This window comes from Dama dama, chromosome 21, assembly GCF_033118175.1.
Source record: "Dama dama isolate Ldn47 chromosome 21, ASM3311817v1, whole genome shotgun sequence".
Taxonomy (NCBI): domain Eukaryota; kingdom Metazoa; phylum Chordata; class Mammalia; order Artiodactyla; family Cervidae; genus Dama; species Dama dama.
In genome coordinates this window covers 2,984,965-3,127,200 of record NC_083701.1, presented here as the reverse complement: position 1 = coordinate 3,127,200, position 142,236 = coordinate 2,984,965, and the positions used below count along the sequence as shown (strand labels likewise).

Genomic DNA, 142,236 nt, shown 5'->3' with positions numbered 1-142,236 from the left:
CTTAGGACAGCGGGGGAGCCATGCTTTTGTGTTTTTAATGCTGAGCTGTTTCTAGTCTGATTTAATTCTCACAGGGAGAGCCTTATACCATGAGCCTGACTTAGCAATGGGGTCCAGTTCGCCCCTCTCTGAACCTCCTTTTCCTCCTTCGAAGGTGGGGCTGCTGGCCCCAGGAACGTTGGGATCAGACTGTCCGGGTTCAAATCCCAGCTCCCTGTCATCGCTATGGTGGAGTTTGGCCCAGTGCTGTCATCCTCCTGGCCCCTTTCCTCCCTCCAATACACTCACATTCCCCATATCTACCCACTGTCCACTTCCCAGGAGTCTGCTCAGAGGTCACTTCCTCCAGGCAGCCTGCCAGAAGCCCTCCTCTCTGCTCCAGTACCACCTGGGCATCTCCCCACAATAAGCTGTTGTGGCTGCTGGTCACCCCCTGGGGAACAGGGCCAGTGTCTGGCTACTCCCACCCCCACAAAACTCACACCTGGAGACACCCAAGCAAGTGCATCACCCACCATATCTGAGCCCCCAGGATGGAACCCAGATTGAACGAGGCATCGGGACATAAGAACCTCACACACAGCAGGTGCTCAGCCACTGACCATCCAGTCCAACCTCTCCCAAGGCCTAGGGTGGTCCCTCATGCCTCTCTGGGCCTCCATTTTCTCAACTGTGAGATAGGGCCGCCCTGCAGGACTGAGAGGGTTAATGAGGCCACAGGTGCCAAGCACAAGGCGGGCTGGTTTAGATGCTAAGTGAGTGTCTGCACCCCGTTTCCAGCCTCCAACCTCCAGGACCCAGGACCAAGGGTTTCCTCAAGCTGGTCTCAGCACAGGTGACAGGCTGAGCCCAGGGGACCTGGGGGAGGACCAGGGCACTGCTGTGAAAGGACTTGACCCCTCTGACCCCAGACAAGTGGGGTCTTCAGTGGAGATTGGGTGCTTATGATAAAGTGCGTTTTCCTGGATCCAGGTGGGAGGACAGGGCCAGGACAGCTCCGTGGGGAAGCACAGACAGCCCCTCCCATGTGGGCGTCAGATCCACCTGGAGAGACTCCACAGGTCTGGGAGGGGGTGGGAACCCCTAAGGGGTGGGCGGGGCCAGCAACCGGCTCAGCCCTCCTTCCCCGGCAGGAGCTCAGGGTGGTGGTTGATACCTCCCAGCATGGGCAGCGCAGGGACACCCTTCACTCAGTCTGAGCCTCGGGTCCAGCCCACACTTGCGCCGCCTTGAGCAGTAGCAGAGGCTCTGGTCCTGGCTGGAGCTGGCGGCCCCGCAGGCACATCCTTGGGCTCGGCTGTGAAAGGATGAAGTTTCGGGGAGAGTGACCCTCCGGTGAGGACTGGGCAAAGGGGGCTTCAGTGCCGTGTGGGAGAGCTGGTGGGATTTCCACGGGCGGTGCCTCTTGTCCTGGGCACCGGGCTGTCCCCACCTGGGGCCACGAGTGTAAAAGTGGGAGGGGGATGGCAGTGGGGGAGGGGGAAGGAGGTGCTGCCAGGACTTTTGGGGCCACTGGGTTCTGCACACAGGGACCTGATCTGACCCAGATGCTGGCAGGACCCTGGCGTCGCTGAGAACCCACAGTGACGGGAGACCAGAGGGGCCACATGGACACCTGGTAGGGCCGGACTCCACTGGAGACAGGATGGGCAGCATCTGCCAACAGACAGAGAGGTGAGGGGCCAGTCGGCGCAGCCCGGAGCCCCTGGGGGTGGAGCGGCAAGCAGCCGATACAGAGTCCACGGGAGGAGCTCCGGAGCTCAGGGCTTCCCATGCTGAGCTCGGGTGACTGTGACCCCGGGGCAGAGGGCGGCGGCTGGAGGTGGGGGTTCTGGAGAGGCCTGGCTGGACACGGGCTCCGGGGAGCCTCCAAAGGCCGAGCACAGGGCGGCAGGAACAGGGACCCGGGGCTGAGGCAGGGGCCCAGGCCTCTGGTCTCCGCTGACGCGGAGCCGGTCTGGAGGTGACCATCCTGCCGGCCTGGGGCAGGCTGCCAGGCCTGATGCCCCAGCTGAGTCTGAAGCTGCCCAGGGGTGAGAACGGAGCTCGGACGGGTCCCCAGATCTGGTGTTCCCATAGAGGCCCCTGCAGGCAGGGCCGGGCCGGTCTTAGGAAGAGCGGCCCTATGCTGGTGGCTCCTTCCCAGAGCTTCATTCTGGAACGCTGGTTCCCAGGCTGTGCCGAGCACATTGAGAGCTTACTCACTTGTTACTCAAGAGCTTACTTACTTGTTTTTCCCCCCTTCTTTGATAAAATTATAGATTAATTAATTCTCACCAAGCAATATCTGACCTACATCAGCGCCTCTGTAAGATGGCAGAGCCAGAAGCAAGAAGCATTCAGCTATATAAAGACAAGAATCTATTTTAAAAGAGGCCCGTGTATGGAGAGTCAGCTGCTCCAACGACGCCTCGTTACATAAGGCTTATTTAAAGGCGCCACACACCCGCTCGCCCGCGCTCGATTCACGGCCGGGAGCTCCGAGCACAGTTAATTGCCTGATTCAGTCTGGATGCAGCGGAGGGGCTCTGAGAGGAGAACAGTCCCCCGCGGGTAGACGGTTTTGGGGGCACGGGCCCCAAAGCCAGAGTGCCTCCCCCTGCCTCCTGCCTGGCAAACACTGGTCTCCTCATATTTTGGCTGTGGGATCCTCATCTCATTCATCTCGGTCTCCCACAGTACCAGCGCGATCTTGGGAAGTCGCCGGAGGCATCACTGCTGAAGAATTAGGCCGTGATGTGGCAAGATGGACCAGGCTCCGGAAGTGGCCGCCTCGCTCTGGTGTGCGCCTGGCACGACCAGCTCGTAGGTGCGCAGTCCTGAATCCCCGAGGCTGCCCGGGGCGGCCGGACCCCCTGCAGTGGGGGCCGCCCCTGGTTCCACGCCCCAAGCCGCCCCTCCCTCTGTGTGGCAGGACTCCCCACAGCTGTAAGGAGCAGAACGGGCAGAGGAGATGGGGCATCCCTTCTGAGGTTGCTTTCTCTGGCTCTTTGTGAGAAGCCCCTGTCCTGCTGGGAGGCAGCGCTGGGCAGAGGCTTCCATGACAAGGGACTGAGCCCTCCAACATGACTCGAGAGAGCTTGGAGGCCCCCCACGGTCCAGCCCCCAACCCCCTCTTCCCTGCCCACTATCCAGCCCTCAGAGGAGACCACAGCCCCGGCCCCCAGCTCGACAGCCACCTCGTGACGGGCCCCGGCACCTGGGCTCCTGACCTGCCGACACCGTGAGGGGATAACTGCTGGCCATCTGACTCACGTGCACCCGGGAACTTGTCACACATCAGACAGCCAACACACCACTCGCTGTAGGATGGGAAGCTGATGCTCCGAGCCACGGACGTGGCTCAAGCCACACTCACGCAGCCAAACCCGGGGTCATCCCCAGGTCCACCAGGCCCTGCACAGCACACAGGTCTGACCTCCCATTCCCGCTGGCTCCGTGTCCTGTCTGTCAGGAGCACTGGGCCACTGGCCAGGGGGTCGGGGCGGGCACGGGGCCGGGGGGAGGCAGCTCTGCAGGTTCAGGGAGACAGGGGTCAGTCAACTCAGAAACAGCCACCCAGGACCCTCCTCACTCCCACACCCAGAATCCTGGGTCCCAGGGGTCTGTGCCACCCCTCCACCACCAAGCACAGGCTGGCAGAAATCTCCCCGCCCAGGGGGTCCTGTCCACTGACCCCTTCACTCACTTCATCATGCGATCGTCTTGTGGGCAAGCCCCCTGCAGCCAGCAGCACAGAGACCTGCTCCTTGAAGCTCACAGTCTGGCCTCGGGGGGGCGGGGAACAGACCATGGAAAGGAGACCGGCAAATGAACACCGGCCAGGGGAGGGCAGCCTCTCGGGCCAGGGGCCTGCGGACGCCAGAACTTCGGGGCTGAATATGGAGTCTCTGTGACAAGGGGGAGACAGAGGATGAGATGGTTGGATGGACCTGAGTTTGAGCAAACTCGGGGAGACAGTGAAGGACAGGGAAGCTTGCGTGCTGCAGTCCATGGGGTAGCAAAGAGTCAGACACGACTGAGCGACTGAACAACTAGTAGCCCTTTGGGTCCTTCAGTCCCTGGGGGAAGTGACTTCTGGGCTGTTGTCAAGACAATCCAGCCACTCAGGAGAAACAGCAGCTCAGACAGAGGAGGGGGGCTGCTGGACGGGGCCAGGCCTTCTCGGGCTGTGGGGCAGGGAACTTCCCTGAAACCACCAGTGTGGATGAGAGGGGTCTCCCCAGGGAGAGCATGGCCACCAGGTGACCCTAAACATCACTGAGTCCCGTCCTCAGGAGGTTCCCTTTTCTCCACCCCCCATCTTCTGGATGTTCCCAGCAGCCCTCCAGCTGGGACGCCCCAGGGTTCAGCCAAAGAAAATACCCCCGCTCTTCTCACTGCGTTAAGCTTCACAGCTTCCATTTATTTATGGAGAAGAAAAAAAAAATCTTCCCCTGTAGCCAGAACACAAGCATTCCAGGTAAAAGAAAAGCATTTTGGTTATTTGCATATCTGTGGGGACTCCGGGGCAGGTGTGCCCTCCACCCACCCACCGTAGGGCTTCCCCATGAGCAGCGGGGAGACCAGATGTGAGCCTGAAACGGTGGGCCCTGAGCTGTTCGCTTCCCAAGCCCAGCCCAGGGGCCCAGCACCCAGGAGGCAGCCCCTCCTGTGCAGGGAACCTGCGGGGTGTGGGGTTCACGTGGGGGCTCCCCCAGCTCCAGAGCAGCCTTCCCGCCGCGCCCAGATGCCACCTGGACACCCGGCCCAGTGCCAGGCTCTGCACCCGTTTCCTGCCAGGCCCTCCCTCGAGCACTCCTAACGCAGCCTCAGGAAGGTTTCTCATCCCCGCCTCACCATTAGGTTCCCAGGAACTTTCTCTCAGTCGTTTACTTCTCTGCACGTTGACTGGGCCCAGGTATTACTACACTATAGTATCAGGTGATACTGCAGTTGGGTATTACACGCACTGCGCAAATGAGACAGGGGTGGTGCAGGGAGGTTAATTCACTTGCCCCAAGACACCCAGTAACAGAGGCTGGGCTGCTACCTACAGCTCCAGCCCATGGCTCTCTGCAAGCATCCCCAAGCAAAAGCCAGTCTCAGACTCCACATTGCAAATCCCAGACACCTAAAACCCGAGCCTGCTCTTCCCAGCTTTAGAAACTGCCCACGCTCTGCAGTCTAACATGGCAGAGAGTCAGGAAAAACCGTACCACCTGCTGGGCCCCTCATCAGCTCGCTAGGCAGCAGGCAGTCTGAGGACCAGACAACCAGCGTCGCCTGGGGGCCTTGGGCTCACCCAGGCTCGCCTGGTGAAAACTGCCTGTTAACCAGATCCTTGGGCAACACTGAGCCCCAGATTGGAAGAGCTCCCAGCCAGGGCTGTGGAGGGGAGCACTTACCCCATGGCCCCCCCACAAAGCCCCACCAATGTTGTACTCTCTGGCAATGGGGATTCGGTAGGGGCCCCAGAATCAGCTAATATGACACCTGGCGGCAGCCTCCTCCACCGACCTGGAGTGCCGGCTCGGAGGGCGAGCCTCAGGTTAGGGTGTTCTGCCCAGGCCTGGACACTCCCTCAGGCCACCGAGACCGCAGGCTAAGCCCGGCTGTTGATAGAGTCTGGGCTTCTGGCCAGAGATCATCTCTGGCTTTGATGCCACTTAATGTTCCTTCGACGTATTATTCATCCCCGTGAATTGCAGAGCTCACTCTTCAAAGCTTAGACACACACAACACAGCCTGACTGAGCACTCAACATTTGTCCCCACTCTCTCTCCATCCACATCTGACCCCCACCCACATCATCACCCTGACCACCACAACCCTTCCCCGCTTCTCTCCCTGGACTCTGTCCACAAAGACCTAGGACTGACTTTCTGGTGTCCGGACTCCAGTTTGGAATTTGCTGTGTGGCCATGGGGAAGTGACTTTGCTTCTCTGGACTGGACCTAAGTTCTGAGCATCCCAGAAACTCAGGGTTGGGAAGAACCTTGGGGCCCTCCAGGGGGAATTGGAGTGTCTCCTACCATATCAGTAAACAAAGATGTCAGAGTCATCAGGGGCTGCAGTCCTCCAAATGTGAATTCCTCCAGAAGGGAAAGAATATTTTTATGATCCAGCAGCCGCCAGGCTGCAGCCACTCCTACTGTGAGTCCTGGGGAACTCAGGATGTGAAAACACACAGGATGCTGGTCCCAGGTAGCTGAGATGTGTATGAGTGGACCGATTTCAGTGAGCCCAGACTCTTGCACCTTCCCAGACACAGAAAAGCGCTAAACTCCTTAACTTGAGGTATCTGGTTTCTTTAATTCACAAAATACTTTTGATGTTCACTACCTGCCCTTTGTTGCAAACTGCTGTATAGGCTGACTCCTCCCCCATCCCTCCTCACAGCGATTCTCTCAGGGTCATTTGAGGTGCTGTCTCCCGGGCTTAAAGTCCTAAAAATTCTCACCGAATAAAACATAACCCTCAACTTTTAGGTTGTGACTATTTTTTAAGTCAACACCTGCGTCAACAACCATACAAGACATGGATCTTGCAACAGCATCTAATCCAGGAGAACATGCATGGGGTGCTTGCACACCTCTGGGGATGGGGAACCCACTATCTGAATAAAGCCAGAGGCTCAACCCAGGTAACTGAGCCCCTAACTGTGTCACTTGTGATCCTGAAATCCCTCCCTCTTCCCCTCTTCCTCTGTCCAGAGCAATATTCAAAGATGGGTGAGTTGCCAAAATACCACATAAAATCAGGATGATGGGTAAGTGATAACAGAATTGTTGATTGGCTCTTATCCTTTTTTTCCTTTCTGACACTTCAATTATTTCAGTTATGACTTTTTCATAAAACAGTTCATAGATTGCAGGGGAACAAGTAACCTTTAAATCTCCCATTTAGCGTATTACAATAATTTCCTTGGAAATGTATTAGAATATCACAGGTGCTCATGCTATATGACCTTCTGCAGGCACTCCATCAGCAAATTAACATCGAGGTTAATTCAAACTTTGGGAGAAAGTGCAAGCTTGACAAAGATGAATCTAGCCATTCCCAGTAATGACAAGGATGGCACAGATAGGTGGCTGATGGTGGCGTTTCTGGAGAACAAGCTCAGGAGGCAAGTGAGCAACTGTGGCTTATCAGAAGTTTGGGTTAAAAGCAGGTGTTCTGAGGTCAGTCTCCTGAGTTCAAACTCTGACTCCAACCCTACTAGAAGTCATGGAACCATGCATGAGCAAGTGACTGCCCATTTCTGGATCCCAGTCTCTTCATCTGTAAAATGGATAGATACTAGCATCTGTCTCATTGTGTGGGTTACATGAGTTAATAACGCATGGCAGTGTTGGAGCCACCGTTTACTTAAGGTCAATGAATGTTAACTTTCACCGTTCTCTTCCTCATCACCACGATCATCACCATGATATTCATCACCATACTCATCACCATTAACACTATCATCATCACCATCATCACCACAGTTCCATTCATCAGCATCATCAGTATCATCACCATCAGCATCACCTCCATCATCACCATCATCCACACATCACCCTCATCACCACCATCGTCATCACCATCATCACCACCATGACGTTCATCACCATACCCATCATCATTAACACTATCATCACCACCATCGTCATCACCATCATCACCACCATGATGTTCATCACCATACCCATCACCATTAACACTATCATCACCACCATCATCACCACTATGATGTTCATCACCATACCCATTACCATTAACACTATCACCACCACCATCATCACCACTGTTACATTTATTAGCATCATCAGTATCATCACCATCATCACCACAGTTCCATTTATCAGCATCATCAGTATCATCACCATCAGCATCACCTCCATCATCACCATCATCCACACATCACCCTCATCACCACCATTGTCATCACCATACCCATCACCGTTAACACTATCACCACCACCATCATCACCACTGTTACATTCATTAGCATCATCAGTATCATCACCATCATCACCACAGTTCCATTCATCAGCATCATCAGTATCATCACCATCAGCATCACCTCCATCATCACCATCACCCACACATCACCCTCATCACCACCATCGTCATCACCATCATCACCACCATGATGTTCATCACCATACCCATCACCATTAACACTATCATCATCACCATCATCACCACCATGATGTTCATCACCATACCCATTACCATTAACACTATCACCACCACCATCATCACCACTGTTACATTCATTAGCATCATCAGTATCATCACCGTCATCACCATCACCATCATCACCACCATCATAAACACATCACCCTCATCACCACCATCATCATCCCAGTGAGTCCTGCAGCTGCCTGGCCCAGCAGAACCTCACAGGCCTGGATTCAGGACCCAGCTCCAGGATTCCCTCCTCAGAGAAGCCTCCTGAGACCTTTGGTAGCATGGTCCTCCCACCAAGTGTCTCTAACCCACTCCAGTGTATTCACAGCACCTCTTGGATGGCTTGTTTTTTGTCTACCTTCTTGCCTCTTTCTCCCAGTAGAGGGAGAAAACCCAGGACCTAGAACACCATACCACAGATGAAAGATGTTCAATCGAGACTTTTAAATGAATGAATTAATAAAAGAAAGAACGGATGATTGAACAAATAAGAAATCCCATTTCCAATCTGGGCTGAAGGCCTGCCTTGCCTCCCTGCCCCCACCCTACCTGGAGGAGAAGGAGCAGGGAACCCCAGGTCAGCAGAGCCCCCAGCTCCCCCATGCCAGCACCTCCCCAACTCCCAGGCAAGCAACAGCCCAAGGAGCCCACTTCACAGGAGAGGAAAGTGAGGAGGTGGTCGGGGAGACCAGGGCTCAAGCTCATCACTGAGAGCTGCAGAGCCAGGATGTGAGCAAGGTTCTCCTGACCCCATGCCTGCCCTTTCTCCACCTAAGGGCCCCTCCCCACTTCCCTAAATCCCAGAACCAGAGTCACTGTCAGGCTACCCGCCCCCATGCTCTGCCGCCCACCCACGAGCCTGGGCTCTGAAAGCCTCCCCAGACCTTCAAGAGCCCACCTCTTCCCCTCAGGGCCTTCCTCTGTGACCGCCCCACCCTGGGGAGCCCCCAGGAGCGGGGACAGGATCCTCCCCAGTTAGGGCAGCATTAGCCAGCCTCCTCCCTGCCGAGCCCCCTTTCTGTGCCCAGCCCAGCCCCCTGTCTCCTTGTCTGCTGCCATCCAGATGGGCCCTGCTGACGGGGCTGGTTGTCACCCAGCGTGGAGGCTGCACACAGCAGGTGAAAACGGCCTCAGAGGGAGGCTCTTGAAGCGTCCCGGACCCAGGGTGGACGTGGAGAGGGGTGCTCGGACCCAGCACAGCAGGGACGGGTCACCCTGTGTGGGTGTTTCTGGCTGTGGGGGTGGACGAGGGTGCCGGTACCGCGATTATGGCTAAAGGAAGGTAGCCCCCTCCAGGGAGAAGTATCAGAAGGACTGGTGGGCCAGGCAGGGAAACCCAACCCAGCCTGGGCTCCCCAGTACCCATCGGCCCAGCCCAAAAGGTTCAGCAGGCCCTCCTCAGGCCACTGCCAGCGCACTCCGCAGAGACTGGGGTGCCCTCTTTCTGGTTCTGGGGTGCAGGACAACGGGCTCCTGGGGATCTCTGAGCCCTGAGGTCGTGGCTGCCTGCTCACTGACAGTTGCCCGAATGGGCTCACAGCTCTATGCTAGAGATGGAGCTGGGCTCCCTGAGTCCGGCACAGGAAAGGCAGATGGCCGGGCCCCTCACGTGCTCACCCTCTGGGGCACAGGCCCTCTGGGGACTGCTGGCCAGGCCAGGGAGCTCCTGCTGCTTGCGGTCCCAGGAGGGCAGAGTCCACACATGGGCAGGGACCCTGGGGGGAACCACAGGGTTAACACAAGCGGCTGCAGGGGGTGGGGGCAGGAAGCCAGGAGGCCCCCATCCTTGGGAGGGTTTAACTTGGAGACGTGGGAGAGGGCCTGGACTGGCTGCTGGGCTTGGGCTGGGCACTTTCACAGTCCCTCCCACTCTGGGTCTGGCTCCCAGGGGCGGCCCAGGTCCTACCGTGTGGGGGCTGGGTGGGCCCATCCACAGTCCCTGCCTGGCCCTGGCCTCCATCTGTTCCTTTCCTATGCCAGCTGCTGGGCTCCCCCAGGGCTGGCTAGGGTCCACTGTGTCTCCCCAGGGTGGCTGGGGGTCAGCTCTCTGTTGGGAGGTAGGAGTGATTATTTACTAAAGCTTCCTTGGGGGCATAAGGGAAGAGAGTATTTTTAGCAAGTAAATAAAATCCTTTATGGAGAAAAAAAACTACTAATGTTGGGATGCAGACCCAGGAACCAGAGACAGCCAGGCTGGGTGCCCAGAAAGACAGTCAGACATAGCGGGGCTTCATCAAGCTCATCCCAGGGGGCATCTCCAGAAAGGGGCTGAACCTGGAGCTTAGCAAGAGGCTGGGGCAGAGGCCGCCTGAGCTGGACTGTGGGGGCCCAGGACCAACCCCTGTGCAGGGAGCAGCCTGGAGGAGCCCCCACCTTCACCCCGTGTCCACCCTGTGGCTCATTTGTGGTCAGCGAGAGTGTGGACTCAGCAAAACGCTCACCACTCAGCAACTCCCCACACAGGTGCAGGGCAAGGACCCAGGAGATGGCGCCCAGGCCCTCCCACCACGAGGGCTTCCTGACGGGCTGGGATGGGGGCACCCAGAGCCAGGACAGCAAAGGGCCCACAGGGCTTGGTCGGGTTTGCGCCAGGACCCCCACCCGGCTCAGGACTTGCGGCTGACGGCCAGCTGAAAGTCAAAGGCCCTCCCCACACCCTGGAGGCCTGATCAGGGCAGGGGGTCTCCCCTCGCAGACCCCGCCCTGTGGAAGACCAGGCTCCTCCTTGTCTCCTCTGGGTGGGGGGCTGGGGGTGAGATGGGAGGGGAACGGGCTCCCACAGGCCTTCAGTGTCCCTGTTCTAACCTCTCTCTTGTCCTGACCTTGCTCCAGGAGAGGCGACGAGGCCAACCCCCCCGGGAAGATCAACTTGCAGGTTCATGTCACAGCCCTGCCTCCCACTGAAGCAATCGCTGAAGATTAGATGAAGCTGGACAAAGGCTGCGGTCAGGGCGGAGTGGGTGCTGTGCTGCTCCAGGCAGGGGGCACACTGGGCACAGAGAACCACACATCTGCACCAGGCAGGTTAACTGAATTTACACTCATGGGCACACACACCCACACTCATGTGCAGACTCACATGTGCACATGCACGCAGACCCACACATATGTGCACACATGCTCGCTCACACACATGTGCAAGCATGTTCGCTCACACACGCGCCAGGGCAGGCCCCCAGGCACCGAGCTCGGGTCCTGGTTCTGGCGAGAGGGCTGGCCCCGGCCGCCTGGCATGCCCTGAACTGCCCTCCGGCTGGGCCGCGCCGGCCTGGGCTGGGAGAGCGCGGCCGCCCATGTGCTGTCAGCTGGCGCCTGGCTTGCAGGGCAGCAGATGGCGGCAGCCTGGTGACCCGCCGTTCACCCCTCTCGTGCACCGGCCCCATCCCAGATGGGCTGGAGACCTGGCCTCCTCTCCAGACACCACCTGCCATCAGCGCCCCCATTAGCAAAAATGCTTCCACGTGGAGGTCAAAGGGGTGACGTTTGCCCCAGACTCCTGGACGCGGGGTGAGCGCACTGTGCCGCCGGGCTCATGACTTCACTTTCCGGCAGGAGTCAGAGCAAACCAAGAGTGAGTGTCCAGTGGCCCGGCTGGCGCCAGCCCCGAACAGGACCTTGGCCCACGGGACAAACCCCCTCGCTTTCCCCCAAGGCAGCATCACCCCCGGCACTCACAGCCTCGGGTCTGAGAGCCTGTCCTGCCCAGGGCCACACGCTCAACAGGGTACAGCTGGTCTGTGAACTCTGAGCCACACACTGTCCCACCGGGGCAGCCCAAAGAAGGACAGCATTGGCCACGGTCACCCAGCCAGGCCTCTGACATCATGCACTCCCATGGAGGGCCACAGGGCAGGGCTCGGGGCAGAGTCGGGTCTGCGTGGACTGGCACTCAGGCCAAAGACGGGGCCTGCCCCGTGGTGACAGGGTGCTGTCATGACAGCACAGGGCGTCCATGACCTCTTCTCAGCTGAGCACGCCAGGCCCGGCCCTCCCTGGACACTCCAGCCACCGCCCACCCCGGGGTGGCCCCTCACCCCCAGGCTACGGTCTGTCCCTCCAGCTCCGCTCACGATGCGTCTCTGCAGACAGCCCCGACTCCTCACCCCCGGCCCCCGACTCCTCCCTTCCCAGTCTGCACGTCTGCAGGTCCAGCAGTCTTAGCTGTCCTTTTGGCTTCAAGAAGGGTTGGTGGGCACTTGTCAGTGTCCTAACAGGAGATCTCACAGAGGAAGGGTCATTTGACCGGGCTTTGAAGGATGGGGAGGAGTTCACCAGCTGACCGAAGGGCAGGTGCGGTACACTTTGAGAGGCCACAGAGGTGTCAGATATCTGCAGAGGAGAGGGATTGGCGAGACTCATGTGAGGCTTGGGGACGACAGAGGTGACTGAACCTTGTGGGCCTTGAATGCTTGAGTCCCAGGGCCTAGAGTGCCAGCCAGGGCCACCGAGGGTAGGGGGAAGGCAAGGGATGAGAGGGCCATTCAGGAGGCAAAAATAAATGGAATACTTACTTTGGTGCCTTTTATAGATTCAAAGTCACTTTGTTAACTTAAGAACATAAAAATGTATAATGCATGGCTTGATTTGTTCATAAAATTACCATGTTTTGGTCTATTTAGAGAAGACAGCCTGAGGGAGGGAGCCAGTATGGGGGTGGGGGAGAGGATTTCTTCAAGGATTTGTTCAACTTACTTTTCTCGGATCTTTGACACACGGGTAACTTGTCCACCTGGCATTGGTCCAGCACGTCAGGGGTCAGAGACGGGAGGTCAGCCTAGCAGGAGGCAGAGCCCCTGGTCCCCGCAGCAGCACAGAGCACCCCTCCCTGGAGGCCCGGGGCCGGGGAGCAGGTCTCAGAAGACAGACGCAAAGTTATCCCGGGAGGGGGGCCGTCTCCCTTCCACAAGCGCCAATGCACGAGGAGAGGGCGACCCTGCCCACCCGCACACCCAGGTCCTGGTGGCCTTGCAGTCTGACGGCGGGCTGGGGAAGCCGGGCTCTAAAGAAGCAGAAGGGAGCCCACCCCGGACCTCTGCTTGGCTTCTCCACCTGGAAACCCCTGCCCTGGGGCTCCTTCCCTGCCCTCCCTGTCTCTGCCCCTTGGGGCTTTTCCTGGGGGCTGTGTCTGATTTCCCCAGGGAGCCTCCGCCTCCCACACAGGGCCCACCTCAGAAAGCGGCAAGTGCATGTTTGCTGAGTGACTTAACGAGGGACCCAGGGAGCGGGTCCCAAAGCCCCAGGCAGGACAGCAGGTCCTGGGTGGGGGTGGGGACGTCAGGCTCCTCAACACACCCTGGGCTCTGGAGCAGAGAAGTGAGGATGGGGACTCACAAGGGAGCGAGTGAGTGGGAGGAGAAGAAACCCGAGTCCAGAGGCAGGCCCAGGAGGAGGAAGCAGGAACCGAGGCAGATGCCTGGGGGGCCGCCTTCCTGGGGCCCCTCCCGCAGGGCCCCAGTTCCCCATCGGGAGCACCCCAGATGCTCTGCTCCCTCTCCACAGAGCCACAGCCCAGACCTGTCCCCACAATGAGGAGCTGCCTGCGTGTCAGGGGAATGAGGAAATCACTTCCTACTGACCATTATTTTGTTCCAATTTGCTTTTTTTTTTTTTTGGCTGTGACTCAGTGGAAACTTGCCTACACGGCCCATGGACGGGGTAAGCTGACCTCCATGATCCCAGTCCCCAATGTACGTACAATGCAGCTCCTGCCTTGGCCTCTCAGGGACCTGGGGGTTCCCGAGGAGGGGCTACCCTCCCCCTCCCCCTCTCCCTCCCCTTCCTGGACCCCTGGGACTCTGCCATCTGCAAAGACCAAGTCAGAGGCCAGGTCCCTTCAGCTGCCCAGAAGAGTTGAGGGTTATTAAGCAGAGAAGCCATAATGCCTTTGTATTCTGCTGGCTGTCTTGCCAGCCTGTAGATCAATTATTTCCGGTTTATGGACAACATACCCAGGATGCTGCTAGAGCCTGCAATGCCCCATTGGTTTGTCTCTGCCTCCCCCACCCGGGGACCAGCGTCAGAAGCCTGAGGTGCTGTGATGGATGGTTCTGGCCAAGGCAGGAAGCAAATGATGCTCTTGCCAGCCAAGGGCTCATGGCACCGGGGCGGTGGGGGGGCCCTGGGAGGTGTGGACGGTGCTGCAGGCACCAGAGGGGCACTGCTGGCTGAGAGGCCGTGGGCTCTGCCTCTGCCCAGGCTATGACTCTCCCAAGCTGTGTGTTCCCAGGAACGTGTCCTAACCTCTCTGGGCCACTAACTGACTACTCCACTGCTTCACGGGCTTGGGGTAAGGATCAGTGCAAAAACTGGGCATCCTGTGTACACATTACCATGGCACAGGCTCCCCAAGGGCCGGGCTGTTTGATCCAGAACCTTCTATGCTTGTGCTCATCTATCTCAGCCTCAGGCAGCCCTCAATGGGAGCTTGGCTCTGCTTTACCTGGGTTCCTGGGTACAAGCAGCCGGTGTCCTGGACTCAGGCCCGGACCCAGCATGTCTGAGCCTTGCCTTCCCCAGGCAGGGCCGCCGAAGCCGAGCCGCAGACACACCAGAAGCCACCCCGCCTGGACGCTGCCTGTTCTCCCAGGAGCTGGGGTGGGGCGGGGCCCTGCCTCCTGGGGCTCCTGGTCACAAGCGCCTAGCGGCTGGCTCCGGACACAGGGCAGAGCCCCCAGAAATGCGGGCTCCTCCTCCTTCTCCCCTCGGCCTCTGCCCTGCGCTCCTTCCCGTGAAAGGCTGCAAGTCACACACCTTCCCGGCACTTCTCAGGGACTCTGGGCAGCAGGCCAGGAACACGGCGGCCGCCCATCCTGGGAAGAGAGGAGGGACGCTCCAGGCCTTGGGGGACTGGGTGCTGCTTGCGGTCACCCAGCTGCCAAGTGGGAGACCTGAGTTGAATCCACACCTCCCACCGATGAAGGAGCCCCAGGAGCGACTCTGGAAGCGACCAGACTCCTCCTTCCATGTCTCCAGCCTGGCCCCTGCCTTCTTCCCTGGAGCCTGATTTTACAGCATGAGCAGACCGCCCCCTTATTTAATAAAACTGTCAGAACCACTGATTTGTGCAAGGCACATGGCTGTCTCCTTCTCTCACTCTTTTCTTTCCAGATTCAATAAACCCTGAAGTTGTTCCAAGAAGACAGGAGAGTGATGGGAAGTATCAATGACACGTGAGAAAATGGGGCCATGCAAGCAGGATGCCCTTTGCCTGCAACAGCCCACCGGGACCAGGTAAAGCACCCCCACCCCAGGAAAGGTCAGGCAGCTGCTCAGGGCAGGGAAAGTGGGCTTGGGCAAGGGCTGACGCTCACAGGAAGCCCCATCCCACCCCCCGCAAGGGGTGGGAGGAGCTGCGGAGGGTGGGCACAATCAGGGGAGACCTTCTGGAAGAGGAGACTCTGAGACCACATCTTGAAGCATGAGCAGGAGTTCCGCCTTGGAAAAGGGCACAGGGATTGCACCCCAGGGGAACACTGAGAGGGCGGGGCTGCGTGCAGCAGAGCGGACACTGGGGTGACAGCGTGCGGCGTCTGGGCCAGAGCCTGTCCCGGGCCTGCTGCCGAGATGACGTCCTCGATGTCCGTCTTGGGGCCTCACGGGCCACAGGAATCTCAGGAGGGAAGCCGCCCTTAGCCACAGGCGCTGAGCCCGGGGAAGGGGCAGTGCCCCAGCCCACCATGAGGAGCCCTGGTGCCTCCTCACCCAGAGGGCAGAACCCCCACCCGCAGGCTGTCCTGGCTGCCGTGCACCCAGGCCCAGCGGGCGCCTCGTGGGTCCTGCCCTATAGCAGCTCCCGGCTCATGTGGTGAGGGCTCAAAAGGGTGATTGCCCGGCTACCTGGCGCCCCAACCTGTAATCACAAGGGCCTGCGAGGGGGAGGCAGGAGCCAGGGTGATGGTAAAGCAGAGACGGACTGATGCTCAGGGGTGCAGGGCCCCCAGGAGCTGGAACATGCGAGGAAACGTCCCAGAGCCTCTGAGGACCCAGCCCTGCCAGTGCCCAGACGTCAGACCCTAACACCCACTCACTCTGGGATTCCTGACCTCCGGAGCCGTAACAAGTGAACAGACATTGGCTCTTGTCACCAAGCTAGGGGTGATTTGTGACAGCAGAAACAAGGAAACCAGCACCATGGCTTTGCTCCTAACTTCACACCTCGACTCTGTTCTTCCTGAAGGTCTCATCACAGACTCCTCCAGCTGTGGGGCTGGGGAGGGACCCCTGCCCTGACATGGCGGCCCAGGGCCGAGGACACCAAGCTGCCACCCCGAGGGCCCGCGGCCCCGCCAAGGCCTCCACCGCCTCAGCATTGCTGGCAATGACTTGGGGCTTCCTGTTGAACGTTAAAGATATTTTACACGGGAGATTTAATATGGAGCATTAAGAACCATTGAGATCACTCATATCAATTGAAGATATAATAATTGAACCCCATAAAGATTGCTGAGAAGCTGGTGGAGCTGTAAGGAGAGACATGAAGAGAGATGTATGGGCCCCCGTTCCTCTGCCCGCGCCCCCCACCCTGCCAGAAGTGCTCATTAGAGATGCTGGTGGGGCCTCCATCAGCGACACAGGCCTCAGCCAGGAGAGGTGCCCAGGGCTCTAATCTCAGAGGAGCCTGGGCCGATCCAGAAAGTCCTGTGCATCTCACGGTATTCTCGGTTAAATATTCGGCTAAGAGGTGGAGCAAAGGCGCCGAGGAGATTGGAAATCCAATCTCGTGTGGCCTGCATTCCATCTCAGTGCTGTGCTCAGGGCCGCAGTCACGGATGCAGAGTGAGCCCTGACCCTGGTCCCACTCCAACCGTGACCCTGGTCACGCTGACCCCTTGTTTCTCTCCCAGGCGGGTCTCGATCCCAGAGACGGAGACCATCCCTGACCCCCGCCCCATTCATACATTCAGCCCCTCCCTGCATGCAGCCTGGCTGGCTCTGCTTGTCTCTAGAAGGTTCCATGCCCTCGGGGAGATTGGTCAGGGGGAGACAGCTGGGGCCACGGTCAGCCAAGTGACCCGAGACATCTCAGCAGGTGGCCTCACCCCCCCACTTCCTGTCCCCAGCTCCGACCCCGGGAGCCTCAAGTCTTTGCGTCTCTGGGAGTGAGGCCCTCAGGCAAGCCAAGCCCTGCTCCTGGGTTTCTCCTCACTGACCCTCTGTGTGGGTGCCTGTCCTGATCTGAAATATGCCAAGGCCAAGGTCACAGAGACCAAGCACTGGGGCTGAGCTGGGACCACCGCCCCCACCAACCGTGTGTCGCCCTCACCGGCTCAGGGAGGAGGGGGCACAAGTCAGCGGCTCTGAAGTCCTTGTCTGCGTCTTCGCTGTGCGGCACAGGGGAGGCCGCATGACCTCTCTGATCCTGGCCTGCCCGGCAGCAGGGGGATCATGGTGCCGCCAGACTGCTGGGTGTGAGGGTCATCAGAGGGGACCCAGCTGACCCCCAGCAAGTACCTGGAACATGCAGCCCTCTGACGTGGAATCTTGCAGGTCCCTGGGGCCCAGGTGTGAATCCAGGAGTGGAAATGGTGCTGGGTGAACAGCCGGTGCCCCAGCCACCCAGCCTGAAAGTCCTTCCAGGCTCATAAATCTGCCCCATTCCCCTCAAGCTGACACCCAGCCCAGCTGCCTGCATGATCCAATATATTTCATTTACAAGCTGGTCTATTACCCAATTCATAAGCGATCTGTCACCCTGAGGGATCAATGCGCTCACGGGGCGCCACATACATAACACCTGCAGTGTAATTGGGTCCAGGCTCCCTGGCATCTCTCTGCACTGTGCACTCCCCTCAGGAGACGTCGCCACCCTCACCCCCAGCCTGGGGTGGAAGCACAGAGAAGGGGCTTCCTGGCTCCAGCTCATGGGAATCAAGTGTGATCTTAGGAGGACTTCCATGGTCCTGAGCGAGCTGGGTCACTCCCATCCCTGGGGGGGGCCTTCCTTGCATTTTCTTTTGATCCCCACTGATCAGGCCTCTGGGCCCCCTTTGCCAGTCTCCAAGGCCTGGGGTCTCATACCTACCCCTGTGACGGGCACTTACTCTCTGGCCCAGGGCCACAATCATCAAGTACATTCCTCAATGCTCTAACGTCAGCTGCTCAACACTTTTAGAGAAAGGAATTCTCTTCCCATTTTACAGAGAAGGATGCTAAGGTTGAGAGGGTTTCCCAGGGTGGCTTGTGAGAGCTGGATCTGAGTCCATGCCAGGACGCCCAGCCGGGCCCTGACCGCCTGCACTGAGATGACTCGGACCCTCCTCCCCATGGGGTCAGCAGGCCGATGGCCGAGTAAACGTGGGCCCCCAGCGAAGTGAGACTGAGCTTTTCACAGGGGTTTGTGTGCAATGGGGGCGCCGTCTCCTGCAGGGCAGCCTATCTAGGGAGAGAGACCCGGGTGACTGGGCGCGAGCCTGCCGCACGCCCAGCTGTGGCCCTGCCGCTCTGGCCCACACGTCCAGCTGATTGCCCAGCCCACAGGCTCCGCCGCCCCGCTGGTGGCAGCTCCAGCGAGCTCCGCGGCAGCAGGCTGCGCACCCTCCCCACCCGACCTTCCTGGAAGCCTGTGCGGCTGACCTCCGGGGGCCGAGCTCAGCGTGGCTCATGCCTTGCTTCTCTGTTACTGATTCTCCTTTTCACAGGCGTGGCTCCCTGATGGAAACGGCGTCCCGCCTTCTGCAAGGATTCACATATCCCTCAAAGAGCAGGAAGTCCCTATCGTGTGAGAACTTCTTTGCAGAGGCAGGGCAGAATGGGGCTGTCGGACTGGGTTTCCCCAGGGACCTGATCTACAGGCACCTCCATTCCCAGAGCGCCAAACAAACCGGCTCGAGGCCCGGGGAGCCGTCCATCTGCCCAGCGCCAGGACGGCAGGGGTGGAGGGCGCGCTGGGGCCGGAGGCCAGGTCTGGGCCCCCAGCCTCACCTCCATGTCTGTCACAGGCAGGGGGCTAGGCCCCGCTGCACGCACAGGTGAGGGTCACCTGTCACCCATGAAAGGCCACACGGACGTCCCTCATCACAGCTAAGAGACAGACCTGGACTGGGGGAGCTAAGTGCTCCGGGCTCCAGTCGGGCGGGCTGGGCCTGAGCGAGGACGCCCCCACGTCAGGCTCTGAGGAGGGACACACACATGCACATACACAGGCACACACAGCCACGTACACACAGAGACACACCCAGAGGGTGTTGGCATGTTCAAGGGGGTGGCCATGGGGTCACGGAGCTTCCCAGGTGGCTCAGTGGTGAAGACCCCCCACCAATGCAGGAGACCTGGGTTCGATCCCTGGGTCAGGAAGAGCCCCTGGAGAAGGAAATGGCAATCCCCTCCAGTATTCTTGCCTGGAGAATCCCATGGACAGAGGGGCCTGGCGGGCTACAGTCCATGGGGTCACAAGAGTCGGACAGGGCTGAGTCACTAAGCAAGGGGTGACGGCCTCTCAGGCCCTGCCGGCCTCAGCAGCAGGTCACCACCTGGCTGCCTGGGCACCTGGGGACACTCCCTCCAGCGAGGGCAGGCTTAAGGTGTTCAGGCCCAGTCAGCCAGCACAGTGTGCATGAGGGGCTCTGGGAAGGCTCCCCCTGCCCCAGCAGCCCGCCTGGCAGGCCCCGGGGGAAGCAGAGGCAGGCGTCCCCAGGCGGGGGGCAGCCCAGAGGGAGAAGATCCAACCCCTGTTCCAGCGCTGCCTGGGGGCCGGCACTAGGCAAGTTCACAGCCCACGTGGTCCCTCTGAGCTTCGATGTCCCTCCTGGCAAGCGGGGCGGAGTGCCCACCTGCACCCCAAGTTGGCCCCAGGACAGACCCCAGAGTGGATGGTCCCCCTGGAGCCTGTCGTGTGTCAGGACTAGAAAGGAGGAGGCCAGGGACAGTAGGGTGGAGAGGCGGGGAGAGAGGGCGCCTCTCACAGGTGGGGAAACCAAGGCCCAGAGGGGAACAGAGATTTGTTCAGGAGCACCCAGCAGGAGCGAGGCGCTGGGAGAGAGAGGGAGGGGGTGGGAGCGCCTTCCCGCTCCCAGGCGCCCCATCCTGAGCTCCCATCCTGGTGATGATGGGAGACGCCTTTTGTGGGACGTTCAGGGCCTGGCCTGGGCGGTCTGAAAGGGACATGGGGCCACGGGGCCAGAGCCCTAGGGGCCGGCAGAACCCAGCACGGCCTCTGCCCAGAGCCATCCATTATCCTTCCGCAGCTGAGGAGGAGGATCGCGAGGACAATTAGTCTCAGAATTACTGGCGGAGGAGAACGTTAAGAGGAAAATAAATTAAAAAGAAATCCATTCGAGCTGTAATTGTAATACAGTGTATCATAGTCAATTGAATCACAAATACAAGCTGGTCCCTTGTCAATTGATTTCAGCAAGTAAACAATTTGGGTATTTAAATTGGAAATTCACCGCGAAGGGAGTGGGATTTGGTTCAAGGAGAACTAAAACTTCAGGTCGAAGTTGGCTCTGGGTCTCCAGTGCTGGTTGACCTGGCGACTCTGCACTGGAGGGAGGGGACACATTCCTGCCCTGCCTGCCACTTGGGGGTCACCTCCTCGGGACGCCATCCTAGCCCCCAGCCAGAGCACATGGCCACCTGCTCTGGGCCACCTTTGTTCCTAGGTACTTCCGCCTCTGCCCATGCTTCCCGCAGCAAGCTGGGGCTTCTCTGTCACATGGATGAATCCTCCTCCACACTAGGGGCTTCTGGTGGGCAGGGGTCCTGGTTTACTTCCTGAGCTAAGCCCAGGTGAGAGGGCAGTACTTGGACCAGGCAGTTATCGAGAGAATAATTGGGTGAGTAATGGCTGAGGGGATGGACGGGTGGAAGAATGGACAGACAGGTAGATGGGTGGGTGGATGGATAGGTGGATGGGTGGGTGGATAGATGGATGGATGGATAGGTGGATGGGTGGGTAGATGGATGGATGGATGGATAGGTAGGTGGATGGATGGGTAGGTAAGTGGATGGATGGATGGATAGATGGATAGGTAGGTGGATGGGTGAGTGGATGGATAGGTGGATGGGTGGGTGGATAGATGGGTAGGTGGATGGATGGATGGATGGATGGATGGATGGATGGATGGATAGGTAGGTGGATGGGTGAGTGGATGGATGGATGGATGGATGGATAGGTGGATGGGTGGGTGGATAGATGGATGGATGGATAGGTGGATGGGTGGGTAGATGGATGGATGGATGGATAGGTAGGTGGATGGATGGGTAGGTAAGTGGATGGATGGATGGATAGATGGATAGGTAGGTGGATGGGTGAGTGGATGGATAGGTGGATGGGTGGGTGGATAGATGGGTAGGTGGATGGATGGATGGATGGATGGATGGATGGATGGATGGATGGATAGGTAGGTGGATGGGTGAGTGGATGGATGGATGGATGGATGGATAGGTGGATGGGTGGGTAGATAGATGGATGGATTGATGGATGGATGGATGGATGGGTGGATGGATAGGTAGGTGGATGGGTGAGTGGATGGATGGATAGATAGGTAGATAGGTGGATGGATGGGTAGGTAGATGGCTGGGTGGGTGGATAGATGGATAGGTACATGGATAGATAGGGTGGGTGGATAGATAGGTAGGTGGATGGATGGGTAGGTAAGTGGGTGGATGGATGGATGGATAGATGGATAGGTAGGTGGATGGGTGAGTGGATGGATAGGTGGATGGGTGGGTGGATAGATGGGTAGGTGGATGGATGGATGGATGGATGGACAGATGGATAGGTAGGTGCATAGGTGAGTGGATGGATGGATGGATAGATGGGTAGGTAGATGGATAGATAGGGTGGGTGGATAGATAGGTAGGTGGATGGATGGGTAGGTAGGTGGATGGATGGATGGATGGATGGATAGATAGATGGATAGGTAGGTGGATGGGTGAGTGGATGGATGGATGGGTGGGTGCAGAGCGGCTGGAGAGATGTGTGAACAGCTTAGCAAGACTGCTGGATGTTTCTGAGCTAATCAAGACAAGTGGCCACTTCGTTGAGAAGCGCCTTTCTTACTCCAGAGCCTCTTACTTCCAAGCAAGAAACTGTTTTCAGAGCAAAGCAATGCCTGTTGCCTAGAGGATTTACTGGTCTCCCCATCTCCCTGAAGCAGCTGGCCTTGAGCACAATGAACAACCCCTGGACGACTCCTCCAGGAGCAGCGCCCACGAGGAAGGGTGTGGTCCTGCAGGGTGGGGCATCTGCAGGAGCCTGTGGAGGTCATGCCTCTCCAAGTTACTGCCCCCACGGGGTCACACCATGTCCACCCCAGGGTCTGCCTGAGCTGGCACCAAGGAGGACTGTTCCCCTGGTGGTCACAGCACTGGCTCTGCTGCAGTGAGGCTGACCAGCCACATGTCCAGGGCTACTGAATTAACAGGCGGAGAGGACAGGGGAGCCGTGCCCAAGGGCGAGAGATCTGAGGGTGGGGGTAGGGCAGAGAGGACAGAGCCCAGAGGGGGTCCCGGAGCAGCGTGTGTTCCCATGGTGCCCACGGCAGGCAGGCCTTCCCCGCTCTGATGAAGAGTGAAGTCACGGCACAGCGAGTGAAGATGGAAGTGAAGGGGACGGGGGCAGGGTGTGCTTTCCAGAGATGGCCATGTTGCCCCTCTTCCCAAGAGGTGACGTCTCCCTCCCTCCCCATGAACCTGGGTGGGCTCAGCTTTGCTCACTGCAGTCCCAGTGATGCTGTGTGACTTCGGAGACAAGGTCTCAGACTAGGATGCTGTTTCTGCCGGGCTCTCCCTCTGGGGATGCTCCCTGGGACCAGCGGCCAGCCGTGCAGAAGCCCGGGCCACAGGGAGGGGCCACATGCTGGCGTCAGGCGGGCAACCCCAGCTCGGATCCCAGTCGATGGCCGGCATTGACCGGCAGGCCTGCAGCTGAGCAAACCTGCGGGTGATTCCAAACCAGGACCAGAGACGAGCTGTCCTTGCAGGGCCCCGGCCTAACGGAGGGTCAGGGGCATTGTCGGGGGCTGTTTTGTTCCACGGTCATGACAACTGCTACAGACACTAGCTGAGCCTCCCGGCTCTACTGTCTGTTTAACGAGTTCCCTCCATGTTTTCTACTCCCCCTGCCCCAACACCGCATCACTCGGCTGCCTTAGAGGAGGCTGTGCTGCTTACAGAGTCCGTAAGCCGCATGGCGATGGCCTCACAGCAGCGCTAGAAAACATCTGAGAGCAACGGTGCCTGGTGGGCAGCCCCTCAGGGAGAGGAAGGCACTCTGTCTTTAATTTTGTCTTCTGCTTGCTTTGGTTGTGTTTGGTTGTCTGCCTGCGTTGTGTCCTGGGAAGTGGAGAAGTTGCTGAGATTGTGTGTGGTTGACAGTGTACATGCGGAGTGTAAGGGCTCCTTGGACGCGGCCCCCCACAAGCCTGGCTCAGCGGGGGGCCTCGCGGGTTTGTGGCTCAGGGTCCGAGGGGCCTGAAGTGCCGGGTCTGGATCCTGGGCAGGGGGTCCCCACAGCAGGGTCCTCTCGGGCTTCTGCGGCAAGCTGGGAGCAGGCACGGCATGGCCAGCGCAGGTGGAGCCTGAGCCCCAGCCTTGTGCAGGCCTGGCTCCCATCACCCTCCCACTGGAGGCTCTAACAGTCCCATTCTACAGACGGGAAACTGAGGCTCGGGGGAGGGAGCCGTGAGTGCCCCTGGCTGGGCTGTGACCGATGTTGAACAAACACCTCTCTTCCACCAACTCGGTGCTGAAGCCAGGTTCTTCCCAGCACCCACATGCTCCCCAAGAGGAAAGTTCAATGCAGCCAGCCTCTGGCTTCCCATGACTCGCGTCTGGCCTGGAGACATGGAGACTGGTTCCAAGTCTGGCTCTGCTGCCACGTGCTGTGGAACTTCAGGGAGACTGGTCTCTCTCTGGGCCTTCCCAGGAGAGGAAGGGACAGGGCGGGGGTGCCCCCCCATCCTGCCGGCTCCGGGAGGGCACAGTGGGTACCGCCAGTCATCGCGGCCCCGGCCCATTCTGTGCGGGCACCAGATGGGCACCTGCTGGCTGGCCGCTCGCTGCCTGCACCCAGATGGCTGGCCCGGCTCTCGACCTCCCTGCCACTCCGGACAGCAGGAGCCCAAGGTCACCCTGACGCGTCCCTCTCCAGCAGGGAGGCTCAGAGCCCAGCCAGGTGGTGGCCACTGCTGCCGTCAGCCCTGCCCCGGGCGCCCTCCTCCTGGCCCCGTGCTGCCCTCAGCCCATCCACGCCAATGCCTTGCCCTGGAACACCTGCTTCCCCCAGGGTCAGCAAGCGGTGCCGGCGGGGCAGCAGGGGGTGCTGGAGTCCCGGCAGCCTGCACCCCCCCACCCCCCAGACGCTCCAAGGTCGGGCGGCCGAGAGTGAGCAGAGGCAGTGCCTGTGCAGACAAGCCAGGGCCCCCGGGCTCAGGCGGCCAGGCGGGGCGCGGGGGGCCGGCCAGCCGTCTCCTGCTTCTCCATCCCCATGCCCAGCCTTGCCCCGCCCCGGGCTGCCCTGCCCCGAGCGCCTCCCCTCTGCGGCCCACCGCGAGCCTGGCCAGCAGAGCTGGGCTGTGCACTCACACGTGTGGCCCTCTCGGCCCCTGAAGGCCCGAGGCCTCGCACCTGTGGCAGGAGGTGTAAAATCCAATTTGCGGCCAACACCACCTCCTCCAGACACCCTGGGCCCGAGCAGCCAGCGCCCTGTGGCTGCAAAGCTGAGGAAGTGGCTGCCTCCCCGGCTCGAGGGTCTGCCCGTTGCCCCCCGCCTCCACAGCCTGTCCTGCCGCCGTGCCCACACCGCCACGGGGTCGCATTTCCCAGGCCCTGGGGAAGATAGTGTCGAGAAACGCAGAGCTTCGCAGGATCATCCAACCTGAAGCTGTCTTTGGGGCAAAGCGGCTGGGGTCTGGAATGCTTCAGACCCTCTACAGTGGAAGAAGGACTTGGGGGGTGGGGATGGGAGGCTGGAGGATGAGGGGCCACTGAGCAGGAAGCAGCCTCCTGCAGACCCTTCTGGAATTCTGAGGCCGTGGGCTCTGCCTGTCCTGGGGGCCTGGTGTGTGCAGCCCCCAGCCCACAAGGTCCTGAGCTCTATGGGGGCCAGGGAAGGGCAACGCTGAGTCCTGCAGTGAGGGGCCGGGGTCTGCCTGCACCCCCTCCCCACGGCGGGCGGGGCCATCTCCCGCCCTCTCCCACCCGCAGAGGCCGGGCGCTCCCAGCGGCCTCTCTGGCTGCAGCCCCTCCTGTGTAGGAATGCCCCCCCCATGCCTCACTCCTGCAGAAGAGGGGGACCCATGGGCAGCCTGAGCTGGGCTCTTCCTACCCGGGGCCCCCCTTCTCTGTGCCCGGCCCCCGGCCGGGCGCCCGGAGGCAGAGAAGCTGTGACATCACTTCGGGAGCTGGAGGGGCCACAGAGCTAGGTGGGGGGCTGCCCGCTGGTCCTCGGGGAGGACGGGGCAGGCCGCGGCTGGGCTGGGCTCCCACAGGCAGTGGAGGCCCTCCCCCATCTCACATTTCCTGCCCACGCGGCCATCTCACCCCGCACTCACACACTCACACACGCCCCCGCCACCCTCCCCACCCCACGCAGCCCAGGCTCCATCTCTGGGGTCTCAGAGCCGGAAGCTGCCTCCCGCTGACGGATGACAGATGGGGATCAGTGCCCCTGTGGCTGGCTCTGATGGCAGTTTATTGGGCGGATTAGCCAGGGGCCGGCACAGAGGCTGGGGGTCGGCACGCGGCAGGCGGCAGGCAGGTGCGAAGCTCTGCGGGTCCATGCAGGCCAGGCGACATCATCAGCCTGCAACACAAGAGGCTCCGTCAGCTCCTGGCGAGAGAGCCGGGCTCAGCTGCGGCAAGAGCAGGCGGGGAGGAGGCCCAGGCACCAACGGCTCCCAGGCCTGGGTCTCCCCTGCACGCCAGCCTCCTGGGGGAGCTGAGGGCTCCCCTTTGGGCAGGGCTGTTGGAGCTGGGGTCCTTGTCCCTGCACCCCTGGGGCAGGAGGCTGGGCAGTGAGTCACAAGGCAGCAAGGAGGGTGGGCCCTGACGGCCACCCTCCATCTCGCAGGTGAGAAGGCAGAGGTCCCGGGAGGGGAGACGCCGTGGCCACGGTGCCGGTGTGGGCCCCTCCCCCCGACCCAGGTCAGGCTTCCCCAGACCTCACTGCCCTCCCTCCTCCCCTGCCCAGCCCGTCCTCACCCGCGAGTCAGGCCTGGCTGCCCTGCTCTCTCCTACCTCCAAAGCCACACGCCTGGCACTTTCTCGGCGCCTCCTGGCCCCCGGCCTCTCCCTTCCGGGACGTCACAGCCGGCCAGCCCCTGCGGCCCCGAGGGCCCCACTGACCGCCACCACCCCCCTGCAGTGCAGCCCGCATGTCCTCCTCAGGAACACAAGGACTGTGGCCACGCGCGTGTGCACAGGCTGGGGGCCCCACCACCACCCTGGAGCCGCAAGCCAGCAGGTGAAGGGCAGCTCCTCAAAGGGCACCTCTTAAGGTGGCCCCAGAGCGCACTGTTGAAAATCACAGCCTGTCAGGCGGGCACTGCCCAGGCCCCCGCAGAAGCCCTGAGGAACGGGGCCGCCCCCTCCGCCGCGCCCGGGCACCCCTTGCACGTGGAGGTCTCCAGGCGCGTGCCACCTCCCTCGCCTCCTCACAACCCCTCTGAAGACCACAAGAACCGCTGCTGGTCTGTGCTTCCATCCCTGCTGAGCAAGCTTGCCTGCCCTCCTCCCAGAGGGAATGCTGAGTCCCAGGAAGCGGGAGAGGCCGGAGGGGAGCAGCAGTCACTCCTCAACCCCCCCCCAGACGCCGGCCCCAAAGAGTGACCGAGGCTCAGCCCACATGGGCACCCTTCAGAACTGCGCCTGCCTCAGCCCCCTCCCCAGAGAGCCTGTGTGTCTCCTCTGCATCCTCACCCACCTTCCCATCCCCGCACCCCACCTCTGTGCCTGTCACCTCCTCCCCACGCCCCCTCCCAGGAGGCCCTCTCAAAGCCGGCTTCACAGGAGACCCCGTCCCGAGAGCCGGCTGCAGGCTGGGGCCTCTAAGCTCCATCTCCTGGTTGGTAAAATGGGGCGACTGTCAGCTGGCACCCCCAAGCTGGCTTAGCCCTTCCTGGAAGCCTGGGCACAGGCTCTGGCTGGCAGGATGGTGGAGACTCAGCACCGCCCTGCTGACCCCCAAGCCCGGGCCTGTGCAGACCCCACCCTGCACTCTGCAGGCGCGTCTCCACCTGCATGAGTGGACTCAAGTGGGGGACCCCTGCACCCAGCACACGGCCCCCACCCCAAGCGCCCTGCCTGCCGCTCCATCCTCTTCAGGCGGAGCCTCAACCACACAGCACTGATGCGAGGCTGCGGAGGAGACCTTTGGATCTGAACAGATGGGAGGCTGACGGGATCTGGAAGGCAATTGGGATGGGAGGCCACGGCCCACAGGGCTGAGCTGCCGGCACTGGGATCTCCCCCGGGCTGGGGGTCCGCAGGGCCTCCAGGGAGGGCACACATAGGTCCACGGTGCGGAGACTGGCTCTCAGGGTGCTGGGGCTGGAGGGGGCTGTCTTTCCGAGCTTTGCACGACCCACAGCCCTGCACTGCCCCCATCCCTGCTGCACCCTCTTCCTGCCCCAGCTGACCTCCTCAGTTCCCGTCTCCTCAGGGTGGCGTCACCGCAGGGGTCATGGGGGCTTCACACACCCCCACCTCATCAAGATGATGCCCGGCTCCTAAGAACTCCAGGGTCTCAGGGACCCTGGGTTGATTTAGACCCATAACCTGCACCTTCCCCACCTCACCATCAACTTCATGCCGCAGACACCCTGTGCCTGCCCCATGCTTTCTGATCTCTTAAGAGGAGGGTCAGGGCTGGGTCTACAGCCAGGATCAGGCTCTGAGTCAGGTCCATCCCATGACCAGAGTGTGCCCAGGGGCAGGGCTGAGTGTGTGCCCAGGGGCAGGGCTGAGTGTGTGACCAGGGTCAGGGGTCAGAGTGGGACCAGGGTCGGGGCTCAGAGTGTGACCAGGATCAGGCTCTGAGTCAGGTCCATCCCATGACCAGAGTGTGCCCAGGGGCAGGGCTGAGTGTGTGACCAGGGTCAGGGATCAGAGTGGGACCAGGGTCGGGGCTCAGAGTGGGGCCAGGGTCAGGGCTCAGAGTGTGACCGGGGTCAGGGCTCAGAGTGTGACCAGGATCAGGCTCTGAGTCAGGTCCATCCCATGGCCAGAGTGTGCCCAGGGGCAGGGCTGAGTGTGTGACCAAGGTCAGGGCCCAGAGTGTGCCCAGGGCCAGGGGTCAGAGTGTGACCAGGGTCAAATCTTAGAGTGTGACGGGGTCAGGGCTCAGAGTGGGACCGGGGTCAGGGCTCAGTGTGTGACCGGGGTCAGGGGTCAGAATGTAACCGGGGTCAGGGCTCAGAGCGGGACCGGGGTCAGGGCTAAGAGTGTGACCAGGGTCAGGGGTCAGTGTGTGACCGGGGTCAGGGCTCAGAGTGGGACCAGGCTCAGGGGTCAGAGTGGGACCAGGGGCAGGGCTCAGAGTGGGACCAGGGTCAGGGCTCAGAGTGGGACCAGGCTGGGGGCTCAGAGCGGGACCAGGGTCGGGGCTCAGAGTGTGACCAGGCTCAGGGCTCAGAGTGGGACCGGGGTCAGGACCCAGAGTGTGACCAGGATCAGGACCCAGAGTGTGACCAGGGCCAGGAGTCAGTGTGTGACCAGCATCAGGGCTCAGAGTGGGACCAGGGTCAGGGGTCAGAGTGTGCCCAGGGGCAGGGCTCAGAGTGGGACCAGGGTCAGGGGTCAGTGTGTGACCAGGCTCAGGGCTCAGAGTGGGAGCAGGGGCAGGACTCAGAGTGGGAGCAGGCTGCCCTAGGGTCTGTCTGGAGCACCATCCTTTGACTGCCTGGGGCTCAGATCACCCCTGAGCGCCCTGGGCTGTGGGGTGATGGCGAGAGTCCTTCTCGAGGTGCAGGCACCACAGAGGCGGGGCTTGGCTCCCCAGGTCCAGGAGGAGGTGGTGCCCAACCCTCAGGTCACTGTCGACATCCCTCAGATGAGTTATTTCTCACCCACTCACCACTCTGCCAGTGGTGCGCCCACCCCCTTGGTGACAGGCAACTTCATCTGCCATAGGGACCCAGGCCCAGACCCCTGGGCCTCCTCCTCCACTGCTGGGCCTGATGCCAGTCTCATGTGTCCGCTGGCCGACTGACCATCGCCCCCTGGACCAAGGCTGCATGTGGGTTAGCCCTGCCCTGGGAGGGAGAGTTCAGGGGCTGAGCAGGAGAGCACCTAGCACAGATACGTCTGCTGGTCCTCCCTGTGACGCTCTCTGAATAGCTTATTAGAAATTAATATTTAATTCTCTTCTGTGGATTTAGCTTAATTATTCAATTTATTATCGCAATTACTGAGAAGTACCCAGAAGCAAAACTGCTTGCTTTGAGCAGGGAAACAGTCGGGGGGCAGGGTGGGGCATCCTTACGAAGCGCAGCTGACCCTCAGAATGCTTGCTTCATACACTTAGTTTCAGGGGCTCCCCCTGCTCCCCTGAAGTCTTTGTTCTGCAGCAAAGCCCTCTCTCCTCTGTCAGGTGGCTCCCTTCTAAGTGCCTGCCCTGCAAGTGGGGCCTGGAGGCCTCCTCGCAGGGGGTCCCCGAGGGCAGGACCCCACCCGCTGCCTCCTGCGTGGCTCTGGAGAAGCAAGGGGAGGAAAGTAGCCAGGCCCTCACCCGCCGTGCTGGGCTGGTGGACGGGGCCCCTGCAGGAGCCCCCGTGACTGCACAGCCCTGTGTTGGGGCGGGGACTGTCCCCCCTCACAGGTCTGATACCAAAGCTGTGTGGAGCTGTGGACCTGCCCCCTGCCCCCGGGGGAGACGGTGGGTGGGACCCAAACCCAGGGCCATGCCACCACACAGACGCGCTCTCACCAAACCCCCGGCCTTAGGCGGGGTCCTCCTGCCGCCTGGTGAGTGGGGTCGTCACAGTGGACACAGGGCTGGATGGCTCAGTGGCCTGACCCCGGGGTCAAGGTGGGCATGTGGGATGGGGGAGGCACCGGGCTTCACCCTCCCCCACTCAGAGGGGCCCTGGCTGGCATCACCAGGTACCCCCGCTCCCGTCCTGATGTCGCTGAGGGCCCAGGGCCCTGGCACAGCCTGGATTCTGGCACACTCCAGGGACAGTGTGACCCCTGGACAGGTGCGGCCCCAGAGCCCGGAGTCACAGAACCAAATCTGAGGCCAGTGCCAGCTGGGGAAGGGAGGGGTCAGGGAGAGGGGGCTGCCCCAGGGACACGGAGGGCCACGGCCACCTCCCCAGGAGCTGGGCACACAGGCCTCAAGCATCCCTACGCCCCCATGATGGGAACAAAGGCCGAGAGGCGGGGGTTGAGCGAGGTTTCCAGCCTGGGTTACAGGACTCATCGGGGAGCCCGAACTCCTGCTTCTGGGGAGGTGTGTGGTCGGGCAGGTCGGTGGCCAGTTCGCAGGACAGGAAGCCTGCCGCGTCCCCATGGGCACCTGCGGCAGCTGCTCCAGCTGTGGGTCGCAGGCTGGGACTCGAAAGGCTCCACACCGTTCCAGCTCGCCCCCTCCCAGTGGCTGGCAAATGCCGCCACACCGTCCACCAGCCCCTCCCGTCTTCGCACCTCTGTGCGGCTGCCAGCACTTTCATGCTTTTGTTCTCTTCCACCTTTGTCCTGGTGGAGGGCATTCCCACTGGCTGGCTGGGCCAGGCCTCCCTCACGTGGCCATCTGCCCAGCCTGGGGGTGCTGAGGGGCGGGGCCATTACATGCAAAGGGAAGGGGGCTTGCTGGGAGCAAACACTGCTTCTGACAAGCGGCCCCAGGAAGCCCGGGGGCCTCCTGAACGCGGCCTGGCCTGGCTCTTGCTGCCGTGCTCCACTGACAGTGACCTGAGGCCTTTGCCTGGCCTGACTCTTGGCCCCAAGAGCCCACCTCCTTGTTTGATTGAGGAGCCCATACCCAGCTCTCAGTCCTCAGCTCTCAAGAACCACCTCCTCCAGGAAGCCCTCACTGCAGAGCTGCACCCCTTCTGGCTTCCACTCTGCTCCTGACAGGTCAGCGCCTCAGGGGACTGCCTCTCCCCTGGCTGTGCGCTGAGGGATCAGTGCTGGGTCCACTTCCCAACAGGAGGGGCAGGGGTGTTCACTGAACCAGACGGAGGCATCGCCGACCTCTGGACTGCTCGGACTTGTGCCCGTGCGTCCTGCCCGAGGCAACAGGGAGGACAAGCCACAGCCCTGCTAGCTGGAGGGCCATGCGGGAACATTAGAGAGAAAAGCCAGCTGAGTCCCAGCTCCACAAACAAAGGCGGGCTCGTGACAACAGCAACACCACTGCGATGGTGACGGCGTGGTGAGGAGACAGCCTGTCATGGAGGCGGAACTCCTCTGGGCCAGACGCCCAGCGGTCTTTGCCGCTGATGCCCACGGTCACTGCAGGGGCAGCACGAATGCCCCTTCATAGATCGGGGCCGCGATGGGGCCACAGCCCCTCCCCCTCCTCCCGCTGCCCCCAGCCTCACCCAGGGGTCTCTGCCCACCTGCCCGCTGACCAGGGGCTCTGGAAGGTGAGTGCTGGGCCCCAGGGGGAGATTTCCATGCATAAACGCCCAGGGAGCCGCGTGACCTCCAGGGAGCCCTCCCAGCGCCCCCAGCTGGCACGCTTACCGGCTGAGGCAGGGCGGGCAGGGCTGCCCAGTGTCACCAGACCGCAGGTGACCAGGCCATCAGGCCTTTCGCAGGCTCAGCCTAGAGCAGTCATCTGAGCCACCTTCGCAGGCACACCCCGAGGACAGCACCACTCACCACCCTGGCCAGGCAGACGACCTGCAGTCCCAGCAGACCTCAGGGTGGCTCAGACCCGAGCTGGAGCCTGGCCCCGCACTCCCGCTCTGATCTTGGACGGCCACTTGGGCTTCTGGGCAGCGTTTCCCTGGCATTCCCAACCCCAGAAGGCTCACCCCTCTGTGCTGTTCCCTTCCGGGTAAGTCCCTTCATCTCTCCGTGTGTCGGTTTTCTCCTCTGAAAAATGAGGACACACCAGCACCTCCTTCATGGGGCTGTGGTGAGGACTAAGTGAGGTTCTCCCATGTAAAACTCCTACTGATGGAGCACAGTTGTCTCCTGCCCACCCGGATGCTACGCTCCGTCTACCACTGCAGCCTCTGGGAAGGGGGAGCAGGCAGCTCAAGGTGGGGTCTGCCCCTCCCTCCTGACCTCACGCATGTGCACACACACACAGATACACACACACAGAGATACACATGTGTACACACAGACACATATGCGCACACACAGATACACATGCACACAGAGACACACATGCACACACAGAGATACACATGTGTACACACAGACACACATGCACACACACAGACACAGTGTACACACAGACAGACATGCACACACACAGACACAGTGTACACACAGACACACATGCACACACAGATACACATGCACACACAGATACACATGCACACACAGAGAGACACATGTGTACACACAGACACACATGCACACACACACAGTGTACACACAGACACACATGCACACACACAGACACAGTGTACACACAGACACACATGTACACACAGAGACATATGTACACACAGAGACACATGCACACACAGAGAGACACATGTGTACACACAGACACACATGCACACACACACAGTGTACACACAGACACACATGCACACACACAGACACAGTGTACACACAGACACACATGTACACACAGAGACATATGTACACAGAGAGACACATGTGTACACACAGACACACATGCACACACACACAGTGTACACACAGACACACATGTACACACAGACACACACATGCGCACAGATAGGTCACACAGGGAGACACACATGCAGATGCACACAGAAACACACACACAACACACATGAAGACACAAGCGCGCATGCACACAGATGCAGATGCACATGTGCACAGAGGAGCCTGGAGATGAAGACCCCACCACTCACTTCCCAAATGGAAATCAATGACTTTAAGGTCGATATTTCATGGCTTTCAGAAAACATTAAAAACATGATTTGCTATGAGCCTCCATTGAGCCCCTTAAATTTTTGTGCTCGTGAAAAATGCTTCATGGATTGTTACCCAGATACTGGAATTTCCTATTTGCTGAGGCCCAGCCTTGTGACCCCAGCGGGAGTGGGCGAGGACAAGCCCCTGCTTGCCCTGACCCCCTGCTCCCTCCTCCAGCTGCTCCCGCATTCTGCACCAGGCCTTGTGACCCAGAGAGCCCACAGCCCACAGGGACACACAGACAGGTCCACAGCAAACACAGTTAAATGTGAAAAGAGATCCTGAGGCTGTAGACGCCGAAGTTGTGGGTGCCCAGGAGGACAGAGAGACAGGGGAGCCCCCCAGATTCAAGGACTCAACTTCTTCTACCAGTTCCACCAGCACCTTCCCCGTAAGAGCCACGGCCGAGACCTGGGCAATCCTGCTGCCGGCCAGTTGTGCCGGGCACCAGGAAACCAGCGTCCCTGCAGCCTGACACCCCGCCCCGCATCTCGAGAAATCACAGGGGTACATGCCCCAGCCATGCTAGGGACTCAGAGCCCCTAGAGCTTCCTCTGTCTGGCTTCTGGGATCGCGTCCCTGAAAACCAAGGTTGATGCCAAACCTTCATCTCTCATATCTGCTTAAAGCAACCGGGCCTGTAGGTACTTCTGGAAACAGCACTTTCCAGAAGGGCAAGGGGGTTGGATACGAGATGAGGCACTGGGGCCAGGAGCTGGGTTTGATCAGGACAGGCACGCTTGCTTCTGCTCCTGTGTCATCTGAGGTCCCTACCAGGGCTGAGGAGGCTCGACCCGGACCACAGACGTGGTCCATACCCCAGTCACACTGTGAGGCTGACCCAAGTCACACTCTGAACCCTGACCCTGGTCACACACAGAGCCTGAGCCTGGTCACACTCTGAGCCCTGACCCCGGTCCCACTCTGAGCCCTGACCCCGGTCCCACTCTGACCCCTGGCCCTGGTCACACTCTGAGCCTTGACCCTGGTCACACTCTGAGGCTGACCCCGGTCACACTCTGAGCCCTGATCCTGGTCACACTCTGACCCCTGACCCCGGTCCCGCTCTGAGCCCCGACCCCGGTCACGCTCTGAGCCCTGATCCCGGTCACCCTCTGAGCCCTGACCCCGGTCACACACAGAGCCTAACCCTGGTCACACTCTGAGCCCTGATCCTGGTCACACACAGAGCCTGACCCTGGTCATACTCTGAGCCCTGATCCTGGTCACACTCTGACCCCTGACCCGGGTCCCACTCTGAGCCCCGACCCCGGTCACGCTCTGAGCCCTGATCCCGGTCACACACAGAGCCTGACCCTGGTCATACTCTGAGCCCTGATCCTGGTCACACTCTGAGCCCTGACCCTGGTCCTAGACAAGCCCTCATGCTGCTGTAAATTGAGTGCAGGGGCTCACAGGTGAGCGAGGCTGGCTGGGCTAGGCAGGGGGTCCTTCCATTTTGGAGACCTGCAGGTCCTGACCTGCCCCGCCCACACACCCCCAACCCCCAGCCCCCGTAAGGACCTGGCAGAGATGGGCCTGCAGACCTTGGCAGCTGGGAAGAACTGAGCATAGGGGAGTCGCAGCCCCGGGAGTCGGCAGAGGTCCTGGGGTGGCCTGGACAGTCGGGGCGGGGGTGATGTCAGGCCGCACCCCCTCCTTGGGAGACCCCTGGAGGGCAGGGCCTTGCCCGACCCACACACACAGAAACCGGCATGTGAGGCTGCAGGTGTCAGGGAGCCCCTCCCTCAGGGCCTGTTTTTTCAGCAGAAGTAATAACCCCCTGCATTTGAATAGAGCCTTTTCCTTCCTCAAAGCACTGTTTTTATTTAGCCATTATCTGCCTTTGTCCTCAGAGCAACTCTGCAGCAAGGGAGAGGCAGACAGCAGCCCCTCCACTCTGCAGAAGCCACGCCCAGAGCAGGTGGGCTCCAGGTCCCGCAGGCCCCTGCTGCCTGGCCTGCAGGTCACAGAGGGTGCCTGAGCGTGACAGGCTGGGGTCTCTCCCGCTTGGTGATGCGCCAGAGATGAGGTGTCCCTACAGGGGTGGGCTCAGGGCTCCCCTGGTCCCACAGGGCCCGGGGACATCCACACCCACAGACCCCCGCCCAGATGTCCTGGGGCCTGACTCCCAGCTTGTCTACCAGGGTCTGAGCTGCCCTAGCCCCAGGCCCTCCCCACTGTTTGTCTGTGAGCTGCTAGGAGCTGGAGACCCCTCCTGCCCTCTGAGCCCACGGGCCACAAAGGGGCTACTGGCCGGCCGTGTGGCCTGGGTCTCAGCCTCGCCTTCCGTCTCCCCAGGGGACGGGCACGGCTGTGGTCAGGCCGCTCCAGCCAGGGAGCTCACTGGAGGTGGATCAGCTGTTCCCGCGGGGTCTGTGCGCCTGGCCCAAGGACGCATCCTTGGGTTCCCTCTCACAGTGGGAGGGGTTCAGGGGTTCAGGGTGCAGCACTGCTTGGCCCCGGGGTGGGGTCACAGCTGGGTGTGCAGGGGAGGGTGGGGCGGGAGGGCTGGGCAGCCCTCGGAGCAAAGGAGAGTGGTGGGGAAAACCGAAGGAGATGAGAGGTGGCTGGAGCGATCGGGAGGCCCGGGCAGAGGGCAGCCCCTCCCTGCTGGCCCCTCAGCACCGGGTACTATCCCTGCCCAGGGCCCAGGAGCGCAGGCAGCCCCGTCATCATGGGCCCTCACCTCCAGTGACGGAGCCCAGGCTGGGACATGGCAGTGTCCTGCATGTGACTGTGGGCCTTAAGTCTCCCCTGCTGCATGGTGCTGACGATGACCGTCCCACCATTGTGAGCAGAATGACCCAAGTAGCAGGCATGTCGCCCCCAAGGGTGACACCTGGAGCTCTATCTATGCCCTGGGTTGCCGTCACAGATGACCACAGATAGGGTGGGGTGTTCTTCCAGCTCTGGAGGCCAGGACCCAACACAAGGGCCAGCAGAGCCTTAGGCACCTCTGAAACTCTGGGGAGGGTCTGCTGCCTGACTCTGCTCACCACTGTCCCAGGGGACTGGTCAGTCATGACCTTCCGGAAGTCAGTGTTTACACAGGGGTTTTCAGGAGAGTCTGCCCTGGGCTGTGAGCTCCAGGCACGTGGGCTGCCCTCAGCCTTGTTCACCACTGGTCAGCAGGGCCCAGTCCATGGCTGACACATCGGAGGATGAACGGATGGATAAGTGGATGGGTGGGTGGATCAGGGAGAAGGAAATGGCAACCCACTCCAGTACTCTTGCCTGGAAAATCCCATGGACGGAGGAACCTGGTAGGCTACAGTCTATGGGGTCGTGAAGAGTCAGACATGACTGAGTGACTTCACTTTCACTTTCCACTTTCATGCATTAGGAGAAGGAAATGTCAACCCACTCCAGTGTTCTTGCCTGGAGAATCCCAGGGACGGGGGAGCCTGGTGGGCTGCCATCTATGGGGTCGCACAGAGTCGGACGTGACTGAAGCGACTTAGCAGCAGCAGCAGGGTGGATCAGAGATGGGGAGATGAGTGGACAGATAAGTGGTGGGTGGTGGATGGGTAAACGAATGGATGGGGGTGGTACAAGGAGAACAGATGGGTGGCGTGGGGGCAGGGATGGCACCTACCCAGGCGGCGTCACTTTCGGACAGAGGTGGCAACAATGAGGACGATGACCAGCAGGACAGTGACACCAGCCGCCAGGAGGAAGCACTTGACCTTGCGTCTCCGGAGCTAGAAAGAGAGACAGAGGCTGTTGTCATGTGTTGAGCTCCTGGCCTCCCATCCTGGGGGACAGTGGGCCTGTGACTGGAATGGGGTGGGCCCACCTGAGGCCAAGGCCCACACAGACCTTGTCCCTTGCAGGGGGCTCTGCCCTGAGATGGCACATACTCATCCAAGAGCCGCTCTGGGCTGGCCCTGGACCCAGGCCCATAGGAAAGGAGGCAGGAGAGCCAGTGAGATGCCCGCAACTCCAGAGGTGGCCAGGCCTACGTGTGGCTCCTGGTTTGCCCTCCTCCTTAGCCACGTCCCTTCCTGGGACCTTGGATTCTTCTGCAAGTACAAGACGATGCCATGGACTCCAGGAGACACTTGGAGGAATTAATAAGATGACACATGGCAAGTACACAGCACGGAGTCTGACCAATGCTGGTCGCGAAGTCCTCTGCAGACACATTTCTTATTCCTGCATGCTGCTGTGGTCACTACAAATTTACAACTTGCCGGCCCACCATCAAAGGCCTCAGGGCAGGAAGACACACAGATCGGTGTCAGAGAACTCGTCAGGGAGAGTTCTAACTCTCCCGGTCCTGAATGGAGGGGGTGTGACTCCCCAGGCATGCCAGCCGGTGGGAGGTAAGGGACCAAGGTGGAACCTGGGGCAAAGTGAGAGCTTAGAATAGCCTGGGAGGTCACCAAGCAGTTCAAGAGGGTTAGTAACAAAGCCTCTAACTTCACAAGAGTTAGTGATTTAGGAAGTAAACAGGAGGATGGGGAGGAGAAGGAAGACCGATCCCTGGAAGGACAAAGGCCTCAAGCAGAAGGGGAATTGGAGAGGATGGGGGCAAGACCAGGAGGGGAAACCTCAGAACCTGGCTGTGACGGGACACTCAAGAAAAGGGAAAGAGGTCAAGGATGAGTCCCCCGACAGCTCATCTGAGCCATCAAGCAGATGTTGGCTCTGGCCCTGCATTCATCCAATCATTATTGCACTCCTTCCATTCTTCCATCACTCATCCATTCATTCCACTGATCTACCTACCTGCCAGTCCACACACCCATCCCTCCATCTGTTCTTCCACTCATCCATCCACCCACCTATCCACCAACGTGATCACATACACACACACACACACACACACACACACACACCCATCCCTCCATCTACTCATCCACTTATCCATCCACCCACGTATCCACCCATCCACCAACATGATCACACACACACACACACACACACCCATCCCTCCATCTACTCATCCACTCATCCATCCACCCACGTATCCACCCATCCACCAACATGATCACACACACACACACACACCCATCCCTCCATCTACTCATCCACTCATCCATCCACCCACGTATCCACCCATCCACCAACATGATCACACACACACACACACACACACCCATCTCTCCATCTACTCATCCACTCATCCATCCACCCACCTATCCACCAACATGATCGCACACACACACACACACACACCAATCTATCCACCTTTCTGTCTATCCACTCTCTCAAGGTGGCTCTGGGCTCTAGAGTGGACATTACAGTAGAACATTGACTCAGCCGTGGGGAAGGGAAGAACCTGGCAGGGACAGGGTAGGCGGGGTCGCTGGAGTAGGCAGGACTTAACTCTGGTTCAGGGTGGTGTCTTAGATCTGCTGGGTGACGGAAGGATGAGCAACGCCCCTCTTCACTGCCTCAGTGCCACTCCAGCCTGATGACCAGCCATAATCAGAACAGCCCTGCCTCCCAGGCCTGCAGACAAGTACTGTCACGCCGTGTCCTGGGCCAGGACTTGGCTCAGAGAGGTTAAGTGACCTGCCCACAGATGGTGTGGTGCTCATCTGAGGTCGGACCTCTCTACCCCGCTGCCCAGCTATTGTCACAGGTCACACTGCTGCCCTGACATGCCAGTTGTGTGGGGGAGGGGCTGGAGTGAATCAGACGCACCCTTCAGGGAGCCCACAGCTGGGGGTGGAGAGGTCAGAAGCCCACAGCCCTCCTGGCAGGGAGCGGCTCCGAGGAAAGGGGCTCCGAGCCAGAGACCCTGCAGGACCCTGGACAGCGCCCGCGGTCCGTGTGTGGCAGGACAGCCCCCTTTCAGAAACGTTGTGTGTGCCCAGCGTCCCCCTGGGGCTGCGTGGACTCAGCGCCTCCCCAACACTGACCGGCAGGTCCTGTCGACGCGTCTGCAGACAGAGAGCCACCAGCTCACGAGCTGTAGTCAGGATTCCAACCCGGCGCCCGTGGCAAGCCTGCGTGTACACTCCACGCCCCCCACAGAAGGGCCGATGGGCCCTGCAAGCTCTCAGCGCCCCTCGCACACCCAGGCCCCCACACGAGGACTGATGGAGACCATCTGCGGGAATGTGGACGCCCGTGAGAAACACAGCTGCCAGGGTCGGGCAGGGCTGGCTTCCACAACCTGCCTGTGTGTGGCTGGGGCACAGTGCCTGCCTCCCAGGCTCCAGACGGTCACAGCACGTCACGGTCCCAGCTTTCTCATCCGTGTGGCCCAGGCAGAGCCCAGCTGGGACTGCCTGGCCTCCTGCTCACAGCCGGCAGGAGGGGTGTCTGTGCCCGGCCCGCCCGGATCAGCCTTCCCGGACCCTCAGGCTGACCCCGAGCTGGACAGCAGCTGAGCGCCTGCATGGGTTCCATCTATGCCAGGCCCACGCCTCCCTGGTGCCCCTTTGTGCACCCTCCACACCTCACCACCAGGTCCAACAGGGCAGGGGAAGGGAAGCAGTGGGGCTGGGAGCCGCGGCAGCAGCCCAGGCATCCGGCTGGAGGGAGAGCGGCCCCAAGAGCAGCACGACAGGTCACCGGGGGGAATGGGGGTGGCAGGCAGCATCCCCAGGCCCTGCCAGCCCTGCCAGCCTCCAGTAGGCCCGCCCCTTCTTGTCCCTCCTCTCCCTGCAGCGAACCATGCTGGGTCTCCCATCCAACTTCAAGGGGAAGAGGTGGGCAGGCGATGACAGGCGGGCCGGGGGCCGCCATATGCTCAGGTGAGGACAGATGGAGGAGCAGAGGCAGGCGTTGACGAGATGCGCTGCAGTCCCGGCCCCTGGGGCCCCCTCCCATGGCACAAGGCAGAGCCCCGCCACCCCCCAGCCTCTGCTCAGCCCCCGGCACCTGCAGCCTCGCCTGCAGGGATGGAGGCGGCTTCTGCGGGGCTGGGCTGGATCACCAAGAGCTGCAGGGCTCAGCCCAGCCTGGCCCCAGCAGTGGGGTGGGGGCTGGCCCTGGGGAGGGGACAGAAGCCACACTGGGCTCCCCCAGGAGCAGCCGGTGAGATGAGAGCCCCTCCAGGAGCTCGGGGAGCAGGAAGCCACCCCGGACACCACCTTGACTGATGGGCTGACCTTTCTGGCTCCCGACGGAGGTGTCCTGACCACATCCATGACCTTCCAGTAAAGCGTGGAGGAGACGTCCTTAGGAGGCATGATGAGATTTCCTGTTAATACCACTGCATCCAACAAGGGAGACAGGCCTGGAAGGGCTCCTCGAGGTGCTAGGAACTGGCACACCTTTTTTGCATGGAGCTAGAACCCTGGAGAAGGAAATGGCAACCCACTCCAGTACTCTTGCCTTGAAAATCCCATGGACGGAGGAGCCTGGTAGGCTACAGTCCATTGGGTCACAAAGAGTCAGACATGACTGAGCGACTTCACTTTCACTTTCAGAGCCATTTTTAAAGGCAGGAGGAGCCCAGGGACCCAGGTAGAGGCTGTGGGAAGGATAATAGGGGCCTAGGACTCCCGAAGCCCTACTTGCCAAGCTGGGGGGCACCCTCGTCCACACCAAGGTCTCATGACCCCACACTGCGGGCACCGCCCTGGCCCCCTGCTGCAGGGACTCCAGGACACAGACCTGGGAGGCCCAGGGTTATAGGCTAAGCTGAGCTCCCAAGAGAGACACTGAACCTCACCCAGGACCTCAGAGCGCAGCCTGAACAGGAGACGGGCTTTCACGGAGGCCACTGGGTTAGAGCAGGGTCATCCGACCAGCTCCAGGGGAGAAGGCCGTGTGAACACACAGACAGCTGTCTGTAGCCCAAGAGGGAGGCCTGGAGCGGAGTCCCCCTCCGGCGGCAGAAGCAGCCGGCCATGCCGACATCTTGATCTCACACTTCCGGTCTCTGGAGTCTTGAGACTGTAAATGTCCACTGTTTCCGCTGCCCTTCTGTAGGGTCGGTTATGGCAGCCTGCACTGACCACAGTCCAGGCCCTGACCTGTCTCCTCCACCGACCCCGGGGAGCAGCTGCACCCCAGGTGCCAGAGGCCTTCAGACAAAGAGCTTGTGGGTCCAGCAGCATCTTGGACCTCGTCCAGGCCCGCCCTGGGCACCCCACAAGAGCACCTCCAACCCGCTCACTGATGCCCTCACTGCCCTGGGCACCCTTGGGCCCTGTTCCTGTCCCCCAGGAGCTGGGTCCAGGACGTGGGGGTCAAAGGCCAGTGGGGCCACAGGCCCCTCAAGTCTATCATGTCCTACAGAGGAGGGGGTGGCCTCAACAAGGATGCTCGTAGGGCTACAGACGCCTCCAGAGGTGGAGAACTCCACGCTGGGCACGTCCAGGCAGCCAGGACGAGGTCACTGTTTGGAGCAAGCGTGGTGGGCTGCCCAGAGCCCCTGCCCTTTGTCTGGGGCCTGTTCCCACGAGGCAGTCGCGAGGCCCCTGGGGAATGGGCTCCACACTGAGGCTCCCAAGACAGAGCAGCCCCTTCCTGGTGGCCGCCGCCTCAGTTCTCTTGGAGAGGTGACCACAAGCCTCGGGACAGCCCTGCAAGGGGCCCAAGCACACCCACTTCAGAGGTGCAAACACCGAGGCTTGCAAGGTACAGCTCGCCCACGCCCGTCAGTACTGGCTGGGACGAGCCGCCCAGGGGCCACACAGGAGAGAAAGAGCAGGAGGGCATGCCATGGGGACAGGACACAGGAGGCCGGTAGGGGGACCCCCGCCCTGCCTCCCCACCCGGAAAGGTCTCCCGCTGGCCCCTGCCTGGCTCCCCACGCCCCGGGTGCCCCGGCTGTCAGTGTCAGCTGATTAATCACTCTTAAACGGCAGCCCCACGCTGAAGGAGTCTGATGGGGGCTGGCGGCGGGGAGCCAATTAACCTGAATTACGCTCTTGATTGGGGCCCAATTAGTGTAGGCTGCGTGGGGTCAGAAGCAGTCCTGGTGCAGTAATTGTTGAATTAATTCCCTGGCTGGGGAGGGCTGCACCTCCCCGCCCCTGCCCGGGACACCAGCTGGCTTCCCGCAGCTTCAGTGAGGCTGCAGCTTCCCCTTGCCCCGCCCTGGCCTGGCCTGGCCCACTCCCTCTGTGGGAGGGGGTGGCCAAGTGATGGTCTGGGAAGGGGGCTTGCTCAGACAAGCCCCCTCCATGGGCATTCCCACGTATCCCTCCTTCTGCAGAGCTTCACTCAGAGAACTCTTCAGCATCACCACCTCCAGGATGCCCGCCCAGGTGCTCCCTGGCTGCACCAGGAGCTGTCTCTGAGGTCCCCGGCCCTCCTTTCCTCTGCTCAAAACTTGCCTCCTTCCGGCTACAGCTGCTGAAGGTGACCACGATCCTAGGACGGTTGCTGCCCCGAGCTTGGCAGGACTCAGCGGAAGCAGGATGAGCAAGAGGAGCAGACCGGCCCCCAGCCTCAGGACCCAGGGAAGGGCTCTGTGGACACACCCTCAGGCCTCCACAGGCTCGTGTCCACGTCGAGGGAAAGTAGACACTGGCCGGTTGGTCCAACGGGCTCACAGAGCTGCTGCCCTCTGCCTGCCCCTTTCCAGGAGAATGAAGATCCAGAGTGTGCAGTCAGGAAAGACAGCGAGGGTGAGGCAGCGAGGCTGGGCTTAGTTGTTGGGGGCGGGCCGGCCTGAGCCGGGCACGGGGAGGACCCCCCGGAGCTGCAGAGGGGTGCGGCCATGGTGAGAAGCAAGGCCTCGGCTCCCACGGCCCAGGACAAGCAGGGCCCCCGAGGAGGGGAGGGTACTGACTTGGAGCTCCGAGGCCCCCAGGCCCCTCCCCACCCACAGGGACCAGGCTGCTGTCTGGAGGAATCTGAGCGCCTGGGCTCTGGGGCTCCAGGCCCGGTGAAGGGCGCAGCAGCAGGGGATCAGAGCAGGACTCAGGGTGGAGCCCCAGCTGCCCAGGGAGACTGCGACCCCGTAAAGCTCACGGCGGCTCACACCCTTCCCTCCAGCATGTGTGCACCCATCCCGGACCAACAGGGCTCGTTTCTCTGTCCCCTCAGCCTCCTGTTCAAGGGCAGGCCTTGTCCCAGGCATCCCAGGCCAGCAGGGCCCAGGCACAGTAGGTGCTCACCAAAGCCCGAGCCTCTTCCAGGGCCCACGTGTGCTGAGACCTCAGCCTGGGCCTCTGGGTCCTTCTGGGCTCACGGTCCCCCGAAGGGCTCGGGGCCCTGGACTCCTCTGTCTCTAGCAGCCAGGGGCTCTGCAGGGGAGGAGGGAGCAGGGAGGAAGGAGGGAGGGGAAGGTGAGGAGGGGCCAGGGCATTTGGGCATCAGATGCCGGCTTGGGACTCAGTGGGACCAACACGCACTCTGCCCCCACCCCCGACACCGCCTTCAGGGAACATGGGGGCTGTCCTCGAGACCCTGGGGAGCACGAAGCCCAGAGAAGGGTGATGGCGCACCAGTGACGAGAACGGTGAAGGCCGAATTACCGACCTTAAACGAACGGTGGCCCCGTAAATCTCTGTGTCCTTGGTCTCCAGCCCTCGCCCCCAGCTCCTCCCGTCTGACCCGCGGCCCCCGCGGCCCCTCCTCAGAGGCCATCAGGCTCCCACTCTCTTCCTCAGAAGCCGCTTCTCATGCAAATGTATTCAGAATACATGACATTTCAGAAACGTCTATTTGTATATATTTAGACTCCATTTCAAAAGAATTATTCAAAATCGGAGCCATTTGGATGGATGGGTGTGGAATGGATTGTTTCTTAAGTGTGAGCATCAAAAACACCGTGTTTTCTAAGTGGATTACAGATGCTGTAATTATGGAAACATCGGCTGGGGGAAATTTCAGAACTGTGACTTTTGACTCGGGGACTCTGCGTCTCAGGACAGGGGCTCAGGGGCACCCGTCCTGAGGACGGAACCCAAGGGCGGCTAAGAGCTCCCGGCTCGTCCGCTGCTCTGGCAGAGGCTGAGGTCCCCACGCCAGGCAAGGTCCTGCATGGGACCTGGGCCTGTCCACTAGGGCCTGAACCGTCCGCATCCACCCTCTGGCTGACTCACGTCCTGACCTGAAGGCTGGGTCCAGTACCTCCGGGGATGAAGCCCCATGCCATGCCTGCACAACCCCCCATCAGAACAGGTGAGCTGGGCTCCCTCCCCAGCAGCACCGGGAAGGAGCAGTTATTGAGCCCCATACAAGGGGGGCTGGTCTCCCAGGAACTCTGCTTCAGAGAGCGACCCTGTAGAACTGGGCAGGAGAATCAAGTAAGCGGGGCTGAGACGTCCAGCAGACAGCTCGGTCCCCACCTCCTGCAGGGAGGGAGGACAGACCTCAGCGACGTGGTTACGAACAATGCAGTAGCGCCCTGGCGGCAGGCAAGTAGAATTCAACACTCTCCGGATGAGAAACCCCCAACTCCAACTCAGCCAAGCCACGGACTTGGCATCAAACAGCATCAAACAAGGAAGGCAGCAGGGTCAAGAAGCAGATTAGACAACCAAAGACTGTAAAAACCGAGGGCGACACATGGGTAAAATGTCTAAAGAATGAAGGATACAGTCATTGAGAGGCAACCAGGGCCTATTAAGAACGAACAGAAGATCTGGAAAAGAAATGAACTTCTAGAAAGAAACACAGTTTTTGAAGTGAAAGACTTAGCTGACAAGTTCAGCAGAAGACGTGACCCAGCCTAAACCAGAGATGCATCTGAGTGAACCAGCCATCATCCCAGAAGGCAAGAGGACTGGAAAGCAGGAAGGAGATGGTCCAAGCTACAGAGATGGCAGGAGGCTTCTAACACAGGCCCAGCTGATGACAGGCCTGCAGGGAGCAAGGGGGCAGGACTACGTAAGCCGTGACGGCCGCGGTTTTCCAGGACGGATCCACATAGGCATCCACTGACCCAACAGCCATAAAGCAGAAGGGAAAAAGTCCATATCTGGGCGTACCTTGGGAAAACCATAGAACTCTAAATACAAAGACAAGCTCTTCAACTGGCCAGAGGAAAAAAACAGATCCCAAAAAATAAGAAGAAGAATGCAGGAGGACAGTCAGGAAACTCCTCGGTAGCTGAATGGAGCCAGCCAGCACCAGAGGGAACTCCTGACAGAGCAACACCCCGTGTGACAGATGTGGGCAACGCGGCAATAAAGACAAACAGAAACTGTCCACATGGAACTTCCCCTGTGGTCCAGTGGTTAAGACTGCGCTTCCAATGCACGGGGCACCGCTTTGGTCCCTGGTCTGGGAACTAAGATCCCATAAGCCTTGTGGCTAAAAAAAAAAAAAAAAAAAAAAACTGTCTACATGATCACCAAGACTGGTCCCAAAAAGTGACTTCAGGAAGGAGAAAGAGCCCAGAAGATTTGAGATGAAAAGAACCACTGGAGCCCAAGGACATGACACAATGGATCCTCATTCACAGCAGCTGCAAAAATCACAGCATCCCACCGGGGAGTCTGTTAAAAAAAGAACTGAGGATGTCGGGGGCCCAAGGCAGGGGCCTGAGCTCACACATTCTGTGTGTCCATCAGGAAGGGACAGCAGTCAGGTCTCTGCCTTTAGACTTTGCAGCCAGATCTCAAGGGAAACAAATGAAAGATGGAAATAAACTGCAAGAAAAAAGGAACTAATTTCTAAACATCCATGGATTAAAGAGATGTGACTAAACCCAACAAACGAAACTGGGTTAGAATCCTGGATGTTAAGAACACTATTGGAATCCTCGCTGACACCTGAATGGAGTCAATGATTCGACAGTAACATCTGATAAGTGTGATTTACTGGTTTGATGCCTATGCAGAAGCATGTCCTGGCCTTCGGTACTTCCACGCTGAGGTATTATGGAGCAACACTGTGGCTATAAGTGATTCTCAGGACAAAGAAGTGCCAAAGACCAGGGAGCATGGCTTAAAGAGGGGCAGGATCTCTGAGTCCTAGCTCTGCAACATTCATGTAAATTTGAAATCTTTATCAAAATAAAAAGTTTACAACTTAGAACTAAAAAAGCAGTTTTCAAAAATAAAGATAAGTGGAAATCAAAAAGTAAGATGAGAGAAACGAGAGCTAATATATCAGCCGTGGCTGAAGCTCAGTCAGGACAAGAGCTAGACTGTCACTATGGATTTTCAAATCCAGCTCAATGTAATTTACAAGCGACATATCAAAAGCATAAAAGAATAGGAAAATATATTGTGAAAGCATTAATCAAAAGAAAGCAGGAATAGACCCATTGAGAGCAGACAAAATGGGTTTTAAGATAAAAGGCATCATGTGAGATAGGAAAGGTCACTTCATAATGCTGAGTTTCAATTTACCAAGATGATACACCCACCCTAAACTCGTATGCAACCTAGAAAAAAAGAGCCATAGAATATATAAAGGAAATATTTATAGAGCTACAGGGAAAAATTTCCAAATCTAGCAATGTGGTATAAGATTTCAACAGATTTCTCTCAATTTATGATGTCAGGCAGACTACAAAAGAGAAAGATACAGAATATCTGAATTACCTAGCTTGGTTTATTGGACACTAATAGAATTTTCCATGTCTGTGTATTTAAAGAATGCACATTCTTCTCTCATACACATGGAATATTTGCAGAATTGGAAAGCTCTAAGCCATAAAGAAAGTCTTAACAAATTTCACATAAAAGAAATCCTCTAAACAAAATGCGACTATTAGAAGATAACAGAAAAGAGCAAATTTAAAATCCCCATGCATTTAGAAATCCTACCATTCATTTCTAAATAACTCATGGGTCAGAGAAAAAAATCATAATAGATAAACTATTTTAAATTGAACAATAATGGACATATGATATATCACTACGTGGAGCCACAGTAAACATGGCCCTTTAGGGGGGATTTGCAGACTCAAAATGCTGATGTCAGAAAACAAGAGAAGGGCTGCAACTGCATACGCTGAGCACCAGGCCGTAGACACTAGGAGGAAGAACAGCCACACAATGCAGAGAAAGAGAAAACCAGGAGATGAAACCAGCACAAGATAGAACAACAGCGTCAGATTAAAAGGACTAGCGTCCGGAAAGAGTGAGCAGGGCAAAAAGGAACTGGACCGATGAGGCAGGAATGAGAGAGGTACAGACCGCAGATGGACCGGACACCGTGCAGTAATTAGCAAGTTATTAGCACCTGGAGCCTCCACGCCAAAAAATCGAGGCAAGTGGATAGACTCCTAAAACAGGTGGCTTACCAAAATGGTCTGTGAGCACTCTGAGAACTCAGAGAACAGGGGAAACAGAGGGAAAACACGCCCCTAAGCTTCATGTGAAGCAGACAAACGTGTCATTACAATCGGACAAGGTCATAAGGAGGAGGGGAGTGCAGAGGCCCATACAGAAGCGACAATCCCAAACAGAACAGCATCGAGAGAGAACCCACATCATCATCACTTGCTGTTATTATTTACTCTGGTGAGAACCTAAGAAGAGCGACACGCAACATGCACCAAGTTAACAGATTAAAAAAAACAAATAATCATCTTAACAGATAAATATATACACGGTGTAATTGGACACCCAGCCCATACTTTTTCTAAAAAAACTCTTGTCAAGCCCTTAGCAAATATCCTTCATCTGACAAAGAGTACAATAAATCTAAAATTAACATTCTTCACGGGCTAAAGTTGGAAGCATTCCTTTTTAAAATTAGGAACCAAACAAGGAAGCCCATCTTCGCTCCTTCTAAGTCAGGACTCACCAGGGTTCCCTGCCTACACAGTGATCAGGAAAGAGAAATTAAAAGGCATAAGTATCAGGATGGAAGAAATAAAGCTGTTATTATCGATAATAACAGGATTATCTTCAAAGGGAACCTAACAGAATCCTTAGGCAAAGTATGAGAAATAATTAGACATTAACATCTGGCTGAACATAGACTCAATTCACAAAAATCACACACATTTCTATATACCAGCAACCTGCTGGTACATGTACCATTTATAGAAGCAAACAAACAAATAAGTTTAGGTATGTACCTTTTAAAAGATATGAGATATATATAATATATATATATAGAGAGAGAGAGTCATTGTTTAAATGTATTTTAAAACACTTTAAAAGACATAGATAGATACACTGTGGGCTTCCCTGGTGGCTCAGAGGTTAAAATGTCTGCCTGCAATGTGGGAGACCTGGGTTCGATCCCTGGGTCGGGAAGATCCCCTGGAGAAGGAAATGGCAACCCACTCCAGTATTCTTGCCTGGAGAATCCCATGGACAGAGGAGTCTGGTGGGTTATAGTCCACCGGGTAGCAAAGAGTCTGACACGACTGAGCGACTTCACTTTTTTTAGATACACTGTATTCACAGATAGTAAGTCCCCATACCATGAGGATATCAGTTCTTAACAACTGGAGCCACAGATGCAATGCAATGCCAATAAAAATTGCTGACTTGGTTATTTATGGAAACTGACGAGGAGATTCCAAAACATACACAGGAGTGCAAAGGGCCAGGGAGACCGAGGACAGTGCTAGAAATAATAAGGGTGGGGCCACCTGCCAGAAAGTGTCGCTCAGCACAAAAGCAGAGATATGAGCACAGGGAGGCCGTGATGTGGGAAGAGGACTCGGCAGGACCAAAAGGGACCACTCGGGGCCTGCATGGGACTGGGAGCAGGGCAGAGAGAGACACGAGGAGGGGTCTTCAGACGTGGTGAAGGCAGCTGAACCCCGGAGCTGGAATGTAAGAGGCAGTTGGAGGTCTGCAGGAAAAAACAAAGGAGAACACTTCCCAGACGCGGGGTGTGGGGGGCCCAGGAGTGGGCACAGGCCCCCGGAGTCCTCAAGAGACTCCACGAGGCGGGAGGGTGGTGATGTTGGCGGCGGGACCAGGTGCAGAGCAGTGTCGTCCAGGTTAGAACACACACACGTGTGTGTACATTCCGCAAATCACCGAGGAGCAAAAACAAACACTCCAAGTTTTTAAATGGGCAAAAGGCATGAACAGACTTTTCACAGCAAAGGAAACACAAATATAAACATACAAAAATTCCAACTGCGTTAGTAATCAAGAAAATGCAAATGAGGACCACAATTACACACTATCTCACTCCCACCAGACTGGCCAAGATTAGAGAAGCTGACGATATCCAACACTGCGGGCAGAGCCCACACGTCGCTGGGGGGAGTGCGATGGTCAACACCCATCTGGTCAAGTTGAGCCATCCACGTGCCTCTGACCCAGCGGCCCTGCTCCTCGGCCATGACCCAGAAAAAGCCTTCCCCACCAAGCGCACACTCGAGGGGAACACCTTTCCATCCTGAGGGGAGCGGACACACGAACTGTGACAACACTCACAGTGTCACATGGAACCAGTGAGATGTGTGGACTGGAGCCACGCACAAGCACACGGCGAGCCCTAGAAAAGGGGCTGGATCCAAAAGGCAGCCAGTCTTGGGGAAGGAAGGAGAGTCTGGCTTGATTTTTATGGAGATAAAACGCAAGCACAACTGAACAAGCAACACAGAGCAGTCTGTGGGCAGCAGGCGAGCTGGGGGGGCCAAGCTGCCCCGGGCACAGGGCCCATCCCAGTGGCCTGCCAAGGGGGCTGCTGGAGACCCACAGCATCGTCACACCTTTAATCATTCAGTATGTGAAGTGTACAACCTTGTGTGAGTATCAAACACTGTACTAGAAAAAGGCCGTAATGATGACAGTGTGGGGACTGGCCAGGGCTTTGCAGCAGGTAGCTGTAGCCGTCACAGCACTCAGGCCCTCCCCCAGGCAGGCTGAGACCTGTCGGGGCCAGGGGAGGGCTGTGGGGGTGAAGATACAGGGGTGCAGGAGGGCTGGATGCTCCCCAGGCAGAGAAGAAGGAGGGCCTGGGAGGAGGCCCCCTGGATGTGCCCCAAACCTCAGGGACCAGGGGCCCAGGACAGGCGACATCCTCCCTCGGGGGTGGACCCAGCCGCCAGGGAGAGCAGGTCCAGGGCTGAGAAGGGAGAAGGTCTGGGGCTGAGAAGGGAGAAGGTCCAGGGCTGAGAAGGGAGAAGGTCTGGGGCTGAGAAGGGAGAAGTTCCAGGGGTGAGAAGGGAGAAGTTCCAGGGGTGAGAAGGGAGAAGGTCCAGGGCTGAGAAGGGAGAAGGTCCAGGGCTGAGAAGGGAGAAGGTCCAGGGCTGAGAAGGGAGAAGGTCCAGGGCTGAGAAGGGAGAAGGTCCAGGGCTGAGAAGGGAGCAGGTCCAGGGCTGAGAAGGGAGCAGGTCCAGGGCTGAGAAGGGAGAAGGTCCAGGGGTGAGAAGGGAGAAGGTCCAGGGCTGAGAAGGGAGAAGGTCCAGGGGTGAGAAGGGAGAAGGTCCAGGGCTGAGAAGGGAGAAGGTCCAGGGCTGAGAAGGGAGAAGGTCCAGGGCTGAGAAGGGAGCAGGTCCAGGGCTGAGAAGGGAGAAGGTCCAGGGCTGAGAAGGGAGAAGGTCCAGGGCTGAGAAGGGAGAAGTTCCAGGGGTGAGAAGGGAGAAGGTCCAGGGCTGAGAAGGGAGCAGGTCCAGGGGTGAGAAGGGAGAAGGTCCGGGGCTGAGAAGGGAGAAGTTCCAGGGGTAAGAAGGGAGCAGGTCTGAGGCTGAGAAGGGAGAAGGTCCGGGGCTGAGAAGGGGGAAGGTCCGGGACTGAGAAGGGAGCAGGTCCGGGGGTGAGAAGTGTGAGCAGGTCCGGGGGTGAGAAAGTCCCAACCCGGGGTGGGGGGGGGGGGGTCACTGAGATTAGTTGTGTGTGTGGTGACGAGTCTCCAAGTCCAGGGAATGTAGGAGCATGGTGGTCTGTCCCCAGGCCCCCAGGGAGGGCAGGCCTGGCCCGAGGCCACGAGAGAAGAGGACGATGGAAGTTGGGGTGGAGGTGGCTTGCTGAGGGTAGGGGTGCGATTCTGAGCAAGGGGAGGTTTGGACCATCGTTCAGAAATGCACAGCCCTTCTCTTGGGCCTCTCCCTCCCTCCCTGAAGGACCACCCGCTGCAGCCCCCCAGCCCTACTCTAGCCTGTGAAGTGCCCAGGGGGTGCAGTACGGCAAAGGGTCACTTGCAGCTCCCAGGCAGACCCTCAAAGCTTCTGTTCGATTCTTCCACTGCTCTCATCTGCTGTGAGCCTGGCAAGGGGAGGCTGCCCACCGGTATGGGTTCCAGAGTCAAACACAGGAGCAAGGCACCGCCATCCTGCTGTGGGTTTGCAACACAATCGAGAACCAAACCCAGCCTTGGGCTCATTTGTTACTGCAGCCAAACAGCCTGTGCTGACTGATACATGGAGGAACAGGATGAGCCCTGTTTGATAGAGAGATTGGAAATCCCGCTGCTAGCCAGCCATGTGACCCTCGGTGGCCCTTGAGGCCTCTCCGGCCTCTCACCTGCTTCTCCAAAGTGGACAGCACGGCCCCAGCGGCCCTTACCATGGGGCACGGCTGGTGCTGCGGCTGGCAGCTCGGTGAGGCCTGTGTGCTGGTCTATAACTCAGGCAGGCCCTGAGTTGACCAGCCCCACCCGGAACCCTCAGGCTCACAGCCACGCACTCCTCTCTGGTTTTCACATCTCTTCTGCCAGCAGCGAGTGTGAGTGCGTCCTGAGGGAAGATGCAAACCCAGGGAACAGAAGAGCTCTGCACAGCCATGCCAGAGCGAGGCTCCCTCCCCAGGGCAGGAGCAAGCTGAAATCCTCCAGGTGCTGGTGCTTCTGGTGTGGGGGCAGCAAAGTGGACCCCAGACCCCTTTCCCAGCAGACGGCAGTGCAGGCTGGACCAGAAGGAAGGGAAGCAGCTGTCAACGCTGCTGGCCGTCCACGTGGCAGAAGACTCGCTCGCAGTGACAGCATCAGGACGGCTTAATAAGCCAGGATCAGAACCGTCCCCTCACTTCGGTTTCCTCTTCCGAGCCTTTTTGTCAACCCTGTTGACAGTATCACTAATGAGCTATCATCAGATGTTCCTGAAGCCACGGTGAAGAATCAGGGTGGGGCCGGGGGGCGGGGGTAGGGAAGTGGGGATCATGGAGTCTGTGCGCCCTGGACCTCCCTGATGTGTGAGGTCGGGTGGACCACTGGGCACTGGTGATGCAGGCAGGGGTTAGCCTAACTGCCACCCCTGCTTCTTCGATGGCCACAAAGCTCCTACCCTGGGGCTTCAGGAAGAAACAGGTAGAGCTTCTCAAAGGGGAGGGACAGCGCTTACTGACGGTCCTTTCCCTCCCAGGGCCCCCACAGACTGACTAATGTGAGACACCGCCCCCCTGGCCTGGGGTCTGAGCCTGTAGAGGAGGGCAGTCCTGAAGGATGACCCGGCATCCAGGCACCCCGCCTCTGTCCGTGGTGCTGACGCTCTAGCCTGACACTGCTGCAGCCCATTCACAGGCTGAGGATGCCAAGACCCGGGAACACACAGAGGGCAATGGATGGCGTCAGGCCCATCAGACTTCTCACCCACCCCCACCTCAGCCAGACCCCTCTTCTGCAGAGTCTGACCCCAGACCTCCAGGACTCATCCGACAGTGCCCACTTGGGGCTTCTCTGGGCTCATGGTTCCCACCGCCGGTTGAGGCTGAGAAGAAGCCAACCCCCCAAAAGCCACAGTCGAGGAGAGCTGGGCCCCACTCTTTGGGAAGCACAGGAGGCTGGGGGCAGAGCGTGGGGACTGCACATCCTTCTCACACCCCTCCCCGCCCCACACATCTGGGACAGCCAGCCAGCAGCTTCTGCCAATCAGGACACCTGCCTACCCCAGGCAGGCTGCCTGGTGCCCCTGCCTGCTGAAAGCATTGGTTAGGCCAGAGCGCTCCCACCCTGGAGACAGACCCATGATTCGCCGGAGGGATGGCGTCCTGAGTCCCGGCAGCCGTGCTCCACGCCTGTCCTTCCATCTGCAGAGCATGCGCTCGGAGGGAGAGCTTGTTTGATGTCTGGGCGATTTGTTTGGTTTAATTTTGTTGTTCCCCATCTCTGCTGTCAAGAGGTAAACAGACACGCTGCTTGTCTTCCAAGGAGGGCCAGATTAATAATGCATTGGCAGCAGGTGGAAGAGCACGGCCAGGACGCAGTCACCAGGGTTTCCATCCGGGCTGAGCCCGCAACTGGCTGTGCACACCAAGCCAAGGCTCTGAGCCTCTCTGGGCCTCTTCTCTCCTCACGGATAGTCTGAGGCTGGGGTCCTGACCTCCGCCCCCATGATGGTGCTGGAGGAGACAGTGCTCGCCGCAAGAAAGGAGGCCTGCCTGTGCTGGGTTCCCGATGGGCATTACTGGCAGTTTTCCTGGGCAAGGGGATTCTTCGAGACAAGGAGAATGGCTCAGAGATCATACGAGGCCTTGTCAAAGTCATACAGCAAGTAACTAATGCAGCCAGAACTCAGGCTGGGCCAGTTCTAAGCTCCACTCCTTCCCCGGGAGGAGCTGGTCAGGACCACACAGCCCTGCAGGTGCCCCTGTCACTTCCTGTCATCACTGCCACCATCACACCCACGTCAGGCCCAGGGGCAGCCTCAGCATCGCATCCCCATTTGAGGATCTTCCTTGCACTGGGTACCGCCCAACCATCCCCCAAACCTAGGCTGTCTCTTCTGTATCCTGGGCACGTTGCCTCCTGCCTGCCCCGCAGACGGCAGACGTGAGGATCGGCTGAGTGAGGGGTGGGTGCCCAGAGCTGGGGCACAAACCCCCTCCACCCTGCCCTGCACCTCCTGCCCTGGAGGACGGCGTCTGAGGCCTCACACAGACAAGGAGCCCGGGCCAGGCCAGTCCCTCCCAGGGCAGGTGCATTTGGGGGAGACTGGATGGGCAGGTGATGCTGACTCAGGAAAGATAAACTGTGTGGCAGGATGGGCTTCAGAGGCGGATGACGGGGTGCCTGCCTGGCCACTGCTGGCTGTGACTTCACGCGTGTGATGCTGCAGGAACGGCAGCAGGGACATGAACTACAGGGCTAGGGAGAGGCCGGGCACAAGGCAGGCAGAAGTCTCAGGTCGCCCCACCATAGCTGCCCACTCACCCCTCATCCCTGTGGCCCCCAGACCCTTTCAGACCTGAGGCTGGCCTGGAATGGGGCTGCAGTAAGAGCTGAGCCTGTTCCAGGGACAGCAATCAATTCCACGCAGATACTCCCGGCTTCTCACTATGGGGGCTACAGTTCTGCCTCCCTCTCCCCTTCTTTCCCAGCAGAAAGCACAGGAGAGCCGAGGGCCTGTCCCGTGGGCCTGGTAGCACTGAGGTTTTCAATGAAACAATCTATATCTGTTTGCGGAAGGCAGGGCCCAGCCAGCTGGATTCCTCTGGGATCCAAGCCTTGGGGCTGTGGCCAGCCTCCAGGCGGCCCATGTGTTCTGAGGCCTGGCTTGGAGGCCTCCTCTTCACCCCAGCCTTGCTCCTCCCTCCACTGAGGAGCTGCTCCCCCCAACCAAGCCCAGCACCCTCTCCAGACCACCTCCAGCAGCTCGAGATGGTGGACAGGACAATTATTCCCTGGGCTGCCAGAGCACTCTGAAGCCCTATCTGTGCATGGTGGGTGGGGTGGGGGCTGCCCCCCGGACCCTTGCACCCCATCTCTCTGTGGCCATCCCCTCCGGTTCCTCCCACTGCTGGGTCCTTCCAGCATGACACTCACCTGGTTCGGTGAGAAATCCCGAGATGCCCGGGCAAGCCCGGGCATCAGAGACCTGGGTTCAAATTCTGACCCCACCCTGCTGCCAGCTGCATGATTTGGGGCAAGTGCTGGCTTTTCCTGAGTTTCAGCCCCACATCCACAAAGTGTGCAACAGTGGCTATTTGTCACGAGAGTAGGACGGGGACCGGCCACACTCTGGGGTTCTGCATGCTGTAGCTCCATCCCCTGACCACTCTCCCTGCCCGGTGGGGAGCTCAGCAGATCCTCCGGCAGATCCCGGACACTCATGCTGCACCTGGCCTGTGCTGTGGGCCAGGAGGGTAGAGACACACATGTGCCTGCCCGGGGAGCTGGAGGCCAGGGAAGACAGGTCCCGAAGGCAGGATGAGGACAGTGGGGTGGGAGCGCCGCAGTGCAGAGGAAGGCGCGGGACCTGGGGGCTGCCGTCTGCACCAAGCACAGGGTGTGTCCTGTGGTGGGGGCGGGGAGAGGGGGCAAGGTGGGGGCCAGGAGCATGTGCGTCCTCCCTGGGCTCCCCACCCCCACCTGCACCACCCTCCTGGTGCAGCAGGGACTCTGGAAAGGAGGGTCCACAGGCCAATGTCACAACCGCTCTAAGACAGGCACACTGGCAGCCCCGAAGGGCACGGCGGCAGTGCTGGCATTGTGGAGGGCAGAGTTCTTAGGGACAGAGGCCTCCGGGGCTTGGAGGGTAAGGACACAAGTTAGGATGTCAGCCCCACCTTGGGGAGGCCTCCACAGACGATCCAAGCATCTCACAGACAGAGATCACTTTCTTCTCCCTTCTCCCAGGGTCGGTCCCAGACCTGTTGTGGAGAACTTGCTCTTATTCCCAAATCACCACCACAGCCTCCAGGTCCGTCATCACCACCACTGCTGCCACCACTGCCACCACCACCACATCACAACCATCATCATCTTCACCATTATCATCATCATCACCACCAACATCACCATCATCATCACCATCAACTTCACCATCACCATCATCACCACCACCACCATCACCATCATCATCACCATCAACTTCACCATCACCATCATCACCACCACCACCATCACCATCATCACCATCAACTTCACCATCACCATCATCACCACCACCACCATCACATCACCACCATCATCAACTTCACCATCACCATCATCATCTTCACCATCACCACCATCATCAACTTCACCATCACCATCATCATCTTCACGATCACCACCATCATCATCTTCACCATCACATCACCACCACCATTTTCACCATCACCACCACCATCACCATCATCAACTTCACCATCACCATCATCATCACCACCACCACCACCATCACATCACCACCATCATCAACTTCACCATCACCATCATCACCACTACCACCACCACCATCACATCACCACCATCATCAACTTCACCATCACCATCATCATCACCACCACCACCACCATCACATCACCACCATCATCAACTTCACCATCACCATCACCACCACCACCACCATCACCACCACCACCACCATCATCACCACCACCACCACCATCACCACCACCACCATCACTACCACCACCATCACCACCACCATCATCACCACCACCATCGCCACCACCGCCGCCGCCATCACCACCACCACCATCACTACCACCACCATCACCACCACCATCATCACCATCACCACCACCATCACCACCACCACCACCACCATCACCACCACCATCACCATCAGAATAAGTCACTGTGTAAAGTGCTCCAGGCAACCAGCATTACCAGTTTGTGTTTTACAGCAAAGGAAAACAAAGAGCAGAGAGATTCAGCGATGTGCTCAAAGCCATACACAGGTAGTCACTGCAGAGCTGGGACTAGAACCCAGTCTGTCAGACTCCAGGGACTGTCCTCATATGTTACAGAAGCAGCAGTGTCCCCTACTCAGCCTGGCTTCTGAAGAAGTGAGTTCTTGCTATGGATGTGGACAGGATGCTGGGCTGATCTGGTTCTCCAGACCCCCGTTTCCCTGGGCCTCTCCCGGGTACTGGGAGGGAATCAGGCTCATTTGCATTCAATTTGCATACAGCTGCTGAAAATGAGCCCAAATTCCTACCACTTTAAAACTGCATTGTTTCTGCCTTGAAAGGGACCTTCCTACGCACACAGCCATCCCCGTCACCCCATCAAGGGGTGGTGTCCCCTCGTCACCTCTCTGGAGGAGTCAATTCCCCACTCCCAGCCCAGCCCCCACCCGGGGGTGACTGCAGCCTGAGCCTCCTTCCTCCTTCCTCTCCAGGGGCCAGGGGTCCCCACGGCCCTCCCCATGGTGGAGCGGGCAGGGGCAGGGGGAGGAAAGTCCTGCAGGGGAAGACGCTGGGGCCACTGGCATGAGCCGGAGTCCTCTGTGAGTCCAGCACCCTGGACAGCCAGGCAGTCAGTCAACACCGGGACTGGGCCAGATGCCAGATGCTGCCTCCGGGAGCCTCCTGCTCCTCCAGACCATCGTCATTCTGCGGGACCCCTGGCCCCCCGCCATCTGCCCACCCTGCCCTCGGATACTCAGCCTGGGATTGTCAGCCCAGGAGGAAGCTCTGTTAGGAGAGCCGCCTGGAGGCTGGGGGTCAGGGGCACTGTGGACAGGGCCCGGGCTCTCTGTAGACCCGGCCTGGAGAGGGGCCTGTCTGACCAGGGGCCAGGGACTGTGGGGTGCACCTCCTCCCAGGGCGTGGTGGGGAGCACAGAGGCTGGAGGCCTGGCCCCGGGCGTGAAGCCCTTCCACTGCCCCGAGTCCGGCTCTCTTCTGCCTCCTGCAGATCAGCTGCCTCCCTGAGAAGCCCTTCTGCACACCTGGCGCCCCATCCAGGAAGTGGAACATGCCCATCTCTGGGTTCCCAACTCTGCCCGGGAGGCAGGCAAGGGGTGCACACCTGTGCACACCAGTGCACAGGCACACAGAACACACACGTGAACACACATAAACTTCATGCACAGCACAACACGCCTGAGCACACACACACAACGGGCATCACCCGAGGGCCTGGCCACCCCTGTGGCCCTCCCGGGCTGTGAGCGGTGCTGGCTGTGTGTCTCAGAGTCTTGGACGAGCCTTCACCATCTGGCCTCATGGGGTTCATCTGATCACAGGTTGAGACTCTTCTCATCTCGGGGGCTCAAAGGTACTTCTCAGGGTTGGAGGGAAGCAGGGGGCAGGCACTTCTAGCTTAAGACAGTCCCACCACCCCTCAGGGGCTTCCAGGTGGCTCAGTGGTAAAGAATCCACCTGCCAATGCAGGAGACAAAAGAGAAGTGGGCTCAAACCCTGCATCAGGAAGATCACCTGGAGAAGGACATGGCAACCCACTCCAGCATTCTTGCCTAGAGAATTCCATGGACAGAGGAGCCTGACGGGCCACAGTCCACAGGGTTGCAGAGTCAGACAGGACCGAGTGACGGAGCATGCACGCACTGCCCTGAGACACTTCCTTCCTCCTTGGGAGGCCGTGGGGGTTTACCCTCCATCCTCGTCTGGCCCACAGGGCTGGCATTTCAGTCATCCCTGCAGCACTTCCTCTCGGGCCTCAAGGACATCCCTCACCCTGGTCTACAAATTGGGGGTGTATGCCAGGATGGCCACCAGTGCCTGGCTGGATTCCCACACTCATAGGGAGCTCTACTCATGATATTAGTACAGCAGGAAGAACTCGGGAGGGGGCCCCAAGTCAGGGCTGAGCCTGCTCCCAAAGGCGGGCTCACCTCCCCTGAGCAGATTTCTTCCCGGGTCAAGAAAGGGTGAGGGGGCCTCGGTGGGAGGAGCCCACAGAAGCCCACGGCTGCAGTCACCCACCGTGGGCCCCAGGACATGAGCCGCTCCCTACTGCCTGTGGGCTCCAAGTGCCCCCACCCAGGTCTGGTCCCCAGGCCTGCTGGAGAGCCAGTGGGAGGCTCGGTGGGGGACGGGAACAGCCCACGGAGTTGCGCTGAAGCTAGGCCACTGGCTTGAATGTAGACCCACCCAACCTGAAGCTGCTCCGAGTTGCCAAGGACACGGGGGCAGGTGGGGCAGAGCGGGGTGCAGGGCTCCCCAGTTTCTCTGTGCTGTGCCCGTGACTTCTGCCCGTCCACCCAGGCGCAGCGAGCCCAGTAATGAGCAGACTGACTTAAATGTTTGCCTGGGGTTCTGTTTCTGCTGGCAATCACTTCTAGAGGGACTGGAGGAGCAAACAGAGCCGGGTGGGAAAAGGCCCGGCCTGGGGCCCAGCCCGAGGCCCGAGTGAGGCTCACCCTCCTGCCCCTCCCCACCCCGTAGCCCCGCCAGCTGTCCCTCCACTCGCTTGGATCCCAACTCACATTTACATTTCTCAGCAGATGGCAGGGAGAATCTACAACAATGCGATCATGAGAATGAGATTCTCCAGTGTTCTCGGTACCCAGGGGCTCGGGCCTTGGCAAATCCAATCACCGGTTATTTACCCAGCTTGCCTCCAAATTAAAAGGCACCCTCCCCTCCCCCAGGGTGGGCTCCCAGCTGGGCCAGGGCAGCAGGGCCCACGCCCACCACCCGAGGAAGGCCTCGCAGCTCTCAGGTCACGACATCTTGTCACTGGAGACAGGACGGAGGGCTCCGGCCAGGGAGTCCCTCCTCATCCTCCCTGGAGGTTCCGGGTCTGGACCAGGCTGCCCGGAGGGCCCTTCGTGAGTCCTGCCCTTTGCTGGACTTGGATGAGTTCAGATGCTCTCACTCCTCAGGCCAGCACCAGACACCAGGCCTGACCCACTGGAGACCTTCCTTCTTTCTACATCTCTAATCTCCCCTGATCAAAACCACGCCCCCGTTTTGCCTCCTGGTGCCTCTGATGCCCCAGCCTTGCCCACACCTGGGCAGTCAGGAGGAGCAGGAACCACGTGGTGTGTGCTGACCGAGCATGGGCTCGTGCTGAGTACTGTCCTGGGGGCCGGGGCACCCAGAGCCCAGCCTCGTGGAGGTCGCCTGCCTAGGACGACAAGGACTCCCAGGGCATGTGGGCAGGCGTGTGGCAGGGATTGCGGATGCCTCTCTGAGGAGCACGTGTCTGAGTGAAGACCTGCAGGGAACGGGCAGTGAGGACCTGGAAAGCCTGCAGGACAGGAGGGAGAAGGCCAACCTCGGCTGAGCAGCGGGGGCCAGGACGGGCATCCCCCGCTGTCTGCTGCCACCCAAGGGCAGCTACAGAGTTCCCGCTGAAGGGCAGGGGACGAGGGGGCTGTTCTCAGCTCAGCATCGTCCGTTATCCGCCTCCTGGAAGCAGCACCCTGGGTGGGGGTGGGAGGACACTGTTTTCCCCAAAGCCAGTGGTTTTCCAGGTTTCCTGCTAAACCACCAAAAGGCAGGGCACAGGACTCAGCGTGGTCAGCACATGCTGTGCTCCGATGGTCTGTGTCCACGAGACAGATGGGCCCATGATGTCCCTCTCCTCAATGTATGTCATCTCTGATTCAACCTATTGTTACATACTTATGAATTTCCCTTTTTCCTGTGGTCCAGGAACATTTGTACAAGACTGGATCTCTGCTCTGAAAGTTGGGTAGAACATACTTTAAAGGCCAATCTCCACAGGGGAAGGGGGGGCTCTTTCTGACCCATTCCATTTCTTTAATGGTTACAAGGACCACTGATCTATTTATTCTTAAGTTGGTGTTGACAAATTGTACTTTTCTAGAAATCTGTCCACTTCCCCGTTTCCAAACTTGTTGGCCTAAGACTGTTCATAGAATTCTCTCATTACTTTGGAAAGTCTTTCAATGTTCGATCAACCTTACTAGTGGTTTGTCTATTTTCATGGTCTTTTCAAAGCGCCAGCTCTGGTTTTCCTTCAGTTGCTGTCATGTCCGACTCTTTGCGACTACATGAACTGCAGCACACCAGGCTTCCCTGTCCTTCACTATCTCCTGGAGTTTGCTCAGATTCATGCCCATTGAGTCAGTGATACCATCCAACTGTCTCATCCTGTCGCCCCCTTCTCCTCTTGCTCTCAATTTTTTCCAGCATTATGGTCTTTTCCAGTGAGTCAGCTTTTCGCATCAGGTGGCCAAAGTATTGGAGCGTCAGTAATAAATTCTGCTTTGTCTCTATAATCTTTTTCTTTCTAATTTCTCAGGGTTTATTCTGTAGTCATTTTACTCTTATTTAATGTCTTTTTAATATCTTAATTCATTAATTTCCAGCCTTTCTCCTTTTGTTGTATAAGCATTTAAGGCTATTAATTTCCTTTGAAGTACCCCACAGATTTTGATATGCAGTATTTTCATTATTATTCAATTATGTCTTTTTACATATCCATTAATAATTTATTCTTCTTCGACCTCCCATTTATTTAGAACTGTTTAAAATATTTCCCAACATACAAGCAAATTTTTCTTTATTTTTGTGCTGCTGCTATCTAATGAGAGGATTTTCCTAATTGCATTTTTGAATAATTGCAGTGTTTCACCCATTTACTGATTCTTTGAAGTTTGCTGACACTTGGTCTTTGACCTACGTCATGATCAAAATCCAGGCATCCTGGAGAAGACTGGGTGTTATCTGCTGTGTTATTTGTCTGAGGGTCTGGTGAGTGAACTGCCGGTGATCACTGAAACCTGCGCCATCTTCACTAATTCCTGGTCCCTGTGCCCATGCTGACACCTCCCACTCTCAGGGTGGTTCCCTCTGCAGGCAGCAAGTTCCGGCTCTACCCATCTATTTGGAGCTTGTTTCTTAAGTGTACAGAGACCAAGGAGTTTTCATCTTCCTGAAGAGCTGAACCGGTCACGCTATTCTACTTAATATATTGATATTTACTTATATGAGTGATATTGATAGTATTTATGTTTGTCTTCACATAAAATCTTGTCCGAAGCTGGGCTAGCCACTCATGCTCTTCCCAACTCTCTGACCACTGTGTCTTTCTTTACACTTTCTCACCTTCTTGTCCTTAGGTTTTACTGGATTAGTTGTAAATGGCAAAGAGAGATGTTTTTTCCTACAATCTGTTGATTCTTGACATTTAATGGGCCCTTTTAATCCATCCACATTAATCTGTTTACTGGACACGATACCAAAGGTTTGCCGCGGGTTTTCTATTTATCCTATTGTCTTCTTCTATATTATTTTACGGAGAAGGCAATGGCACCCCACTCCAGTACTCTTGCCTGGAAAATCCCATGGACAGAGGAGCCTGGTGGGCTGCGGTCCATGGGGTCGCGAAGAGTCAGACAGGACTGTGACTTCAGTTTAACTTTTCACTTTCATGCATTGGAGAAGAAAATAGCAACCCACTCCAGTGTTCTTGCCTGGAGAATCCCAGGGACGGCGGAGCCTGGTGGGCTGCCGCCTATGGGGTCGCACAGAGTCGGACACGACTGAAGCGACTAAGCAGCAGCAGCAGCTACTAACAGGCACCAAAATTAATAATGTAATCATTCTTTACAACCAATACACTATCATTGTCCCACTGCTGTTCTGTCTTTTCTAAACATTGACCCATGCAAATTAGACATTACAGTCAAAGAGCACTGCTTAATATGAAACAGTTTTATTATCTGAGCCCTTTATTGACCAGCTTCCTGGCTCACTGCCCATGTCACAGACCTTCCTCCCGGGACCATCGCTGAGTCCACCCTTCAGAGGCTCTTGTCAAAGTCTCTTGGTAGCAAACCCTCAAGCTTTCGGTCCTCTTTGTCCTGAGAGATGGTTTTGCCCGGGGCCTGGTTCCAGCTGGCAGTCCCTCTCTGGGCCTTGGCCTCCCCACAGCCTCCGCTGCTGAGCCTGTGACGGAGCTGGGGGAGCTGTCGCTCTGCCCCCCTTCCTGAGCCAGCCTCCCGCTCAGGGGCCGAGGTTTCCCACCACGTGGGGCCACCTGGTGTTGTGCGTGCCCCCCACTCCCCGTCTGCAGAATGGGGGGGTCAGGGGGTCACGCACCACCTCTCCTCATTCGATTTCCTTCTCCTGGGACCCTGCCCAGACCCAGGCTGGACTTCTGGTCCTCTGCACCCTTTCATCTCTCTGTCACCCTTCCCAGTTTCTGAGGTCCCCCATCGCGTTGCCATTTCTCCGGCTAAGCCTCACATGTCATCTGTGACCAAGGATGCCACCGCCGAGTTCTTTGTTCTTAAAAGTTGTCACTGGCCCTTTCCAGACACGCTGGGTCACTTGTGATCATGTTACCACAGCTCATCTTTGTGACTTCACCTCATCTTTAAAATATTCCTTAGAAACTATCTTATGTTAGGTATCTGCTTGATACCTCGGGGGTCTGCATGGGCCAGCTGCAGCTGCCGCATCAAATAACACAGACTCGGCAGCTCTAACAACAGAAATGCAACCCCCGCCCACCCCTGTCCTGGAGGCGGGAGGTCAGAGACGAGGGTTGGCAGGCCTGTCCCCACCTGGGGCCTCCCCCCTGGCATGTGGCTGGCTGCCTCCTCCCGGGTCCTCACGTGGCCAACCCCCCGCGGGTGTCTCTGCCCTGATTTCTTCTTTACGCTGAGGTAGAAGTCACCCCAGGGATCCCACTTCACCTCGATCCCCTCTAAAAGCTTCAACTTCTAACACAGTCACCTGCTCAGGTCCCGGGGGTGTAGACCTCCACACCAGCACTCTGCACCTGGCGGGCCTGAAGCTCTGCTCCTGTCACTCTGCGATGCTGGCCCTCCTGCCCACTGCAGACTACGTGACTGCTGCCCGTGGGCTCAAGTGATGCTTCTTCCTCCTTGTGAGGGGCCCCCAAAGGCCTGTGGGGCCCTCCCCCAGAGGGACTCGTCTGCCGGGATCCCGGATCTCAGGGCCGGCCTCTGAGCTGCCTCCAGCTCAGTGCTGGGGTGACTGGGGAGGTAAGGGGGTTGCAGGGAGGGGACAAGCCCGGCTATTTCACTTCTCCCTGCAAACCAGCAAAGCCTTTACAACCATCGATTTTCCCACATTAAGCTGTTTCCTGCACGGGCTCCTAGTAAAAGTAAAGTCACTCAGTCATGTCCGACTCTTTGTGACCCCATGGACTGTAGCCTACCAGTCTCCTCCATCCATGGGATTTTCCAGGCTAGAGCACTGGAGTGGGTTGCCATTTCCTTCTCCACGAGTCTTCCCAACCCAGGGATTGAACCCAGTTCTCCCACACTGCTGGCAGATTCTTTACAGTTTGAACCGCCCCTAACCTGCAGTTTATCCACCAAGAGCAGACCTGAGATACACCCAGGCTTTGCAGGGCAGAAGGAGCCACCATGGAGAACACCCGGGGACATCAGACCACAGGGACGAGGGGGTTGGAAGGATGCTGGTCACACTGAAGAGGGCCAGATGGGCCATTAGGCGGCTCAGGCGCTTTTGTGGACGAGAGTTACTGACTAGCCACTGGCTCTGTGGGGAACAATGAAACCAGGAAACATCCCTCCCTCTGTGTAGGTCCCACCCTGTGCTCAGCTCCTTCCGAGCCGGGCTGCCCCGGGAGCCCGCGGGTCAGCATGCTACCCAGTTCCTGCCAGGACCTCAGCTTCCTACTTCCGGAAAAAGCTGTTATCATAAGTTCAGAGAAGGAGGCAAAGGGGAAGCTGGCTGTAAGCCTGCCTCCTGGGGCCGCCCCGCCCCGGGGTCACAGGCAAGGCGGACCACAAGCCCAGGGAGGGCTGAGGGCTGCCTGCGGGCAAAGCGCAGGGGACAGACAACCAGGACAGACCAGCTCCGTCTCATTTTCTGTCCGCATCACCCTCATCACTGTCTTTTTTTTTTTTTAATATTGTTATTTTATATTTATATAAGAAAAATATTTTTTCCAAAAAAAGTCAGTAGGTATAAAATGGCATCCCACCCCATCCAGTACCAAGGAATATTTGTGCACACACATATCTCACGTCATAGACATAAACAGAGAAATGACCGCAGGCCCTCGGGCATGGGTCCCTTGAGGCAAAATCAAGCAGACGCAGGGGCCCAGCCCCTACCCAGTCTGTACACCTGCAGAGCAGGGGGGCTTCCAGGAGTCACTCCAGGGCACACACTGGGTGTCTTCTGGGTGCCCGACCGAGGCATACTTCCAGGGTCTACGTGCCAGGCGGTGGTCTGGGGGCACTGTGCCCACGTGCACGCGCCCTGACCTCCACACACAGGATGGGAGGCGGGGCTCTGCCGTCCCCCGAGTTGTCCCTGAGCACACCTCGCTCCGGCGCTCCCTGGGGTCGCTGGGCCCATAGGCAACGGCAGGACAGAAGGGGCACACTGGCGATGTCCCATCTCCTCTCCGGCTCCGTCGAGGCCCCATGGGGCTCGGACCCTAGGTCTCCTCCTCCACCTTCAGGATCATCCCTGAGAAGGCCTCCGGGCCGGTGCGGCTGCCCTGAGAGGCTCCAGCCGGTCTGCAGACAGTCCCACCTCCTGGGGAGCCGCCTGGGCTGGCAGGCGAGGTGCCCCGGGTCGGGAGGGCCTCTACCAGCCTCCCCAGGGTCTGGGTGAGCGCCTCAATGCCATTGGCCAGCCGCTGGCTCTGCTCGGCCAGCCGCTCCAGCAGCAGGTTCTGCTGGGCCATCAGCGTGCTCTGCTGCTGGGACCAGGCACTGAGCAGGGCGCCTTGCCGCCGCTGCACGTCCAGCAGCAGCCGCTCCAGCTCTGAGGCCTCAGCCCCTGTGGCCTTCCCGGAGGGCTGAGGTCCTGCCGAGGCGGGTGGCGAGGGCCGGGGGGGCCCAGGGAGCGCGGCCGCCGGGGGTGCTGAGCCCGGGGAGGTGGGCGGGGACGGGGAGGAGGCGGACGCAGGGAAGGCTCCTCTGGGGTCCAAGGGGTCGGCTTCAGGCGGGCTCGGCCCATCCAGTGTCCGCAGGGGCAGCCACAGGCAGCCAGGGGCCTCGTCCTCCTTGTCGGCTAGGAGGGGGAGACAGGAAACGTGAGCCTTCGCCAGCCGGGGTCCAAGCAGTGCCAGGAGGGCCCTCGGTGCACGAGGCCCTCTGTACACACAGCTGTCTCGGCCTTTCTCAGGGCCCCTCCGTGGTGGGCAGCAGTGCCCTCACAGGCCGCCGAGACTCAGAGAGTGAAGGACGTCCTCCAGGCATGCCGAGATAAAACTCCAACCTGGCGGCTCCAAGGCCAAGGCACCACCACCAGGCTGCCATCTGTCTGTCTGTCCACTCACCCAAGCTGGCCATCATCTACCCACTATCCTGTCTGTCCATCTGCCTACCTACACGTGTCCACCCACACATCCATCCCTTCATCTGTCTGCCCATCTGTTTGCTGGTCGAGCATCCACCTGTCCCTCCATCTGCCCACCTCCTTCCTTCTGTCCATCCATCCGTGTGCATCTTCCTGTTCATCCACTGTGCATCTCTCAGCCGTCCATCCTCAAGCCAGACCACGCACCCCTCCATCACTCACCCACATCTCTGTCTGTCCATCCACGCACTTGTGTTGACGCCCTTCCAGCCCTTCAGTCCATCCATCTATCCACCCAACTCTCCATTCATCTGTCTGTCCAGCTGGCCATCCACCAAGTGGACGTCCAGGAAGATAAGTGGAGTGGATATAAAAGCAGCACTTCACCAGGAAAAGCTGAGACCTGGAATCCTACACACTAGGCTCCAAAACCAGATCCACCTCTGGGGAGCTGTGTGACTGTGGGAAGCTCTTCTCTCCTCTGGGTCTCAAAGCCCTGTCTGCACGTGGAAGGCCAGAGGCCATGATGCCTGTCCTGCCGACACTTCCCAGCACGCTGCAGGCAGTGGGCAGGAGCCGGAGGGCTTCCTGCGTGGTGGCCACTGTGGGCTGCACCTCCTGGGCGGAGCCCCCTTGCCTCACCTATGGGGCAGGGTCCCACCTGGGGAGGGCAGCGTAACCCCGGAGCACCGGGCCCACGGGCCCCCTGGCAACGGGCAGGCCAGGTTCCGAGCCTGCCGGGCCCCGGGCACGGGTGGCCGCCCCGCCGCCGCCTCCTCGTTGTCCTTGGCCTCCTCGCCATCCCCTCCTCCTTCCGCGGTCCAGGCCCGCGCTGATCCTTCTGAGCCGGTGGCCCCCGCGGGCACAAGGGGGAGCCAGCCGCCCTGCCGGCGTGTTGCTTGTCTGCTGAGATGTGGCTTCAGGAGTGAGGCCCTCGGCGGGCAACGTCCAGCTCTGAGTCCCCGCAGCAGAGGCCAGGCCGGGGTTCTGACGAGTCCACGTGCTTGTCAGTTTCAACCGCTGCCTTCTCTCTGGGAACCCGGGAGGGAGCGGGCCCGGGGGAGCAGCCACCCTCTGCATTGGAGGGCCGGCTGTGCAGGCAGAGGGCCCCGAGCCGCTCACCAGACTCTGCAGCCCTGCCCCGGCCCCGCCCTGCAGACACGGACCACCCCCGGCAGCCACACCAGCTGTCACGCACACCCAACCCTTGCCCTGGCTGAGGGGTCAGGGGACCCCGACGCAAAAACGGGGCGGCAGCAGTGGGCCCAGTGGGCGCCCCCACGACGCGCCCTCGTGGAGTCCAGTGGCCTCCAGGCTCCCCACAGGGGGAGGCCTGGGGAGGGAGGCTCTGCTGGCTGGCTCCGCCCTGTGCCCCTCCTACCCGAGGCAACCCGAGTCCCTCTCCCAGCACAGTGCTGACGTCCCAAAGCCCCCCGGGGAGCAAGGACAGCGTCCACCACCTCCCTGGCCCCTCCCTGCCCCCAGCGGCACGGCCCACACAGCGTCCACCCCCTGGCCACGGCACCCTGAGCCCGCCTGGGCAGCCCCTTCCTCGGCCTCTGCCCCCGCTCCTGCTCAGCACGCCCCGGGAAGCCCTCCCTGCCTCAGCGGGCCCAGGGCCCTGTGTCACTGGACTGCACTGTCCATCCACCCCACCCCTAGGACGCGAGCTCTGGGAGACACAGGCTCTGGGGGCTCTGTCTCTGAGTGAGGGCCCAGCACAGAGCAGGGGGCCTGGGGGACGGGCGGCAGGCGGAGGATGGTTGCGGCGCCCACTTCCTGCTGGACCCAGGCTGGGCCAGGGGCTCACATCGCAGTTGTGTGTCCCCAGAGCTGCCTGATGCCCGCCTCAAGCAAACGAGGGTCAGATATTGGTCCTCACTGCCCCAGAGCCAGCCGATAAATCCCAAGCAGCAAGGCCCCACCAGCTCCAGCCCCACGCCCAGCCAAGGGCAGACAGGGAGCGACACCCTGCCCAGCAGGGTGTCCTCTGCACAGCCCCGCCCTCCAGGACAGGGCAGCCGGTGCCGCACACCAGGCAAAGGGAGCCGCAGCCCTGCCGGCGCCCACGGCAGGGAGACCCGCCCCTGGGAGCCGCTCGCCCCTCACCCCTGCCCTATCGCTTGCTGAGCCGTGGGCAGAGGCCCGGGACACAGCCTCGGTGGGGGTGCAGACTGGGGCAGGCAAGGCTGACCGCCCTGGGCATGCGGCCCGCACCCTTTCCTCTCCCCTCCCCCACAGCAGTCGGCCTGAGCGCAGAGAAGACCCTGCGGGCCTGCCCCTCCGGCGCGGGCAGGGGCGGAGGGCTGTGCCCTCACACTGACTTACTTGGTGCCGGTTGGCTCCAGCGAGGAGCTCACTGGCCACCTCTGTGTGCGAGGACGCAGCCTCTAGGCCGGCTTCAATACTATCTGCAAATCAAGACAACACAAGCAATTACAGAGAGGAGACCTTGTGGTCACCTGGGACGGGGGCGGGGGGAGGCACAAACGGGGAGTCCGGCCTCCAGAGGTCAGAGGCTGCGGGAATGGGCACTGCTCACCCGCCCGGCGTGGGCCCTGGCCCGCCTGAGTGTCAGGACAGAGACCCTGGCACTGTCTGTCCTCGGGGCCTGGCAGCCCCTCAGAACGGGTGAGTCTAGCCCAGGAACAGCTTTGCACACAGTGAGCCGCCGTGAAGACAGCTGTCGGGGTCTGGGAATACCACCGCCCCCGCCATGACATCAGCACGTGCCGGCCGCTGGCGTCCCCGCACCAAGCAGCTGGTTCTGACGACCGTGCGGGTCTGAGTGGGGACCAGGGGCTTCAGGCAGGGGCCTGCTGGGCCTGTCGGTAGAGCCCCCAAGACGTCACCCCAGCAGCACAGCTGAGCCACCCTGGGACACCAGAAGACACCCCTCCGAGGCACTGGGGGTGGAAAGGCGGTTTCACATGAAGCACCCGTGAGTCCACCCCGCCCTACAACAGTGCGCGGCCAGGCTGGCGGGCACAGGGCAGGGGCAAATCAGGGCCGGGGCCCTCAACCCGGGAGGAACAGGGCTGGAACCCCCGGGAGCACCAGGGCGATTCTCTATGCTGTTTCCTCTCCCCCTGAAAAGAAGGACCCGGTGCTGCCCAGACAAGCGAGCAGAGACCACAGCTGTGGGCATAGCCCTCAGCAGAGACCAGCTGGAGCTCCGTGGGCTGACCCGTCAGACGCAAACACGCATCCGGCCAACTCTCAGGAAGAGAGGACGAGCCTCTGAATTCACGCATTTTGGTGAAAACTCAGAGGTAAAAGTGGCTACATGCACACATCTCCTCTGATGCTGGGAAAGATTGAAGGTGGGAGGAGAAGGGGACGACAGAGGATGAGATGGTTGGATGGCCTCACCGACTTGATGGGCAGGAGTTTGAGCAAGCTCCGGGAGTTGGTGATGGACAGGGAAGACTGGCGTGCTGTAGTCCATGGGGTCACAAAGAGTTGGACACGACTGAGCGACTGAAATGAACACACCTCCCTCGACCCAAACGCATGTGCCTGGGCACTGCCCAGGGCTTGAGGCAGAGACGGCGCCCATAAACGCAGGTGCGGCCCGGGCACTAAGGGTCCAGTCAACAGCTGGCTGCCCCGAGGGGTGAGAGCCTGGGAGTCACGGGGGACAGGGACGGGGTGCCACCAAACCAGGGTGGGTGGGACGTCTGGGCTGAACTGGGCCTCATCATGGTGGAACTTGCAGAACCAAGCGTCACGCACTGGGGCCACCAGAATGAACACAGCCACCGAGCTCCTGCCCCGCTCCTAGGCTGGGGGCCGGCAGATGGGTCTGAGCAGCCGGCGCCCCCCGCCAGCTCCCCTGGGCCTTAGAGTGTGCCCATTTGCAGCATGCCAAAGCCGGGTCTGGCTCTGCCAGTAGAACAGGCAGCCTGCCCATGACTAACAGGCAGGCCCTGCCCCGTCGTCCAGGCCCATGACTCAGTCCAGCCCACGGCACAGCCGTGTCCTGGATCTGTGTGCATCTCTGACCTGCCCCCGCCTGTTCGGTGCAGAGCCCCCAAAAGGTCCGGTGGGGCCTCTGCTGGGGTGTCAACGGCCCCTGCTGTCCCTGCAGGCCGTCCTGCCATCCGCAGCCCTCAGGATGTAATTGGTCCTGCTTCCAGCTTCTCCCTAAAGTCCTTCCAGCAGCTCCCCAGGAAGGGGGGGCGAGGGTCCGTGGGGCCCAGCTTCAAGCTGCGGGTGGAGCCGATGCTGCTGTGGTGCAGGGCACTGTGACGGGCTTGCAGCGGTGTCTTGAGAGGAGGGGGACGAGGAGCAGGAGGAGGAGGCGCTGGAGGAGGCGGCCAACACCCAGCCAGGCAGCCATCTTCCTCGCCAGGCTCAGGAGCAGCCGCAAAGGCGGCCGGTGGTGGGCCCAGGGCTCCGGGGTCAGCGTGCCCTGGGAGGCAGAGGGCCCCTGACGCTGTCTGGCCTGGCCTGAGGCTGAGTGACGCAGGCGAGGGGCGCCCCTCCCTGGCCTGGAGCCTCGGTCTCCCCATCTCGACGCAGAGCAGGCCTTGCTGGAGGGAGGCTCCGGGCGGGCTGTGGGGGGCCACTTACTTGGGAGGGACTCGGCGGCATGGGCTTCCCCGGGGGCGCCCGGGGCCGCGAAGGTCTCGGCCACCATGCGCTCGACGGGCGTGAGGGTGGCGGGGGCGCGGGGGCGCTCGGCCAGCTTCCTGCGCACCACCCCGCGCAGGTCCCGCCACTTGTGCTTCACATCGCCCAGGTCCCGGCGGCAGTAGCCCAGTGCGTTCACCGCCTGCAGGATCTTGCTCCACACCCGGTGTTTGCGGGCGGGCGGGCCCCGCAGCGCCCCGAACAGCAGCGGGTAGTGGCGTGTCACCCTCTGCACCAGCACCTCTGTCTCCTGGGGGCTGAAGTTGGGCTTCCGTGTCTTGGTGCGCGAGTGGGGGCCCGGCCTGGGCAGCAGGGCCGCCACAGCCGGCTCGGGGCTGGAGCTGCGCCCGCACGAGGCCTTGCCACTGCTGGACCCTGGAAAGGCACCGGAGGCTGAGGGCGGCAGGCTGGCCCCACCGCCCCCTATGGGGGGACGCGGACCTCACCCACCGTCCGCCGTCCATGGACACCCACAATGGCACACAGCGGGGTCCCGGGTCGTGGCTACTCTGGACACTGGGGCCCACCCCTCCAGCAGGCACGGCTCTGGAGGAGGTCAGTCCTCGCCACGGCCCCTGCCCAGCAGAGAGCCCCTCCCCATCAGCCCATCACTGGGACCGAGTGACCATCTGGTGACCATCCAGGAAACAGCTGGGTGTCCATCTGGAGCATACAAAGCATTCTGCACACCCACCCTGACGGTCACCCACAGAGGCGATAGAGCACGTGGAGACAGGGCAGGCCCCAGGAGAGGTGCCCTGAGCTGGCACGGGTGATGCCCAGAGCTGCCCAGAGCAGGAGCAGGGTCCGTGGGCACCCAGGCTTGCAGGCCAGGGAGGGGCTGGCAGGCAGCATGGCCCAACCCCCTCCTTCGCTCTGCTCCTGGGGGTGCAGCACACACCGGGGGAGGGGGGCTGGGCCTCAGCACCGCCCCGGCCTCCAGGCCCCATTGAGGCGATGACTCAGCCTGAGAACAGGCTAGAGAGTGGTGTGGGGAGCCCTGGGCCCCGGCCGGGAGCTGCCTGTTAACCAAGTGGCTCTGGGCACTGGGAGCCGCCTCGCTCCTGAGGGCCATGGGCTGTGGCCCAGCACTGCCCCGGGCACCTGGGCACGGGGGGAGGAGCAGGAGAGCCTTGCGGCCACATGGGCTGCACGGCTGGGCTGGTGGGGCGGGGTCCCTCGTGTGGCGGGAACTGGGCCACTGCAGGGGCAGGACAGCCCTCCCCACGCGGCCAGGCCCCCCCGCACATGCTCCTGGGAGGAAGGCACAGGGTGAGGGGCAGGCAGCCCGGATGCTCCCGAAAGCAAGAGGAGGGGCCCACCCCTCGGGGCGTCCCCGGGCTAGCCTTCCTGAGGGGCTGGGCCGAGACCAAGGGGAGGGCCAGGAGGGCAGCCAGCAGAGGCTCGGACCGCGGGAACCTGCCCAGGCCCCACTGTCTGCCAGTCAGCCCCGCCAGACCGTGCCCACCCCTCCCTGGGGCAGCTGCCCGAAGGACTCTGGGGTCGAAGCCAGACACAGGGCCCCCGAGGACGGCCTGGGGTGGGCAGGGCAGGTGGCTTGGCAGATGCTGTGGGTACCCACCGATGGCTTCTCCTTGCTCCGAAACCATGGAGGCCAAGTCCTTGATGATCTGGTTCACATCTAACAGGTCGCTCTGTGGAAGGAAGAGGACAGCCGTTAGGTCCCTGGAGCCCACGGTTCATAAGTCAAGGCCATATCCCTCAGCAGTGCTGACAGCCAAGAATCAGAAATGAGCCCAGGGTCACCCCTCAACTCAGAGACACTGCTGGGATCTGAAACACTGTCCCCCAACCCAAAGGTCAAAGCCCACGCTGAGCATCCCAGGGCCATGAGCTCCCTCACTGGGTGCAGAGGACCCAGCGCTGGCCCCTGGAAGGTTGCAATCTTCTGCAGGATGGTGTCCCCAACACTGACCTGCAGGCCTGACTAGAGAGAAGAGGGTATGCGGAGTGGAGGGCTCAGTATACACCTCCCACAGGCCCCTCAGTCCTGTAGACACCTCACTCCTCTCCCCTCCTGCAGCTCCTTGACTGAGGGGCCGGCCTGCCCCTCTCTGTCCACCCGGCACCCAGCATGGCCAGCACACAGGGGTGGTAGATGGTAGATGGATGAATAGTGGATGGTGGATAGATGGATGGTGGGTGGTGGATGGATGGATGCTAAACTGGATGGGTAGATGAATGGAGAGATGAATAGTGGATAGATGGATGGACAGATAGATGGATGGATAGATGGACGCATTGGATGGATAGTGCACGGATGGATGATGGTGGATGGAAGCGAAATAGATGGGTAAATGGCTGGATGGACAGAAGCATAGTGGATGGTGGCCAGATGGATGGCAGGTGGTGGATGGACGGATGGACAGATGGATGTACTGGATAGATAATGGATGGGTAGTGGATAGATGGATAGTGGATGGATGGGTGGTGGATGGAAGCTAAACAGATGGGTAGATGGCTGGATGGACAGAAGAATAGTGGATGGTGGATAGGTGGATGGCAGGTGGTGGATGGATGGATAGACAGATGGATGCATTGGATAGATAATGGATGGATGGATGGATGGTCGATAGATGGATAGTGGATGGATGGATGGATGGATGGATGGTGGATGGAAGCTAAACAGATGGGTAAATGGCTGGATGGACAGAATAGTGGATGGTGGATAGGTGGATGGTAGGTGGTGGATGGATGGAAGCCCCACTGTGGTCTGAAAACTGAGTAACTTCTTGAGGCTAGTGAGTGGGGTAAGAAGCAGAACTTGGACCCAGAGACTCGGGTACCCCTCACCCAGCTTGTCATGCTGGCCACTTGCATTCTCCCTGCCAGCCTCCTCTATCTTAACTCCACTCGCCCAACAAAGTAGAAGTGATGTTGGTGAAGAATGTGGGCATGCCACTCACACAGCACACACCTGGGGCTGTGCTGGGTGCAGAGGTTACAGGGGCTCAAGAAGGGCCGCTCAGAAAGGGGGAGGGTGGGGATTGGCACCAATGCCCGCTGATTTGAGTCCCTTCCCTGCAGGAGATGGCTCCTCCACTGGCCAGCCAGGTGACCCTGGGCAAAGCCGTTCACCTAGGAGTCAAGTTCCCACACCTACCACCCAGCAAATCCAAGCCTCCTCCCTCAGTGCCGGGCGCATGGCCAGGGTAGAGCCAGGAGGGGAGGCCCCTCCACACCTCTGAGATGCGGGTGTTACATCCCTGCCCACCCCCCCATCCACTACCCTGCAGCCCATCAGGACCCTGGATTCATTTCCACCAGGGTCATTTCACCCCACTGCTAAATATCGCAGGGAAATTCACTTTCTTTTTAGGAGTGTGCTGGGAAATAAAGCAATTAGCATGATCTTAAACCGACAAGTACTATCAATCACAATTCAATTACTGGGCTTACACACAGCAGAGGTGGCGGCTCTGCGGGACCGGGCCCACGGCCGGGAAGGTGGTGATGAGTGCAGGGCCTCGGGCGGCCTCTGACCTGGACCCGCTTCTGGGATCTGCATCCCCATGGCCCTCCCTGGACAAGGCTGCTGGTGGGAAAGCCGAGCTCAGGCGCAACCTCAAGGTCCAGACCCCAAGGTCACCAGTGACGGCTGCAGCCTCAGCCAGACCTCAGGGAGATAAGCCCACCTCCCCACTTTTCCTGGTCTCCGCCCCAAGGCTGCCAGACGACCAGCCTCAAGCTCAGCCACTGAGCCCGCACCACGGGCAGAAACCTGCGGGTCTGGAGTCTGGCTGTGGGTGCGCTTGGACTTGGGAGCTCCGAGGGGCCTTTGTAGGATGCTCAGTCTCCCCACGCTGCATGAGGTCACAAACAGGCAGGCAGGGAAGAGAGCACCAGAGGTAAAGGGGCTCTCCTGGGACCCTCCCGCTCTCTGGGAGCGGGGCAGCCCCAGCAGTCCGGGCCCCTGATCAGTACCAGGGACAGTGGGCTCGCTCCCGGGAGGTCTCGCGCCCTAGCCGCCAGCGAGCTCAACACGCGTGCAGTGGATCCCTTCCCTCCGGCACAGGGATAGAGTCTCAGAGAAGGAGGGCGGGATGGGTGGCTGAGTAGGAGCCACGAGCCCGGGGCCTCAGGGGCCCAGGACCCCAGGCTGCCTGCCCGGGGTGGGTGGCCAGAAGCTAGAGCAGTGGCCATCGCCGTGGCCTGGCCCCAACGGGGACACACAGCTACTGTGGCGGGTGCTCCTTGTCCGAGCAACACTGACCCCAAGAACCCGGAACCGCCTGGGTGGGACAGTGGGTCCCCAGTCCAGCTCCTTTCGGGGCTTCGGGAGAGGCCTCCCACTTCGGGAGACGCAGTGGCCAAGGCTAATCTCTAACTACTGCAAACGCACAGGGGCTGCCCCCTCCAGGGACACTGCCCACATCACGTTTCTGTAGCAAGCAGCCCCACGAATACGGTCAGGGCTGTGGCTGCGGATGGCGGCCAGGAGCTGGCGCTGGCCTGGCCATCTGGGGCCAGGGGTCACTCCCAGGCCTCTGCCGCCCACCCTCCATGCCCGGAGGCACGTGCACGGGGTCTGTCTGGAGCCAGGCGGCCACTGCCAGGGTGCCGGCTGCTCCTGGCTGGCCCGGTCTGCCGGCATGAGCCGAGATGCCCCCGGCACCCCAGGAGCACAGAGCAGCCGCACCGGGGGGACCTCGTGTGGGTGACCCCCCCGCCCCCCTGGGCAGGGCGCCAAGGGCACCGCATCCCGTTTCCAGAAGGTCGTTGTCAGAGACCACCGCCAGGGAGGTCTCCATTCACCAGCCTCTTGGACATGGACATGACCTTTGACACTGGCACCCTTCTCGGTTCCCAGCGCCCCTCTTTGGAGGAGGGGATGGCAACCCACTCCAGTATTCTTGCCTGGAGAATCCCATGGACAGAGGAGCCTGGCGGGCTACAGTTCATGGGATCGCAGGAGTCGGACACAACTTAGCATTATCTTTATCTTTTCTTTACTTTCCCTCTTTTGAAGATGCCCGAGATTCTGATGCTGACTTTGCCCACTTCTGAGCTGACACTGAGGACCACTGCGGCCCCATGTCCCCGGGAGACCGTCCTGGGGCCCCGCTTCACCCTCAGGCCCGTGACCCTCTGAGTCGTCCAGGGATGAACCAACCACCCACTGGAACAGACGCTCAGGCCACCTTGGAGGGAATAAGGGGAGTGGGGGTGTCCCAGGGCCCTGGGCTGCAGCCTGTCTCCACCAGCCTGGCGGCCGAGGGAGCAAGGGCGGACTCAGGGGACATCGCCCTAGCACCAGGCTGACCCGTGGGCACACCTGAGGCCTGACCCCCGACCTTGAGCCACTGTGAGGGGGTCAGCAGGGGGCACCCTCCAGGCAGAGCAGGCCAGACTGTGGGGAGAGGGTGGCAGGCAAGCCTGGGGTCAGACCCCTCCGGGATCCCCAGGCAGCAGCCTCCTAGGTGATCTCAGAGACGATCAGGCTGGCTCCAGGGCACTGCTCAGGGATGGAAGTTCAGGGTCCCAGCACCCAGGCAGATCAACCTGTGGGCACACAGCCCCCGCCCTCCGGGAGGTCTGGGGCAGGAAGCCCTACCAGGATGGCCCAGTAGTAGAGAGCCGGCCTCGGAGGTCCCGGGGCCACGGTCCCACCCCCAGCCCCGGGCCCTCTGCCCGTGGAGGCCCTCCTCGGCCCAAGGCTCCCCCCACTAAACCACTCCTGGAGCCCGGAGCGCGCTAGTCAGGGAAGCTGACGGTGGGCACAAGGGGGAGCGGCCCGTGCACTGAGCAGCAGCGTCAGGACATAGGCAACCAGCCGGGACAGACAGTCACCGTGCTGGGCACCTGAGCAGGCTCGGCTCCTGACGGAGGGTGCCGAGGCAAAGTGTGGACATGCCAGAGCCCGACCCAGGAGCCAGGCAGAAGGCCAGGCCTCAGGCCCGTGGACTGAGCTCAAGGCCAGGCCGGTCACGGGGGCCCACGCTGGGAGCCCAGAAGTCCCCAGAGCTGCCAGGATGGAGCCCCCGGGGGCAGCCCCAGCTGTGGCGCATGATTGTGGCAGGGACCGGGAGCCATGTGCCCAGGCGTGGGCACCAGGGAGCGGGAGAGACGAAAAAAACACCTTAACTTAGTAAATGTTTAAATCATGCAATTATTATCCTGATTGCTTCTAAAACTAGAACTCATTAAAAGCTCTCACGGAATCTTCTCTCTTCTTTTACTGGCACTGAGGAATAACAGCCTTGCACAGGACATAATAAAACCTCGGTGCGTGTGTCTGTGCGTGCGTGTGTGTTCCCTCCACTTTTAACCACGAAAGGAAAGAAAATACCACTGCATTTTTCTCTACCACGCAATCTCTTCTCATAATTAGGATCTTGGCAACCATCCACCTACAGAGACGACTGTTCCAGCTAATGGAACAGCCAAACTTTGTTTATTGATTGATTCCCATATTTATAGCTAGACACTGGCCAGATCAACCTCCCCCTGGGCTTTGGCTTTACCACACCAGCTACGGGTAGAGCGGCCAGGCCCCCTCCTCACCCCAGCCCCCTCCCTCCTCAGCCTGCCAGGTAGCCATGGCAACAGAGCAGCTGGTGGGTCAGGTGACAGAGCAGCCCAGGAGGGGGGCAGGGGCGCCAGGCCTCACAGGTGAGCTCAGGTGCGATGGGCGGGGCAGAGGGGGCCGGGGCAGTGCATGCCGTGGGCAGACCCTACTGGGAGCCCACAGGTGACTCTGGTCCGCCCCAGGTGGACCTCAGCAAGTCCGCTACACCCTGGCAGTGGCTGGGGGCACACGCCCGTCTCATTCAACCTCCTCCTACCCCAGGGAGACCCAGCCCTGCCCTGTCCTCCAGAGAGCAAGAAGCCCCTGTGACCAGAGCTGAGTGACCAGGTGGGAGGCAGAGCTGGGCCTCGCGGGCGTGCTCCTGGGCTCTGCGCTCCGCACAGGCGGCCTCAGGGCCCTGCCGCACCCTCCGCCGGGAAGAGAGGGCAGAGCACCGCCGTCAGGATGGCCCTGCTCTCGAGCCGGGCGCTGGCCACAGTCCCGGCTCTGCCTCACACAAGCTGCCGGGGCCCAGCCAAGTGAAGCGCCCGCTCCCAGCCTCCACCTCGGCTTCAGTAAATGTGGAGCACGGGGGTGCTTGCGCTACCAGACTTCTGTGTGGGCTGCAGATGCACATACATACAGGCAGCAGAGCCCTCTTATTAAAACACAAATCTTCTGTGGAGTCCCAACACGCGAAGCTTCTCATTCCATTCAGCTGCCACCCACCCACCTTCATCCATCCACCCACCCCTCCCCCATCCATCCACCCACCCCTCCCCCATCCTCTCCAGCCATCCATCTAAACCCCATCATCCATCCCCAACCATCCATCTCCCACTATCCATTCATCCACACCCTCACCATCCATCTATCCACATCTGCCAACCATCATCCACCCCTACCATCCATCCATTCCCCAACAATCATCCACCCCTACCATCCATCCCCCACCATCCATCCATCCCCCATCCATCTGCACCCCCACCATCCATCCATCCACACCTCCCCCATCCATCCACCCCCACCATCCATCCACCCCTACCATCCATCTAACCCCCATCCTCACCCATCCCGAACCACCATCCACCCCCACCATCCATCCATCCATCCATCCACACCCCCCAACCATCATCCACCCCTACCATCCATCCATCCACACCTCCTCCATCCACACCCCCACCATCCATCCATCCATCCCCGATCCTTCCACACCCCCATCCATCCATCCATCCCCATCCATCCACACCCCCACCATCCATCCTTCCACACCGCCATCCATCCATCCATCCCCATCCATCCACACCCCAACCATCCATCCTTCCACACCCCCATCCATCCATCTATCCCCCATCCATCCACACCCCCACCATCCATCCCTCTCTCCCCACCAGCCCTTTGATCTGTCTGTCCCAGAGAAAGACACTGAGTGCCCAGACAAAACCAGGCATCCTGCAGCAGCAGGAACATAGCCAGACTAAGATAGACAACACCCCTGCCTCCATGGGGCTTACAATCTCTTGCAGGAGAAGGAATAGTAACAAGATAATTAATTAAACAGCATGCTAGACAATGCAGAGAAATGAAACTTTAGATATGGAACATCTGAGCCAAAACCTGAAAATAAAAGGGAACAAGTTGCTGATGTATCAGCAGGGTCCAGGCTCGGGGCGGGGGGGGGGGGGGGGGGGGGGCGGGTGCGGGGCGGGGCGGGGGAGGAGGGACGCACTGGCCAGGTTCTGGTCCTGTGACCTCGGCCCCACTGTTGGGGGAGGGAGACAAGGGAGCCCACCTAGGGGGCAGCAAAAAGCCCAGGTCTGAGAGGGGGGCCACACCGGCCCAGGGCTGGAGAAGGCCCGGGAGGACGTGCCCGAGAGCCAGCCAGAGGGCAGCAGGAGTACGGGGCCATGTGGGGCCAGCAGAGTGGGGGGCAGCCTTCCAGGGATGGAGCAGGGGTCACCTGTTAGTATCTAACCAACAGCAAGTGTGCTAAAGGCCCATAAAGCGAGCCGGCTGCCGCTGTGGGAACACTGGGCAAGCTGCTGGCCAGAGGGGTCCTTGCCCCCGGGAGAAGGCCATTCTGGAGGCCCTGTCCCCGCCCTCTGGGAGGGTGGTCTCCCGGGGAAGGGGACCCGCAGGCACACCCCTGCCCCTTGGGAGCGGCCCACCCTGTCTCCCAGTCCTCAGCCCGGCCTAAGTTGCAGGGCTCATCACAGTGGACCAGGGATGCCTGACTTTGTTTGCCAAGCACCCCCAACCCGCAACCTGAGTGTCCCCCAGCGGCACCGATACCCCGACCCTTGGGGCCATGGGAGTTTTGGGGTCCGAGTGCTGACCCACCTTGGACCAGTGTCAGGGAGGGGCCCTCGGGTGGGAGGCCAGAGATCAGCTGAATCAGGGCAGGAAGGAGGAGCCCTAGAGGCACCCCAGAATGTATTGTGAGCGCCCTCCCGTTGGAGCGACCCACCCGCAGGCCTGGCTTCTGCAGTCTCCGAGCTCCCCTCGGCCTGGCACAGGAGCCCAGGGCAGGGGTTGGGGGGTCTGCGGGGCAAGAGGGAAGAGGGCGGTGGAGACATCTCATCCACCCACAGACCGAGAGCCCCCAGGGGGCCTCAGAGGACACTTGGTGCTGCTAGGGGATGGGCTGCCCTGGGAGGTTGCGTGGAGGTCCTCAAGGCGCCCATCTCCTCAAATAGCAAGACACCCTCATCTGAAACCTAACCATGCAGGTCCAGGGGCCACTGAGCCAGGCAAGGGCCCAGAATCAACAGAGGCCCTGGCAGCCCTCAGTCTCCTGCCCACTCACCACCTGACCCCTGGCTGGCAAGCCCCCCATTTCACAGAAGCAATGACTGGGGTGAGGAGCAAGCCCCAGGTCACCAGCCAGCTAGCGGAGACTTGGACCTAAAGTCACGACTCAGTTTCCCCATCTGTCCACACCCCCACCGCCCAGCCAACAGGGAGGTCCCTGAGGGCAGCCCAGGGCCTCAAAGGGGCTCCGGGACCACAGGTCTCCCCCCGTCCGGCGACGCTGTGCATGCCTAAACCACCTGCGTACAACGCCCCCCAGGAACTTGGGGGCAGAGTGGGTGCGGTAAGCAGTTTCCACGTGGAACACCCTGCAGCAGCCAGGGAGAGGAATGCCCCATGTGTCGTCCTGAGGCTGCTCCCTCAGCCCCTCCCCAGAGCTCTGCCCGCCCACGGCAGCCTGGCCCTGCAGACCCGGGTGGACAACCCCTGAGTAACCTGGGCAGTGGGGCTCAGGTGCCCCTGGAGGGGCTGGGGCCCGCCACCTGCCCGGGACAGGCCTCTGCTGCCATAGGCAGGCGCAGGGCTGGCTAGTCTCCGCCCAGGCCCGCGCTGGTATCAGGACAGCTGCAAACCTGGGGGAGGGCTGAGTGATGGCCAATGACAATCTGTCCGTTTTCCCCATTTCCAAAGATGACAGGGGGGGAGGGGGAGGGGAAGGAGGGAGGGAGGGTAAGGAGGGAGGGAGGGGAGGGAAGGGGAGGAGGGAGGGAAGGGGAGGAGGGAGGGAAGGGGAGGAGGGAGGGAAGGGGAGGAGGCCAGGGGTGCTGACCCCAACCCCAGCCCATCACCCTCCAGCCGAGGCCTGCTGCATACCGCGTCACCCACACACAGGTGAGGACACAGCGCAACGGCGAGGTTGGCCTCAGGTCCTGTCCACTGCCCCCGTGAACCCACCATACTCACTGCTCAGACGAGGACGAGGACGGGCTGGCAGTGCCTGGGCCTCCCTAACCCCACCCCGGGGTCCCCTCCTGCAGCGTGTCAGCCATGAGAGGCCGTCAAGGCACAGGCCAACGTCCTGAGCAAACCAACCCCATGGCCCATTGGGGCTTGGACCTCAGAGTGGAGCCTGCCCCTGCTCAGGAGCTCCCCACGTTTCCGGGGGGTCACCCCACCCACCCGTGTCCCCAAGCTGGGCCCTGCAGTGGAGTCTGCACCTATGCGCCCTGCACGCCAGGCCAAGGCCATGTCAACCCTGGAGCCCCTCATCCCACCAAGACAGGCGGCCCGACCTGTGTGCCGGAGGGTCCTCCTAAGAGGGCTTCGGTTCTGGAGCTGAAGCAGCAGCGGGTCCCTCCCGCCACAGGCCTGCCAGCCCCCTGAGCTGTGGGGGCAGCCCACAGCTGCCCAGCCACAGCCCACAGCTCAGCCCCCTGAGCTCTCGGGAGAAGCAGGCCCCGCGTGCCAGCAGCAGGGAAGAACATCCATGTGTCCCTGGTCCTTCCTGGACCAGCTCGGCAAGGAGGAGAGGCCTGTCTTCCAAGACGGCCCGTGCGCCTTCCTCACAGGCTCTGCCAGGCAGAGTGGGGGCGGGGGTGGCAGTGAGGGGGCGTCCACCACCCTCAGGAGTGCAGACCTGCCCACTGCAGACACAGTGACGGGTCCTCAGCCAGTGACTCAGTTTTTTAGCCCAAGTTCCCGTTTTTCTAAAAGAAGCTGCTTCAGGGAAACTTGGTTCCAGAAACGCAGCTCCTGGGGGCTGGGGGGCAGGCAGGCCCCCAGTACCTTCTCCTGCAGGTAAAACCGAGGCCCAGAGGGAGGAGGGAACACACACTCAGGGGCTCGGGGCCACCACCAAGAGAACCAAACATCCCGAGAGCCACATTCTAATAAACGCACTTGCCACAACAGGAGACAGGCCCCGGTGCACACTCACTCACTGGCTCGCACACTCACCTGCACACCTGCTCCTGCACGTCCACTCATACACTCGCACACCCACTCAGGGGCCTGCACACCTCCGGCAGCTGTCACAGACCACACCTGGCTAGGGAAATGTCTGGCAGCATGTATTACACACGTGCAAACTAGGGGAAAAAACAAGCAGCCCCCCTGCCCCAACTCGCACGTGTATGCACGCAGCCGCACCTCAATCTGCAGGATGGCCTCCTCGCGCAGCCGGATGGCCTCCAGGTCCTCCTCGGTGATCTCAGGAAGCAGCGCCTGCTCGTGGCCCGGCCACACACCATCGCCCCCGTTGAAGATCTTCTCATCGTCAGCCAGCTCAGCAAAGGCGGCCTGGGGGCTCTGCCGAGACACAGACCACTGTTACCACACAGCCTACTGCTGCCGGGGCCAGGCCTGCACCGGGCACCCGGAGCCCCCAGCCAGGCCCTGCAGGGGCCAGGCCCCAGCCTTGTCAGTTGGGGCTGCCCCACAGAGCCGCGGGTGCTGGGGCCACCGTGATGGGGGGCAGACACCGGGCCCTGTCCGTGGCCTGAGCGCCCAGCTCGGGCCGTCCCAGGCCTGGCTGCAGTGGGCCCCAGCAGGGTGGGCATGTGCCCCATGGTCACAGGGGGAGTGTCCACATGCAGCTGTCCTCCTCCCAGAGCCAGCGCGCTCCCTCCAGACCACGTGTTCACCTCATCCCCAGAGCCAGGGAGGCCTTTACATAAATAAACACGTGGATGGACTGATATAAAATAAAAGATCTAAAAACTCTGTTGACGAGCGCTCCTCGTCCAAGGTGGCAATTATCACCTCCCTTCCCGCTGTGGGCGGAGGAAGCAAGCGGTGCCAGGCGGGCAGCAGCAGGCGGGGGCTGGCCGGGGCCAGGCCGCGTGCCCACACCGCCTCCTCTCTGCGGCCCCAGCCCCGCCTGGGCTGCGGGGCGCATCAGGTCAGGCCTGGAAGCGGCCCCGCCAGAGGCTCAGGCTCGTTGCGCGCACTCAGCCTCGGCCTTCTCCTCCGCCAGACAGGAACAGCGACCCACACCCGCGGTCCGCGGCCTGTGTCCACCGCGGGGCTGTGCTCTCCGCCCACCCCACCCCTGCCAGGCACACCCGCACTCCCCGCAAGAGGTAGGGCACCCTAGGCCCCTGAGGCGAGGGAACTGGGAGAGCTCAGCTCTGCTGACAGCTGTGTGACCTAGCACATTCTTAACTTCTCCCACCCCAGCCTCCACGTCCATGTGATGGGGTTGTATCCAGAGCCATGGACACGGTGGACGGGGATGACAGCAAGGCCCCGACCAGGAAGCACGTGTGAAAGCCCCAGTCAGGGGCGATGGGGCGCCGGAAGTCCCCGCGCGAGTGAGTCACGGGGCACGGTGGCGGGGGGGCCCTGTGCCTGCAGGGGATCCCGAAGGTACCACCCTCCCTGCAGCAGAGGCTGCTCCAAAACAGAGCACCTGGCCCTGAGCTCCACTGATCCCAGTGGCCGGGGCACCTCCCGCGGGACGAGCCCAAGCCGGGCACCGGGGACTGAGGCGTGGACACACCCTCTGCAGCCCTGCTGTGAGCGCAGCCTGGCCAGCAGGGGCTAGGGGCACAGCCAGGAGCACGGGTGGGCCAGCGACAGTGACTCTGACACACGACGTGAAGTGCACAGGCGCCAGGCGTGGTCACCTGGAGTCTGGTTTCAGAGAAGGCCCCAGAAAGTGAGAGGAAAGGGGCCCACCTCCCTGCAGGCGTGGGCGCGCGCCCTGGCTCCCACAGTACGGCTCGCCCTCCCCAAGTGGCTCGGGAGGAGGCACCAGGGAGGGAGAGGCAGCTGGCCCCGCCCGGCCCCCTCCGGAACGGATCAGAAAGCACCGTCTTCTCACAAAGCCCCCGTCTGGGTCTTGAGCTCCGAAGCCGGGATTAGGGTTTGCTGGCAGGGCGCTGGGGCCACAGCGCAGGACGCAGCCAGGGGATGGTTTTCCAGCTTGCCGGGCAGCCAACAAAGGCGGCTTTCTCTTTGCTCCAAGGCCAAGGGCTTGGGTCCTTGCTCCGACATGTCCGTTTCATGCCCACGATCCAACAATCCAATGTGACTGCTGGGTGGGGGGGGGAGGGGGGCAAGCAGTTTCCCGTGAGAAGAGATGGAGCCCAGTGAGCGGCCAGGCAGGACCCAGGGCTCTCAGGGACTCTGGGAAACAGGCCACTGTCTCGCAAACTCTGACCCAGGGCTCCGCGTGGGAGTATCCGTGACCCTGGCGGGAGGGCAGGGGTCAGGACGAGAGCCGGTCTCACTCTTGGGAAACACAGCTTCTGTGCAGCAGCCCAGAGGCTGGTTGTCCATCCCTCCAAATAGCAAAGGCTGTGGTCAGTTGACGGACATCTCTGGGAGCTCTGCAAAGCCCGGAACAAAGGACTGGCAAGACGCTCCAATCCTTCCCTGGCCCCATGGTAAGTAACGGAGCCGCCGCTGGGGGGTGGCTCTGAGAGGGTCACACGACTAAGGAGGCCCCCACAGATGTCCAGGTGAGACATGGGGATGGGGCTCCGGGGACTGCACGCCACTGATGCTGGCGCAGCACGCTGGAGCGTGTTCCCGGCGCGGGGCAGGCTCCACCCTGCCTGGGGACAGCGGCCGGCCCAGAAGCCCCCAGGCGCTGCCCACCGGCTGGGCCTGACCCGGGTTGGAGGCTGAGCCAGGACCCAGTTGAGGCAGCGGCCAACACAGCCAAGGAGGTCGACCTGCTCCCAGCCTCTCCAGCACTCGGCTTGGAGGAGAAGAGGTGGGCACCCTGGCTCCTGCCAGGACAACCAGCCTGCAGATGGCAGCCCCAAACTCGAGCATCAGCGCAGCGGCATCCCCAGGCTGAATCTGCAGTGTCAGCTCACCAACTACAGGCTGCGAAATTCCTGGAAATCACCTTTCATAACTTCTCAGAAGCACTGCTGGCCATTCTCTTCCCCTTTAGGAAACATTCTACTGAAATAGGGCATGAGCAGTTGAATACACAAATCACACATGGACAGGTCTGTGAGCCGTAACAAAAGGAAGACTTCTGGGTCAAGATACGGACATGCCAGGCCCCTACTCATGGCGCTGCCTCCAAGCAAGGGCTGTCTGGCTTCCCACTCTTGTTGGTTCGGCCCGGTTTAGACCTCTATGCTCTGCGCTCAGCGTGTGTCTGAGGTGTCACCAGGCCTTGCTGGCCACAGACGATCCGTTCTGCTGCCAGTCTTCCATGCACGGACTCAGCACAAATGCTCTAGGCTGGCCCTCCCCTAGGTGTCAGCTGCTGCATGTTGTGCTGTGTTCAGCGTTCTTTGACATGACTTTCCAGTGGGTACACACCTAGGAGGAGCTGCAAGGCCAAGGCAGGAAGACCTTTCACTCCACAGACATGTTCAGCAGCCAGAGCAGGGGCCCCACGCACACTCCCGGCTAGCGCGTGAGATCTCCAGCTGCTCCACAGCTTCCCTGCACGTGGCTACCTCCCGAGTTTTCAACTGTTCTTTTCAGTTGTGTTGGTGGGTGCAAGGTGTGCAGAGATGGAGCACAGTGGGTTCACTCTGCTTCCAACGACACACGCTGAGAACACATCCATGTGCTCACCAACCATTCCAATGTCCCTTTCCAATGTGCCCACCCAAGGTGTTTGCCCTTTTATGTTTCTGAATTGTCTGCATTTATCTTATGTAAGAGACAAGATATGCAGCCATCTGCACTCACGATTTGTAAGAGATCTCTACATATTGTGGATGTAAGTCCTTTTCAGATATGCACTGTGCAAATGCCTTTGCTCATTCTGAGGGTCACCTCTTCACTCTCAGCGGTGTACAGACTTTAACAAAGTCAAGTTTACTCTTTTCTTTACAGCAAGTGCATTTTCATCTGTGCGGGAGGATGACAGCCTCCAAGGGCAGCTTCCAGACACTTCCCTGCCTTACTGTTCACATCCAGATCTGTGATCCCGGCGAGCGTTCTGAGCTGGGCGAGCTGAGGGGAAGGATCTGCAGGGGGTGGCAGCCTGGTGCCCACAGTCCTCCAGTCCCTTCCCAGGCACAGAGCAATGGCCCTGGCCTGGAAGGTCCACACGGCCTGAGCCGGCTGCTGCCTGTGTGCACGCCTTGTCCTGCACGCTGCTCCCCAGCGGCTCCGACATGGACACCAGCGGGCGGCATGTTTGGACCTGGACTTGCTGTGTGCCCAACAGGACCTGTCTCAGCTCAGCTGTCTGCCGACCAGCATCAAGCCCTGAGCAGATCGCACCTCCCACCGTGCGGCGGCGCACCGCCCCCACCCAGGCAGCCGTGTGTGTGTGGGTCTGTGTCTACACGCAGCTCTGCTCCACGGTCTGCTGGCTCAGCCGTCAGCAGACACCACACTGTTTTAATACCTATAGCTCCATATTGTGTTCTGACACCTGGGAGTGTAAATCCTCCAGTTCTGTTCTTCAAAACTGTCTTCATTATTTGGGGCCCTTTATATTTCCATAAACATTCTGTAATCAGCTTGACAATTTAAACACACATTCAAACCCTGCTAGGATTTTTACCTGGATTGTACTGAATGTATAGAACCATTCAGTGAGAACTGACTTCTTTTTTTTTTTAACTGACTTCTTTATATATCAAATTTTACAATCTACAAATACAGCATGCCCCTCAATTATTTAATCTGTAATCTCTCTTCAGTAACGTTTTGTAGTTTTCTATACAGAGGCTTCAACAACTGGTCATAGATTTCTTCCTAGTTTTGATGCTATGATAAGTGCAATCTCTTTTTAACATTATTTCCAAATTGTCTTTTGCTGGCACCAACAATGTTTTCTTGCACATTAACATGGTAACAGAAATCCTGTTACATTCACTTATTAATTCTAAGTTTTGCCAGATTCATTCAGATTTTCTAGTTACACAATCATGTTGTCTGTGAGAGGATTTCTTCCCTCCCAGTTTCTACACCTTTTATTTCTTTCTCCTGTCTTATTGCAGTGGATATTCCCTGCAGTACAATGAGAACAGAAGCAATAGTCCTGGACACCATGTCTCACCCTCACTCTCAGGAGAAAAGATTTTAATACCTCACCAGTAAGTGTGCTGCTGACTGCTGGACTTCTGAAGATGCCCTTTATCAGATTAAAGGCATTCCTATCTAGTCCTCATTTGTGGAAAATTTTGCATCTCCCTAAGTGGATGTTGAATTTTACCAAATGCTCTTCCATGTCTATTGAGATGATCAAGTAGATATTCTTACTTACTGTATTAACATGATAAATTATTCTGATTATTTCTGAATGTAAACCAATCTTGCACTCCTAGAATAAATCCCATTTTAGAATGGTGTATTATCTTTCTATACATTGCTAGACTTAAGTTTATCAACATTTTGGTTAGGGGACTTCCCTGGTGATCCAATGGCTAAGACTCCATGCTGCCAACGCAGTGGGCCTGGGATCAATTTCTGGTCAAGGAACTAGATCCCACACGCCACAGCTAAGACCAGTGCAGTCAAATAGAGAATTTTTTTTAATATTTTGGTTAGAGGAGTCTTTGCTTCTAGGCTTATAAGACATCTTGTTATTTTCTTTTTTGCAAAGTCCTCATAAGAATTTGGAATTAAAATTTACTAGCCTCATAAAGCAAGGTGAGAGGTATTCTCTTTTTATATTCTGTGTAAGTGTTTGTGTAATCTGGTATTATTTATTCCTCAAATATTTGAGAGAATTCATCACTAAAGCCATCTGGTCTGAAATTTCATTGCTAGGATGTTTTTAAATTATGGATTCCATTTCTTTAATAAATACTGCACTTTCCAGATTTTTACACATCTTGGTAAGTTACATTTTTCTTTAAAAATTTGTATGTAAGTTGTTAAATTGATAGACATAAAGTTGTTCATAGTATCTTATTACTTTTTTCATTTTTAGAAGCTTTAACAATATATGTATTTTCATTCTTGATACTAGTAATTTAGAACTTTATTACTCATTGTAAAGAACCAACTTTTGACTTTGTTGAATTTGTCTATTGTGCATCTATTTTATATTTCATTGATTTCTGCTTTTTCCTATGTATTTTCTTTGGATTTAATTTTTTGTTGTTATTCTAGCTACTTGAGATTGGGATCACTGATTTACACACTTCCTTTCTCATATACGTATTTAAATCTATGAATATTGTGCTGTACAGTAAGACCTTGGTCGTTCCTGCCCTTCCCCGGAGTCCCAAGGGCACAGATTCCATGCTGTCCCCTGACGCCCACTGACCACAGGAAACACTCAGCACCCACCTGCTGCTTGCCACCCCTCTGCGCTGTGGGAAGCAGTGCTCTGGACTTCTCTGCAATTTTCTGTAGGATAAAGTACAAGAGGAGGAAGGTGGGGAGGACAGAAAAAGTGGGGACGAGAGAAGAAATGGTCAGATAAACACAAAGTTCTGGACAACAACCAACAGCGAAGCACATCTTCAGCTCCGAGAGAACAGAGCTGCCCGAGGACTCTGGAAAACCGGGAGCCTGGCTGGGTGTCCCTGGGGGACAACCTGCTGGACAGTCTCTTCCCACACACTTGGGCGGGGGCGCAGGGACAGAGACACCTGTCCTCCCACCTCCAGGGGGCTCTTGCGAGGACGCTCTGGGGCAGCACCCCAGAGGAAAACGTCCCTCACTGCACACATACTGAGGTCACACCAGCTGGGTCCTGGCGACTGTCAAAGGTCTGCAAGGCGGCCCCCCTCGCTTTGAGGAATGGGACTGTCCCAGGCTGGCCCAGGGTGGGTGCTCAAGGCACCTGCGGGGGACTCACCTTCTGCACCACTCCATAGCGCTGGACGGCATCTGACAGCTGAGTTTTCAGGCGGTCTAGCTGAAGACGCTCCTGCTGCAGAGACAGTGGAGCTTCAACAGTCAGCCAAGGCCGCATCCCGTCCCGGCCATGCCTCCATCCCTGGGCACACTCCTGGGCTCCTCCCGGCCTGCCTGGCACCTGCACCACATCCGGCCCCAGCCTCGCAGGCATCTCTACTCCCCCTGTCATCAGAGCTGGGCTCACCCCACCTACTTTCCCACCACCTCCATCCCCTCAAAGGCCAGCAAAGGCTCCAGGGGCACAGCCAGCATCACCACGGACACCAGCTCCACCTAATCCACACACACACACCACACACACACACGCCGTCCGCACTGACCACGAGGCCTGCAGCTCTCACGTGCTATGCCTGTCTGGTCCCCAGAACAAACCACTCCAGGGAGAGGTGTTACGACCCCCACCTGACAGCTCAGGAGGTCTCAGGCCCAAGCTGAAGGTCACGTGGCAGGTGGAGCCGAGCCGTGAAGCACCTAACCGCAGGTGAGGCTGTGTCTCACGCCCACATCAGAACTGCAGGCAGCAAACCAGTCATCTGCCCCCCAGCACCTCAGCACTCACACACGGCCTCTGTCCTCCCGTTGGAACGAGACCTCGTCTCCTGCTCACCCTCTGCACCCAGTTTCAGAATGAAGCCTGGCACAGAGCCAGTGCTCAGGACATACAGACGAACGAGGGAACAGGCAGGCCCTAGATCCTGGCACCGCCGGGCCACCAGGAGCCCCCACCCTCTTCTCAGCAGGCAGCATTGGCACCACCAGAGCCGTGTCAGTCCCAGGCCCTGGGACCAGGACTCAGACTCAGGCTCCTGGGCCCCTCCTGCCCAAGCAACTCCCATCAGCTCCTGGGAGGGCTGCGACACTCCGCAGGCCCTGCATCTCCAGTCCCAAACCCAGCCTTCACCGTCAGCACACACCCTACGCGAGCCCATGGGCAGGAAGGAGCTGCAGGGGCAGCAGCAGGCCAGCCACGGTCGGTGAGACCAGCGCGGCAAGGCCTGCCCTCTGAGGGTGCGTGGCCTGGGGCCACCAGGCACCCACACCGCTGTCCAGCCTGTGCTGGTGCCCAGCGAATGGTGGAATCTGCGCTCTCTGCCAGAGCGGCCGCGTGTTCGGCATCCGTTACCCCACCCTGTGCCCAGGCCCCCGCCGCCCTCCGGTCCCTGGAAACATACCTGGGGGCAGCCCCGCAGGAGCTCGGCCGTCTGCTTCAAGGCGCTGGCGCTGGCCGCGATCGTGCGGTTGGTCTCCTGCTGCACTGTGTGCCTGGGGGGGAGGCGGGCACGGGGGGTGCAGGGGGAGAAGACGGGGCAGGGGCAGCAGGAAAGGGGGATGACACAGCAGGCAGCAGGGTGGGCAGGGGCTCGTGGGGGGAGAGGACAATGCAAAGGATGGGAGAAGCCAGGCAGAGGAAACGGATCGGACAGGAGGGAGGACACGCAGACAGGCCCAGGGAGGGGTGGACGAGAGGAAGCAACCGGAGGGGGCAGGTGAGGTGTGGAAGACATGACGCCGTAAGCTCAGGCCAGCGTCCCCAGGCCCCCAGGGCCCCTGCACACAAGCCTCAGCATCTGCACCCCCAGGGCCCAGCCACGAGCCCTCCCTCCGGAGGGACCCCTGCGGTCAGCACTGGTTGGGCCAGGAAGCAGGGTGGTCGCAGAGACGGCCCTGGGCCCAGCACTGAGGACAGCTCTTCCCTCTGGGGGCCACACTGAGAGGCCCAGCTCCAGACCCAGGAACAAGGGAGCCCGGGCCCAGGGTCTCTGCCAGACGCTAGGTTTATGACTCTGAGTGTAACCTCGGAGGGCTGAAAAGGCCAGTCCCTCGCCACTCAGGGCTGACCTCGGGCCCTGTGGACAGAGTGACTCTGGACAGACCCTGTCTGCAGGCGTCCTGCGGGCTCATAGGTAGGCCCAAGCGAGGGCAGGGCCCTGGCCTGGCCCCGGGGGCAGATACCAGAGAACACACCAATCAGAAGTATCCAAAGCAACTTCAGAAAAGATGGGCAGTGCTGGAGGACGTACATGCTGACCTCAGACTGCCCACAAGCTTCAGTGACTGAGACAACACAGCAGTGTCTCGGGACAGCGACGAGTGAAACGGAACCACCCCAGACACACCCACGTGGAGAGGCCGAGTAAGTGCTGAGAAAGGTGCCGAGGTATCCAAAGGGCAGTCCCTTCGATAAGTGGCATGATCGTATTCAAGGAGCATCAGCCTGGACTCCCACCTCACACCCTCTGTGTCCAGGGAGGGGCTCCAAGGCCGGACACACAGGCAGTCCAGGGCCCAGCGCCCCAGCCTGGCACGTCTGCAGGAGGAGGGGCAGGCTGGCTACAGGTGGAGCCAGGGTGGGGTAGGCAGGCCATGCCAGGGGCGGCATCACACACAAAGGGGGTGATGGGCAGCAGTGGCTGTGGAGGGAGGGCTGGAGGCTCGGGTGCGGGAGCTGACCCTGAGCGGGAAGGGGCCCAGCCAGGCCTCACTGAGGAGCAGAAGGCAGGAATTCGGCATGTGGCTGGACATGGTCCAGCAGAGAGCTGAGGCCACAGGGCAGACCTCCTGCCTGGGGCTCCTTGAAGGACTATCCACTCAGCGGTCCTTCCCGAGGGGCCCAGCAGTGCCCTGGACTGACACCAACAAGCCCCACTGTCATTGACCAGGCCACCTCGGCCAGTCTGGGAGTCCATGCTGGGGGGCGGCACAGGGCCACTCATGGTGGGCGACAGAAATGAGCAAGCCCACCTCCGTCTCATGTAAGATGAGGAAAACAGGTTCAACCCTGTGAGGCTCTTGTAGGCTCTACCTACACTTACTCAATCTGAAAGACTGTCTTCTCTTCTGTGATCAGATCCCATCTACTGAAATGCCTTTTTTTTTTAATGTGGTGGCACAATGGATGATCGTGTACTCATTTTTTTTTAATATCCTTACTTGGCGAAATAAAAAACTGGCAACTGGCAACGTGGAGAAAATACAAACTTGGAAACCCTGCACTGGTCTCAAGTCATCTGAAAATGCTAACGGTCCAGGAGATACACAGGTTCTCCCAGGGCAGGGGTCATGGAAGGCTCTGGAAGGCCAGGACCAGCGGGGTAGGCAGTCTGGTCAGGGCCCGCCCCACGGGGAGAAAGGGTATGAGGGCTGAGGGTCCTGGGGCCGCAGGGGGGCAGGAAGGCACGGAGCAGGTTGGGGACCTGCCAGCTGAGGCTGTGGGAGAACAGGAGTGCCCAGAGAAGGGCCCAACTGCCTCTCCAGACCACCAGTGACGACACCCTCCGGCCACTGGGCCAGGGTGGGGAAAAGCACCCACCTGAGCCCAGGGCCACCACCCCAGGGGCCCGACTCAGAAGCAGGCGGCAGCACAGGTGACACACACGTCCCGCAGCGGTTCCTGACGCTGAAGATGGAGGAGCCCAAGCAACTCAGCTCAAAGGCAAGCTCGCCAGACGGTGAGTCTGCGCCCTTGAGGGGCGTGGTCCCAGTGTGTGATAGGGGCATGCGCACCCCCAATCCCCAGCATCAAAAGTGGGATCTAGAACACTCTTCACTTAAATGTGATTCTACAAAACGCCTGTGGACTTGAGAGGCTGGCAGGAAACACCAAAACACTCTCACAGCGCTTCCTCCGATGTCCCAGGCGTCCAAGTTCCCACAGGGAGCATATGCTACTTCCACAATCGGAAAACAATGCAGGCTACTTCAAAAAAGAAACTCAAAGAAGAATTTACAACAGAATTGCACACAAAATCTGCCAAGGGCCCTTGGGTGCCTCGCTCTGGACTCCGAGACTGGGCAGGGTGGTCCCGGTCTGCGTGCATGGATGGATAGAAGGAAGGACGGGTGGGTGGGTGGACAGATGAGTGGGTGGGTTTTGGCCTGACTGTCCACTGAGAGGCGCAGTCTGGCCATGTGTCCAGTTTCAGCCTCAGACTGTTCCTCTGTAAAATGGGAATAACATTACTTGCCCTCCTCCTCCCCAGGATGTTGGCAGGATGCAAGGAGCCAAGGGCAGGGCTCCCCTGCCCTAAGAAAGTCCTGTTCTGCTGCTATAACCACTAACTTCAGAGCATCAAGAATCACCAGCAAAGAAAATGCTGAGCCCACAGGTGACCAGCCCAGACCTCGGAGTGCAGCCAGGCACCCGTCCGGGATCCCCCAACTGTAAGACACCCTGCGAGGGTGTCTCAGAGATACGGCCAGGTCAGGGCAGCTGCTGAAGGCGGGCACTTGTTGAGACCCGACAAGAGGCATCTGCAGGCACTGGTCCCTGGGGTTCCTGCTCCCCAGGAACGACCATCAAACCCGCTACCACAGGACAGGTTCTCCTCTGGGGGCCCCAGACTCCTTGGTTGGCCCAGAGCAACGATGAGGGTGTCAGGGAGGGCCCACACGGCCCACAGACTACAGCGCAGCCTCCATCTCAGGAGCCCAACAGAGCAGGGGTGGCACGGGGTAGCAAAGCTGGAGGGCCACGGAACAGGACCGGGAAGGTCCTTGGGTGCAGGTCAGTGCTCGGGGGATAGGTCCTTGTGTCCCTCCACTGGGGCACCGGGCTCAGCTCTGCCCAAGCACCCAGCCTCCCCAAGACCGAGAGGCCCCGGAGCCTCCTCTGGGCTGGACAGGTTTAGGATGGAGGCCGCCTGGGAGAGAGGCCCTGGCCTCTCCCGTGGACGCCGATGCCAGGAAGAGACACGTGGTCCCGGCAGCAGCCTGTGCCCCTCCCAGCTCTTGCAATCCACCACCCACAGCGCCCCTTCCCACGCACGATGGCTTAGGCAAAGGGGACAAGGGCTCAGACGCAGGCCTCCTCCTTAGGGGGCCCCACCCCAAGCCACGCTGGGATCACAGCCCGCAGGGCTCCAGGGTGGCCCCCAGGGTGCCCTGAGAAGGGCCTGGCAGTCTTGGCCACACTGGCCAGGTTGGACCCCTGCAGAGACCTGCTTTCTCCTCCAGGGCCCCGACCCTGAGGGAGCAGAACCTCACCCCAGAGCAGCCCGACCCAGCCTGAGAGAGAGCCAGGGGCCCCCAGAGGCCGCCCCTGGCACACAGCCCCCTCCTGTCCAGCCTGCGTGCCCACCACCTGCACACTGACCTGCCAGTGGCAGCCCGTGTCACGCAGGGTGCCCACGGGAATGTTCCCGAGTGTGCGGCCCTCCGTGTGCCCTAGTGTGTTGTGTGCAAGTGTGGGGAGAGTCAGGGAGGCAAGAGGTGTGTGCGGAATGCACCCTGCGTGTCACAGGACATCGTTGAGCCCCATGGAGTGACACCCGTGAGAGCCCACCCAGCAGTTGGGCTGGTGTGCAGAGAGAGCGGTGTGCCGGGAGGCGCAGAGCACCCCGTGCACACCCACGAGCACTACACACACTCACAGGCTGTCCCGCAGCTCCTGCGTGTCACCCGGCGTCCCCAAAGACCGGAGGCTCTGCTCCAAGGAGGTCACTGCAAGAGACGGGGCCGGGGTCAGGGGCAGCCGGGGCTCCACCAGGCAGTCCCCACTCGGGTGCGCCGCCCACCCTGCCTCTGCCCAGGGACGTGGGTGCTGAGGCTGAGGAGTGACCCTGCACCTGCCGGAGCCAGCAGGCCAAGGCCTCACGCCCACTACCCCACAGTCACACTCCAGCAGGGCCCAGGCCCGCGTGGGGCTCAGGGGCTCTGCGGAGCTGCCTCCAGGGGGCCTCCCTGGGTCTGGGGAGGGGGCTGCTGTCCTCCCGGGGCCAGCACTCTCTGACCTAGTGGAGCTCAGGGCTCGGGGCAAGCACTGACCCCTGCCACGAGGGCGTGGGGAGCCCTGCCCAGGCCTCGTGGGGCGTGGCTCTCACCCCCACCCCCAGACCCTGCTGCCCTGGCGACCTGTGAGTGGGCCCTGCTGGTCTGAGGGAGGCTCCGACACGCTGGCCCCCAAGGGCTGGGCAGGTCACAGGCGTGTGATGGGGAAGGGGAGGTGGGGGCTGAGGGGGCGCCTGCCAAGGTCACGGCCCGGCCTGAGACCACAGCACTGGGCTCACCCTGCCCCCGCCTGCAGTGCTGAGTCGCCCGGGATGGGAGCGGGCACCTAACAGGCTCGCCAGCACCACACGCCGTCCCGACCCCTGCGGTACACCTGGCAGCTCGGGCGAGGACAGGGCAAGGCCCAGGCAGACTCACCGCTGGAGTTGACTTGGAAGATGTTGGCCGACGCCTCTTGGAACAGCTCCTGGAGGTCACTTGGGTCCATCTGGGTGGCTGCAGGGAGACAGGGGAGCAGGTAACACCTTCACTGTGCAGCCTGCAGGAGCCCGGGGCCACTGTGCTCAGACAGAGTCACCCCCTCCCAGCTCTGCCCCTCAGGGGTCTAGCAGAGCCTCTGAGATGGAACAGGGGCTGCAATGCTCAGCAGGGGATGGAGGGAAAGACAAAGAGGCCAAGCCCGCCCCCCAGGAAAACAGCAGCCTCAGAAACCATGGAAGCCGAAGGACCATGGAATGACACCTCTAAGTGCTGAAAGAAAGGAAAAAAATCAGTCAACCAGAATTCTATACCCAATGGAGATACATTTGAAAAACAGAGGCAAAATAAAATTGATTCTCAGACAAAAAATGCTGAGAGAAGCTCTTCCAGTTCGAAAGAGCTGCAGGAAAGGAAATGTTAACAGGAGTTCGTCAGGTCAAAGGGGCCCTGTATCTGCGGGAGGAGCTGAAGGGTGCCGTGGGTAAGCGTAACGCAAACAGAGACATCGTGTCTCGTTCCTGGTCTAGTCAGGGGGCAGGGACCGCCAGGAACACCATGTCAGCCAGCGTGTGTGCAGGGGACACAGATGGCAGCCTTGGAAGGCACTCACACACCTGGGGGAGGCAAGGCTGCTCCGTGAGGGGACACTAAAGACACCTGTCACTGACTCCAAGCCACCGCCATCAGAAACACCCGTGAGCCCACAGCGGAGGTCACACACCACAATACACTACACTCGGTCACTCTGAAGAAAGGACGGAGAAGAGAGAAAAGAAACAAGAACACAGGGGAAACAAGGCAACTATCAAAGTGGCATATTCATCCCTACACACAGAGGTTTTCACGAGAGATAAGCCACCTACAGCCAGCCATGCACCACAGCCCCGCATGGCCAGCTGGGACCACGCTGGAGCGCGGGTTCAGAGCCTCTCCGTCACCCACTTCAGGTCAGGGTCAGCTCTGCTCCCACCGCTCAGTCCAAGCAGAGGCGCCAGACAGAAGCAGACACGACAGCGCGCTGGGCACAACAGGCCCAGGTCAGCTCAACTCAGTCGCTCAGTCGCGTTTGACTCTTCATGACCCCATGGACCGCAGCATGCCAGGCCTCCCTGTCCATCACCAACTCCGAGTTTACTCAAACCCATGTCCCTTGATTCGGCAATGCCATCCAACCATCTCGTCTTCTGTCATCCCCTTCTCCTCCCGCCTTCAATCTTTCCCAGCATCAGGGTCTTTTCCAAGGAGTCAGTTCTGCTCAACAGGTGGCCAAAGTACTGGAGTTTCAGCTTCAACATCAGTCCTTCCAATGAACACCCAGGACTGATCTCCTTTAGGATAGACTGGTTGGATCTCCTTGCAGTCCAAGGGACTTTCAAGAGTCTTCTCCAACATCACAGTTCAAAAACATCAATTCTTCAGTGCTCAGCTTTCTTTATAGTCCAACTCTCACATCCATACATGACCAATGGAAAAACTACAGCTTTGACTAGACGGACCTTTGTTGGCAAAGTAATATCTCTGCTTTCTAATATGCTATCTAGCTTGGTCATAACTTTTCTTTCAAGGAGTAAGCATCTTTTAATTTCATGGCTGCAATCACCATCTGCAGGAATTTGGAGCCCCCAAAAAATAAAGTCTGACACTGCTTCCATTGTTTCCCATCTATTTGCCATGAAGTGATGGGACAGATGCCATGATCTTAGTTTTCTGAATGCTGAGCCTCAAGCCAACTTTTTCACTCTCCTCTTTCACTTTCATTATGAGGCTCTTTACTTCTTCACTTTCTGCAGTAAGGGTGGTGTCATCTGCATATCTGAGGTTATTGATATTTCTCCCAGCAATCTTCATTCCAGCTTGTGCTTCCTCCAGCCCAGCATTTCTCATGATGTACTCTGCATATAAGTTAAATAAGCAAGGTGACAATATACAGCCTTGACGTACTCCTGTTCCTATTTGGAACCAGTCTGTTTTTCCATGTCCAATTCTAACTGTTGCTTCCTGACCTGCAATATAGATTTCTCAAGAGGCAGGTCAGGTGGTCTGGTATTCCCGCCTCTTTCAGAATTTTCCACAGTTTATTGTGATCCACACAGTCAAAGGCTTTGGCATAGTCAATAAAGCAGAAATAGATATTTTTCTGGAACTCTCTTGGTTTTTCAATGATCCAGCGGATGTTGGCAATTTGATCTCCGGTTCTTCTGCTTTTTCTAAATTCAGCTGGAAAATCTGGAAGTTCACAGTTCACGTGTTGCTGAAGCATGGCTTGGAGAATTTTGAGCATTACTTTACTAGCTGTGTGAGATGAGTGCTATTGTGCGGTAGTTTGAGCATTCTTTGGCATTGCCTTTCTTTGGGACTGGAATGAAAACTGACCTTTTCCAGTCCTGTGGCCACTGCTGAGTTTTCCACATTTGCTGGCACACTGAGTGCAGCCCTTTCACGGCATCATCTTTCAGGATCTGAAACAGCTCAGCTGGAACCCCAGCATCTGCACTAGCCTTGCTGCAGTGATGCTTCCTAAGGCCCACGTGACTTCACACTCCAGGAAGTCACGGCTTACACGTCGGAGGAGCGGACAGTGAGTCACACGAGAGCAGCCACAAACTGGCTGCAGCAGCCACGCTGACATCAGACAGAGGGGGACTCAGGACAACAGCCCAACCAGGGACCAGGCAGACATTACGACAGCACCGGGGACTACCGGTGAAGACGACAAAAGGTCTTCAGGGTGCGCCTCATGTCATAGCTTGAGAAAACACAGAGCAGAGATCGCTGGAACAGAGGCTGCCGGGCGTTCCCCGGGGAGCAGATGAGCAGACGGATCAGCTGGTCGTCAGCGCTGCCCAGGAACACGACTGAGTGACGTTCCAGGACGCTCCCCCCCGCAGCTGAGCACACGTTCTCATCAGACGCACAAGGAGCTCGCGGAGGCTGCCGACACCTCAGTCTACAAAGCGAGTCTCGATGAGCTGAACACACTGGAATCACGCACAATATATTCTCTGACCACAACAGAACTAGGAATCAATAACAGAAGGAGACCTGGAAATAGACAATTATTAGAAAAACAACACACTTCCAAATAACCATTAGTAAAGAAAAAAACTCACCAAGGAAATTAGAAAATATTGTAAACTGAATGAAAATATATATAAATGTGAGTAAATAAACTAATGCGGCGAGGATAATTTATAGCAATAAATACTTAGGTTAGAAAAGAAGTCCCCAGTCAATGATCTGACAAAAACAGATTAACCCCAACACAGGAAGGAAACATTAAAGGTCAGCAGAAATCAGTTAAATTGGCACTGGTAAGCAGAGAAAATTGATGATATCAAAACCTGGCTCTTTGAAGCAATCAATAAAACTAACAGACTTGCAGCCAGATTAGTTGAGAACAAATAGAAAAGACACAAATGAGCGACAAGAGGAAGGAAAGAGGAGCTCTCACTACAGGTCCTACAGGCATTCGGAGGACAGGAACTTTAGGAACAGTCGAGCCAGCAGCTCTGACAACTCAGATCAACGGGCAAGCCCCCGGAAAGACACCCAGCAACGGAGCTCACTGCAGCAGAGCAGGCAGCACAGGCCGTTAAAGGGACCGTGGGTGACACTCCCCTATGGATAGTGGCCACACAGTTAAGGGGAGAATAATACCAACTCTACAGAAACCCTTTCAGAAAACAGGAGGAAGAAATGATTACCCACTCACCTCAAGACTGACTTATAGTTTCTGTAATCAGACAGCAAGGGCTGAAAAAGTAGCCACACGGATTGAGCGAAACACGAGAACAGGGGTGCCGGGTCATTCCGGGTTCCTCCAACATGCCAAACTGAATGCCTACGGAACCGTGACCCCAAACCCACCAGCTCAGGCATTAATGCAGCGAGAACCACAGGGGGACAATACAGGGGCCTGGAGGATCCCTTGCCTCCAGAATCAAGACTGAGCGGCTGCACGCGACGGGCCAGGAGAGGGACGCAGGGGTCAGCAGACACTGCTGGGAAGGACAAATGGACGGACAGACAGTGCAGGACGAGTCCATGCCTGGTGCAGGCTGACAGTGCAGTAAGGACCCTCCCCCGTCAGCCCAGAGAGGCAGGAACCAGCGTGACCACCAGCAAGGATGCAGGGGCCTGAGCTCATACAACTGCTGTGGACGACGGGGCAACAGTTTCTGACAGCTGAACTCACGCTCACATGGGACCAGCAATCCAACTTGGGAATTTATCCAAACCCCCAAGAAAGCAAGGCTGCGTGTCCACACACAGAGGTTCCCACCCTCTTCCTCAGCCGGTGAGGAGCCCACCCCCAACATGGACAGGGCACGAATGGCCAAGAGTACCCTCCTGAGCATGGAAGGGACGAGCTATTGACACCCATACCTCCGGTCAGCCCTCGAGCACAGCAGGACAGGGAGGGAGCCGGCAGTGAAGGACAGCGGCCCGCGGACCTCACACGGCTGGGGGCACGAGCGGGCTGGCCGGTCTGGAGGGGGCAGGGCCCACCAGCCCCTGCCCCCGCCAGCCCAGCCCCAGGGCAGCAGGAGACGTGACCGCAGCGGGACCAGTGCAGGAACCGGGCACCCTGCCCCTCCTGGCCGCAAGGCTGCAGCCCCGATGGCCTCACACGGCTGTCCCGCAGGGACCGCAGGCAGTCGGGACAGCGCCCGTCCACATGCAGAGTGGCCCCAGTGCTCTCCGGGCGCCAGGCAGCAGGCCTGCTCTGACCCCGGCCACTGCCCCCAAGTGCTGGGCCCAACGAGAGCAATGCTCCCCTAGAAAGGCCAGGGCAGGCTCTGCCCAGGAGGATGGAGGTAACCAGGGCCTCAGGTCCCCACCTGCTCACCCTGATGCCTCCAGGCTAGTCCAGCCCGGGCAAGGCCTCTCCTGGATGCCAAACCAGCAAGAAGGAGAGAACCGGGGAGGAACCGGGGTCAGCGCTGCTGGGACGCTGCCTGGAGGACGTATCTTTCTTGCTCTGGGTCCTAACCCGAAGGCAGGAACTCGCTGCCCTGCAGAGAGAGCTGCGTCCTGTCTGAGCCCAGCTCCCCTGTGACCCCGAGGGAGGGTCGAGCCCCTGGGTGCCCAGGGCTTAGACGGGGCCTGGCAGGCAGTGGGAGTGAAGGAGCTGAGGACGAAGTACAGAAGGATCCAGAGATCACAGGGAAGGTGGCCGGGGCGCGGGGTGCGGCGGCCATCGGTGGCCACGAGCTTCCTGCCAGCCGAGCTGGGCGAGGAACTCACCTCTGCACGGCTCGGGGCCAAGGCCCTCAGAGGGCAGGGCCTGGCAGGAGAAGGTCTTGGCCACGGCCTGCTCCAGCGGCGTGAGCGCCAGGGCCTGACACGGGGTGGCACGGGGCCAGGCGGCCGCCCCCGGCAGCTCGCCCAGCTTGCGCCGCACCACGGCCCGCAGGTCCCGCCACTTGTGCTTGAGGTCCACGAGGTCACGGCGGCAGTAGCCCAGCGCATTCACCGCCTGCAGGATGCGGCTCCACACGCGGTACCTGCGGGCGGGCTCAGCCCGCGACAGCCCAGTGCCGAACAGCAGCTGGTGGTGCTTGCTGACTTTGGCCACCAGCACTTCAGTCTCCTGCGGGCAGAAGTTGGGCTTCCTCTTCTTGGCCCGGGTGGTGCTGGCCATGTGGCCACGGGCCCTCGCAGCCGGCTCCTTCCGCGGGCCAGCGGGCAGCGAGGTGGGCTCTGGCGTCCCACTGCTGTCGGGCGAGACCCCTGGCCCTGGAAAGGCACCAAAAGGCGGGTGTTTAAGGCCCTGGCCAGGGCGGTGGCGACTCCTGGGGAGCCTCCTCTTTGGCTTCCAGTTCAGAACAGTACTTGCTCCCACCCACGGCCCCTTCCCTGCTGGGCGTCCAGAGGCCTGGGTCCGAGTCCTGGCCCTGCCGCTGCCTGGCTGGGTGCGGAGCTGCGAGGGACCTCGCTTCTGGGCCATGGTGCCCATCTGTCTCCAGAAAGGCCCACCCCGGTCCTACTGCCTCCGGCAGTCGATGTCAGGAACAAGGGGTGAGAAGGCGGGACAGCCATCCCATCACAAGGAGCAGGCCCTCTGGGGCCGGGGCCAGGGCCAGGGCTTGCCCGGGGACAGCAATAACCACTGACAAGCCAGATATCCTGATCAAGAAGACTTCAGGTGCCGCTGACCTCTGCCTTCCTGCCCAGCTTGCTGAGTCCTGGCCATGGCTGCCCCTCCCAGGCAGGGTCACCCTGAAGGGCACACCGAGGCCCCTACACTCCCCTGCCAGCCCCCCGCCCCCGCAAAGTAGATGCAGACTCTGGGCCCAGAGGCCACGGGAGTTGGGCCAGTCCTTGCCTCTCCTCCAGCACCAGCCTCCTCCCTGGAGCCTGCAGGACCCTGATGGCCTGGCAACATCCCTGGTCCAGCCCCGCCATGCCATCAGCTGTCCTCAGGGAAGGAAAGGGCTAGTGCGGGTGAGGGTGGAGACGGGCCGGGACCCCTGCTCCAGCTCCCCAGCTTCCCCAGCCAAAGACCCTGGAAGTCCATTCCCCGCCCACTGACCCTCCCACCTTAGGGCTCGGCATCTCTGTGTGGCCTTCCCTGGGACCCCCGAGACCCAGCATCCCAGCAGAAGTACCTCGCTTCCTGGCCCTTGGGCCTCTGGTAGTGCCAGCAGGCCCCAGGTCACCGTCCCCGTCCTCACCCACACAGGGGTCCTGCAGGCTGCTCTCTGGCGATGGGCAGGGGAAATGGCGGATTCCGTACTCGGTCCAACACTTTGCGCACTCTACAGACAGCAAGGGACAGTCTCGGTTAAGCCCCCCTGCCCAGCTTGGGGCACCTCTGGTGGAGCAAGGCTCTCATGCAGGACAGCAGGTGCCCCGGGCCCTCTAAGCATCCACGCAAAGAGCTCCAGTTGCTCAGACTCACCTCCTCCAGGAAGTCCTCCCTGACTGCCACACCCCCCAAACACCCCCTTTTTGCTGAAAGCCAGCACCATGTCCAGAACTTCAGATATTCTGACTCTTTCTCTGCACCCAGGTTTTTCTGAAAGGTGATTCCAAGCTAGTATGAAACTCCTTACAGCAGAGCCTCAGGTGTGGCCCCGAACCAGGCCAGGACTTTGACCAGTGCACAGCAGCATGCAAAAATGGAGAATAAGGCCTTGGGAATGTTCCTGGCAATTTGACATCTCCACACCACCAGCATGGGACCATGCCACTGTATTTTATAAAACCGTCGTTCATGGTGTATTGGAAGTGAAAATGAAAACAAAATCAGTTCCCTTGACACTCGCTGCCAAGCCAAGGAGCAATGGTGGGTCCCCAGGGAGGATACAGTTTCCTCTCTGATAATTTTCATTTATTCAGAAACACTTCCTGGACAGGTTTGCCAGAATTCCTGAGCCTGAAAACACGTGTTGTTAAGACAGATGGACACCTCGGGAACATAGCTCTTTGGGATCAAAAGAGGCAGTGGTGCCAGGCTGAGACCACACACCAGAGCCCGGGCGCTGGAGCGGGGCGGGCACTGTCCAGAAGCCTGCCTTGGCGGAGACGTCTGACCACGTCAAGGGGCACGCGAGGTCCAGAGCTTCAGCACTGAGCTCCTGCAGCGGCAGCCTCTTTGCAGAAAAGGCCTCCGCATGGAGCGTGTCTGCGGGTCCAGGACGGGCCCGGCTCTTCAGAGGGCAGGGCCTGACACGTCCCTCTTCCCCCAGGGCTTCTGGGAGAGCCTGCGGGCAGGGCCACCTCCCCAGACGCCCGCCCAGGGTCCCCTACAGGCAGACAGCCCAGCCCCGGGGACTGCTGCCCGGAGAGCACTGTGGAAGGAGGCACAGCGGCCCAGGCCCCTCCATGGCATCACCACTGGCTTCGTGGGGAGCAGGGGGACCAGTGGTGCTTGATGCCCTCGCTGCACTGGAGTCAGTCAGCACACGTCCAGACCCGGCCCACCTCCCCCCGATGCCCCGCAAGGTCCCCAGACACCCGTGGAGGAGCCAGTCTGGTCTGCTCTCCAGAATCATGTGAACTCTGAACTCTGGGGGGACAATGTAAATGCAAATGCAGACAATTATTACAGAAAACAACAAAGATCATCTACCACCACACATCATGAGGGAAACACTATCAATACTCAGGGGTGAGGTCTCAGGCAAGGAGAAGCCCAGATGGGGGGTCGCCTGCCTCAATTGCCATGTCCGTCCATCATCCCACTGGGACGTGGACGGGCATCCGGCACTCTCCAAGGATCCGCAAGATGGCCTCATGCCCCGTCCCAGACCACGGCCCATCTCGCCACCTCCCTGAGCTGGGCAGCAACGGCATTTCTTCCTCACATCCCCTGCGGCGAACATCTCTGCAAGTATCCCTTGATAGTGCCCTAACAAAGAGGCATGGCTGGGCCGAGACAGAGGGAAGGAGGGGGTCCGGAGGAGGCAGGGAGCAGCGTGCCCTCCCCTGCAAGGGAGCCCACCCTCCACCCACTGCAGCCGAGCCACATGAGAAGGGCCAAGTTCATGTCCATCTCTACAGGTACCTTCTCACGGGCTGCAAGCCACCCCTCTCTCTTCAGACTTGGCCCATCTGTATACAGATCTGGGGGCTTTCCTTCCATTTATGTGAGTTCTTTACACGATAGTAACATCCCACTTGGCTTTCTGCTGCATTTGCGATGGGACTTTACGGCAAGAGCCCACCCTAAGCTCTGCATAATTAACTTTACGGTCCCCGAGTAACCCGTAACGCGCAGGGCTTGGCACGCGGCAGGCAGTCGCGATCACAGCTGCTCCCACCCCTGGGGTCTCAGCAGGGCCTCTCTGTCTTGCCTGGAGCCCCAGCCCGCCTCCCTGGCAGCCCTGCCGGTCACCCCCAGAATCACACCCAGCGCCCCAGAAGCAGCCCCAGTCTCAACAGCTGTCAGCAAATGCAGATGCTTTTCTGACAGAAATGCAATTAATGTAGAAATCAGTTTCAAAAGAGAACTAGGAAGAAATACACATGTTTGAAAACGAACTACAATTCTAAATAAATCCTGGGTTAAAGAAGAATTAACAAGGGAAATTAAATATTTACCACTAAACATTAATTTTAAAATGCTATATATTTTTGAATTGTGAGATTCAACTAAAACCATGATTATTTGGACATTTATAATGGTAATGCTTTTATCAGAAATGAATAAAAACTGGATATGAATGATCTTAGGAGTTAGGAAAATGAAACAGCATCAACTCAAAGAAAGAAGGGGGAAAACAGTAAAAATGTGGGCAGAGAGAAATCCATCAGATTTTAAAAGAGCTTTTAATAGAGATTCAGAAAATCAAGTCAGCCCTTTGGAGGGGTTTATAAAACTGCCACAAGTCTATCGATGTTGATGACAAAACAAGAAAATTGGGAGCAACAATTAAACAACATTAGGAATAAAAGAGGGTGGGATCCAGGGGCCGAGGATGCTAGTGAAAAGATAGGCGCAGAGCTCAGCCTGTTAACTCGCTCCATCTCCCCCACACCAGAACGGGGCCTAACCCCGTCCATTTCCTGGTGGTCAGGGCCCAGCTAGATCGCGGCAGAGCAGGCAGTTGGAACCAGGGCCACTGCCCTCGTGGCCGCACCCCTGACCACACAGTGGCGCTGCCCGGGTCCCACCGGACAACACATGGCTGTGTACCGTGCTACTTCAGTCAACGTGAACATTCAGAAAAGCAGACATGCATCCACAGAAACACAGCAAACTGACCCAAGAAGAAGCAGAGAGCCTGGACAGCTGTCGCAGATGGCATGAGTAACGGGCAGTCCACAGAGGAGCTCCAGGCCCTCCAGGGGAGGCGGTTTTACAGCGAAATCCCAGACACCAGACAGGAGCAGCCTTGTTCTTCCAAAAACTGACAAAGAACACGATCACCGGGACTAAGATCCCACACGCTGCACGACACAGCCTTAAAAAAATATACTAATAATAGAGAAGGGAACACAATCACCAGGACTTCCCCGGCAGGGCAGTGGTTAGGACTCCGTGCCCCCAGTGCAGGGAGCACGGGTTCTCTCTCTGCTCAGGGGACTAAGATCCCACAAGCCACACAGTGCAGCCTGGAAAAAATAATAGAAAATAAAATAATAGTAACAATAATAATAATAATAGGAAATAAAATAACAATAATAGAAGGGAGGCCACAATCACTATTTCTACTCAGAGTTGAAATAGAGCTTCTGGTGGGCTCAGGACGGAAGGAAAAACACATAAAAGATAAAAGCATTGAAACAGAAGAGGTAAATACTGTCATTATTCATAAATGACACTGTCTGTACAGAAAACTCAAGACTCAACAAATTATTACAATTAATAAAAAGACTTCAGCAGCATGGCAGGACCTCTCGTCAGTGATGTTGTCAGTGGACAGAACTCAACCACGTTCCACAGGGAATAGCTGGCTTCTTTAAGAAATCAAATCCAGGGACAAAAAGAAAAAAGGAAAACTAAAAGGGGAGCATCCAGAGGCCTGGAAAGACTGAAAAGGCACCATCAACTGTGACGTGTGCCTCTTGTTGGGAGCCCAGACATGCCGCGTCTCTGCAGGGCTCCCAGGGCTCACGGGTGGGAGGAAGCCCCAGCTGCATCTGGACGACATCTGGGCACGGAAAGGAGACCCGCCCTAAGATGGTCACACAGGAGGCACGCTGACGTCTGGGGAGAGGGGTCACGAGTGTGCAGGTGATGCTGGACCAGCCCCGGGCATGACCCCCGCCCCACGCCCAGTGCGCCAGTGCTGGGTTCACGACGCCACTGTGTCTACTTTTCTGTTTGGAATTTCCCACATTCAGAAAGTTAAAAAATAAGATGCAAATATTATGTAAAACCTGCACTTTCCTTCCTAGAACAACCAGTTGTGCATGCATGCGTGCACCAGCAACACAGACTTGGAATGGGTACTATGCTCCACTAATGTGCATGCTAAGCCGCTTCAGTCATGTCCGACTCTTTGTGACCCTGTGGATAGGCTCCTCTGTCCATGGGGATTCTCCAGGCAGCAAGAATACTGGAAAGGGTTGCCATTTCCTTTTCTAGTGGATCTTCCCCACCCAAGGATTGAACCCACATCTCTGATGTTTCCTGCATTGGCATGCAGGTTTTTTACCACTAGCACCACCTGAGAAGCACCTGTCCCATTAATAATGGTACTATTTGCAAAAACAGCAAAAAAAAAAGTTTACATTTTTGTTAAAACAACTCAATGAAAGTTATGTAAAATATTTATGGAGAAAATTACAAACTTTGTTGAAAGACATTAAAGACCCGTCAACAGAGAGACCTACGGTCTCATGGGCAGAAGACTGGTGAAGATAGCACGGCTGAGTCTCACACGTTAACACAGGTAGGGACCGATCTCAGCCGAGTGACGGACGGGGGACTCTGAAATCCATTCAGCAACAAAGGCCAGAGTGCCCAGACGTGTCCACGGAAACACAATGGAGCAACCTGCCCTGAACAGCATCTACGGTTACAATAACTGCGAAAATCAGGGTGCGGCCTCGCACAGAAACAGAAGAACTGACCTAGAGAATCTGCATAGATAACACGTTTATCACAGAGCTGGCACCGCAGGTCTATAGAGAGGGAATTTTCAGTCAAGGGCCCGGGGACAATTTGTTATAACAGAGAAAAGTAGTGTATTACACTCCACCCTCCCCATACATAAAAATCAATTCCAGGTGATTGCAAGACTTAAATATGAAAAACAAATTGTATAAGCTTCAGAGGAAGTAAAGGCAAAACCATTATCCTTGTGCTAGAATTTATTAAACAGAAGCACGCACATCTTGCAAGGAAGACTGATGAACACAGTAGTGCTGTAGTTAAAAACGTGCTCTCATCAGCAGCACCACGAGGAGAAGCCAGCATGGTGGACCTGCACATCCAGAAGACACACGGAGACCCTGCCCATTGACAAGAGCAAGACAAACGGGAGGGGAAAACACACAGAGCGCACCTGAGACCCAAATGCCCAATGGCCACGGGAAAACTGACCCCACTAGATACCAGAGAAACATGAGCTAAAACCAGAAGACGCCACTCCAGTCCCACGGGCGGGCCCCTGGTCAAGGCCGCTGCCCTTCGGCGCCAACAAGGCGGGGAGCAGGGCCAGGTCAGCACGACTGCCAGGCCCTGAGCTGCCCACCCCACTGCCACCCCCTCGCGGGGGCCGTCCCAACCACGCCAGCATCCGAGCTCCTCAGCACCAAACACAGGGCCCGAGACAGGCGCTCCGACGGCCTGTCACCGTGGGGCAGCCGTGCCTGCCACGGCCTCGCAGGTGACCGAGCGCCCAGAGCAGGGAGACGGGAGGGCTGCCAGGCGGACTGCCGTGACTGGGGGCAACACCGGCAAGTCGCAGGCTGACTCATCTGAGCAAAGTCAAGAGACACACACGCTCACAGGGTCTGCTCAAGGACAGGACACGGCAGCAAAACCTCGAGGACAAGCCGGGAAGCCGCCGTCCACACACGGGGCAGGGAAGGCGGTGGGATCCGGCCCCGGGAGTCTGCGTCTCATTTCAGGGGAAGCCGCCGTCCACACCCCGGGGCGGGGAAGGCGGTGGGATCGGCCCCGGGAGTCTGCGTCTCATTTCAAGTCTGTGAGCACACAGGCTCACACACTCACACTCGCTGAGTGTCAGGTCTGCCCGGGATCCCTAAGGACCTGAAGTCAGTTCCCCAGACACGGGTCCGGCAGAAAACCCCTCTGAAGGGGGACGGCAGCTGGGGGGCGAGCAGACCGCAGAGCCAGCCCACAGGACAGGGCCCGGCACACAGAAACCAGAAGCAGACCCGCCCTGTGGAGCCCAGGCCGCCGCCCGTCACCCACGGCCCTCCGCTCCCCGGCCGTGCCCCACACACAGCACCTGGTCCACGTGGGCAGCCACGAGGCCGTCCGCCAAGCAGCCCAGCACCTGCAGACTCCGCGAGAGGCCGCAGACCCCTGGACCCGCCCCCAGGCAGGGCGGCATCTCCACTCTGCTCTCCCCGGGTGCTGGCCCAGTGCCAACAACCCGGTCCAGGGCCGGGGTCACCCCCGATCTGGAGTCACAGGCAGGGCCCATCAGAAGGACAGAATCCTCCTATGGTTACCATGATTACCAGCGTACCACAGGGGAGACCTGCCCCTGGCTGACCCCCACACACCCGCGCTGCCCTTACCTAGGGGCTGGTAGCCTTGTCGGGAGGGCCCCCCGAAAGGGCCGCGGCTCCCCAGGCCGCCACTGCCTGCGATGGATCCATAAGACATCTTCTCAGAGGACACAGGGCCGCACCTTCCTGCAGAGGAAACAAAACACAGGTGGGGGGAAGGGGAGGGGTCAGAGCTGGAACTCAGGTTTCACTCCGGCCCCGCCCACCCCGCCAGGAGCCTGACCGCTGCAACCTCAGCTTGCAAGTCAACAACTAACGTCTAAACACGGAAACAAGATCGAGCAGTAAAGAGCGACACGAGTGTGTCACTCGGAGTGTCAACAGCCTCCTAGAAGCACCCAACGCAGCCACGGGACGGGAGGCAGGTGGCTGGCAGGGGTGGGGGGACTTCTCCCTGAATAAACCAGGCAGCACTCCTTCTCTCTCTAAACTTTACGCATGGAAACTTTTAAAACATTAAAGCTTAATTTGCAAAATCCCAGTGCAATCCTCCTCCAGAAGGCTCGGCCTGGAAACACAGCTGCAGGGGTGTCTGCCTTGAGCTGACAAGACCCAGGGGGCCCCCAGCATTGTCCTGCGTGGCCACGAGACTCGGGGCAGGCAGGGACCAGGAGGACAGCCGTGCACCCGCCGTGAGCCAGGCACGCATCCAGCTTGGGCAGGAGGGCTGGGCCCGGGGACCTGGCCGTGTGGGTGGCGAGGGCTCCCACGGGAGCTCTCAGAGACCCTGGGGGTCTGCACAGCCCTGGGGGTCGCGGCTCAAGAGGGAGCAGGGAGCAGGGGGCCAAGCCTCCGAGCCACGGCTTGGAGGAAGGGGTAGGGCAGCCCCGGGAAGACAGGAGGGGCACCACGTGTGAGGTATCCCTCGGCCACGGGTGGAGGCTGCGGGCGGCACGAGGCACCTGCCGGGCCGAGGGTGCATCCTGGGCCTGGCCGCAGGTGGGCAGCTGGACGGGGCTGCGGGGACCAACCAACAGCACAGGCTGCCTGAGGGGCAGAAACAGGCCTAAGGCTGCCACCGACGTCCTGGTCTGAGATGGAAGGAAAGACCCCCAGCCTGCTCCCTCATCTAGCCTGCAGTCTCCCACGGCCTGTGCTTTTGCTCGGAGACTGGGAGATGGAGCCCACCCACCTCAGGAATCACAGAGCCAGCCCGGCCGGAGGATGCCCAGAGGGTGTCCTCCGCCTGCTGCCCGGGCCCCCCCCTCCCCCGGCAGGGCTCTGAGCCTCAAGGGTCTGGGCGCCCGTCTCCGGCGGGCCCGTCCCCCGCCTGCGCCAGGCTGTGCCCTCAGCTTCCGTCTGCTGTTCCCGCCCACCCCGCACAGCCAGCTCACGGCCGACTTCTCCACCAGAGTGTCTTCACCGTGAGGGAGGGCAGCAGGCAGCCACTGCGGGAAGAGGAGAGCTGCTGGCAGCCCAGCAGGCGGGCGGAAGCTGCAGCAGGGCCAGGCCGGAGAGCCGGAGGATGCCCCTGGGCTGGGGCGCCCAGGAGGAGCCCCAGGCTGCCGCAAAACTGCCGGCCAGACTCCAGTGAGCAATGCCCACTCCCCAGGAGGCCTCCTCCGGAGCAGCTTCCGTGACCGCCCACCAGGGCAGCCAGCCTCCTCCACCTCAAGCCCCCAGCTCACGGTGGCTCCGGGCTGTACCCTGGATGTCAGCCCCCCGCAACAGCCTGAAGGGAGCTGTCTGTCCCTGGACTGCCAAGATCCTGTCCCCTGGGCACCAGGGGAAGCAGGGGTGCCAGGGAACGCCCCAGCAATGCAGCTCTGCCCGCAAGACAAAGTCCCCAGGCCCTGGAGGAAGGAGCGGCCGGCCAACAGGACACCACAGGATGCCAGGCTGGAAGGGGCGCCCGGACACAGCTCAGGCTGGGGGCCAACGACCCGGCTCCAAGGACAGTGCTGAGGCCGCAGTAGGGCAGGCCCTGCCTGTGACCTCTGCCTGCTGCTCTCTCTTGCCAGCCTGGGGCTCACAGAGGCCAGGGGCCCCCCAAGACCAGGGCTGACTCTCCCAGCAGCAGACAGGGAGTGGTAGTGTCTACACCGGGGTATCCCAGGATGGGCCCTGTCCCCGCACTACGCTGGAGGGACCCCCAAGGATGGAGAGCAGGTCCCGGCGGGCCCAGTACGAGCCACTCTCATCTCTGGTCCCACTTTCTTCTCTGTAACCGTGGCAGCACGCCCACCCTCGGTGGGTCAGGGTGCCGTGTCAGAGACCTTCAGGAGCTGTCTGTGAGCTGGGGCCCCGCGGCGACACTGGACAGCAGCAGCCCTGAGGGAGGCCGGAGCTGACCCAGAGCAGGAGGAGGGCACAGGGACCCCGCAGCCCCTCTGCAGGGGAGAGCTAACCTCCCCACGGGGCTGCACCGTGCCCAGCGTCTTGCTTCTGCTGCAGCCTCGGTGAGGTCCTCCCAGCGTGGTGACGGACACGACCACAGCAGCCATCCTCCCCGCCCTGGATGTCTCCAGCTTCAGCAGAGCACACAGTCAGGTCCCCAGCCTGCCCCACCTGGCCGGGTGCCCCCGTCCTGAGCCGGGACCCAGCCTCCCCTAATAGGAGGTATCAGGAAGGGAGCCCTAGAGAGGGTGGCAAGTCAAACAGGAGGAGGCATGTGGAGGAGGCCACCCTCAAGGCAAGTGTCCTCACACTTGAGGGCCCCTGGCATGTCTGCTCCCACCCGAACACTCACAAGCCCCAGAGGGCCGACAATGTGGCTCCCAGCCTCCCTCAGGCCTTGTTCGACCCCACGTCGGCCGTGTTAGGGCCGGTGCTCCTAGACACATGGGAGGGAGGCCCGAGACCACCCAGTCCAGAGGAACCCCAGGGGCCGGGTAAGGAGCAGGCAGCTGCTGGGCCCCCAGGTCCGCAGAGGGAGGGGCGCCCAGCCTTCCTCCCGACCGAGCCCAAACCTCCCACTGCCCTGGTCTGCACCCCCAGGAGCCTCAGCACCAGGCCAAAGGTGAGGGGCTGACGCACCCACTCGGGGAGTCCCCTCCTCCAGAACCTCGGCTCCTACCCACACCCTGGCCGTGTCCCTGCCGACAGCCCTGGGACCCTCACCCTCATGGCCGAGCTCGGCCACAGCCCCCCAACTCCCACCCCACACCTCGGGGTCACCCCTCTTCCTCCTCGGGGTCTCCCCTCCCCGGCACAAACAGCCCTGGTGGAGCCAGCTTCCAGGCACTGCAGGACCCAGGGGGTGGTGTGAGCTGCAGCCTGCTCGCCGTCACGGCCCAGCACCCCCAGACACTGCCATCCTTCCTCCGGCCACAGGCCAGGCCTGGAAACACAGACATGGGGCCAGGCTGTGGGGCTGAGAGGGCATGTCCATCAGTCTGACTCCAAGGGATGCGACTCTCCTGTGTGGTAAAGTCTCTGCAATTCACTGAATCAACATAGGCAGAGGGGTCAGGACAACAGGACTAAACACCTGACCTGGGCCAAGAGTGGCCGCATGCCTTGCCAGGCCCGCTCTGTGTGAGGTATGTGGGGGGGCTCCCTGGAGGAGGCAGGCCTGGGGAGGAAGAGGCTCTGTGGGCCACCAGAGGGAGAACCGGCCAGGGCCTGCCCCCTACCCAGATGCCCTCCACTCACCTGGTCCCACGCCTACTGGCGGGGAGGCTGCTGGGGAGCCCTGCCCTGGTTGCATTCTGTGCTCTGCTCTACCCAAGCCAGCTGCGCGGCTCCAGGGAGGCAGGAGGCCCCCGGGCTGCATTGCTTAGAGACCGAAGCGCTGCCCTGGGGAGGACGAAGCAGGAGCAACACCAACGCCCAGTCCCGCCCACACCTCTCCAGGGGCAGGCCCAGTGGCCCAGGCTGCTAGTCACTAAGGGCCTGCAGGACACCGTCAACCACCCCACACCAGAGCCCTCCCTGGGCTAGACCCATGCCTCCCTCCACTGACTGCTACCCTCAGGCCTGCCAGAGTGGCTTCAGATGGGAGTATTCTGGAGCCAAGCAGCTGGGAGACCCTAGGATGAAGAGCAGGACGTCGCCAGAGACCAGGCTGCCCAGCACACCAGGCCCCACGCCTGCTATGTCCTGGGGGGAAGATGTCCAGGCCACGGGGCCTCAGTTGCAGCACGTGGGATCCTCAACCTTCACTGCAACATGTGGGATCTAGTTCCCTGATCAGGGATTCAACCCGGGCCCACTACATTGGGAGCACAGAGTCTTAGCCACTGGACCACCAGGGAAGTCCCTGAGACCCTAATTTTTAAAATGAGAAAACTGAACTCAGGGAGGGGCAGCGACTCACCCGCAGTCTCAGAGGCAGACGGGTGGAGGTCAAGGCACCTCCCTGCGTGGCTGCAGTGCTCCCCACACCTGCCCCAGTGCTCTCTGCTGGTTCTCCCACAGCCCATGGCCACACCTCCCGCAGCACCGGCCCCCCGCCCCCTGCAAGCACCCGCCCCACCCCCTGGAGCTGGCAGGCTGCATGTGGACACAGTCTGCACCGCGCACAGACGTGTGTGGGCCACTCGCTCACACAGCTGTTGAGTGTGACGATCACCCTCCCAGCCTCGTCCAATAAGACGGTGTCAAGCTCCAGAGCAACAGGAGCACATGTTTCTCAGTTACGAAACAACGTTCTTCACAGATAGGAATTAAGACTACTTGGAGAAACGGCTGGGATTTCTGGACTACTGGAGAAATCCCAGGACTGGGACAGAGAGAATAAAAGATAAGCCTAGATCTTTCTGTTACGAAAGAGCAACAAAGTGATCAAAGCAAGGGGGCCATCGCCAAAGGACACAAAGGCCAGCCCGAAAGGCCACCTTCTGCTGGGCAAATCTGGGGCCATCTGAACATGAAAAAAGACGATGGTAATAAAAGATTATAACTTTTATTTAGATAGCCTCTAAAAAACATCTATCGTTTGTTGATTTATCTGGTTGAGCCAGGTCTTGGTGGCAGCAGGGGGGTCTTCCATCTTCACTGTGGTCATTTTCTGACTGGGGTGGAACCCAGGCCACCTGCATTGGGAGCTCAGTCTTAGCCACTGGGCCCCAGGCAAGTCCCTATTATAGCCTTGGAAAAAGTAGTAAAGTGAAAGTCCATGAGTCCACGTGGTTGTAAACACACACGAGGAAAAAGGAAAAAGCTCTTCGTCAAAGTAGACGCTGACAACTAGGAAAGAAGGATGGAATTAGCAGCATCCTTACGAGGACAGATTCATGAGGAAAACCCCAGTCACCAGAGCAACACAGGAGAGGACAGGTCAAGGAATGATAGCAATTCATTCAGGCAAGAACGTCCAGCGGGCCTGAGAACCAGCGGGTGCGAGTCCCATAAACGGCAGGATATCCACACAGTCTCAAAGAACCTTCCCCAAGAAACTAATTAACAGTGCAGGGGGAACAGCTCTGCAGAGGAGAAACTTCACGGACGTCAGCTTAACCCCAGGACCTGGGTCACACGGTGGGGGACAGATCAGACCTCATGTGCCCCTGCCGCCAGACACCGAGCAGGACACGGCAGCCTCTCCAGGTCCTCCTGCCAAAAACGAAGGACTGCGGGGACAAGAGACACGCCCGGCTGAGCAACGGCTCGCAGAACACCTGACCTGCAGCCTTCTCCCACGTCAGCATCGCAGACAGAGAGAGACAGAGGACCTGACCGTCCAGGCTCAAGAAGGCCAAGGAGACGGCACCCCCAAAACCAAAAGGGATCCTGGATTTCATTCTGCGGAGAAACGTGTCACTGGGCTCACTCACAAGGTCTCTCCCGGGAACACCAGTAAGACCCTCAGGCCAGAGCACTGGCCAGTGTTGATGTCCTGCCATTGACACCAGCCCTGGGGTTACATAAGGGAGTCTGCATCTGGGGGTCAAGGAGCATCATGTCTGCAGCTCGCCGAGGGGTCCAGAGGAACACACGACGTGAACATGAACACGAGGAGGGGAGGAAGTGAACACAGGAAAACAGTCACACGTGCGGAACCTGGTGGAACAGAGGCTTCCTGCTAACATGGTGACTGTCCTTAAAACCAGAATTACTATGTCCAGGAGTTTTAAGTTCAAAACAAACTAATAACTCTACTAGAATATTTTTTAATCCTAGGAATATAATCAGTAAAGGTGCAAGTTCTGTATACTGAAAACTCAAAACGAACATTATTAAAAGGAAGTAAAGAAATTGTAAATGAATGAGGGGCCACAGCAAGCTCCTGGGGGGACACCAGGACCCTACGGCTACAGGAACCAGCTCTAACATGCTGGCACTGGCAGTGAAATAACAAACACAAATGTTTAAAATATTTTCTGAGACTAAGAAGCTCCTTCCATCTAAAAAACAATCTATTAGACAACTCTTGGAGAAAGAAAAAAAAAATTAAACTGAAGAAATTCTTTAAAAAAACAGTAAAAATATCACCTATGAAAATCAACAGGGCAAGTTTAAAGCAGTTACCAGACAAAAAGTCAAACTGCTCAACATTTCATGCATTTAAAAAAAAGGAATCAAATGGACTTCATTCTTAAAAGGTTGGAAAAGAACAAAAAAGTCAAAAGTAACCACAAGGAAAGAATATAAACAAAAGTTAATAATATTAATGAGGCAGGAAACAGAAAAACAACAAAACTAATTCACAAATTAAAATCCTGTTTTCCATGAAGTACTAATGAAAAAGACGGCCAAGAGCTAACTCAGTCAAGAAAAGAGGGAAGAAGCCCCAAATACACAGTATCAGAAATTAAAAGAGCTCCGTAAATCACTCCAGGGTGTGGACGGAGCAGGGTAGCTCCGGACCCTCGTATGAGGCACATACAGTAATACTGACAGAGAAACCTGATGAACGCGGTGTGAAAAAAAGGGAAAGTCACACAGCAGCGCCGGCCACGCGTGAGCGGCCAGACGCTGAACACCAAGGAACAGAACTCAGTCCTGACCTGCTCATCTTTCTGGGGATGTGGGGCGCGTCCGGCCTTAGGAACCCATTAACGCGACAGCACATCCACCCAAAAAGGCTACAAGTTTCCCCACGGACGCTATGAGCAGCATCAACAGAGTTCCTGACAAGACAATCAAAAATATTTCTTAAAATGGTAAACACCCGTTAATCCTGAAACAAGCATTTGCTCCGTGGGAAACGGAAGTGGGGACTAATGCTCGCTACCAACGGCAGGATGGCGACGGAAACGCCGACGCAGGCTAGAGCTCCCAGAAGTAACGAGCTGGGCAAAGCAGCAGCATGCAAACTCACCGCTGGGGAGCCGCGGCCTCCACGCACACACCCGGCTGGAGAACCCCAGTCCCCAGAGCAACCCGAGCGAGGACAGGCCCAGGAACGAGGGCCACACGGGGCGGCGGTCTCTCCGACGACTGAGGCGGAGCGGGTCGCGGGGACAGCACCCCATCCTCGGACAGGATGGCACTGCTCACAGAGACACCATGCTCCCCTCCAGTAAACACCAGCCAGCCAAGGGCGTCCGCACGGGAAGGCGCCGAGCCAGCAAGCAGACAAGAAGCACTGCGCCCTCCAGACTTGAAAAGCCCAGAGAAGGCAGGGCCGCCGCTGCGACGACACAGTGACTCTGGGAACGTCATGCCGACTGAGGGGAGCCGGACGTTTCTGTGAAACGTCCATGACGGGCAGGTCCACAGAAACGGGACACGGACAGGCGACTGCTCGTGGGGCTGGGGCTTGGTCCAGCGTGACCAGAGGTCCGGGCTTTGCTGGCAGTGATGGATGGTCACCCTGTGAGGACCCTGAAAACCACTGGAGCGCACACATCAGGGCATGATCTGTAGGGTACGTGAGCTCTATCTCAACAACGTGATCATAACACATGCTAGAAAGTCTCTACAGTTAAAACCGGGCAGGAAAACACAGAACAATGGAATAAAAATGTAAGTCTAAAATGAGACCCACATACGTATGGACACTTAGGATAGAATTTTTAATAAACGGTGCTGGGATATCTGGTTAGCCTCGTGGGAAAAAAGTGGTTCATGCCTAACATAATAAGAAGAGCCTGCGTCAAAGCAGAACAGTCACCCAAGTGAGAGAGAAAACAGTCTGAGAAAAGACAAGCTCCCTTGAACCTGCGTGCAGGGATGGTTTCCTGGGGAGGACTCAGAGTCAAACGGTGTAAAATGAGAGACCCGCATGTGCCCACTGCCCCATCCAAGCCCCCTCACCTGGTCTCCTCCTCCAGGAAGGAGGCCCCCTGTGACACTGGCTCCCACGGGTGTGGGAGGTAGAAGGTGAGGGGGGGGGGATGCTCCCGCCTGTCCCAGGTCAAAGGGGCACATTGGCACCAAGGCCACTTGCAGTCTGGGTCCATCCCTGCTCCTCCAGGCAGCTCTCCCCGCCCCACATCCGGACCCCAGCATTTCCCCAGAGCCCCCTCCCTCACCAGTCTACTAAGACCTCTCCTTCTCTGGGACGCAGAGAAAAGGCCGGCAGGCCCCCAGGACTGGACAGGGGTATGCAGACCAGGCTGGGGACTGAGCAGGACTTCCCTGGGGAAGGAAACCATCTGGTCTTTGAAGGAGCCGCAGGGCACAGACCCAAGGCCCTGGGAGCTGGCTCAGGCCAGGCACAGGCACCTTCAAAGGACAGCTGGGCGGTCTCAAAGGCCTGTGAGCACACGGCCTGGCCCTGCCAAGCTCACACCGATGGGAGAGCGGACACACACCCCACCCACCAGGGAGGCGGCAGACAGCCTGACTCCACCCCAACCCCTCACCGCCAACTTGCCCAAGAAACCAGAACACAGCCCCGAAGACAATTCAGCACTGCATCCTCCAGGGCGGCCTCGGGGCTCCACCTGCACTGGCCCTCGCCCACCCCCAGGACCTGCCCCAGGCCACGGCAGGAGCCTGGGTGGGTGAGAGGTGGGGAATCCTGAGGGTGGGGACCCCAAGACCACCAGGCAGCAGAGGGGCACTGACCCAGCTCGGAGGAGAGGCCCTCCCCCACCACACAGGGAGGGGCCCCAGGCCTGCGCTCCTGACCACAGGCTGGGCAAGGGGAAGCTGGGCGGGGCCCAGGACGGGCGGGGAGAGGACAGCCCCCGGGCCCGCCAGGCTCCAGAGCTCAAGAACCTGGGCTGAGCCCACAGCTGTAGGAACCCAGCAGGGACCACGACCCGCCTAGATGGAGACAGAGGGAGGCTGGAGACAGAAGGGAGAAGAGGGAGGAACACAACCCCAGGAGACGGAAAAGCAGCCGGGACGCGCCGCCCAGCCACCCCTGCTCGTGTGAAGGCGCGGCCTGCACGAGACTCTCGGCACAGACTCCAGGGACCCGGAACACTGGAGCTCAGTCACTGGGGACTCAGCTCTGAGCACATCACTTAGGAGTGGGAACTCCATGGATTACAGGCCCCTGGAGGGTTCTCGCTGATGAAAACGCCTGAAACGGAGGGAGGACCTGAGACGGAGGCGGACGGCGGGGCAGGGAGGGGCCTGGCAGCGGGGGAGGCTGTGCCCAGGTGGGCTGTGAGGGTCCCTGAGGCTCGCCACCCCCCAGTAGAGTGCTCAGCAAGACAGAGCCACGCAGGACAGAGGCTTCAGGTGCCCAAACACCCATAGCTTGTGGTCCCCGGCCCCCAGGGACGTGACAGGCTGAGTGGGAAGACGCCGCCCAAAGTCACAGCACGGGGACTTCCCTGGTGGTCCAGAGGTTAAGACTCGGGGCTCCCGCTGCAGGAGGCCCGGGTTCCATTCCTGGTGAGGAAATCCGCACATGGGTGGCACAGCCAAAAAAAAAAAAAATCACAGCACAGTCAGAGTTCCTTCCGCCACCCCCAAGAGCACGCCCTGTGCCCCCAGGGTCCCCTCAGGATGGACTGGGGCTAGCGCCCCAGGAGAGCATAGAGGCAGGGCTGCAGCAGCCCCGGCAACCCACGCTCTGCACCCACCCGAGAGCTCTGCGCTGAGCAATCAGACAGGAAGCACTCGGGAAGCCAGAAACACTACCAAATAAAAAACACAAATCCAGAAACAACCAGAAGAGCCAGCAATAAAGAATTAAACAAATCGCGTTAGGTATCTAAATAGAGTATGACGCAGAGAACTTAAACAGTGTTAAAAGCATATACTCAGTTGTGGGGGACATGCTCACACACGACACTAAGGTGAAAAATGAGGTCAGAAAAACACAGGACACACAGTTACCCTGAGGGGCGTGTGTCCTGGCCGCGGGGACAGAGGACCCGCCACTAGGCTTCTTGTAAGGACACACCTACCCCCGCCCAAGTCACCCCACTCCTGGGCACCTGGTCATCGTCACCCACTCCTGAAGGCAGCCCAGACACACCCCGAGAAGGAAGGGGACACACTGGAGTCCTCCGACTGCTCGGGCTGCTCACGTGAGTGACACACAGGACATGCAGGACCCACACATGGAGCACGAGAAGCAGGACAGAGCCCAGCAGGTGACGGCGTTTATGCACAGCAGAAGGGACACGAGGCACCTGGGGGGTCACGTCCAACCCACCCGCACACATGCACGGCCCAGAGATGACAAAACGCTCAACAGGGCCTCGAAACACCACAGGGGAAGGGGGGAAGCTGCCACGGAGGAGCACGCAGACAGATCCCATCCACGGGAGACAAAGCCACAGTCGTCAGATGAGGCCCGGTCACAGGAGATCAGAGGTGGGAACGGCAAGTGGTTGCTGGGGTACAGGGTTTCTGTGCCGGTGTGACAAAGTTCTGGAATCAGGTGGTGATGGCCGCACACCATCAAGAACAGACATCGCTAAAGTACACTCTGTTAACGTGTAAGACGGCACATGAGTCCCATCGCAGAGCTGCCCAGAGTGGGCGGTGGATCACAGGAGGCTGCGGACGAACTGCCTTGCTGCGGGATGGGGCCTCCCAAGCTCTCTGCCAGGTCCACGTCACTTTTATGATCAGGAGAAGGAAAGATAAACGTGGTCCTTGAGCCCAGCAAACACACGCGCTAGCACTGCTGGTCCGGACGCGTGGGCCAGCAGGGAGCACGCCACCAGGCCGGGGCGGCATGCGGCCGCAGTCGCTACTGTGCCCAGGCTGGATGAGCGCACAGCAGATCCTCAGGCAGTTTGCCAGCATATGGAGCCATGGCACACCATGCCACGCCCGGCCACCTGGGGCCATGGGAGCTGCCCGGCGACACCCACGTCTGCAGAGCACATGGCCAGGAGCCTGCCTGGGAAGCCTCGGCAAACGGGCACAGACACTTGCTTTCAGGTCACTTTGTTAATTTCTGCAGCCTGGTGGAGGCTGAAGGCCCAGCCGTCCACACATGGGTATTCGTCTCCAGCCAACCCCAGCCTGGCCCGGGAGGAACCCAGGCTGACCCCCGACCCGGCTGCAGCTGGATCTGGCCAGGGCACCCAGTGGCCCCTGATCCTGGCCACGGACCAGCCTGCACCCTGGGAGTCCCCGGCTCATCACCTCCTAGCTAAGAGAACTTGCACCTCCTGGCACCTGTGACAAGGAGACCAGGCCACAGACCTACTTCTGCATGTGGCTGAGCTAACTCCTGGAAGTGCTTCAGGAGCAGGCTCACTGCTCCATCCACGTTCCAGCCCTGCAGCACCCACCGCTGACAGGAGACCCTGAGACCCAGAGCCAGCTGGGCCACCTCTCCCCACACGCACACACCTGGGCCAGACCCCGAGGGCCCCACTCACGTGTGCCTGTGTGTGCAGAGGCAGAGGACGGGCCGGGGGCTGCAGTGACACGCAGTGGAGTGTTGCTATAGCAACTTGGATTCCATGTCAAACAGAGCGCCAGCCAGGCGCCCCAGGCACCCCGAGAACGGTGCCCAGAACAGCCACAGAGAAGCAGGGATTGCTGACAGCACCAAAGGGTGGTTGGGATGCTGGGCACACAAGCCCTTCCCCCGCCCCACCTGCCACGCCGCCCCCACCCCAGCCCCTCCTCCCGCCCTCCCCGGAAAGGCCACAGGAGGCCCGGCTTCAGGGCCTGGCTCTGCCCACCGCCCTGCTGCCTGCCCGTCAGCCGAGCCCTCGCCCAGGATGGCGGCGGGCAAGGAGCACGGAGACCGGGCCTGAGTCACGAGGGTGGGGGCGGCAGCCCACAGCACAGCTGCAGCGGCCAGGAGTCATGCCCCCCACAGACCCCAGACTTCCAGGGGAGGCGTGGGGGTGAAGGAGGGAGCTGGGGGCCCCGTTCTCTCGGGCAGGGCCCACTCGGGAGGGGAGCCAGCCCGCTTTCTGGAGACAAGCCCCCAGCAGGCCCGGGACTCGCAGCCTGCAGCCACCACGTCATTTAACCATGGGGAAGGAGCCTTTGCTGTTACATGTCACAGACAGGAGACTGAGGCTCAGGCAGGTTAGGAACCTGCCCAGGAAGCCCAGATGACCTGAGACAAGGTGGGATCCAGACCCCAGGTCTGTCTCCAGACAAAGCCTGTGCTGCACCGCCCCCCTACTTGGCCGTGGCAGTGGACACACCAGACTGGAGCTTAGGACATGCCTGGGTGTCTCAGCCCAGCTCCCCCAGCAGAGGCCAGCGGCTCAAGGACAGCCAAGGTCATCCGACGAGACAGCCGAAGCCCCGGCACCCTCCCCAGTCCTTCGTGGGGAGCCACAGGGTGGAGGGGTCACCGATCCCGGCCCGGCGTCCTGAGGACAGGCCTGCTGAGGGCACCGCCGGCTGCAGGGAAACGGGGCAGGCACACACCTGCAACCTTGACCCCAATGGCAGAGTTATGCGCCTTCTCCCTGTGGGGAGGGAGAAGACCCTCACCATCCCCAGCGAAGACAGGCACACACTCGCCAAGTTCATGGAAGGCCCCCGGTGTGGGAAGGCTGGGGCCCCATGGGGAAGCCCCCACCGCTCAGAGGGAGCGGGGAGGCATGGGCTCAGTGTGCTGGGAGCTGGGCGTGCTTCTGGAAGCACCGTCACCACCATCACTGCCGAAGCGTCCGGGGGGCGGCTCCTTCCCAGCCTCACCCACCCTCAGGAGCAGCACCAACAGCAGCATGACTGGACAGTGTCACCCCCACCCTGACAACCAGGAAACTCCCGCCCTCCCCTACCCCTCAGCCCCACTTCACGAAGCAGGTGTCCTCCATGAGCCGCCAGCTCCACGGCAACCCCCAGGTCACAGCCACCCCTTCCTCACAGACAACAGGACAAAGCCATGCTGAGGAGACAGAGGCTGGGAGACAGCTTGCGGTCTGTCTGTGCTTTCACGGGAGTACCTTCAGCAACTTAACTGGCTGAGGAGGACAAGACCCCTCCCACAGGAGGGGTGGGTGGCAATAGGAAGGTGGGGGTCCCCCTTTTTGCAGACGGCAAAGGCAAATCACAAGTGTCACTGCCCAGAGTGACAGGCAAGAGGCGTGGGCTGGGCCCCCAAACCCACGCTCTGTGCCCAGGAGCTGAAAGTGCTGACCCAGCTGGAGGAGCCCCTGAGGAAAGGAGAGCTTGCCCTCAACCCCTAACCCACAGCAACACCCTGCAACCCCTCCCTTGGCAGGCCGGTGGCTCCTGCCCTGCCCCACGGCCTGCAGGGAGGAGGCGTCCATGGGCAGGATGGGCTAGCAGGACAGAGGCACCGCCCGTGGAGCTGTCCGTGGTGCTGAGCACAACGGTCCCAGAGACAGTCCGGCTGGCCCTCAATTAATGTCAGTTAAAGTCAATTAATGTCAATGATAATGTCAAATAATAGAAGAGGAAAGACTAGAGATCTCTTCAAGAAAACTGGAGATATCAAGGGAATATTTCATGCAAGGATGGGCATGATAAATGACAGAAACAGTCAGGACCTAACAGAAGGAGAAGGGATTAAGAAGAGGTGGCAAGAATACACAGAAGAACTATACCAAAAAAAAGTTTTAATGACCAGGATAACCATGATGGTGTGGTCACTAACCTAGAGCCAGATATCCTGAAGTGTGAAGTCAAGTGAGTCTTAGGAAGCATTGCTGTGAACAAATCTAGTGGAGATGATGGAATTCCAACTGAGCTATTTAAAATCCTAAAATATGATGCTACTAAAGTGCTGCACTCCATACGTCAGCAAATTTGGAAGACTCTGCAGTGGCCAAAGAACTGGAAGAGGTCAGTTTTCAATCCAATCCCAAAGAACAGCAATGCCAAAGAATGCTCAAACTACCACACAATTGTGCTCATTTTGCATGCTAGTAGGTTACGCTCAAAATCCCTCAAGCAGGCTTCAGCAGTATGGTACACGAACCAAGAACTTTCAGATGTACAAGCTGGGTTTAGAAAAGGCACAGGAACCAGAGATTAAATTGCCAACATTCGCTGGATCATAGAGAAAGCAAGGGAATTCCAAAAAAGTACTTCTGTTTCATTGACTATGTAAAAGCCTTTGGTCTGGATCACAACAAACTGGAAATTCTTAAAGAGATAGGAATACCAAACCACCTTACCTGTCCCCTGAGAAATCTGAATGCAGGAGAAGAAGCAACAGTTAAAACCTTACATGGAACAACTGACTGGTTTAAAATTGGGAAAGGAGTACATCAAGGCTGTGTACTGTCACCCTGTTTATTTAACTTCTATATAGAGTACATTATGCAAAATGCCAGGCTGGATAAATCACAAGCTGGAATCAAGATTGCCAGGAGAAATATCAACAACCTCAGATATGCAGATGACACCACCCTTATGGCAGAAGGCAAAGAAGAACTAAAGAGCCTTTTGATGAGGGTGAAAGAGGAGAGTGAAAAAACTGGCCTAAAACTCAACATTCAAAAAACTAATAAGGTCATGGCATCCAGTCCCATCACTTCACGGCAATATAAAGGGGAAAAAGTAGAACCCGTGACAGATTTTATTTTCTTGGGCTCCAAAATCACTGCAGGCGGTGACTGCAGCCACAAAATTAAAAGACGCTTGCTCCCTGGAAAGAAAGTTATGACAAACCTACACAACATATTAAAAAGGGGAGATATCACTTTGCCGACAAAGGTCCATATAGTCAAAGCTATGGTTTTTCCAGCAGTCCCATAGGGATGTGGGAGTTGGACCAGAAAGAAGACTGAGTGCTGAAGAATCGATGCTTTCAAACTGTGGTGTTGGAGATGACTCTTGAGAGTCCCTTGGACTGCAAAGAGAGAAAATCAGTCAATGTTAAAGTAAATCAACCCTGAATATTCATTGGAAGGACTGATGCTGAAGCTGAAGCTCCAATACTTTGGCCATCTGATGCAAAGAGCCAACTCATTGGAAAAGGCCCTGATGCTGGGAAAGAATGAAGGCAAAAGGAGAAGAGGTAGGCAGACAATGAGATGGTTTGATAGCATCACTGACTCAATGGACATGAATCTGAGCAAACTCCAGGAGATAGTGAAGGACAGGGAAGCCTGACAAGCTGCAGTCCATGGGGTGGCAAAGAGTCGGACACGACTTAACAACTGAACAACATGAATGAGTTTAACTTCTCCAGTCAAAGAAAACATGATTCTCAGGTTAGATGGCAAAGCGAATCCAATCTCATGTGTATGTAAGAAACCCCCATGAAGGAAGCAGGAGGTGACGGACAGAAGGATGGTGAAGGCACACTAGGCAAATGGAGGGGTGGGCAGCACTTTGTGACCCCAAAGTTGAGTAGCATGGAGACAAGACAAATGGCAGGATTCAGGATAAAAATGATATTTGTCCCCAGTCGCCAGTAGTCGCAGGAGACACAGGAGGAAGGGACAGTATCGGACTTGTGCAGGAATGCAATTCACTTCTCTGTCAACGACAGAGCAGGCAGACAAAAATTAAGACATACATGACCCACAACACAGTCAGGTGGTGACAATGACCAGTACACACATCGGCCGCTGACACCCAAAAGACAGAGCAGAGCTCCTTTCCAAGCACCTGTGGAAAACTGAAAACTGACTCTGTGTTAGAAACACAAGAAGAACGTCATGAAACCCAAAAAGTTCAAAAGAGAACTGAAATTCTCTGGTCAAAATGCAATTAAAACTAGAGTAACAACAAAACCAAGAAATCAAAAGATGCTTTTAAGACTTACTCCTCAACAACTCTTGGACCAGAAAAGAGACTGCAAACCAAAATGACAGCACTTCCAGACAGCACTGATAAGGAAAACACACTATCAGAACTTAAGGAAGAGCCTTTAAATATTAAACACTTTTTTGAAAAGACCAGAAACAAATTAATCAATCATCTAAACACCTAGAGAAAAGAATGATAAGATAAGCTGGGAGCGAGCAAAAGAAATTAACTATAAGCAAAAAGTGATGCATTAAGAAGCAGAAAAAAAGGACAATTAATTTAATAAAAATATCCAAAAGGTGAATCTTTGAAGAAGAAAAAACCCTACGGTGCAAACAAATAGCCAATCCAACCAAGAAAAAAAATACAAATATACAAGGGGAGTAATCACAGGAACCAAGGAAATTAAGAGAACAGTAAGCAATAACTGCACTCGTGTCTACATGAATAAATCTGACAACCTGGATGAAACTGATAATTTTCTAGGAAAATAAAATATCTGTAACTGACCCCAAAAAAAAGAAAGAAAAATATTAAAGGATTTTCTTCCTCCAAACAGAAACAAAACAGAAGAGCACAAGGTCCAAACAGTCTCATGAACTCAACCAACACTGTGCAGACCAAATGTGCGTGAGCCTGTGTGCTCAGGCGCTCAGCTGTGTCCAGCTCTTTGCAACCCCATATAGTGCAGTACTATTCAACAACTCTACAAACACATCAGCAAGAAAACATCTGAATGATGTCTATGAAGCAGGTGCAACCCTGATGCCAAAACCGAGAAGAAAGTACACACCAAAAAAGAAAACTGACAGACCAAGCTGACTTATGAAAAGCAATACAGATGCTAAATTAACCAGCATAAAGTATCCAGCAGCACCTTCGAGGAATTCCATGTCAGACTGAGTGAAGGGCATTCCAGGAACTCAAGAATGTCTCAGCATTAGCAACTCCCGTGAGTATAGTTCATCATATGACTATGTCTAAGGAGAAAAGTCACATGATCATCCCATAGGTGATTAGAAAAAAAAATTCAACAATAATTCTTCATTTTTATTACAAATAAGATGCTCAATAAAATGGACAGCACAGTCTCTTCCCTGACACATGGAAGGCATGTGTCTCATTCCAAACCCACATCTGCCCCACGGGGAAACACCAGGGGTGCCTAGCAAGAGATGCCCACCACCAGCATGATTGCTCCCCAGAATGCTAGAGGACTTGTTCACACAAGCAGGGAACAGAAGGAGCCCAGAATACAAAAACTGGAAGGGAAGGTTAAATATCACTATCTGCAGCTGCTAAGATTGGATACCTGGAGAACCCAAGAAAATTAACTAAAAAACAGCAGAATTCAGCAAGGTAGCACAGGACAAAATAACATGAAGAAATCAAGAGTAGTTTTATGTACATACATAAACAGAGGATATGCAGAAGAGACTCCTAACCACAACATTTAAAAAGACATGGGACTCGCCTGGTGGTCCAGCGATTAAGACCACTCCAGGGGACATGGGTTTAATCCCTGGTCAAGGAACTAACATCCCTCAAGCAATGCAGTGCAGCAAAAAATAATGATAACAATAATAATAGATAAAATTCCTGCAAATAAAGAAAATGTGAAAGCATTACAGGAGACCTAATAAGCAACTGAGAAAATACAACACCTTAAGAAGCCAGACTCAATGTCATAAAGATGTCACTGTCTCTAATTTGTACATTTAACACAATCCAATGCAAAGCCAATCAGGTGTTAGGGATGCAAATATATGTGTGTGTGTCTGGTGAAGGGACTGAGTAAAGAACAGGCAAGCTAATTCAAAGTTCCTACGTAAAGATAACCTAAAAGAAGTGAAAAAAAAATTATGACAAAAGAACAATGAGTTCTTTGAGATACTGAAACACAGCATAAGGCCTTAATAATTAAAATAGAGACTACAGCTGCACACAGGGACAACGTAACAGCTTATTAGCAAACGTCATCACTGGGCAGCGACGGCGGCTGCGTCACACAACCTGACTTCAGCATACAGTACAGAGCAACAGCCACTGAAATAGTACGCCACTGGCATAAGACAAACACGCAGACCAACGGGACAGAATGCAGAGCCCAGAAATACACTCACACACAGACAGCAGACGGATCTGCCAAGGGTGCCAAGAACACACATGGGGAAAGGACAGTCTCCGCAACAAACCACAACAAACGATGCCAGGAAACTGAAGCTGAACCTGGAAGACAATGAACTTGGATCCTATCGTACATCACAAATGCATGATAACTCAAAGTCAATTAAAGACTTAAACAGAAGACCCCAAACTGTAAAACTCCAAGAAGAAAGCACAGGGACAAAGGTTCAAAACATTGGTTTTGACAAAGATTTCATGGATATGATACCAAAAGCTCCAAGTAACAGAAAAAAACAACAACAACAGAAAAAACAGCTGAGCAGGACTACAATAAATAAAAAAGCTGCTGTAAAGCAAAAGAAGTAACCTCCGGTGTGAAAAGGCATCCATGGAACGGGAGGAGATATTTACAGGAAGATCTTCCTTGATGCACAATGGGGTTACATCCTGAAAAACTCATTGTAAATTAAAGATGAATTGAAAATGCATTTAATACATCAAACTCAGCAAAGGTCACAGCTTAGCTTGCCCTTCCTGAAATGTGCTCAGAACAATCACATTAGCCTACAAGTGGGCAAAACCATCTAGCACAAAGCCTATTTTATACTAAAGTATGGACTGTCTCTTTCCGGTGGCTCAGTTGGTAAAGATTGTCTGCAATGTATAAGACGTCAATTCAATCCCTGGGTCGGGAAGATCCCCTGGAGGAGGGCGTGGAAACCCACTCCAGTATTCTAGCCTGGAGAATCCCATGGACCGAGGAACCTGGGGGGCAACAGTCCATGGGGTCGCCAAGAGTCGGACAGGATTGAGCAACTAAGCAGACACAGCACAGATGGACCATCTCATGTAACAGACTGAACACTGTATTAAAAATGATAAGAACACTGTCAGGGCACCAGCTGTGTACTCCTGTGATCTCAGGGCTGACGGGGTGCTGCCCGCTGCCCAGCATCATGAGAGAGCATCATCCACCCTGCATTACTGGTCCAGGAGAAGATCAAACTCAGAACTCGAAACATGAATGTGTATCACTTTCACATCATGAAAGGTCAAAAACTGTAAAGTTGTTAAGACCATCATAAGTAAAACATGATGTGTATCTAATACGGGATTAATCTCCAAAACATATAAGGAACTCCTACAATTCAACAGCTTTAAAAAAAAAAACAACTAATAAATCACCCAATTGTAAAATGGGATGAGGACTTGAAGAGACATTTTTCTAAAGAAGACATACAAGCAGCCAAGAGGAGCATGCAAAGATGCTCAGCGTCACTAATCATCAGGGAAACGTGGACCAAAACCACAGTGAGACGTCACCTCACCCCTGGCAGAACAGCCATGCTCAAAAACAAGAGAGAGCGAGAGTCAGTGCTGGCGAGGATGGGGAGAACCTGGAGCCAGGTACACTGACAGCAGAGATGCAATATGGCACAGCTGACACGGAAAACAGCGTGAAGCTTCCTCAAAAATTAAAAACAGAACTACCATACGATTCAGCAATCCCACTTCTGAGCATTTGGAGAAGAAAATGGCAACTCACTCCAGTATTCTTGCCTGGGAAATCCCATGGACAGAGGAGAGCATGCTGGGCTACCCATGCTCCACGGGGTCACAGAGAGTCAGACACAACTTGGCAACCAAACCAAAGGGCTTCCCTGGTGACTCAGTTGGTGGGGAATCTACCTGCAATGCAGGAGCCCCAGGTTCATCCCCTGGGCCAGGAGGATCCCCTGGAGAAGGGAGTGGCAACCCACTCCAGTATTCTTGCCTGGAGAATTCCCCAGACAGAGGAGCCTGGTGGGCTACAGTCCATGGGGTAACAAAGAGTCGGACACGACTGAGCAACTAATACAACACATACGATTCAGTGATTCCATTTCTGAGCATTTATTTGAAAGAATTAAAATCAGGATCTCGGACAGATGCCCCCCACGGTCACCGTAGGATCATTCACAGCAGCCCAGACGTGGAGACAACCTCAGTCCCATCTGCAGATGAAGGAGATGAGGTCCACATGGTGGACATGCTTCAGACTTTAAAAAGAACCAAATTCTGCCGTGTGCAACAACACGTATGGACCTTGAGGACATTATGAAAGTGAAATAAGCCAGTCACAGAAGGACCAACACTGCACGACTCCACCTATATAAGGCACCTAAAGCAGCCGAGGGACTTGCCTCGTGGTCCAGCAGTTAAGAATGTGCCTTGTAATGCAGGAGACCCAGGTTCAATCCCTGGTCAGGGAACTAAGATCCCACATGCCACAGGGCAACTAAGCCTGCAAGCCACACAGAAAAGATCCATAATGATGCAAGGAAGATCTCAGGAGCCACAACTAAGGCCCAACACAGCCAAAGAAAATAAATGAATAAATATTTTTTTTAATAAATAAATAAATTAGTCTCGTTCAGAGAGCCACTGAGTAGAACAGTGGTTGCCAGGGGCTGGGGTGGGGGAGGGGGGAGCTACGAATCACCAGGAAGAAAAGCTGCAGGGAAGCAAGACGATGCAGTTTGAGAGCATGGCTGGCAGTGCTGCACCTGGTCAACAGCATGTGACACTCGTACTGTGCATGCAGTACTGCACTGTGCAGTACAGTACTGTGCACACAGCACTTGTACTGTGTATATAGTACTGTACTGTGCACACAGCACTTGTACTGTGTATGCAGTACTGTGCATACAGCACTTGTACTGTGTATATAGTACTGTACTGTGCACACAGCACTTATACTGTGTATATAGTAATGTACTGTGCACACAGCATTTGTACTGTGTATATAGTACTGTATTGTGCACCTCAATCTGTGAAGAGGGTTCAGTTCAGTTCAGTTCAGTCTCTCAGTCGTGTCCGACTCTTTGCAACCCCATGAACCACAGCACACCAGGCCTCCCTGTCCATTACGAACTCCCAGAGTTTACCCAAACTCAAGTCCATTGAGTTGGTGATGCCATCCAGCCATCTCATCCTCTGTCATCCCCTTCTCCTCCTGCCCTCAATCTTTCTCAGCATCATGGTCTTTTCCAATGAGTCAGCTCTTCACATCAGGTGGCCAAAGTATTGGAGTTTCAGCTTCAACATCAGTCCTCCCAATGAACACCCAGGACTAATCTCCTTTAGGGTGGACTGCTTGGACCTCCCTGTAGTCCAAGGGACTCTCAAGAGTCTTCTCCAACACCACAGTTCAAAAGCATCAATACTTCGGCGCTCAGCTTTCTTTATAGTCCAACTCTCACATCCATACATGACCAATGGAAAAACCATAGCCTTGACCAGATGGACCACTGTAGACAAAGTAATGTCTCTGCTTTTTAATATACTGTCTAGATTGGTCATAACTTTCCTTTCAAGGAGTAAGCATCTTTTAATTTCATGGCTGCAATCACCATCTGCAGTGATTTTGGAGCCCCAAAAAATAAAGTCTGACACTGCTTCCATTGTTTCCCCATCTATTTGCTTTGAAGTGATGGGACCCAATGCCGTAATCTTAATTTTCTGAATGTTGAGCTTTAAGCCAACTTTTTCACTCTCCTCTTTCACTATCATCAAGAGGCTCTTTAGTTCTTCTTCACTTTCCGCCATAAGGGTGGTGTCATTTGCATATCTGAGGTTATTGATATTTCTCCCGGCAAACTTGATTCCAGCTTGTGCTTCCTCCAGTCCAGCATTTCTCATGACGTACACTGCATATAAGTTAAATAAGCAGGGTGACAATATACAGCCTTGATGTACTCCTTTTCCTACTTGAAACCAGTCTGTTGTTCCATGTCCAGTTCCAACTGTTGCTTTCTGACCTGCATACAGGTTTCTCAAGAGGCAGGTCAGGTGGTCTGGTATTCCCACCTTTCAGAATTTTCCACAGTTTATTGTGATCCACACAGTCAAAGGCTTTGGCATAGTCAATAAAGCAGAAACAGATGTTTTTCTAGAACTCTCTTGCTCTTTTGATGATCCAGCAGATGTTGGCAATTTGATCTCTGGTTCCTCTGCCTTTTCTAATACCAACTTGAACATCTGGAAGTTCATAGTTCATGTATTGCTGAAGCTGGCTTGCAGAATTTTGAGCATTATTTGCTAGCGTGTGAGATGAGTGCAACTTTGCGGTAGTTTGAGCATTCTTTGGCATTGCCTTCCTTTGGGGTTGGAATGAAAACTGACCTTTTCCAGTCCTGTGATCACTGCTAAGTTTTCCAAATTTGCTGACATATTGAGTGCAGCATTTTCTCAGCATCATCTTTTAGGATTTGAAATAGCTCAACTGGAGTTCCATCACCTCCACTAGCTTTGTTCATAGTGACGCTTCGTAAGGCCCATTTGACTTCACATTCAAGGATGTCTGGCTCTAGGTAAGTGATCACACCATCGTGATTATCAGGGTCTTGAAGATCTTTTTTGTACAGTTCTTCTGTGTATTCTTGCCACCTCTTCTTAACATCTTCTGCTTCTGTTAGGTTCATGCCATTTCGTCTTTTTTTTTTTTTTTTTTCAATTCTGTTCTTTATTGCGTCCATCTTTGCATGAAATGTTCCCTTGGTATCTCTAATTTTCTTGAAGAGATCTCAACTCTTTCTCATTTTATTGTTTTCTTCTATTTATTTGCACTGATCAATGAGGAAGGTTTTCTTATCTCTCCTTGCTATTCTTTGGAACTCTGCCTTCAAATGGGTATATCTTTCCTTTTCTCCTTTGCTTTTCGCTTCTCTTCTTTTCACAGCTATTTTTAAGGCCTCCTCAGACAGCCACTTTGCCTTCTTGCATTTCTTTTTCTTGGGGATGGTCTTGATTGCTGTCTCCTGTACAATGTCACAAACCTCTGTCCATAGTTCATCAGGCACTTTGTCTATCATATCTAGTCCCTTAAATCTATTTCTCACTTCCACTGTATAGTCATAAGGGATTTGATTTCTGTCATACCTGAATGGTCTAGTGGTTTTCCCTACTTTCTTCAATTTAAGTCTGAATTTGGCAATAAGGAGTTCATGATCTGAGCCACAGTCAGCTCCCAGTCTTGTTTTCACTGACTGTATAGAGCTTCTCCATCTTTGGCTGCAAAGAATATAATCAATCTGATTTCGGTATTGGCCATCTGGTGATATCCATGTGTAGAATCTTCTCTTGTGTTGTTGGAAGAGGGTGTTTGCTATGACCAGTGCGTTGTCTTGGCAAAACTCTTATTAGTCTTTGCCCTGCTTTATTCTGTACTCCAAGACCAACTTTGCCTGTTACTCCAGGTGTTTCTTGACTTCCAATTTTTGCATTCCAGTCCCTATAATGAAAAGGACATCTTTTTTGGATGTTAGTTCTTAGGTCTTGTAGGTCTTCATAGAACTGTTCAACTTCAGCTTCTTCAGCATTACTTGTTGGGGCATAGACCTGGATTACTGTGATATTGAATGGTTTGCCTTGGAAACGAACAGAGATCATTCTGTTTTTTTAAGGTTGCATCCAAGTACTGCATTTTGGACTCTTTTGTTGACTATGATGGCTACTCCATTTCTTCTAAGGGATTCCTGCCCTCAGTAGTAGATATAATGGTCATCTGAGTTAAATTCACCCATTCCAGTCCATCTTTAGTTCACTGATTCCTAGTATGTCAACATTCACTATTGCCATCTCCTGTTTGACCACTTTCAATTTGCCTTGATTCATGGATCTAACATTCCAGGTTCCTATGCAATATTGCTCTTTACAGCATCAGACCTTGCTTCTATCACCAGTCAAATCCACAATTGGGTGTTGTTTTTGCTTTGGCTCCATCCCTTCATTCTTTCTGGAGTTATTTCTCCACTGATCTCCAGTAGCATATTGGGCACCTACCAACCTGGGGAGTTCCTCTTTCAGTGTCTTATCTTTTTGCCTTTTCATACTGTTCATGGGGTTCTCAAGGCAAGAATACTGAAGTGGTTTGCCATTCCCTTCTCCAGTGGACCACATTCTGTCAGACCTCTCCACCACAACCCATCCATCTTGGGTGGCCCCACATGACATGGCTTAGTTTCATTGAGTTAGACAAGACTGTGGTCCTGTAATCGGATTGGCTAGTTTTCTGTGATTATGATTTTAGTGTGTCTGCCCTCTCATGCCCTCTCACAACACCTACCGTCTTACTTGGGTTTCTCTTACCTTGGACGTGGGGTGTTTTCTCACGGCCGCCCCTCCTGACCCTGGACGTGGGGTCTCTCCTCTCTGCCGTTCCTGTGCCACACAGCTGCGCAGGTCTTAGGTAAAGTGCTCTTTTCCCAATAAATACATAATTTTAAACTCTAAACACAAATGGCAGTTTGGAGCATGGCTAAGCTAGCCCCTAAAACGAATGGGGAAAGAAATGGACTCTTTAATAACCCAGACAGGACTATTAATAAACCATCTGGAAAAAATTAAGGTCAGATCCCATACCTCACACCACATGCCAAGATAAAATACAAATGAACAGAAACTTTAAAAGCAAATCAATGAGAATGAGACGAAAATACAGGACTTCTTTTTAACCTTGAAGCAAAGAAGCCTTCATCAACTACAACGCAAAATCCAAGCACCACCTATGAAAGCTGAGGGATCCAACGGCACCAAAGTGGCAAAATAGTGAGGATGACAAAAGGCAGCAGCAAATGCCCTGAATCCAGCTGACACTCAAGGAGCTCATCTCCACAGTCGACAGGGAAAAGAGAATCAACAACGCGGCTTTCAAAACACGAACAAAGTCAAGGGACAGAAAGCTCACAAGGAAAACACAACTGGCTCTTTGATACATAAAACGATACCAAGCTCATTCATCACAAAGGCAAGGCAGACGATCCCCCTGAAGCCTGATCACTCAGCGTGGGAGCAGCTGAGCGGCAGGCACCCACAACGTCCCGAGGGTGTGTGGATCGGGGCACCCCTTTGGTGGGGGGAGCTGGCAGTGTGTTCTGACAAGGAAGATCTGAGTCTTCTGACCCAGAGTGTACATCCTACATACACGCATCAGATGACACACGAACCAGTCATTCGTCCTGTCATACTCAAAGACTGAAAAAAACCTAGATTTCTATCAACAAAAGACTATGTTAAATTGATTCTGACATATCCATATTCAAAGCATTCTGCAGTTGTCGACAAGGAAAAGAGAAGCTCTCTGTACTGACAGGGGACGACCTCCAGGACTTTCTGGTTTGTGGCGGGGGGCAGGGGTGGAGTATAGATTTCTTATTCAGTTGATAATCATATTCATATATATGTGGAAGAACAGGTAAGAGACCAGTAGCAGAGTCAAATGGAGAGACAGGGACCTGGTCCGCGGGGATGGGGAGACCTTTACCTCTCTACTGCAAGCTTCCTGTGTGTCTCTTTAATGTGCGTTTCTGGATTCAAGCAGTCACTCACCCGGTTGCAGCAGGTTTCAGCTGCACCTCTCAGGATCGTCCCTCCTCATTGCACCACGCACAATCTTTCAGTTACTCTGTGCGACCCCATGGACTGTAGCCCACCAGGCTCCTCTGTCCATGGGATTCTCCAGGCAAGAATACTGGAGTGGGTTGCCATTTCCTCCTCCAGGGGATCTTCCAGACCCAAGGCTCAAACCCACGTCTAATGCATCTCCTGCATTGACAGGCAGAGTCTTTACCTCTGTGCCACCTGGGAAGCCCTAACTGCAGCTTGAGGAATCTTTATTCGTGACATACAAACTCTTAGATGCGGCATGTGGGACCAAGTTCCCTGACCCTGCATTGAGAGTGTGGAGTCTTAGCCACTGGACAACCAGAAAAGTCCCTTCCTTACACATTTTTACTTTTGAACTATATAAACTTTTCAAAAAGCACAAAGCACTGGAACAGTTAAGCTGTGGTCCATTCACACCGCAGAACAGCAGATCCAGTGACAACAAGAAACAAAGTACAGATACATGTGACACCCAAGAGAAATCCCCAGGGAATTACACCAAATGAAAACAGCCAGTCCCCAAGGGCTACATACTGTCTGATTCCATTTGTATAACACTCTTGAAGTGACGTAAGAAGAAAGGAGGACAGGCTGGGGCTTCCCAGGAACTCCGGAGGGCGAGGGTAGCAGGGAGGTGGGTGTGGCTATAAGAGGGACACCACGTGACAGAAACAGCCTGTATCTCCACTGCATCCTCACTGGTATCTTGGGTCTAACACCGTGCTACAGCTTCCTGAGAAACTGGGTAAAGGCACACAGGAGGCTCGGAATCAGTTCTTACGATGTGAACACACAACGTGGCAAAATATGAAGTTTAATAATGAAAAAAGAAAAGACTGGGCTGTTGGTGTCCGTGCCCAAGGCTGCCAGGTGGACAGAACAGAGGGCACATTCAGCCTGGCCTGGTTCCTGAGCGCTGGCCTCCTGGAACAGGGGGACCATAGGAGGGGAGCCACTGCATGGCTCACCCTCTCTCTGGGCACAGGGCAGTCCCAGGAGCAAAGGGGAAGCAAGGGGAGGAAAGGCGCCCTTCCCAAGGCACAAGCCGCCTTGTGGTTTGACGCTGCTGGCACCTGGGGGATGCTCGTTACTGCAGCAAGACCTACCCGACACTGCTAGAACTTCTGCCCATCCAATCCCACCCATGCCTGCCCACACCTGACTTCACTCTTGCCCAGATGGCCGTCCTGTCCCTTAAGACAGAACCCCACCCGCACGCTGCCTGTGGGGCCCCTCCTCCATGGGCCTGCAAGCCCTCCCACAGGTGAGCAGCAGCACACACTGCCAGACAGGAGGCCAGACGAGGCTGCACCCCACAGCAGCAGGCGGCTCCGGCCTTGACCACCCCCTCCCAGGTGTAAAACGAGGCTGGAGCCAGCTTTAGAGCTTTCCAGCTGCAGGATCCTTTCTTTAAACACAATCATTCCCAGAGAGTTCACATAGAATGGAGGCGACCAGAGCTGCTCCGGGTGAAGGGAGAGGGAGCAGGTAGCTGGGGTGACTAGAACCCCCCAGTTCTGGGGGCCCCCTCCCACCACTGGTCCGGCAGCTCTCCACAACCCCACGCTGATGACACTGTGGATAAAGCCCAGGTTCTGAGGCTGGACTCATAGTCCTGCTCCCAACCTGCCCTGCACTTTGCGGCCTTGGGAAAACAGACAGCCCCTCTCCCGGCCTCCCTGCTCTGACCGGCAGCTCTAAGACCAGACGGGGTTGGCGCCTGGCCGTTCCAGCCAGCGGGGCAGCAGAGCTGGCCCCAGAGGACAGGTCTGGGCAGCTGAGAAGTCAGCCCGGCAGGTCGACCAGAGGCTGAAAAGACGTCCAGGTCACACTGCCAGAGCTGCGAAGGCCAAGGGTAGCAGGCAGTCTGATGCTGCAGACGGGCCCCTGGCCAAGAAGAGCCAGGATGCTGAGGGAGGACTGGGGGGAGCAGGGACCAGCTGGGACATCAGCCCTGCAAGTGAGGCCTTTCTGGACCCTGGCTCTGGAGCCCAGGCCCGTCTCCTGCCCTCGCGGGCTCATTAGCACCCCTGCAGGAGGAGGGCAGGCCGGGGCAGGGATCCAGCTCCTCATTAGCACAGCCACTGAGAGCCAGGGCTGAGGGCAGCCAGGCCTGGGTGGAGGCTGCTGGGCTACCATGGGAGGGACTGATTCCGGGCTGCTGGTGTAAAATGAGTCCCTTTCCAAACACTTGGCAGGAATGGATTATGGATCCCGGTGGAGGGCAGCTAGAGGTGGCTGGGCAGGAGGCGAGGGGCTGCCCCCAGCTGGCGCTGACTCCTGAGCAGAGCTCCTACGCCCACTCATCTCCTGAGGGGCCTGCCCTCCGTCCTCCCCAGCCAGCACCCCACCCTCCACCGCCACCCCGCACCCCCAATATCCAGCTTCCAAGTCAGTGCAGGCGTAGTCTGCACCCCCCCACACACAGGCCACATCCAGGGTCTGGCTTGGGCATCAGAGGACAGACACAAACAGACAGGTGCCCGAGCATAGCGCCTGGTCCCAAAGCCCTAAAAATGCTTGACTAGACAACTGGACACCTTTCCACAGGACCTGGAGAGCAGCCACAGCCAACGGTGGGCTCACTCTAACCTCCTTTCATCCAGCCACACTGGGAACCAGAACTCCAAGTTCCAGGCCGGCCTCCCCCTGACCCCAGCCAAAAACACACTTCCAGACCTGGACTCCCTAATGGCCTCGACCCTTGCCTGGCTCTGCTCGAGAACATCGGTTCAACACTGAGAGACGTTCAGGATTAAGTCTTTACCAGGGTAATCACCACCATCACCAAAGACGTCCTCCAAGGAACAGGGCATCCTCCGGGGTGTAAGCACCCTCCCATCTGTCCTCCGGGAGGCAGCAGAGCAGAAGTGCTGGGTGGGGAGGGCGACAGAGCGGTGAGCAGGTTCGGGAGCCAGTGGGCTGGGCTCAAATCCCAGCCGCTCACTTACAGGCCTGTGACTCTGGATGAGCTACCCAGCCCTAGGAAGTGTCCTGATCTTAGGAATATAAGGAACCCAGCAGGTGCCTGGCAGACCCCAGGGGTCCACAGTGGTGGTGACCATCACGGCAACGATACGAAGAGGGTGACAATGGTCGGTTCTCCTGTGCTCCCTCTAGTGTGCCTCACAAACAGGCCGGAGCCAGCACTCTAGAGCCAGAGGGCTGCTCAGAAGGGGGGCGGCCACACCAGCATCCCGAGCACTCCCTGACTCCCACGGCCCCTCCCAGGGCTTCGGCGCCCACACCTCAGCAACGGCACTTCCAACTCACCTTCTATCACTAGTGCTCAGCTCTCTATCACTCCACTTAATTTTCCTCAAAACAATCATCACTATTTAAAACGGTCCTATTTATTACGGCAACAGGAATGTCAGGTTCACTACCATGTCTCCCAGATGATAGCGTGCACTAAAATTTGTGATATGAGTGACTACCCTACACAGTTACTTTATCCACATTTCTTCTCTGATTCTCATGTGTGGCTTCAAGAAAATCTGTGAGTGGTATTTGCCTCCTCTGCCCTAAGGCACCCATGCAGGACAAGAACATTCAGAGCAGAGAGCAGGGCCAAGTCTAAGAACCAGCATCAAACACCCCAGGGCAACATCGCTGGAGGAGGCAGAACAGGCCCCTTCACTCTGATCTGTTCATTCTCCCTCCACTTTAGTCTTTCATCACCCACTCCTCCATTTACGGACCCAGCGAACACCCAGCCAGGCAGTGCTGGGTGTTCTGGCAGAAAACAGTCAAATCTCAGGGGCCGCTACCTTCACAGCTCAGCAAGTCCGTTATTACTACTGATGTCACAAATCACAATTCAAATAACAGAAAGAATTATGGCTGGACTGAGCCACCCAGATTAAATTTCTCTTGTAGCAAATAACACAATCAAAACAAACCCAGCAACCATTGACATGCCTGTGAGCATTAAAAAAAAAAAAACAGGTCTAACTTCTCCCAAACACTAGTCCAGACACTAGTCAGAGAGCAAGAAAACTCTCAGTAACAAGCAGGGTGCTGTGTGCTGTGAGCCATGGGCACAGACATGGATGAACCAATCCAGGGGAGATAGGAGACAGTCGGAGTACAAGGCATTCTAAGCGGAAGACACAGACAGTCTCACACCAGTGAGAAAAGACATGGGATGTGCAGGAAGTAAGAGCTTGTGCCCTAGCGGGCCACACGAAGCAAGTGGTGGAAGATGTGGCTGGATCAAAGGGCAGGAACCAGGTCCCGACCAACCATCACCTTACAGGAGGGGGCTTAAGGACTCTTGTCTGCCCACAAGACCCAAAACCCCCAGACAGCAGTGCCCATGCCTAGGCGCCCACCTCAGGGCCTGCAGAGGAGCACCCAGGGAAGGCAGAGGGAATACAGTCAGGGCAAACAGGCCAACAGAGGAGGAGAGAAATGTGCAGGGGGCCAGGAAGCTCCACCTCCTCCAGGAAGCCTTCCTAGACTGACACTCTCCCACAGCCACTCCTGGGCAAGCATTTGCTGAACTGAGGACCTACAGTATATGAGGATGAGCCACTAGGAAGTACCACTGCAGTAGGCCGAAGCACTCCAATACCGACACACTTGCCCTGGTTCTCACCCTGACACTGTGTCCACACGGGGGCTATAGTGAGGAACAATCGCAACCCCTGCCTCACGGGGACCCAGGATAAAGCAGGAAATAAGCAAACAAGTGACAAACACAAAACATGAAGCGCCGGGAAGGAAAAGGGAAAGGACCTGAACCAGGGTAGTGATAGGAAAGGGTTGTCAGGAAAGTGGGCTGAGACCCACTGGAAGCACGGTGAAGTGCCATCCAGCCAGGAACCAAGAAGTGGGCAAAAAGTGGGCAGGAAGAGGGCAGGGGAGGAGACAGCCAGGAGTAGCTGCCATGGCAGAGGCCCGTCTAGTCCCGCTGCTCCACCCGGAGAACTTTCTGCCATGACCGCAATGTTCCAGGCCTGCGCCTCGCTAGCTAGTGGCCGCCACGCCGGACGGCGCGCGTGGAGCCCAGAGGGCATGAGTGAGACTTGAGTCTCCCGACAGGAGGCCCCCGAAGGGCGTCCACCGAGGCAGCACAGATCGGGGTCAGCAGAAGGTGGACAGGCGGGAGAGCCCTCATCCTCGGTGCCCAGGAGGCACGTTTCAAGCCAAACGTAGAGGGAGGGCAGGAAGGCCCGGAGAGGAGGCACGCGGGGCCGGGCTCTCCCTCGACGGCTGCCTCCCACTCGCGGGCGACGAGGACCATGCCGGTGCCCAGCAAGTGGGCACCGGGGCCCCTGGACAAGCGCTCCGCCCCCGAGACCCGCCCCGTCTATGGCCCCGCCCCGTCTATGGCCCCGCCCCGCCAATGGCCCCACCCCCTACAGGCCTCAGCCCACGGCAGCTCCACCCCTCCCGGAGGCGCCGCCCGCCCCGCGCGCGCCCCGCCCCCGGCCCCGGCCCCAGCGCCGGCCCTGGCCCTGCGGGCCCCGCGCGCCCCTTTCGGCGCTGCCCCCTCCTTGGGGAGCACAGCCCCGGGCCGACCCAGCCTCGCCCCGCGGGTCCGCCGCCGCCGGCCCGGCTCCGCCGCGCGCAGCCGCCTCACCTGGGCCTGGGTAGCTCGCGGGCGCGCTCTGTGCGCTTTAGGCGGGCGGGGCGGGGTGGGGGGCGGAGCCAGGACCCAAACATCACGTGACGACCCTCCCGCGCGGCGAGGGCCGCGAGGCGCCCCCGCCCGTCGCCTCAGCTCCGACGCCTCGAGCCAGCCAATGGCCGCAGAGCCAGGGACGCGCCGAGGGCGGTGTCCGACTCGGAACTACATGTCCCAGAGGGCCCCGCGCGGGCGGCGGAAACGGTCCGGGACGGCGGCCGACTGGGCCAGAAAGCCTGCGCCCGGCGGGCGCGCTTGCGGTTGCCGGGATGTGTGGTCCTCCAGAGCAACGAGGTACTGCGCATCAAGTACCGGCCTCGGGGCCGGCTTACTCGCTTCTCCGAGGCTATGTCTTCCCATCTGCGGAGCAGGGGAAGGGAAGACTTAAACACGAAGTGGGAGGACTCGCTTCGGAGGCCCAACCAGATCTCAAGGGTCTGAGAGGCAGAGCCGCTGCGACGCAGTGGCCACGCAGGGCCTGGACTCGAGAGCCGAGGACAGAAGGGTCGGCGCCCAGGTCTAGGACGGCCCACGGGGACTGCCGAGAGGAGCCGCGCCCCTGGACGCCACGCCTTGATCCGTACCTGCGGGGGCGCAGACCAAAGCCTTTCCGCGGAGGGCCTTATGGGGACGGGTCTCTAGAGCGCCCGGCTGTGGAGCTGAGGGTGCGGGGCCACGCCCCGTGCTGGGGGGGGCGGGTGGAGGGAAGGAGGGGAAACGGGACCACACCTCCTCCAGGACGACAGCCTGCAGAGTGTGCTTCCTGCCGACCCAGCCCCCCACCTCTCTACTGGGTAGTCTAGCGGCGTCCCAAGCTGTTTTGGCACCAGGGACCCGCGGAAGACAATTTTTGGGGAGAGAGGGGGATGGTTTGGGGCGTTGCATTTATTGTGCACTTTATTTCCATGATTATTACATGAGCTCCACCTCAGATGGTCAGGCGTTAGATCCCAGAGTTTGGGGGACCCTGGTCTGGTGCCAGCAGGGCCAGCCCAGAGCCAGTGCTGAGTACCTGCTGCTTCCTCTTTATCTGGGGCAAGCCCTCTGGCGCCCCACCCCACCACCCAGAAGCAGTAGCGCGGGCCCCTCCATCAGGACCTCCCCCTGGGAGAACCAGGAGGGAGGTTGGGTAAAGGGAACATCTAAGAGACCCCCAGAGAAAGAACGGAGGGAGGAAGCTGCCGCAGCCCCCACAAGATATCTGTCTGTGCGTTACATCCTCCCTCTGTGCCCCACTTCAGGAGGACCCTCTGTGCAGCGCCCACTAAAACTGACCTCAGACACGCACAGGGGCATAGTGTTCACTCAGTGTCCCCACAGAGCCTAGTCTGTTCTATCACCACACCTACACCTGTGTTGCTGGGTGATGTTGAGCAGTGACACCTCCCCTGGGCACATTTTCCAAAGCGTTGATATGGGAGCCTCTGAGGCTACAGAGTGCCAGAGCGCAGGCGTGGAAGATGCAGGGTGGGGGGCGGGGGGGGGGGGCATGCCCCGCTGTCACCCGTGTGGGGGGCAGTGTCACAGAGGAATGTGTGCTGGGAAAGTTCTGGAACAGGCCCAGCACCTCGCAGGGGTCTGACCAAGAGAAGGATCTTGCCCCCAATCATTCAAGACCAGTCTCATCACAGCCCCAGGCTCTTAGAAAACTGACTCCAGCATGAAACTCGTAACAGCCTCCCAAGGTATTTATCACCAAGCAGGAGTGGCAAAAAAAAAAAAAAAGTAAAAGAAAATCCCAACAGGAGCATTTGAGTGTCATCTTTGCTAATCACATCCTCTGTGAAGGAGGAGTTTGCCGCCCCTCCTAGGAAGTAGCAGAGCCTGCTTCTCCATCCTTGTGGGAGGAGACATCTCCACGCCCCAAGGAGCCATCTGTCTGTTCCACACCCACCACCCAGGCTTGCTACCTGGCACAGCGTCCAGACTCCTCTTGCCAAATCTTACCCTGTTTGTCATCACTTATTCGTTCAACAATCTTATTTCCAGTGTCAGGCAACATGCTAAGCCCTGGGGATGCCATACAATTAGATTTGGTTGCTAATGACAGAAAATTCCAATAACAGTGACTTAAAAAATTCCAATAACAGTGACTGAAATAAGATCAGTGTGTACTTTCAGTATTACACATCTAGCCTAAATAGGCTGTAAGGCTGGTAGGGCGCCCCTCACAATCATCAGGATCCTGGACTTGTTTAATCTTGTTGCTTCTCTGATCTTCAAATGAGCCCTCTGCCTCATGGCACAAGGTGGCTGTGTGAGTGCCAGCCATCACATCTGCTTTCCAATAGCAAGAAGGAGAACTGAACAGTGGAAAGTCACTCACCTCCAATCCCATCCTTTAAAAAACACTTCTTAGATATTGTACACCCCATAACCTGCTTACACCATCACCCCTGCTTGGCCAGAACTGGGTCCTCTGGATACTTCTAGTTGCAAGGGAGGCTAGGAAACTTCGTCCTCCCAAGGACTATGTTCCCAGCAGCCATCTGGGCTCTTGCACTAAGTAAGACGGTGACGATGGGGCCCACCTAGCAGTCTCTGTGAAGACACAGCCCTTGTCGCAGTGCTTGTGGTTTGTTTAGCAGATGGGCTACAAGTCACACAGATGTGCTTGGGAACCTGGGTGGAGGCTTTACAGGAGCAGAACGGGGGTGTGGGGACCCAAAGGGGGCTGGGGGTCAGGGAAGGCCCACTCTACGAGGACGCCTAGCATGGGGAAGTCTTGAGGGGTAGCCTTCCGTCCTGACCACGCCAGCTGCTCTGACCACCTCTTCTCTCCCTCAGCCGCGGGGAGCAGGGGATGGGGCACTGGCCCTGATGGGGAGGGGCACCCACAGATTCCAAGGGGCCTCAGCGGCTCTGGGGGCCCAAGCCTGTCCCTGACACCCAGCCAGGGCTCCACCTCCGTCTCACAACCTGGCGCCCCGTGGGGCTCTCAGCCTGTAGTGGCCATAAGATCACGGGCTGTGGGGTTGAAAAGCACCTCTTACCTTCCACTCCACGGCACGCAGTTCGGCCCGAGATTACGGTTCTCGGTGTACGCGCTGTTCAGCGGTACTTGGACCCAGGTGAAGGTGGGACCCCGTGAGGGCGGTGAGCCTGCCGGCCACGCTGAGCCACGGGGTAGCCCACGGTGCTCCTGTGGGAGGCGAGAGCAGGAGGAGTGGGAATGCAGACACTGGAGGGGACACCCTGGGGACCAGCCAAGGCAGCCAG

At 57.9% G+C, this 142,236-nt stretch overlaps 1 protein-coding gene across 9 annotated transcripts; it reads right to left on the bottom strand.

Annotated features, from left to right (window-relative positions):
* Nucleotides 1-25,775: 25,775 nt before the first annotated feature.
* TSNARE1 (t-SNARE domain containing 1) lies at nt 25,776-139,684 on the bottom strand. Of its 9 annotated transcripts, XM_061123099.1 has the most exons (15): nt 138,973-139,029; nt 107,895-108,011; nt 101,339-101,488; nt 99,975-100,466; nt 94,665-94,742; nt 93,890-93,959; nt 89,693-89,783; nt 88,459-88,533; nt 87,945-88,004; nt 81,867-82,025; nt 72,021-72,093; nt 70,379-70,813; nt 68,132-68,214; nt 36,770-36,875; nt 25,776-25,903 (listed from the first exon to the last, which is right to left on the bottom strand). In XM_061123099.1, exons 2-14 carry the CDS (start codon nt 107,980-107,982, stop codon nt 36,780-36,782), a joined length of 1,950 nt encoding a protein of 649 aa, XP_060979082.1. In that variant the 5' UTR covers nt 107,983-108,011; nt 138,973-139,029; the 3' UTR covers nt 25,776-25,903; nt 36,770-36,779. The 9 variants fall into 9 exon arrangements, with proteins under 9 accessions (XP_060979082.1, XP_060979085.1, XP_060979084.1 ...); XM_061123102.1 differs by lacking the exon at nt 70,379-70,813; XM_061123098.1 differs by lacking the exons at nt 25,776-25,903; nt 36,770-36,875 and adding an exon at nt 65,045-65,515.
* Nucleotides 139,685-142,236: the final 2,552 nt, after the last annotated feature.

Bases quoted from the DNA above. Each gene is read 5' to 3' on its own strand.
- TSNARE1 (XM_061123096.1), bottom strand. From the start codon at position 107,982: ATGTCTTATGGATCCATCGCAGGCAGTGGCGGCCTGGGGAGCCGCGGC. The intron at 93,960-94,664 runs GTGAGTCTGCCT...CGTCTCTTGCAG, and splicing joins CTTCCAAGTCAACTCCAGCG to TGACCTCCTTGGAGCAGAGC. The intron at 65,516-70,378 runs GTAAGTGGCCCC...TCCCCCTCCTAG, and splicing joins TGCCGCCGAGTCCCTCCCAA to CCGACAAGGAGGACGAGGCC.